Source organism: Aedes aegypti, chromosome 3, assembly GCF_002204515.2.
Source record: "Aedes aegypti strain LVP_AGWG chromosome 3, AaegL5.0 Primary Assembly, whole genome shotgun sequence".
In the NCBI taxonomy this organism is placed as follows: domain Eukaryota; kingdom Metazoa; phylum Arthropoda; class Insecta; order Diptera; family Culicidae; genus Aedes; species Aedes aegypti.
Window position 1 is genome coordinate 25,906,387 of NC_035109.1, and position 144,179 is coordinate 26,050,565.

The window sequence follows — 144,179 nt, forward strand, 5'->3', positions numbered from 1 at the left end:
AATATATAATTGTTTTCTTTTGCAAAATATTTTACCGTTAGAATGGCGTTCAATTAAAGTAGTTAGTATACTAAAGCCTGGTAAAGATCCCTCGCTGGCTGATAGTCGTAGACCAATTAGTTTACTGTCTTGCCTTCGTAAACTTATGGAAAGAATGATTCTAAATCGCCTTGAGTTATGGGCTGAAAAGAATGAAATTCTATCCATTTCTCAATTTGGCTTCAGAAAAGGTCGTGGAACCCGTGACTGCACAGCACTTTTAGCATCTCAAGTTCAATTATGTTTCAATAGAAAACAGGATGTTATTTTCACTTTTTTGGATGTATCCGGTGCATACGATTCTGTGCTTATTGATTTACTTTTTCAAAAAATGAATGATTATGAAATTCCTCCCATTTTATCTAATTTTCTCTACAATTTATTTTTTTTTTTTTTTCAAAATAATGCATTTCTAAAATGGTCCGTTTTAGTTATTTCGGTCTACCTCAAGGTTCTTGCTTAAGTCCTTTTTTATATAATTTATTTACTAGTGATATATCAGCTGTAATTCCAAATGGATGTTATTTTTATCAATTTGCAGATGACAAGGTCATTTCTGTTAGTGGAAAAAACAGAGAAATTATTCGACTACATGCAAATTTGTTTGGATAATATTGGATTATGGGCTTTTAATAATGGTTTCTCTTTTTCAGTTCCAAAAACTAAATATATTATATTTTCACGTAAATATTCCACCATAAGTGTAAATTTATACCTTAATGGATTCGAAATTGAACAAGTAGATGAGTATAAATATCTGGGAATTGGTTTGATTCTAAATTGAACTGGAATTCACATATCAAATACATTCAGAAAATTTGTTCGAAACGAATCAATTTTCTTCGTATCATTACTGGCACTTGGTGGGGTGCCCATCCTTCTGATATGATAACTCTTTACAATACTACAATACGCTCAGTTTTGGAGTATGGATGTTTTACTTTTGGTTGTGCTAGTCAACCATATTTTTCAAAATTTGAAAAAAATCAAATACGCTGTTTAAGGATTTGTTTAAAGTTAATGAATTCCACTCATACTAAATCTGTTGAAGTTTTAGCGGGAGTTGTTCCTCTCAAAATTCGTTTTAATGAGTTAAAATGTAAATTCCTAGTTCAATGTTTTAATAATAATCATCAAATAATTACTATACTAAAAGATTTACAAGAAATTAATCCAACATGTAAAATGATAACAGTATTTGATTATTGTTCTACGGAAAATATTGTTCCATTTCATTCCAATATTTTTCATAATTGTGATATAAATGTTCATTCTTTTCATCCATTAATTGATATATCTTTACAAATGGAATTGAAACAAATTCCAATTAATGAGTCTTCGCGATTTGCTAAATTATTATTTGAGCGGAAATTTGATGGTTTTGATTCTCAATGTATGTTTTACACGGATGGATCTTTTATCAATAATAATTCTGGCTTTGGTGTTTATCATGTTGATAACGCACATTTTTTTAAACTGCAATCTCCTTGTTCTATTTTTGTAGCCGAATTGTGTGCTTTATATTTTACATGTAATTTAATCAAGGAATGCTCTCCAAATATTTATATTATATGTACTGATAGCTTGAGCTGCTTAAATGCTATTAAATCCGTTAGTTTCAATTCTAAATCACATCATTTAATTTTAATATTGCGCAAGCTTTTATATGATCTGCATCCTCGAGGATTTATCATTAAATTTGTCTGGGTTCAGCACATTGTCAAATATTAGGTAACGAACAAGCCGATTCCTTAGCTAAGCTAGGTGCTTCTCGTGGCATTATTTTCAACCGTGACATCTTTTATTCAGAATATTTTTCTAAATTAAAAAGATACTCTATCAACCTTTGGCAAAATGATTGGAACTCAAGTGATAAAGGTCGTTGGTGTCATTCCATATGTTCAAATGTGGATAAAAAACCCTGGTTTAAAAATTCATCTGTTGGCAGAAATTTTTTTTTGTCTTATTTCATTCATTTGATTGGACATTATATTTGCAATAGTCATTTATTTCGTATTAATATTGTAGATTCTAATCTATGTGAATGTGGTGCATCTTATCAAGACATTGATCACATTGTTTTTCATTGTCAGACGTATGTTATGTCAAGGAGATAAATCATTCTGTACCTACATCGGTTCGAGATATTCTTGGTAGTAAATCTCTTGTTATGATGAAAATTATTTTTGAATATTTAAATGAAATTCGTTATATTATTTGATATTGCCTTTCAAATTTTCTTTTCAGAGTTCAAGAAACATATTTGTCCCTCAACTATTGCTGATCGATGTTTTTCCTTCAAGATATTGGCTCGGTTATGGATTGTTTCCGGTTGAGCCTTTAGTATTAGTTTTACTTATTTTATAACATATTTCTAAAAGATGAAGAGGTTTTGTGCCCTTTTGAGAAGTATTTTGGAAAAACAAATCACTCAAAAGGGTTTTCCCCTCTTCCAAATTTTTGTTAAAATCTATATAAATAAAAATGGAATGGTGTTTGTATGTCACGAAATGGCATTTGAACGGGTCAAAGGATTTGCATAATTCTTTCACTGTTGTATTCGACAGGGGATGCGACGTGTTCGTGCGGGGAAAAAGTCGAGGAAAGTTTTCGGAATAGTCAGGAAAACGGGAGAAAATTAATCTACCGTTTTGCGTGCAAGGTTTCATGACATTTTTGAACAGCCTACTTGATGGCAAGACGAAGTTTGCCGGGACCACTAGTGAATAAATAAATAAATAAGTCAATATAATACTCATTCTTTTTGTTTCATCTGGTCACAAGGTTTCAAACTAGTATTTAACATAAACAAGTCGTGCCTCCTTTTCAGAAACGTAGCTAAATTCTATTTCTTATCCACACCGTGGAATGATTGGTACAACTATCCTGTAGCTAGTTATAGATTACAGTTCGTGGTAGAAAACACATAACGAGTTGCAAAATATCAAGTCAGGGAGAGTCCAGTGTAATTATTGAAAACAGTCCCACAATCAATCAATGCATGCATAAATTTCATTTTACTATGCCCATTGATCGAGTCAACCACAATCCATATTCCATACCAACCCGCAAACAAAGCTAGAAGACTTGCCCTGTTGATTCTCCAATTACCACACATTAGACGCACCACTACACTCACATGATCCATTCCATTCATTCAATCACTGGCGACGACGACTGTTGCGCATCGCACTCGTCGTCGGCGTCGTCGCCGTCGCCACCCTCCCTCCATTCAAATCAAACCCGCAAGAAAAATATTGTTGCACAAAAAGGAAGAATCTCATCGCGCTCCCACACCGCACCACACTACTACTACCCAACGGCAGCGTACTCGCGTATCACACAAGCAACAGTTATATGAGGAGCAACACGTCGGCGACGTGTTGAATTACCGGATGAATGAATTCATTCAACCGGCACTCACCATTTCGTGCTGCGCTCCTTTTGCTCGCTATCCTTTTCTCGCTCCCTCCTTCTGCCATGGCCTACAACTAATGACCAGCAGATCCCGAAGGACCGTCCTATTGTATCGAATCGTTGCGACGCAGCAGGTTTTGAAATCGCCTTTCGGCGAGACTCGGCTCCGCATCGGTTCCGTTCGTCCGCGACTTGCATGTGTGGGTGAGTGGGCGCTCCCGCTCAGCTCAGCTCATTCAATCGGGGCGCCGTCTCGCCTCGTCAGTCGTCGCGCCGTTCGTGTGGAAGTCGAAAAGTTATATTTAAAATACTTTTAGTTGGATATGTGCCGCGGTTTGAGTAACAACGTTATTCCGCCTTCCTCTCTCTCGCTCTGGCAGGACCTCTTGCACTTTAAAGAGTCCATTAGAAGTCAGTAAGTCAGTGCATGTCGGCGCAGTTAGGTGTGGCACCGACCCGAAAAGGATCCCCTTTGTATTCCTCGCTTTGTTCGGGAACTTGTGATTTTTTTTTTGCTATTTTGTAAGATTTTTTTTTTTTTTTTTGAGTTAAGAATAAAAGCGGTGATTTATTTTTTCGAGGAACGCGTGCGCGTGAGTTCAAGGATTAAACAGTCGGGATCTCATTTTGAAGCAAGATCGGGATCAGTGGCGTTCGTGAAGTCATTCGTGTCTCGAATTTCGAACGGAAAACAGGAAGAAGTGAAAAGTTCTAGTAGGCCAGGAAAAAAGTTCAAGTGGGTTGAGCGAAACAAAAATGTGAGGCTAACAGCAATCCAAGCAATCACAAAACCGACACACTGTTAACAGTGAGCTGAGTGCCTAAGAAAAATAAGCCTACTTCGTAGAAAAAAGTGGAAAATGTTTTTATCGCTGGTCGAGGAAGTTGTTGCGAAGGAATTTACAACTACAGCACTTCGTCTCCGGTGGTGCCCTGCCCTCCTGCTGTAAGTGTCCGTCCGGTTCCAAAGTGTATAGAAGAAAAAAGTTGAACAACACATCCTCCGCTGAGTACCGCACGAAGAACGAATCCGACGACGAATCGCCCGAAGAGTAGGCGAGTCCCGAGTTCGCGAACACACAAATCAAAGTAGGCGCGCGCGGATTGTCCCCATCGCGTAGTTATTGTGTGCGCTGCTCAGTAGTGTTCGAAAAAAGGAAGTTTGCTGTTCGACGAGAACCGAACCGTAGAAGAGAAAAAAAAACACGGCGTCGACGATAAATAATAACGAAGGTGGTGCCGCCGCGGTGGAGAAAAGTTTTGCACGAGAAGTGCCCTGTTTGTGAATTATTGAGGTGTTAGTGTGCGGAAAAATAAGCCGGAGAAAAAATTGTTTAAATTCGCAACCCCCAAGGGCCCGGAAAGAGGAGAGAAACATGTAAAATAGAAGGTACGTGGCAACAACTAGAGTTATTTTCTCGCTGATTCGGTTGAATGGTTCTTGAGTGGTGTCTCATTGCGGGGAAACATTGTGGAACAGTAGGCTGGAAGATTCTGGGTACGAAACAGACAACCAACCTGATATCAGGTCGACGTCAGTCTAATCTTGTGTTACATTTTCCGTGCATGTAAAAAACACTTGCAAAAATACTTAGGTTTTCTATAAATCACGACTTGTGAACCAGTGAAATTATTATCTCTTTGAACGCTTAACAATTTCTCATATGGGATGATAAGTTTACTAAGTGAGATATTTGAATTCTTTATGAATCATGAAATTCTGTAATGAAATTCTTCACCAAAATCATAATCAAAACTTACAAATTTCATCAACAATCGTTCGTTGTGGCGCCAAATATAATTATCCCTTAAGAAATTATTAGGTTTTTTTCTCGGTGTATTTTTTAGTGTAATAAAATTCTCAGTGATAAAAATGACATTCCTGGATCTCTTGATGCGATGTTTTCTTAAGTCGATCGTATAAGAACACTGATCGAATTACTGTTGCAATTTTGTTATGAATTCAAGTGTTTCCTCACAACTCGAAACCAAAAAAATGGTCTTCGAATGGAAGCAGAAACGACGTAATCCAGTTTCATGGGGTTTCCTCAGACGCCGTTTAGGGAAGGCAATTATCGGCAGATCCCATCTGTTCGTCCACGATTGGATTCACGACTGGTAAACCGTTAGGCCGAGACCGGCCGCTCTCTCGATGCTTCTGGAGGGCTGAAATCGCAATCGAAGTTTTCAGGTTGATTTTTATTCTTAGGAAACATTGCTTAAAACATGTGAATTTCTCGCAATAGCATATCTTGGTCACTATTAAGAATGCAAATCTCTAAAAAGCCTCTATTTTTATGTCATTGTAGTATCCCCTGCATTCTAAATTTTGTATTGAAATATTTGCCATTTATTATTTCACTATGAACTAACTTTTGCTGAAAACAATACGCATAATCGGTGAAACTAGTTATCGGGTTGGATATCTCGATTAGAATATCTACAGAGCTGCAGTTTTCCTAAAACGGCTTTTCAAACGATTCTTTCGAGTTTTGCAGCTTCTTAAAAAAATCATGGAGTATTTCTTGAGAAATCAAAATTGATTATGCAATAATTCGTGGAAGATCGCTTGTAAAGAATCCTGGTGAAAAATCCAAAAATCATACGTGACTCTTTTACCAGAACTTGTAAGAAATTTCCTCACAGATTCCTTGAGAAAGAGGTTAATCTTTTTAAAATGCCTACTCCAGAGATACCTCCAGAAACACATTTAGGGACACTGCTAGAGATCTCTACAGAAGTTCATCTAGCAAGTCTTCCAATGACTCGTACATAATTTTATCCAGCAATTCATCAAGGAATGTTCAGTAGAATTTTTCGACAAGTTTCACAAGCAGTCGTCAAGTTTTTTCAACAGTCGTCAGTTCTGTTTCCAGATTAATTATTTTCAATGCATATATATAATTTCTTCAGCAGTTCATACTCAGAAGTTTCAGCAATTATTAAAGCTCATTTACTCTGTGATTGCATTCAAAACTCCCTTCAACACCGATTCTTCAAAAATTCTTTTGATGATTACTTCAAGCAATCCTCCAGAAAACTACAGAAATTCATTGAGGATGTCTCAATAAATTTGGTGTCGGTAAAACATCTTTGAAGACCTTCGTGAGGGTCCAGAAGTTTTTAGAGATCCTTGCAGGAATTCATCAGGTATATCTCAAGTAGTCTCATCAGAAATTACTTCAGGATTTCTTTGAGAAATATCTCATGGATTATTTTTTTCATAGTTTATGGAAATTTCCTTGGCAAGAAACTCCTGTAAAATCCTCGCAAATATTTCGTTCAGTAATCAAAAGTGCATTTTTGCAACAATTCGTGGTAGAGTCCTTGTAAAAAATCGGGGTGAAAATCCTGGAGGGCCCAAAAAATCATACGTGACTTTTGTACAGTAACTGGAGGAATTTCCTCACATATTTCTAGAGAATGAACTTCAATAATTTTAAATCCTTACTCCAGAGATTCTTCCAGAAACACGTTTAGGAACACTTCTAGAGATCCTTCTAGAAATTCATCCAGAAAATCCTCCAAATATTCGTACAGAAACTCTTCCAGCGATTTCCCAACGAATGCTTAGTAGAATTCTCTAACAATTTTCTCCAAGAAATCTTTATTTTATCTTTGATAAAGTTACTCAACCGAAAGATCACACCTACATATACATTCTAAGTAAACCTCAGACCTCATTTCATATATTTTCGAATTATTTCTTCAGGTTTTGCGGCAAGGGAATTCTCAGGAACTCCTATCGAAATTTAAAACGAATGGTGGAGGATCCTAAAAAGTTCTTCACCCTAATAGGAACCATCCCTTTTGTAATCAGAATCGAATGCCTGCAACATTTCGTCAGACACTTCTTTTAAAGAATCCTGGAGTAAATCCTGAAGGATCCAAGGATTCGTGGTTTGCAAGCATTCCATCACAAATTGATCGAAGAAAAGCATTGGGAAACTTAGGTCAGAGATTCCTTCAGAAATGCATTGAGAGACACTTCTGAGAGGAAAATCGAACAAAAATTCCTACAACGATTTTTCTAAAAGTTTAACACCTCTAAATAATCGTCATTCTTAAGAAAAAAAAGCGATTCAAGTACTGATTCATTGCGAAGCATCTCTGTTCGTTATGAAATCTGTTAAACGGAAGTAGAAAACAATACTGAAGTGAGCTTTTACAGGGTTCCATCTAGAAAATTCTTCAGCAGTTCAACGCTGCTGTCTATTTCCACATGTATTGTTGCGAAAATTACCTGAAGGGTTCTCCCAGGATTTCCTAAAGAGTTTCTACCGGGCATTCTTTCTTCAGTTACTCTATTTAATTCTTGCAGGAATTCCTTTGGAAAAACCTCCAATAAATCGTACTAGAATTTCTCCAGGAGCTCCTACGTAGGTTTTCAGTAATAATTTGGCTGTTTTTTTTTAAATCTCCGCGGATTTTTTTGTGACAATTTCCTGCTGGCATTTTTCTATAAATTCCTTTGAAAACTTTTGGAATCATGCCAAAGGAATTTATAAAAAAAATATCTGAAGGAAGATCAGCAGGAATCTAGGTTGATATAAATAAATATCTTGTGAAAACATCTGTAAAAAAATTACTGATTTCACAGGACGAATTCCTCTGTAGATTTATTGCGGATAGATATTGAACAACTTCAAAGGAGATTTTATAGAACAACAATATTCTTAGTAGGGTACTTAAAAAATCCTTTCAATGTTCTTGGTGAGATGCTTGATAGATTTACATTTAGATTCATGGCCCATTTTGGAATAAGATCTTTGCAGAGACATCCACAGGAATCGAGGCAATAATTGGCCCGTTTCTTGAAAGTTCTTTGAGAGGAGATCACTAAGAAAGTAATTGATAGATTGCTCATAAGGTTGTAGGTGGATTCTAGAAAAGATTTTAGGTGATTTTTTTTAAATTCTTAGTAGACTCGTAGCGGTGGGCGAAAAGCTGAGCCATAAACAATGTCGTATCGTGGTTTCTGGAGTTACCGATGATACTGATTCTTGATGAAGCCTTGTCAGTATTACTACTTACCATAGTTTTTAAGCCCCTAACAAGATTTTGTATGGATTTATGCAGATTTAAGGTGAATTCTTCCAATCATGCTCGTCAAATTGGGAACATCTTCAATGGATAAGCAAATAGCGAGGTCTTCTAGGTATTCTTGATCAGATTTTTGTTGAGTTCTTGACAAGATTCTTGGACAAATGTTTGATATATTGTTTGAAAGATGCTTTTTCGAATCTATGTCGAAAATTGTGCAATAGATATTGTTACTGTTATTCTAACTTGAGTTTCACATGAAGAATTCCTTCAGGAAGCCAGCCATGGGCCACGTCTAACACATTGGCATTCTTAGAAGGTAAGGTTGGTTATTCGACTTTGCCGTTTTTTGAAAATATATTGTAAATTTAGAAACACAGAGCAAAAAATTGTTCATATAGTTCCAAGATCATTTTTAGATATTTCATCTCTTATTTTGTATACTTTTATCCAAAACTCTTTTGAAATTTAAACCACTCTGAGCTCACAATATTTTAGCATCTCCAGGCATTTCTACGCAGATTTTTGATAGTTCTTTGAGTTATTTCTTTAAAAAATCACCTTATATCTCCCAGAAATTGCTCTAGTTTTTACAATTTTCTGCATTTATTCCCGATAAATTTCTTGAGAAATATTTGGAATGATTCCGGTGAAGTTTATGAAGAAAAATCCAAAGAAAGAACAAGCAGGAATCTGGAATAATTCTTTGGGGTATCATTAGGTAAGTCGTAGGCAAAAATTCTGGAAGAAATCCCTAAACACTTTCTGAAAAAAAATCCTGAAAGGTGTTTTGGAAGGAAATCCTTGGGAATTCTATAGAAGGCTTATTTGAAACATTCTTGAAGAGTTTGAGAACTACCTTGAGAAACATTATGAAGTAATTTGGAGGCAAATCTTCTGCAGTTTTTTAAAACATCTATCAACAGTAACTCCTAAAGCTGGATAAACTCCTAAACAAATCTTGAACGAAATGTTGGACTAATGCTTGAGCTTATTTCTGATGAAATTCGCAGAGAAATTGGTCAGAAAAAATCTAAAGAAATAACTATTCTAATGTCACGAGGAATCCCGCTTTGAGAAAAAGCTGCTTGCATTCTCTAGAAAATAATAAGAGCATATAGCCTCAGCTTTGTTAGTGCCTAAAACCATGCTTTAAGTGAACAAGTGTTTGTCACTATGTTTCCTTGCTCTCTAAAAGTGCTAAGTAAGTAAATACTATTTCTGTGTTGTTCAGCTACAAGCATTGAAGTTTTGGACGCTTTGGTTGAGGTGTCTTGATTAGATAAGTAGAAGTTGAATCAAAGGATCATATCTCCTGATGTTATCCGATAAATTCTCGAAGAATGTCTACAGAGCTTCAAACAATTGCTTCAGGTTTTGCAGCTTCTCAAAAAAAAATACTGAAGCTCTCTTCAGTAATCAAAATTGAACTTTTGCCATAATTCGTGGGAGAGTCCTTGTAAAGAACCCTTAGTATAAATCCTGAGAGACTCAAAATATTATACATGACTATTTCACAGCATTCTGTATTAAGTGCTTATTCACTTTGGAGATTCATACTGAAATTGTCCTCCAGCGAGTTTTCAAGGAATGCTTAGTGGAATTGTTGAACAATCCCTCTTGGAATACCTATGCAGAGATTCAGTAATTTGTCAAGCTTTTTTCACAGCGCTGGTGATAAGACCGCTTCCCCCCCTGATTCTCACAGGAATTAGTCCAAAAGTTCCTTTAGGGATTGTTTCGAGAAATCCTCCAGAAAATTATTGGAAATCCTCAAGGAACTCTCGATCGCTTGCATCCCTAAGTTTGCTGCATTTTTAGATATGGGGAAATTTGTATTTGAAAAATGAATACGTCTATTTAGAACACTTCTATTTTTTTATATTCTTTCTCAAAATTGTCTTGAAACGCATCCAGAAATAAGTAAAAATGAAACATATTGAAATTAACACCAGATTTTGGATAAGGGCAAAAAACTATCGCTAACCCTAATCACTTGAAAGAACGAGTCAACTATGTCCTTTTTTGTTATTGGAAGTAATGTGAGAATTCTATTCCCAGCCCTTTTAGTGCTTGTGATCAAGCCAGAGACGAAATAAATAAGCTTATGCCTCTTGCGGTTGGCCAGTATATTATGGCAAAAGCTGAAATTCTGTGAACAGTACTGCGATCTGTCAAACTTGGGTGCCGAGTGTAGTACCAAAGGATCAAATGTAGTACTAGAACTGATGCTCTTCGAAGCCTATGTCTTTATTTCGTTTTTGATCAATCTGTCCCGAATTCGGTAATATAATTTCATTAGGGTTGTATGCTAATTTTGATGAAATTTCAGTTTCGTGCATATAATTCAGACAAAACAATTGCTCGTCAAAGTTAAGTAACAGTTTGTGTAAATAAAGTTTGAATTATAATATTTAACTTGAATTTCTGTGAAGAAATCAGTCATTTTAGTTAGTGCAACAAGTTCAGTCAAATTCTTGATTCGACAAATCGGAACAATCGGAAAACTGCAAGGGATTCGAATTATGAACTGATATACTATTCAAAGTACATTTCTCGCGATTTTTTTCAAAAGAGCCTATGTAGCAATGAGAGATTCTCTACTATTCGCTCTCTTTCGATTATAAAAGTAAATTACCAAAGCTTTTGAAAAGTTTTTCACTATAGTTTGAAAGACAATGTCTTAGGCTAGCGTTTCATACTAAAAACGCGACAGAAGAGATTAATGTGGCTCAGTAATTGATTGAAGAGAAGGTAAATAAAAAGAGTCTTGTAATGTTAGATAGGTCGGGATTTCTTAAATTGCACACGTTTCCAATTCTGAAAACTCAAAGTGCCAGCTGATCTCCAGCTGGTCGTACACTTTCGGACCACCCTCAAACCCGAAAAACCAATCAACGTCAGTTTAATGACTTGGAAACCGCATTGGCGAAGGGTCTGTAAACGTGTGAAACCCTGCTCTTTGGAATTAGACCCCGAAGTACACCTACCCCTTCGGAACTGGCGTAATGCCGCCGAAACCGAAAATGAGGCAACCCAAAAGCGAATGAGCGAACACAAACTAGAAAATTGCACGAGGTGATAAACTCCTCGATGCCGAACCTGGCTTCTTATAAGTGTGTTGTAGTTGCATTTCTCCTTTTCCTTTTGCGAGACTCCTTTTCCTCCACGGACGGACCTCTTCTAACTAATCAGGAAAATGGCTTCCATGGAAATCCAATGGTGTGAATCGTGGCCGGTTCGGGGGTCCCTCTCCTTGCTTGCTAGGCAACAGTCAGCAGCTAGCTCTGCAGCCTAGCGCGGTGATTGACCTCCATCGGCGTCTCGGTTCGTCCGTCTATCCGTCCGTATCTACGTACACTCCTCGGTTTTCTTCAGCACTCCTTTTCCTTCGTCTCCTGCTGCCGGTGCGGTGCGGTGGTTGTTAGTTACGCTGGGCTTACACGAAGCTCTTTTTTCTTCTTTCCTTTTGGCTTCGTTTTCGTTCGTTCGTTTCTTTCGCCACTATCTATTTTCCGCTTCACTGATTTCGTCACACAGTGTTGTTTTGCTGCCTCTCCGCATGAAACGCGGAGCTCCCAGCCCCTGAAGTCTGTGCTGCGGTCACAAATGAAGCAAAAGCCCGACTCGACTCGACTCGGAAATTATCATTATCGGATGTGATTTTGTGTTTCTGTTTCTGAAGAATGGCACCGGATAGAGATGGAGGTTTGTCAATTTTCAATTAAATCGGATTAGTAGCACATTAGTCAATATTTTGAAAATAGTCTTTTAAGTGTAACTTATGTAAGATATGCGATGTTTTTCGACGTTATTTACTAAATTCTGAGCAATTACTGGCGACAGCAAGATTCTATCTTCTAGATTCCAGTACTAGCTTCTTCCTAAATTAGGTTCTGTCTGTTAATTGAGTTTCTAATGAATTTCTACACAAATTTCAGAATATTTTCTTATGTATTTTTACGAATGATTAAACATTTGAGGTAAATTACGCCCTATTTTTATGAGATTTCTTATGGTCTTTATAGAATTCAGGATAGAATTAAGAGTTTAATTCATCAAATCTCCAAATAGAGACTATAGCAATTCTTGCATGAATCTTTGTAGAACTACATTAAGAAATTTTCGAAAACAAATCTTGAATTTCTGAAGAAACATTTGACGGGTTCCTGGAAACTACTGCCCAGAAATATACCCAAAACATCTGCAATTCCCCAATGTATTTTCATAAAACTGTATCACAATTCCAGGATCTTAAATTGTTCTAATCGCATCATAAATGCATTGAAGAATTCTGATGAAAGTCAGTCCAAAGATTTAAAAACTCCTACAAAACACACAAAAAATTTCTCTTGAGATTCCTTCCAAAATTGTTAGGAGTAAGTTATTTAACAATTCAGAGAAATTCTTCATAAATTTCGCTCAATATATTCTGCTAGAGTTTCTACACGGGAAATCGCTAGAGTTTCTACAGCCGAAAATCTACTTAAACTACAACGTGACTAGCCACGTTCCAATGAAATTTGGAAGCGTTAAACAATGTATGATCTTCCTAAGATTGATAATGAATATAGAACTTTAGAAATATGTTTCTGTTCATAAATGTATAAGTGCTTGGAGAACACCGAAAAGCATTGGAGTAATGTTAAGAATCGTCTTAAGTCATGCTCTAACAAAAAAATGTTGCCTCAGTGCGATTGTACGGTTCTAATTATTTAAGCCTTAAATGTTGTTAATCTGTGGGAAATCTTCAAGCCATTTCTCAATGAGTTGCTGCCAATCAGGGTGTCTATACTACCTGGAAAAACCTGGAATAATCAGGAAATTTTATTGAATCTAGAGTTCTCAGCGAATTTCGATGACAATCAGGGAAAATTCTCTGAGGCAGTCATTCATGCTGGAATATGTACATGGCAAAGGATTTTTGCGTCAAAGCCTCCCAAAAAATGTCGGTTGCACCCAGAGGCGACTCGTAACCTCACTTTTTACCTGTTCTACGCATCTAAAAATGCCTTTTTCGACAAATTGAGATCATAAAGCAAATAGTAAATGATTGGAATCTTCCTTTCTAGCAAATCTTTACTTGATAGATGCAAATTGGTTGCATAAAATCAAGAATTTCAATTCGTGGAACAGGTAGATTTGAGGTTAGGGAATCGCCACTGGTTCAGGGTGTCCATCCATCCGGGAAATCCGGGAAAACCGGGAAAAACCCGGGAATTACAAATGACCGGGAAAAATACGGGAAATGCCCGGGAATTTGGAGAACACCCCGGGAAAATATGTATTTCAAACATAAAACTACCGGTTTGTTTAAATTTTAAGTCGTCTGTTATTAGTACTTCGCATTATGAATAATTTTTGGTAAGTAGGATCTTTGAAGCATTTCTAGAAGGGTACTTAAGGATTTTTGGCAAGGTGCTTTTCGAGATGAGTGTTAGATTTCCATTTTAGTTCTTGGTAAATATTTAATAAGATATTTACTGGAATCGAACCGATAATTGACCAGTATTTGAAAGTTCTTTCTGAGAGATCACTGAAGTATTAGTAAATTGCTAATAAGATTTTAGGAGATTCTATAAAAGATCCTAGGCTGATTTTGCTTGAAATTCTTAGTAGATTTTTAGAGGTTGACAAAATACTAAGCCAAAAAAAGTTTGCATTTATTGGGAGATCTTCCGAAATCCCGGACAGATTCATTAAGAGTTCCCTTTGGCGGATTTCTAGGGTTGCTGATGATACTGATTCTTGATGAAGCCTTGTCAGGATTACTAATTTGACTAGTCTTTGATCTATTACAAAGTTATTATAAGGCCTCCGACGAGATTTTGTGTAGATTTCTGCAGATTGACAGCGAATTCTTTCAATCATCCAAAACAAATTTCGTAACTAGATCTTTGATGGATAAAATAATAACGAGGGCCTCTAGGTATTCTTGACCAGATTTTTGTTATATTTTTGACAAGATTCTTGATATCTTAATCAAACCTTTTGAAGATTACTTGGAAATTGCAATCTTGGATTTATGTCAAAAGTTTCAACCAGTTTCATAGGAGAACAATAACATGTATTTGGAAATACCGTCTCTGTAATTTTTTTTCTTGGATTCAACATGAGTTTCATCAGATCAACTTTTTTTTTATTTGTTTTTTTTTAAGCCATGTCTAACGCATTATTCCTAAGGCATTCTTAGAAGGAAATGAGCCATATATATATAATTCCAAAATTTCTCTGAACTTGCTATAAATTGGGTCCTAAAATGTTTAATGAATTCTTGTTCTTATTTAATAATACGAAAGAGCATGTTCTTGTGACTATTTTAGCAATTTTTCAAGCTCAAATAACGGATATAACATATTTAAACTTTATTTTAAAAATAATTCCAAGTATGAACCTTGACACTTTTGATCATGTTTGACGATCACTTTGTCAAAAAAAAAAGAAACGCCACAGGGCTTTTAGTTTTAACCTGAGAGTTTTAACATTAGGGTTATTCCTATCTGACATTTCGGAAGGAACACGGTAAACAAAATATACCCAAAATTTGAGTTTAAACCAAGGGGTCTGACAAAATCTCAAAAACCGTAGAAAATGTTTTTTGGACTTACACCAACGAAAACCATTTAAATATTTAGTAAACATGTGTTTCTGGTCTAAGTCTTAGCGTTTGGTACTAAAATTGGGACAGGGCTTTAAGACCCTATTCGAGGGGGTCACGATCTTTTAGATATTTCAACAAATATGTTATATCTTTTGATCTAAAACTCTTTAAAAATTTTAACCAAAAATACAGAGCTATTACAAAAACTTCAAAATGTTATCCGCGAAAACCGCGACTTCTGAAATTCGATCCGCGACTGGAAGCAGAAGCGATTCTACCCCATTACCCCGAATGCCATTTCCCCGAATGCCACAACCCCGAATGTACCATTACCCCGAATTCCATAACCCCGAATTCTATTTCCCCGAATTTACAATTATCTTCACATTATGGTTTTGATGACATTTCCTCACGATATAGAAATTCGGGGTAATGTCATTCGGGGTGATGGGTCATTCGGGGTTTTGGAATTCGGGGTAATGGCGTTCGGGTTAATGTAATTCGGGGTAATGGGGTAGAATCAGCAGAAGCACCAATCCGTGCCAAAAAAATATTCAAATTGTCATCGAAATCTCCATGTCACAATAACTAATCGATTTTTCGTAAAAAATATTTTAACATTGTTGTGTAAACTTGATTGTTTTAACAAATTTCTGTGTTCTTTGATGCACTTTTCTTAGTACCGTAATCCAGGGGCAAATTAATCACTATAATTTTCTGTTATATTATACTTAGGAACTGAGATATTGTCAACTTAATTTCGGCTAAACCAGTGCTTCGTTGATCTCCATCAGTGCATGTAACTATTTTTTTAGGAAATAATAATGTATCATAAACCTAGCTTGAAAAAAAAGAAAAAGAAAATGGGGCGAAATTGATTTCCATACAATAAAGTAAAAATAAGAATAATAAATTTCTCCATCTACTAAATGTGGGTCTCCTAATACAGAAAATGACGTAAAAAAATCTTACAGCTTTTGCATTTAAAATGGTCAAATAAAATTGTGAAGTTTATCTTTGGAAACTAGAATAATATACCTAAATGTAGTTTATTTACCTTGTAATAGGCACGTTTTCCGAAAATAAACGGTTCGAAAAACTACGCTAGTTATGCAGTATGATTTTAAAATCGAGTTCAATAGTTCAACAAAATTCATATACTCAAATTTTGCATATAAACTTAGCACCAGCGGATTGTTTAGTACTGACTTTTCCAACAGCATTGCTTACACCTAAAAAAACTGTTAATATTTCTGTGCAAACCTATCCTTATAAAACTAAAACTGTTTGAAATCTTGGCTCGTATGATTAAAAGATCCTTAAAAGATATTGCTTTTTGATACCGACCAAATTCGCCAAATGACCCGGATTACGGTAACATTTCATTAGTCCGACAGTAATTGACCAATATACAGTACATTGCATTATACATTTAAAACTCTTTCGACGTTTTATAAAAGATGCGTGAATATTTTGACTCGCAGATCCTTTCCTTATCCCTTTAACCCAATATCCTTTCCACGAAAACTGTGGATATGCAGAGGTATACTCGGTCTCTAGTAACAATGGTTGTCTAACATTCTTTCCCTTCCCCGATAACCGTAAGGACGTGGCCGCCACCGTTATTGACTTTTAAATTATAAGTTTTCGGATTGTGCATTTTCAGAATGGTAGCAAATTGTTTAACTGACATTTTTTTCCGATATTATATCTAAATACACAATGAATCCTAACCATCTTAGCAAGTGCCTTCAGATTTTATATTCTTTTATGCTTTTTGTTAAATGTCGAATTACAGATGAAATGTTATTGCTTTTTATATTTTCCTACACCACATTTTTTATTTTCAAGAATCCGTCATCGTAATTATTGCCATCATCGATACTTCACAAACAGTTTTTCAGTTTAAAACTGAAGCTTATACGATGAAATTGTGTTCACTGTGTTTCAGTTGAAGAATTGAATATAGTGAATGCATTGTCTTTCAAGTAAATTTTCTTGATTTTGAACGAAAACGTTTGCGCCTGGCCTGGCGAAACTCGCGACTGTTGTAACAGCCCTGATATCGAGTCGCAGGATCTTTTTGTAATCTGTTTTTTGAGTTCTTGGACATCCGGGAAAAATCCGGGAATTTGAAAACTGATTTTGAATGGACACCCTGCTGGTTGCACCGCTATCCAAATGCTCCTGAGCTGTTCAGTGAGCAACTCGAATATTCTGCTTAACGGCTGTTGTGCTGTTGTAACATTTAAAAAAAACTGTTGTAGTGCTTTGAAATTTATGTCGTAGTGCTCAATGAAACATTTAAAAGTGTTACTGACAGACATACAAATCTGGGATTTTATAGATATGATTTAATCCAGCAATTTCTCCGAATCATTTAAAAAATTCCACCAGGAAATCTGCAAGCAATTTCTCAGTGATTTGTTACCAAGGGTTTCCTATGTTTCTCCCTTTATCATGCTGAATTTCGCTTTCGCAATTCTTACAGTTTTAAGAGTTTCACCATCGATATCACCAGAAATTTCCCCATGTGTTCTTTCAGCAACAATAAAAGTTTTCAGTCAGTTTTTCAGAAATGTTATGGTTATTAGCTGCGTAAATCAGCTAGTTTTGCTAAAATTTTTAGATTTGTAGACTTCAATGTAATGTGAGAATCATCAGAGATAAACAGGACACAAGAGTTTTGCCACAAATTTCTTTCATTAACCAGCTGTTTCGAAGAATTCTCGCGTAACTTCAAAAAAGAACCTATCTAACATTGAGAAGCTCTCTTTGTTCCTTCCGAGATTCCTTCCAAAGTTTGTGGATTCCGAGGAATTTCTCGTTTTTTTTTTTGTAAAATATGCCAAAATTCCAGCAAAATTTCCGACAAATTCTATTAAAAACAGGTTAGGATTGCCACCAAAAATTGTGGTTTACCGCGATTTCAATTAAGATTTTTCATGAAGTACTTTTGGCAAACTTACAGAAACCTGATCTCAATTTTCCCACTGTATTTTGCCAAACACTACTCTACTCGGAATTCTTTCCGAGGCTCCTCCCAAAGTTTGTGAATTTCGAGGAATTTTTCGATAAATTTCTTTAAACAATATGCCAAAATTTCAGCACAAATACAAATTGGTACAAATTGCGCCTAGAATTATCTGACAAATTCTATAGAAAACATCCCAAGTAACATTGGTGGCTGAATAAAAGTTTTTTTAGCTGATTTATGATCTATTCAACTGAAAATTGGCTTGTTCAACTCTTATTCAGCAAGGAATGTTTGCTGGGATGTTAGGATTGCCACCAAAAATTGTTGTTTTTCAGAATTTCAATAAAATGCCTGGATGCCTGAGACCTCTCAAGAAGATTGTGCTACTGTTTTAAGAATTCCGTCAGCATGCAAATTGCTAAAAATCTATAGAGTCATCAACTCATCAAACTTCCTAGCAACTATCATAGATATTACACAAGGATTTCTCCACAAATTTCGCCCAGGATTTGTATTCTATTTCATGAAGTATTTTTGTCAAACTTAAGGAACCAATTTTTTCTTAGAATTTCGCTCAGCATTGCTCGATTCGGAATTCTTTCCGAGATTTCTCCCAAAGTTTGTGGATTCTGATCACTTCCAAGTGTAAATCTTCTAGAGTTTGAAATTCTGCCATTGTGCATGAGAGTTCATGAAATTCTAGCCTCCAGAAATTCTTGTCTCACGATTCAAGCCAATTGCTAAGAATTCACAATGTTTTCGATGACTCTTGAATCTTCCTAGCAACTAATATAGATATTACAGCAGGATTTCTCCACAAATTTCGCCAAAATTTTTCCTAAGATTTTTACGAAGTACTTTTGGCAAACTTACGGAAACTCGATTCCAATTTTCTCTTAGAATTTTGTCAAGCATCGCTCGATTCGGAACTATTTCCCAGATACGTCCAAATTTCAGCAGGAATGTTGGCACAAATTTCTTCCTAGAATCCTCCGACAAATTCCATAGAAAACATGTTGGGATTACCTCCAAAAAATATTGTTCTTCATGATAATTCTTCAGATTTTTATAAAAATTACTAAATGTCTGGGACACAAAATGCATTTGTACATTCCACGTTTCAAGCAAATTGCTAAGAATTCATAATGTTCTTGATGACTCTTGAATCCTCCTGATCACTAATACAAATATTGCAGCAGGATTTCACCAAGATTTCCCTTGAGATTTTAATAAAATACTTTTGGCATACTTATGGAAACTTGAATTAAATTTTCTCTTAGAATTTTGCCACGCCTCGCTCGACTCGAAATTCTTTCCGTGAATTCTCCCAAAGTTAGTGGATTGTCGCTAAATTTCGTTCTAATATATGCCAAAATTTCGGCAAGTATTTTGGCACAAATTGTTTCTAGAATCCTATGGAAAATTTCCGACAAATTCTATAGAAAACTTGTTGGGATTGCTGCCAAAAATTGTTATTCTTCAGATTTTTACAGAAATGCCTGGATGCTTGGGACACCTCAAGAAGATTGTGAAACTATTTTATGAATTCTGTGAGAAATGCATTTGTATATTCCACGATTTAAGCAAATTGCTAAGAATTCATAATGATGACTCTTGAATCGAATCTTGAAACTAATATAGATATTTCACTAGGATATCGCCACGATTTCTCTTGAGAGTTTCATAAAGTACTTTGCTTACGGAAACTTGATCCAAATTTTCTCTTAGAATTTTGCCAAGCTTTGTTGGATTCGAAATATTTTCCTCCCGAATTTTGTGGATTCGGATCACTTCCAGGTGTAAATCTTCTAGAGCTTTAACTTTCTGCCATTATGCATGAGAGTGAATGAAATTGTTCTAGCCTTCGAAAATTCTTGTTTAGCGATTTTCAATAAATTTCTAGACGATTTTTTTTTCAAAAAGATATGAAATTATTTCAACAAATCTGGCGAAATTCATTTGTTGATTCCATGATTCCGGAAAATATATTATTTTCTTCAACTATGGACTTTTGATAGAGTTCCTCTATATTCGATTCTTCATTGAAACTATTATACAAAAGTAAGGATTCCTCCAAAAATGTTGCCATGAATTCTTGTGTGAAATTTGTAAAACGTCTGTAGCATACTTCCGGAAACATGCTGGAAAACTGCCGACTATTTGACAGAAATTCTTCGGAAAATTCCTAGAAAAAAATTGTGAGCAAATCTTGATTAAATTTCAGGCCAAACATTTGGATACATGTTCGACAGAAATTTAGAAGAATGGAACATTCATTAAGAGGCTATCTTCTGTAACTGTTGCAGAAATGATTGAAATTAGGATGTGCATGGCAGCAAACTGAAATGCCTTACCTTTATCATACCGCCAATAGTGGCATACTAGGTGACAATTGCGTTGCGATGTTTTATAATGATATTTACGCTTTGCGATGTTTAACTGCATTTCGTAGATATTTAACGATTATCAATCAATGCGAAAAACTAGAAGAGAGATTTTCAGCTCATTTGATAGAGATTCCACTATGCTTCAAGTTGTGTTTTAAGGCTTATTTTAAGGTTTGAAAAATCATAATTCGATACTCATAAATCAAAATCACTTTTCATTACCTCCTATTGAAAGCTAATTTTATTCTGTTAAAGTTTGTCGAACACGCCAATGAGATTGAATTAGGTTTAAACATAGTTTGATCGAGATTTGTTCTCCACAGTACCCAGAGATCACCGTTTTCTGAATATGTATGCTATAAAAACACACATTGGCGTTATTTTTCCAGGCTCTAGTCAACGGGAAACAAGCATAATAAATCTATGAAATTATTAACCATTAACAGCTTACATTTTGTTTTTCGAAAAAAAAAATACAAAGATCGAACAACCCATCCCAACCTGATGATAGTTAATGTTAAATCGTGCATGACACATTATGATTGTTTTGATCGTATTTCACTGACTATACAGAACGATTTGAAAACAATCATTATCATCGACTGAGAAAAAGCAGTGCTAACGTGTCCGTTTTTTACATTCCTTGAAGCTCATGGTGGTGTTCTTGGCTCACCCACAGCTGTTTTACGAATATGCTTCCCAATTATCTATTTTTTACAATTTATTTTCGTAAGATAAAAGGTATCTTTAAACGGGATTGAGTTTAAAAAATGCATAGTCATCATGTTCTGGAAATTAAAAATCCGAAATTTTCATACAGGTATATTTTCCAGGGAGAACACTCCCCGAAAATAGTGATTTTCAAGCATCTTGTAGCACAAATCTCAACCAAACTATGTTTAAACTTGCTCCAATCATAAAACCGTATTCGACAAAAATCTTGTAGAATTGAATATACTACTATGTAGATGTATTTTCGATAAGTTTTAATGTTCCGTTCAGTAGTTATAAATTTCCAATGCTTGAAAATAGTCCAAAAACACATAATTTGAAGCACATCTAAATTTTCTCCTAATCGAATGAAATTTTGACCAGGAGTTCATTTCGACATGAAAAGTCAAAACATTGATTGACTGAGGAACTTCCAGACATTTGAATAGGTCTACTCATGAGCCAACTCATCCATGATTGTTTGATCGCTGAGTTGCGTGATTGACAGTTCACGCATGAAAAATTTCGAGCGTTAGTTATGAGCATTTAGGTTTCTCACCACTATAGATCGAAAGACAATGTTCTTGACTAGCGTTACATATGAAAAAAGTAACAGAAGAGGTTGAAATGGCTCAGTTTTTGATTGAAGAGTAAGTAAACAAAGAGAGCCTGTCAATGTTAGATAGAAAAGTTACGCGAGATATGTTTGAAAATTAATTATGCATGTATATTTTTTCCCCTAAAATTCATAATCCTAACAATAATTTGATTCAAATGCACCTTAATCACTCCAAACATGACTTCTGTATGTATATTTGAGTTTGTGTTAAATTTTGATTCATTTCATAGAGGCTCAATGGCGTTTAACGCTTTACGGAGCTGCAATTCATTTTTAAACTTATATACAATCAATTTACTTCTCAAGTACCAAATTCGGTGCGGGATCAATCCGGGGTACTCATGGATGATTATTTTTTTGTTCATCATTAAAATGATTGGAATTTCATCGCATAATTTCGACTCCTGGCCCATAGTGCTCGGTGTAGCTAGAAGTAAGAGCCGCGCCTCAGCCGTCCTCTCGCCAGCTCTGTGTGCACATCCTCGGCCTGCTTCGTTGGAGCGGAGCGAACGACGAAAAGAAGGTTTCCGCTGAACTGTAAACCGCTCCAGGAATTGCCACGACGAAATAGGCGAGGATTCTTTCGCAATCGAATGATGACGATGGCGATGATGGCGGTCACGACCCTGGGTAAATTTTGATCAAACAACGATTATTATCGTTTCCAAGTGTTCTCTTTCGCTAACTCGCTCGTTGAGTGAATGTCGCCTTCGTGTCGATCGAGTGATCGATGCTAATTGCTGTCCTCCGGGCGAAACTAGAAAACCAGATCTAGTAACGGGATCTCCGGTGCGATGTTTTAGGCGCCTCGAAAAACATAGAACGACTCCCGGGACATGTGCGTCAAGCGCAGCGAGATGTAAATCAATGGTTTTACTGCTGACGTGACCCAAATTTGCTCCGATTTCTCCTTAACCGACAATTTCGTCCGGCCTAATCAACGGATTTCCCATCGAGGAGGCGAGGGAAAAAACAGCAGGCAAACCGCGACTTATTACACATCAAAACTAGAACACGGTGTGGAAGCTTGCGGCAAAACTGATCCATGGCATGCTGCGAAATGAGACAATACCCGCTGCTTAGTGTGAACGAGCCCCATAAAAACGCTTTTGCCCAATCAACCGGAGCGCCACAACAACAAAAGCGGGCTTAAGCTCTCCGTCAATTATACAGTTAGATTAATTTGATTTTCCACTTTCAATCTGTTATTACTCCAATACGACTGCCGGGCAGTCGTTGTTCCAAGTTGTTGTCGTCGTCGCAGTCGTCATCGGTGACGACCATTCCGCGCGTTCCGTTGCTCGATTAGACACTCAATTATGTTTTTCTCGAGCAGTGCTCGAAATTGGTGAGACGATGAATAATTCACCTAATGGTGTTTTTCTCGGTTCCACTTTGTAAAGTTTATTAACATTTTGCAGTTAGGCCCTTTTCAAATGTTACGCTAGACATGTTCTCTACAGTGGTGATTCCATAACCTCAACTCTACCTGTGCAACGAATTGAAATTGTTGAATTCGGATACAAATTAACATCTTATGAGTTACTCTAAATATGTAGAAACTACAGTACATATTTAGGGTTATTGAACAGGTAAAATTGAGGTTACGAGTCGCCATTGGTTCTCAATGATGAGAAATTCATCTAACATAATAATTTTGTCCCCAAATTTCGATTCCTGACCCATAGTCCGCTAGCGCTCAGCGAGGTTTGGCTTTTGCTGACGTAACCTCGAGAACGCCGCTTTGCTTGTTGCTCTTCGCGTCGTCGTCGCCGCGTCTTAAGACACATCACAAGCAAAGGAGCGAGCGCGAGAGTGCCGCGCATGAACGCGAAACCGGCTCATGTGCTCTCCACGGACGGATGACTAGATGGATATCGCTTACACTAGCACACGCGATTCGATGTTTGCTAGTCACAACACAACCTTATAGCTACGAAGCGAGAGAACCGCGATATGTTTTGATTTTCCGACGATGTGGGAAGCGGTTCTTCGTGAGAGGTGTGTTGGTGCGATCCGCCCTATCCTGGTGAGCTCAGATCCCCAACACTGCACTGGTATGCGAGCGGGGCTTCCTTGCACGGCATTGCCTACTAGCGTTTGAAGCGATTTGAAATTCCTATACACTCGCTGTGCAGTTCGACCGACTGTAGTCTAGGGCGGATAGCGGTGCAGTCAGGAACGGCGTGTTAGGGAGCGCACGGACGAAACGGTCTCACCAATTGCCAAGTGCAACTGTGAACTGGGCAGACTTTGAGTGTGCGGTTGTTATTCGAATCATATGTGTATACAATTGGCTTTTCAAAGTGGATATTCTGTTTGCCTTTGGCTGGTGCTTTCGTACGTACGGTACTGGAAAGGAGCTTATGTGTCGCTGTAGTCGCCGGTATGCGGATGGAGCGATGTAAAGCTTGCGAACACTGTTCAAGGACAGCAAAAGGACATCACAGGATTGCAGCGTGGTGTATCGAGTAACGTGACCCGGAAACCCGTCAAGTGAGTCTCCCTTTTTTCGCAGAGAACCTTCCAAACGGTAGGATATCCAATTATGGATGGGGACTTCGGGAGACAAGAATGCCAAGGATATCAACCGCGAACGGCGAATCGTGGGCGAACCCGACTTGGGACCGGATTAAAATTCATTTCTTGCTTTCGTGCGCGCTAATATCGTCCTACTCGTTTGCCTGTTAGTCGCCACACTGTTGCATACTTCTAAGACTTGAAATGCTCAACCGTCCTGAGGGGAAGCATTATCTGATTCCTCTTCGCATCGCGAACCGCGAGCATTGAATCCAATCTCAAGGACTTTCTGCGGTTCTTCATTGCCTTAATGAGTGTGTATTCAAGTCTCAACAGCCAACACTTGCGATGATGATAAGGATTTCCAACGGCGCCCACTTGATATCGCGCATTCCTCTCCAACTCAAAAACAGCCATTTCATACGATCCGAGATCTAGATTCCCACTGCCGGTTATGCAAGATGGTGGGTGCTTCCTAATTCCCAGCGATCTGCCTTCGCAATGTCTGTAGAGCAGTGACGGGAAAGGATGATAGAGGAGCTGAGCCGGAGCCAATTGTGATGCGAACTCTAGCTAGATGCTCGCATAACGAGGAGGAGGAGGTGGAGAAGGAGTGGCAAAAGTTACCAGCAGCCAGCTCTGGGAAACTGAAGAAACACAACACAAAATGAGATTATTATTTTCTCATGATTTTTTTTCTTAGTTTTTGCTGCGCTGCTTTTCTATGTGAACTAAGGAGGCTCCTCTTCCTCCTTTCGTTCGCGTACACAACCAACGGCATGTTCGTTCGGCGGGGTTGCCTTTCGCCACAGTTGGCCGTCATCGTTCCGATGGATTGTGTGCGCGCTGGACGGGGTTGCCAGATGGAAGGGGGTTCTATCATTTTGAAAATGTTGGCAAAAGGTTGACGACATTCATTGGAATAAAGCGTATTTATAGAGATTTCCATGAATAGGAAGTATCTGTCCGCATTGAGGTGAAGATGAATTGAAGACAAATATCAAATCTTCAAGAACGCAAATCTGGAGAACCAGACAATCCATTAAGCCGAAAATGTGATCGTCACGGATTGGTGGTAGTGCCCAATCGATCAAATTTTCAGAGTGAATGGTTTTCTTGTTCTACAGATGTATGCTCTTGAAAGTTTGAGACGTGGTTTCGATTCACCTTAAGATGATTATAGAACGAAGCCACGACTCGAATTTTCAAGAGCACAAATCTGAAGGACTAAAGAATGGTCTGCACTAAAAGTGTGATCGATTAGTCACCAACAGCGAGGGAACAATCGATCAATTGTTCAACGTGAGCGCTTGTCTAGTTCGCTATATTTGTGCTCTTCAAAATTCGAGGTTTGACTTCGATGCATCTTCACCTTAATTCTACAAAAAGTTTCCACAACTCTTCAACCTGATTGTTTTAAAAATTCCTCCAGAAATTTGTTTATGGATTTTTTATGATTTCTACCACAAATTACTTTAGGAAAATTACGAGATATTCTTTATGATATTCAGCTAGCATTCCTTACGAATGTCATTCTTTGCTAGAAATTATTAAATAGAGAGCGATGCTGTACCAAGATTTCGATGAGCAAATATTTTCAAAAACCAGACGTAGAGACAAGTGAAAAACTACGACATCTTTCAAACGTACTAAAACTACTAAAACAACTTCTGGGGAAATTTCATGTGTAATTTCTGTTAAAGATCCATTAATAAACAACTGCCTTCAAAGGAGTCACAATACTAGAGTTTTTCTAGACATTTTCCCCTCTCAATGTCCCTTTTGGTTTATGTAATTTGCTTCATATATTCCCCCACCATTTATTTTACAAAACATCATTCACAAACAATTTTTTTAATATTCCGCCAATAAACTGCAAAGTATTCCGCCATAATTTGAGTTCTATGGGCATTTTTTCTGATTATTACCCTGCTAGTATGAAAAAAATTGCTAGCAATTCGGCCAAAAAACTCTTTAAAATTTTCGCCAAAAGATCCTCAATAACGACGAATGCACCCGAAAATATCCCTTGTATCTTTGCACCACAGACGAAAATGTGATATCAGGAACATTTCATGGAATATTATACGCAATACTGTTTTTCTTTATTCCAGATGTAGACGAAAACAATTTATTTTTTAATGAGATTCTAAGGATCATAAAATATGAAATATCGTGTTTATAGCTCTCTTATTCTAACAGGCTTTCTAAGGTTTCAAGGCAAGTCCTGAAACCACGGTTGAATATTCAGATATACTCAAGGCTACGCCTGCAGTTTTCTACGTCTCTACTGTTAGAATTTTCATGATTCCTTTAGAGAATTTCTTAAACTGTATCTAGTAGAACACACCGTTTCAACTAATTCCACTAAAAAGATTTCAGCGCAAACGCCAAAATTCTGGCTCAAGGTTTCGGAATGTTAGTCAGCAGGTTCCAAAATTGAAGACCAGATTATAATTAGAACTTTTGAACCTCAATAGCTCAACCTCAAGGATCTCAATAGCTGATATTTTGAATTTGTAGCATAACATGAATTTCGCCACATTGCCTAACATGTTCGGTAAACAGTAGACAAGGAAAAACGATTCGCATAAGGACGTTTCGCATAATTTTATGGGTGGACGTTTCGCATAATGGACGTATGGCATAAACAGGGTGTCCACCCATCCGGGAAACCCAGGAAAACCCGGGAATTACAAGTGACCCGGGAAAAAAGCAGGAAACATCCGGGACTTTGGAGAACACACCAGGAAATCATATATTTCAAACATAAGAATATCAAGAAACTTAAAAGTATATGGAGTACCGTGTACCTTTTAATTCCGCTCCTAAATGCTTATCTTTGACAGATACGCGTATTTCGACTACCACTTGCAGTCTTCTTCAGTGTCAGTTACTCGTATCCACTACGAGTAACTGACACTGAAGAAGACTGCAAGTGGTAGTCGAAATACGCGTATCTGTCAAAGATAAGCATTTAGGAGCGGAATTTAAAGGTACACGGTACTCCATATACTTTTAAGTTTCTCTATTTGAGATTCTGCTCAGAGGATTCGAACATTCATTAAAGATAAGAATATCGGTTTGTTCCAATTTACAGCACTATAGGTTTTCTAGTAGGTGCACAGCTTTTTGACTACTCGTACTTCGCATCATGACTAACTTTTGGTCAGCTGGCATCGAGATAGTTAACGATTAAGATCCTTGAACAATTTCTAGAAGGGGATTTAGGGGTTCCTGGCAATATTCTTGGTGATATGCTTGTTTGATTTCCATTTAGATTCATGACAAACTTTTAATGAGATCTTTGCTAGAATTCTAACGGAAAACAATTGACCAATTTCTTGAGAATTCTTTTTGGCACCGATAAGTTAATGCCTACATTGCTAAAAGGGTTTTTGGAACATTCTAGAAAAGATTTACGACTGATTTTGCTTAAAATTCTTGATAAATTTTTAAAGGTTGGCGAAAAACTGAGCCAACAAAAATTATATGGAAAATTTCTTGGGAGATCTACTGAAGTCCTGGATCTATTAACTCGTGGATTTCCGGGGTTATTGATGATACTGATTCTTGGTGAAGTCTTTTCTGGGTTAGTTTGACTAGTTCTTGATCTATAACGAAGTTCCCATGAGGCTTCGAAGGAGATTCTGTATGGATTTTTGCAGATTTACAGCGAATTCTTCCAATCATTCCCAACAAATTTATTGTAAGTTTTTTCATGAATAAATTTGGTTTTCTTGGCCAAATTTTTGATAAGTTTTCCATGCCATTTTTGGCCAATTCTTTGATAGATTTCTTGGGAGATGCAATTTTGGATAAAAGTTAATAATTTTAGCGAGTTTCATAAGAGAACAATAAAATATTTTTGGAGATATCGATCTAGTCACCGATTTCACCTTGGATCCAACATGAGTTTCACCAGATCAGGGGTCAGACATGGACCAAATCTAACGCATAATTCCGAAGAGATTCTTAGATGGTAATGGGTTGGTTATTGCCCTCTTTTGGATTTATAGTCTAAATTAATATACAAAATCTCTATGAACTTCCTATAAATTCAAGGGGTGGAAGGTCTTAGAAAACAGATGGTTTATATACTTTTGTCCAAAACTCTTTCAAAATCACAGTATTTTCTTAATTTAATCAAAAATAATGCATAAATAAGATAGATTAGGGCCTTCAACTTTGACCATTTAGTATGAAAAAAAAATTCGAAAATCAGGATCTTTTAGTTATCTGTTTTTTTTTTAATATTTTGGGCATCCGGGAAAAATCCGGGAATCGAAAACTAGTTTTGAATGGACACCCTGCATAATGAGAAATATAGGCCTTCCTCAAAATGCTACCTGTTCTTATATGCAACTGGTTTATGCGAAACGTCCTTATGTGAAACGTCTTTATGCGAAATGGGTCACCCTCAACAAGGATTCTACCCTATTACCCCGAATGTCATTTCGCCGATCTACAATTGCAACACACAATTATCTTGACATGATTACATTTCCCCGTGATATAGGAATTCAAGGTAATGTCATTCGGGGTTTCTTCCTTCAGATGATCTCGCGTAATCTGTGATCTCGCCCTAACAGCTGTGTAGCTTGTTGTTATCGACCAAATGAAAGGTTTTACACGTTATTGAACAATGCTAGGATGAAGAAAAAATCCTCCCTTATCACTGGTAGGTTATAGTATTCATCCTGGGCCATTCATTTGCTTAGAAACAAGCAGCTACACCTTCGGTTACACATGGTTTTTGGGGCGAGATCAGTAAATTATGTACAAACCTTCAATGTATTACCTACGATATCCATTAGAGATGGGCAAAATGGTTCAATTTTGGGAACGAATCGTAAATGATTCACTCACAAAAGTGAGTCGACTCTTTTGATCGATTCAGTGACTCACTTAAAACATCAGAACAAAATCAGGTATTTTGCCTAAGAAATAATATATGCAACCATTTTTGGATAAGATCATTTTTCTTAAAGCTACTGCAACAATTTATGCATACCTAGGGTACTTGACTATGATAACTCTAACTCAAAAATATAATCCTTGGTTATTTTTCCGGGTCATCTCTGAGATGCTAATGAATCGTGACTCTTTTGAAAAGAACCGTGATTCGTTCACTCAATTTTGAGAGTCGACTCTTTTGAATGATTCGTGAGTGAGCCGCCCATCTCTAATATCCATCATCAGTCCCCCTGCGATTCCAACAAAAAAAAATGTTCAAGGAATTGATCACGGTCAATCAACGAATTTTCATGGACAGTCTTACCACTGATCCCGGCAGAAAATCAGTTCCAAGAAATTCAATATAATTTCCTCAGAAAATATCTTCAAAAATTACGCAACTAGTTTATCTTGATGTTTTTTAATACAAAAAAAACATCATCCAGGTGTTCCTTCTGGGATTTTTCAAGGATATTCTTTAAAATTATTCGATCAACAGATCAAAAGCGAGAATGCAGCTTATTTTTACCAAAAGTTCTCAAAACCAAAAATTCGTGTGTTCTTCTGAATTAATATCACATAAAAAAAACCTTCGAAGTTTGAGCAAAAACTATGAAGATTTAGAGGTAGCGCAAGCGTCTTTAAGGTGAATGTTCAAGTTATAAAAAAGGACCTTCAGTGTAATCACCGTAACCTCGCTATTTTCTAACCAATTTTGACCACTTTTAGCTCCATTCTCTTCAAATTTAAATTCATGAAAAGTGTTGAGAATGCCATATTTGTCTAAAATCATAGCTAGTCTTAGTTAAAAGTGGTTTTCTCCAAAGTTTTGCTCATTTTACTGGAAAAATCTTCTTGGTTTGACCATAACTTCATGAATGCTCAACCGATTTCAAATCTCTTTACATGCTTTTGAAGTTAATTTAGTTGGTCCTAGACTGGGTATACAACACCCATTGAACTAAAAAATGGGTTTGACTTAATTATTCAACAAAAACTCCCCAAAAACATGATTTTTTTTAGTAAAAAAAAACCTTTTTATAGATTATTTTTACTATAAAACTAAAGTTTATAATACTTCTTGTTTTAAATACGAATTAAAAAGTGCACATATTGTTCAATACATACACAAATATTGTTGTTATAGAATTAAAAATTGTTGCGAAGACCTTTCTAAAGGTTAAATAAAAGAGAAAAACCAAATTCAGCTTTGAAGAAAACATTTAGCTGGCAAAAATAATGACAAAATTGGTATTTTCATTGAAAAAGACATGTTTTTGTGCAGTTTTTGTTAAATATCTTGGTCAAAACCAGTCATATATATATAAAATCCCAAAGTTTTCTGTCCGTCAGTAACGTTTTGAAATGTTTCATCGTAAAGTTTCAATGAGCGCTACAACAGAAATTTAAAAGCAATTTCAAATGCTGAAACTTCACGATCGCAAATAATAGAGCACTACAACAGCTGTTTGACAGAATATTCTGTAGTTTTCTGGAACATTGGTCTTCCCAATTCGTGGAATATTCTCGAATTTCTATATTTTTTTCGTTTTAAGAAGTTAAGGTAGATTTTAGAAATGATAACAAACCAACTTCCAGCAAATTGAAGTTCGGTCGAACTCCCGGATTGGGATTGAATATGTGAACGGATTTCGCCAGATCCAGTCCAGGTTCAAGGTGCTTCACCTTATTATTCATAGAGCAATTTCACAGTTATGGACAGAGAAATCTCTTTTTATGTAGTCATTTTGCAGTTCAACATTGACTATATCAATCTTTCAGAGAAGAAACATTGCTTTCAGATTTTGTTGGAACGTGGCTAGCCATGTCGGGTAAGCTAGTTTTGAACAAAATTAGTTCCAAAAGCTTGTAAAAAGATTTGGAATCGGTTGAGTATTCATGAAGATATGGTCAAACAAGGATGATTTTTTGAGTAAAATGAGGAAAAATTTGGCGTGCTTCAAAGTTTTTTTTTTTCATTTAATTTTAGAGATAATGATGCCAAAAGTTTCATATTGATTGAAATACTTCACGTTCACTCTAACACGGCTTCCTCCCAGAATTTCTCCACAGATTTCATCAGTATTTTTTTCTAGTATTCCCTTCAAGGCTCAATACTTCTGCAATCGTACCTGCAAAACTTCTCCAAGGATTCCGACTGAAATTCGCTAACAGTTTCTTCCAAGGGTTGCCTAACGAACTACTCTTGCTCAAGAGCTTCATCTATCAAATCTGACAAGTTTTATTTCTGGAAATGTTTCAAGACATTTCCTAGGAAAAGTCTTCAGGGGTTTCTTCAGATAACATTTAAAATTTATTAATATGTTGCTCTGTCGCATACCTTCATGAATATATCGGACGATTTAGCTATAAACTCCTTAAAAGATTTCTCCATTGCTTACTCCAGTGAAATTCAATATAATAATAGGAAAATACTACAAAATAAAAAAAACTCCTAATTGTTCTATCAAACTATCAAACAGTTTTCCAAGTATTTCTTGATAATTTCTCGCAAAAAAAAAACTGTTTAGGTAGTCTTTCTGAAAAATCTTCTTACGTTTTCAATATGATTTCATCCTAGGATTGTTCCAAAAATTTCATGTTCGAGGAGACTTATCTTGAAATACCTTTACTTCTTCTGGAGACGGGATCGGTAGTGTAATGGCTATCATTCCTGTTTCACAAGCAGGAAATCGTAGGTTCAATCCCAGACCCGCCCCTTTCTCACATTTGTAACATTTTTTCCTCACTATCCTGATTGATCAAGGAGTAGCAACTATGGAGTGTGTGGTCCACTAGTTAATCGTTAAAATGGCACCTGCATTTCCTCTGGGATTCATCCAGACTTGTGTTTAGGAATTCCTTAAGGCCCAAGTAAAATTCAAGCGAATTTTCGAAATTTAAAATGACACAATAACAGAAATAAAATAACAAATCGAAAAAAAGCCAGCAGCTGTTTCGTTTGAAATGTAAAAGCATAAGTCAACAATGTAGAAATTACACTGATGATATCTTCAAATAGCTTTCAGATGAGAAATATTTTTCTTTTTGCGTAGAGATTTATTTTTCTATCCCTAATATTTTCGGAAGAAGGTAATTTCAATTATTTCTTTAGACTTCACGGATGTGCTCAAGTAGTTTTTTACCCTATAGACGTAAAAATACAACACACATTATGTTTCAGTAATAAAAATTCAATAAATTAATAATTAATCAAAAAGAGATGAATTCTGCGTGGATTAAGTTCAATTTTGAGATCGATTTTCTAGGAATTCTAGAAATAAATTATCTAGTTAACAAGTGGCCTTATGGACACATGAGATTTATACCTGTTCATTCAGCCCAAGCCATTCTATCTGCTGTCCGCGAAACTAGGCGTATTTTGCAAAACACATTGCGCGTTGTACCTCCGAAAGCTGCCGCCGCCGTCCCTGTCGCGGGTTTCCACGGAAAAAATCCTATTGTTATAACAATGGAAAAAAAAGAATGCGTTCCACTCGCACAGCCCCATGCATGCGAACGACTGGGGTATTCGTTGTCAGGCCACACCACGAGGCCATGGGAAGCAACAAGCGAGCTCGCTCGCCGCTTGTTAGTTCGTTCGTCGTCCGCCAGGTCATCCAAGACGGGGAAAGGACAGAAGCAGGGGAAACAAAACAAACTCCGGATCCAAAAGCTAACTGTTGCGCTTTTTACGAGTTTTTCATTTCGTTGCACGCCTGGTATGTAGGAGAGCGAGCCCTACCCAGTGCGCCCTTTGCCGCCAGGGACCCCCTTGCTTCCCCTCATTACAAACGGATCTCCACTCCACAGAGTTGCACTAGCGAGTCTATTTTGGATTCGTTGGAAGAGGCAGCCTATAATTACCGTCGACGGCCGTTGACAATGTGTTGGTTGTTCTATGAGCTTCCTCTTCTTGATGGAGTGGCTCGGTGCGAGGTTAGGGTGGTTCAAATTACAAAAAAGGGTTTAAAAACCGTATCTTCCATATCATTATTCCATCCTTGCGATTTCTTAGATGATGAAAATAGAGCTTCGTCAATTTTTCGGCAAATTCGATAGTGACTCAAAGACTGAGAAGATCAAAAAAATGTGCCAAACATCGTAGTCTTGTTATTCCAATAATGGAGAAGAAAGTGTGTAAAGATAGTAAATCAATCCGTGGGATAGAATATGAGATTTTCGTAGATTTATATTAATTCCATTAGGTCGTATAGTCCAGTAAACTTCTACAGTAACAGGTCTTGTTTTAGATACTTAGTCTCTATTTTAATGCAAGTCTCTGAAAAAGTCATGGAGGAATTTCTCCAGAGTTCGATCCAGGAATTCCTTGAACACTTCAACGCTACTACATCTGGTAAGTTGCTCAGAAATAACTGTGAATTTTTGTATTCCGATGCATTTCCATTTTGTTCCTATTTTAATCATGAAGATTGTAATAGAGAGATGGGAGATGTCAACGTCATTTTCAAACTTTTTTGCTGTAATTTGACCCACTCTAATCCGAGGTGGAGCTCACACTGTGACACACACGTGGATTCCAAGTGTGACACATACCTCGAGCCGTGTGTCGTCGTCGTCCACGTCCACGCACTTTACACAGCAAGACTGGGTGTGGCATCTTCCTTCTAAGCACGATCGGATCGTCGTCTTCGCAGTCTTCGTCTATCCATCTGTGCAATTCCTAAAACCGAAATGTCACTCGACTTGGTCCTCCGAGAATGGAGAATCGGATTACCCTACTCCTTCGCCTTGACGAAACGAAGAGGATCGATTACAGCAGCAAGCGAGAGAGCAAAAAAAACGGAATTAAAACCGTCACAAATTTGCCACAAACAACTTTCAAAGGAGGGACAAGTGATGCAGGAAAGAAGTAGGAAAAAAAAATCGCTTCAAATACAGTCAAAGCGAAGAAAAAAGTTCAACGGAGTCGCACAGAAAAGGAGATGGACGGGAATTCTTCATTATTTGTTGCCTCCTTCGCTGCGAGAGATCATTTTCCTTCCCAGCCGCATAGCGTAGTCTTGGCGAAACAGCACTGAGGTGCAGTGATGCCAGACATGATTTTCTTAGGTTTTCTCGTAACATTATACTGGGTATTTCATTTCCAGGAATAACTGTGGAATCTGTAGTAAGGTGTCGAAATTGTTTTAGAAATTTCTTTATGAGCCAATCGATTTAAAAAAGTTGATGATTTACAATTGGCGCCAGACAAGGATATAGAGAGAGATTATCCAAGATCCTAAGACACCTTATGATTTTTCAACATTTCTGAATATTTCGTTGGAAATCTGTAAGACTGTAGGGAGATCTAACAAAAATGTTATGGTTGTTTGGAATTGAAGCCCAACTTAGTCAAACCATCCCGATCAAGCAAACAGTGTTATGAAAAACTCAAATTCTCACGCTTGAGATTTTTCACGCGTGAGTTGTCAACCCCGCAACTCAGCAGTCAAAAAATCATGGATGCGATTGCTCATCTGTTTTATTCTTCGCCTCGTACGTCTACAGCTTTCTCGCACAAAGCCATGATTTCTTGTTAGTCTGTTAAAAATATAATAATCCTTTCTGACGTAGACAACAACATTCAGTTTTCATGAGTTTTTTACGGCCTGAGTGTGATTGAGCGATTTTGCATGAAAATCTCAAGCGTGAGATTTGCGAATCACTTTGCTCTCGCGAGAGAGCTTATTAATTGAAATTTGAGCGAAAATCTATCAACACTACAACCAATCAGTGATTTCCGCTGGCGTTGATTGTCTCTGGGTGAAGATCTGTGAAGAAATTCAAAAACTGGTTGGACAGAACGGATCTTCGGATAAGGATTCCGCTGCTCAATTCAATGTGTAAAATATATTATTCTAATTTACTTGCTTTCAATTTTGTTGCCGACAAAATAAAAAACTACATTAGATATTCTTTATTTTAAAAAAGCTCGATTTTAATTCAATTCTCTTTCTAATCATTTTTTTTTCTTTTTTTTTGTGATTAGACTATACTTGTTGAATTAATACTGATCAACACTATGAAAAAAGTACCTAAAGAAATCAATTTTGCATTATTTGAGCTCATTGCTTTGTTCTTTTTGTACCAATTTGACTCTTTCCAGCTTTAGTTGCCCGTAGCGCTTCGGGTGGGGCCTTTCCTCACGCTCAAATTTTATCCAACTAATTTAGAGCTTCGCGATGCTGCTCAGTTGATAGCCAGCCGCCACGCTGATGCTCCGATAGGATGATAGAACGCTATTTTTTCCACACGTATTTTTTATCGCATCTGTGTGCGCTCGGTTTTGTCCTACCGCGAAGCGAGGGGGAGGCACTCTGTGCTCCCATCGTCGCTTCGTCTCGGCGGTTCACCCCTTGTATTGTAGTAGGCCGCAGAGCTGTAAATAGCGAAGGCAATATAGATAGCCGGAAAGGTCTCACGCTACAACGAAGACGACGACGACGCTCGCTCCTTATGCCTTCTATCGTCTTCGTTGTCGTCGTCATGGTCGTGGTAGTTAGATAGCTATGTACAAGAAGGCACTAAGGCAGACATTAGAGAGAAGGTTTCCACGATGATTTGCGCTCCAGCTCCAAGGGGGGCCACCAGCCTACTACACCATACCGCACTGACTATGGTTCAGTTGATCTAGGGTTGCTTGGATTGCCACGAAGTCGAACATCGGCGAGGACGATGAGCAGAAAAGATGGAACGAAATGAAATGGCATCCACTCGGAGGAATCCACTTCGACAGGAGTATCTAGCTAGGGCACAGGAGGCGGGGATATCTATCAAACCAGGCAGGCAAAAAGGCAGCAACAGGAAAGCGGAAAATAAATATGGCGAATCCGATGCTGTGCGCACGTAGACACAGGGTTCTACCCGCGATTTGCAGTGGTATGTGTGTGCGAACGGATTCATGGAGGCATGACGTGGACGTGGCTACAGATCCCTATTCCCGTACTCGAGAAAATCCAACAGAGGGGGTTGCTTGGATGTTTCAAAAAACCCTCTCCGGTTCGGGGTGATGATGATTCGGCAATCCTGGTTGCCACCGGGCTACTGCGCAAGTACCGCAATTTCTAAGGAACGCGTGTAATTCGCGTCTGGCATCCGCCTTCAGCGTGGAAAACAATGGAATATCCAACGCCGCCGCACGTAACGATCTGTGTCTCTGTCTCTCTCTCTCGCTTGCTAGCCATAAGGAGGGTGCGAACTCTCGGCACAAAAGGGTGCATGTTTTCCCATCATCAACCAGCAGCAGCGGCGGCCGTGTCCATTCTCTGCGCCCTCCGCCCACTATGGGACAGAAATCAAAATTTCGCGACAAAAATCCAAAAATCTTGTTTTATACAGTGGCCTCTCCACATCTCGATATCGAAGGGACCACCGAGATAGGGAGAGATCGAGCCAAACAACAAATTTTTAACACTCCGTTACCAAGTAATTAATAAACAATCAAACGTCATTGCGCGTTCCTAATTTGTTGTGAGCCCCAAAAATTTGGTCTAGTAACCATCGCTATTGGGCATATCAACATATAGAGAGAAAAGTAAGAACGGAAAATCAACTGAAACACATCCAGATACGGAGATATCGAGATTAGGAGAATATGTATCGAGACGTGGAGAGAGAAATTGTATGCAGAATGAAGGGACATGAGAATTCATCGACATAGGGAAAGATATCGAGATGTAGAACATCGAGATGTGGAGAGTCGACTGTATAAAGTGAATTCTATGAAACGAATTTCTCAATTTTGAGTTCATATCACATAACATTAATTGTTTACCGACAAATTTATTTGAGTTTCTTACAGATTCCTTGTGTGTACTTTATGCAGTCATCAATTATTGAAACGAAAAAAAATTGTAAGGAAAAACGGTTTATGGAAAACAATTCTTACCATCGACAGTGAAAACTGCCTTACAGTTGAGATCGAAATACGCGTATCAGTCAAAGGACACAAACTCTAGTGGAGTTTATACAGTACTAAATTCGGTTTTCATTTACTTATAGGTGGTCCACTAAACAGCTCGAATATTTATTATTATTCAGCACATTTTACAGTTCTGATATCAACCTCACGAAGTTTAAATTTCATCATTAATTTTACAGTTTGCTAATAATTTGTACTATGTTTTATTAGTTTGCCTCAGTAGTTAAAATATTCCACTGTATTCGGCTTGGAACCAGCGTGAGCCTGGACTACAACTTTTATGTGCTACCAGAATTTTCGCAAAGATGTGATTGGTCGAGATACATCGGTTCAAGTACAAGCGATAATTTAGTCTGTTTTTATTTTTTTTTCCAACATCTGTTGCTGTTGTTAAAACTGAACAAATCAACAGTCACAAACAACTGTTTTATAACAAGTGCCATAACCTCATAAGAGTTCATAAGTGCAGTTCGAGCCGATTTGAAATTTACATTTTCTTTAAGTTTAAAACTTCTGTACGGTGTACAGTTAAGTTTGCGCTAACAAAGCTTCCACATGGAGGCCTACTTGCCCTAAATTTTAAACACAGAGTGTTCTTTGGTCCTGGAAAAGCGGGTAAAACCCGAAAATTTCAAATGACTGGGATAAATGCAGGAAACACGCTGGAAATTAACGAACACGTCGGGAAAACATATTCCATATGTATTTTTTTTTTTTTTTTTTTTTTTTTTCAATTTCTTCATTAGTATCATTCCAAACATTACATTCATTTCTTATATCTAGGTGTTCTGTGTTATTTGACAACACTATCATCCTAATTTGGTAAAACAAATTTAAGATTTAATTAACATTTTGTTAACAACATATTGCATTTCATTTGCCGTAGCAGTTCAGTTTTTTTACAGGTGAGTTGATTTCACCTGCTTATAAGAGAAAAAAAAAGTTTTTAATATACTCAACCTAAATTAACCTAAACATATAACGCATTAATCGTGGCAATAGAAGATTGTAACGATTTTTGCCTGAAATTGTTTATTATTTTATTTGACATTTGTTCCAATGTTTCAACATTGGATATTCTATGTAACTCATTGGTACTATACCAGGGAGGAAGCCTCAGAATCATTTCCAAAATTTTATTTTGAATTCTCTGCAGAGCTTTCTTCCTGGTATTACAACAGCTAGTCCATATTGGTACAGCATACAACATGGCTGGCCTGAAAATTTGTTTGAATATCAACAGCTTGTTCTTAAGACAAAGTTTTGATTTTCTATTAATAAGGGGATAGAGACATTTTACATATTTATTACATTTGGCTTGAATGCCCTCAATGTGATTTTTGAAAGTTAAATTCTTATCTAGCATGAGCCCTAGATACTTAACTTCATCTGACCAATTTATTGGAACCCCTCTCATCGTGACAACATGTCTACTTGAAGGTTTCAAATAAAGAGCTTTTGGTTTATGTGGGAATATTATTAGTTGAGTTTTGGAAGCATTAGGAGAAATCTTCCATTTCTGCAAGTATGAAGAAAAAATATCCAAACTTTTTTGCAATCGACTACAGATGACACGCAGGCTTCGTCCTTTGGCGGAGAGGCCTGTGTCATCCGCAAACAAAGATTTTTGGCATCCCTGAGGTAGCTCCGGTAAGTCAGATGTGAAAATATTGTATAATATTGGTCCCAAAATGCTGCCTTGAGGAACACCAGCTCTTACAGGAAGTCTTTCAGATCTGGAGTTCTGATAATTAACTTGAAGTGTACGATTTGACAGATAACTTTGAATTATTCTAACAATGTATGTTGGAAAATTAAAGTTTTTTAATTTTACAATCAAACCTTCATGCCAAACACTGTCGAATGCTTTTTCTATGTCTAGAAGAGCAAGACCAGTAGAATAGCCTTCAGATTTGTTGGAACGGATCAAATTTGTTACACGTAAAAGTTGATGAGTGGTCGAATGTCCATGGCGGAATCCGAACTGTTCATTGGCAAAAATTGAATTTTCGTTGATGTGGGCCATCATTCTGTTCAAAATAACCTTTTCAAAAAGTTTACTGATGGAGGAAAGCAAACTGATTGGACGATAGCTAGAAGCTTCTGCAGGATTTTTGTCTGGTTTTAAAATTGGAACAACCTTAGCATTTTTCCATTTGTCAGGAAAATATGCTAATTGAAAACATTTGTTAAATATATCAACTAAAAATGATAAGCTACTTTCTGGAAGTTTCTTGATGAGGATGTAAAAAATTCCATCATCGCCAGGAGCTTTCATGTTTTTGAATTTTTTAATAATAGTTCTCACTTCTTCCAAATCAGTCTCCCAGGCATTTTCGAAAACGTTCTCTTGATTGAGAATATTTTCGAACTCCTGAGTAACTTCATTTTCAATTGGACTAGTAAGTCCTAAATTAAAATTGTGCGCGCTTTCAAACTGCATAGCAAGTTTTTGAGCTTTTTCGCAATTAGTTAGTAATAATTTGTTTTCCTCTTTCAATGCCGGTATTGGCTTCTGAGGTTTTTTCAAGATTTTCGATAATTTCCAAAAGGGCTTAGAGCCAGGGTCCAATTGAGAAATTTTATTTTCAAAATTTTTGTTTCTTAATTGAGCAAAACGTTTCTTGATTTCTTTCTGCAAATCCTGCCATATAATTTTCATAGCAGGATCGCGAGTGCGTTGAAATTGCCTTCTCCTCACGTTTTTAAGACGGATCAAGAGTTTAAGATCATCGTCTATAATCACGGATTCAAATTTTAATTCACATTTTGGAATTGCAATGCTCCGGGCTTCAACAATGGAATTTGTTAAAGTTTCAAGAGCATTGTCAATATCAAGTTTAGTTTCTAAAGAAATGTTAACATCAAGATTGGAATCAACATACGTTTTATATATATTCCAGTCGGCTCGTAAATAATTGAAAGTGGAGCTGATAGGATTGAGAATCGCTTCTTGGGATATTTGAAATGTAACAGGGACATGATCAGAATCAAAATCAGCATGAGTAATCAGTTGGCTACAAAGATGACTAGAGTCGGTTAAGACCAAATCAATCGTAGATGGATTTCTAGAAGAGGAAAAACAAGTGGGGCTATCAGGGTATTGAATTGAGAAATATCCTGAAGAGCACTCATCAAATAAAATTCTGCCGTTGGAATTACTTTGAGAATTATTCCATGACCGATGTTTGGCATTAAAGTCACCAATGACAAAAAATTTTGACTTATTGCGAGTCAATTTACGCAAGTCAGTTTGGAGCAAATTAACTTGCTGTCCAGAGCATTGAAAAGGCAAATAGGCAGCTATGAAAGTATATTTACCAAACTGTGTTTCAACAGAAACACCTAAAGTTTCAAAAACTTTAGTTTCAAATGATGAAAACAGTTGATGTTTTATACGCCTATGAATGATGATTGCAACTCCCCCACATGCCCCATCAAGTCGATCATTACGATAAACAAAAAAGTTAGGATCTCTTTTGAGTTTAGATCCAGGTTTTAAATACGTTTCGGTAATAACTGCTATATGCACGTTATTAACCGTAAGAAAATTAAACAGCTCGTCCTCTTTACCATTCAGAGAACGAGCATTCCAATTTAAAATATTTAAATTATTATTTCGATCCATTAGAAAAACGTAATCCAATAACAATTTGATTTGTAAATTTTACACCTACTTGGACTGATTCAGTCATAGTGGTGGCTTTGAACATTGCATCAATCATTAGATTCAATTGTTCAGTTAGAAAATTAAAATCAGAGGCAGACATGTCATGTGATTTCCCATTGGAATTTCCGGTAGACGAAGAAGCGGAGTTACCTGTGGCGGTAGGGTTTTTTCCATTTGATTTGAAACAAGTAGAATGGGTACCCATGGATCGAACAGGGGAGGAGTTCGAATTTCCTGCTACGATATCGGCAAAGGATTTACCGTGGGTAGATACATTCGAAATAGAAAGATTCGAACGGCTACCCGACGGATTAAAATTAGTTTGTGAATGAGCATGATTATGATCTTCCTGATGGGTATGATTCATGATCAAGCGATCGTTAACTGAAAAATGAGCATTGTTTGATACTCTACCAGGCAAATTCCGGAAACGACCGTTATCGTAACGGATATTATCTTTCATCTGCCTGGCACGAGCCTCAATGACCTTTTTGCGTGAAGGACAATTCCAAAAATTGGACTTATGGTTAGCCCCGCAATTACAACATATGAATTTGGTGGTATCTTCCTTCACTGGACAGACGTCTTTGGCGTGAGAAGAACCTCCACAAATCATGCATTTAGCATCCATGCGACAATTTTTTGTACCATGACCCCACTTTTGGCACCGACGGCACTGAGTGAGGTTCTGGTAATTTCCTCCAGGTTTCTGGAAATGTTCCCATGTCACACGGACATCAAACAAAAGTTTTGATTTTTCTAAAGCTTTAATATTATTTAGTTCTTTTTTGTTAAAGTGAACTAAATAAAATTCTTGAGAAAGCCCTTTCCGAACAATGCCAGATTGGGTTCTCTTTTTCATAATGATTACTTGGACTGGGGAAAATCCAAGTATATCATTTATTCCATTTTTGATCTCTTCAGGTGATTTATAGTCACTTGAGAGACCTTTCAAGACAACTTTGAACAAACGTTCAGTTTTGTCGTCATAAGTAAAACAATTGTGCTTCTTCTCTTCAAGATGTTTGAGAAGAAGCTCACGATCTTTAAGAGTTTCCGGCAAAACGCGACAGTCTCCTTTCTTTGCGATTTGGAAGGAAACCTTGATTTCCCTAATGGAGTTCAAGATCTCCTGCCTAAATCCCCCAAATTCGGAACAACTGACCACGATAGGCGGCACTCTTTGCTTCCTCACTTGAATCAAAGAGCCTGGGCTAGAGGCTGCTTCGATTTGGTGTTCGGAAAATTTGTCTAGAGCATCGAACTGATTGCTCATTTCGATACAATTATTCATTTCACCCTTGGAAGAAAGTTCGCATTCCGGGGAAACATCCTTTCTTCCATTCTTGCCACGTGTAGTGACAGTTTTAAAACCCACTTTTTTGGAAGGAAGTAGTGAATTCAGAGATTCACCCTTCCTTTTGTTTGTTGTTGATACCATGTTTAATTAATAAACGAAAGAAGACGTGACCTTCGAAAGGTTTTTTCCCAAGACGGTGTCCAAGAAGGATTACCACCGCTAGCTTTCGCCAACGGGTCCAACGAAAAATCGAAGGCACGGGTCCAAACAAGGATCGTAAAGGGATCAATAGTAGAAAAAATAGTACTGAAAAGTACTGTTTTAGTAGCACTGAAAAGTACCGTTTTTAATTTTAGCACTGAAAAGTACTGTTTTTGTAGCACTGAAAAGTACTGTTTTATTGCTTTAGGTAGTTTTTAAGAAAACTTCCAAGAGCAGAGAGAATTCGTGTACGCACAGCACGAAGGTACGATGCGCACTGAATTCCATATGTAATAATACCGGCTCTTTTCAATTTTATGAATTATGGGAGACGCTAGAACATTTTGACAAGAGGCGCATGACTGCCTGACAACTCGTACTTCGGATTATGGGTAACTGTTATTAGTTTGTTTGTAGAAATACAGTAGATTGTTTGCAGATTTACCTTACATTTTTTACCCATTTTGATATATTGAACAAATTCAAAGGATATCGTATGCAACATCGTTAGGATCCTACAAAAAGTTTTAGAAGGGTACTGAGACACTTCATGGCAAGGGTGTTTTTGAGATACTTGATAGAACTTCGTAAAGATTCATAGCAATTTTTTTTATGAAATCTATGCAGGAATCTTAACGGGGATCGAGGCGATAATTGATCAGTTACTTGAAAGATCGTTGAGAACTAATTAGTACAATCTCAGTATGGGTTCTATGGCTATATGATTCATATAAACTATATGGGTTCATGGCTGATTTCTTCTTAAATTTTTTAGTAGATTCGTAGACGTTGGCGAAATCCAGTCCAATAAATATTTGACGAATTTCTTGGAATATCTACATGGTTTCCTACTGAATTTGGATCAGATTAATTAAAGATTCCAGTTGGTGGACTTATGGAGTTACTTATGATACTAATTCTCGGTGAAACCTTGTCTTGATATAGCTTAACCAGTCTATCTTGTCATGAGTCCTTTTGAGACTCCCAAAAGATTTTGTATGGATATCTGTAGATTTACAGCGAGCGCTTGCAAAAAAAAGCGGAAAAACTCTGAAAATTTCAAATTGCCGAGAAAAAAACTGGAAATAAAAAAACGGTAAAAGCACTCGCATTTTTTTTTTCCAAGGGATGCACGACCAAACATGTTGTTAGCAAAGTAGTTGATGGTTTCTGGCCAAAATAAATTGTTGGTTTCAAGAAGAGATCTTTGGCAGGTAATCGATTTCTTGTAAAATGCTTTAAGAATTTCTGAGACATAGAGCACATCCAAAGAGTTTATAGTGTTTATACGGAGATCCACATGGGTTTCAATCGAATTACTGGACCAATTTATTAAGAATTCCTTGGCGGATTCTTGAAGAAGCTTTGTTTGGATCACTAGTTTGACTTATCCATGGTAACGAGATTATGTATTGATTTCTGCATATTCACAACAAATTCTTCCTGATATTCTCCGCGTATTGCTTGGGAGATCCTTAATGAATTCATTGAGACTTTTTTGTTGAATGGATAAACGACAAAGTCCTGTAGGTATTCTTGGGCAGATTTTTGTTTGTTTCTTGACCACCTTCTTGGCAAAATTCAAATCTTTAATGGATTTCTGGGAAGATACTTGTTTGGAGTTGTCATTTATTTTTCGCAAGCAAGCAATCAAATGTTTTTGGCGAGACATCATTTCTGCATGAAGATCTCTTTTTTGATCCAACGAGAGTTGAGCCATATCAAGAATCTCTCCAGGAATTTTCTTTTGACCATGTCTATCTCATAATTTTGAAAACATTCTTATTGGAGGATTGATTATCCATTATAAACATTGTTGATTTGTTGAACAATCATCTGAACTAAAATACGTAGAGCAAATTTTTTATATAATTCCTAAATTTCTACGAACTTCCTATGAATTTGTATGGGTAAATGATATCCTTCGTATGTTCCCCATTTCGATAGGCATTGTAGACCAAGGAATTCAAAAATCCAATGCGATTTTGTGGCAACAAATTTGAATTGATATATCTAAAAAATCAAAAACTTAGTCGAAGAGTAACTTCAGCAAACTTTAAGTTCTAATTATAAAAGTTGCGTAAACATTTTTAGTGTTGGTCTTTTAGGTTTTTCGATCATAGTAGAAAAATTTTCTTTATCTTTTATCATGCAGTACCCAGATTAAGTCGATATTTGACGACATTGTATAGCAGAACGAAAAAGTTGCAAATGTTTTGATTAGTTCTGCGCACGCAGCATGCGATCTTATGATATCCTTCTTACAGTTAGTGATGTGATACGAATAATCTACTCTGTTTAATTCAATACTCATGGAACTGTAATGGCTAATATTTTCCAATATTTGTCAATTTATAGCATAAAAATTAAACAGTGTTCAGATGTTTTCAAACTGCCTAGAGTTGGTGAACGATGAAAAAACACTTTATGTATTTGAGAATATTGCTTCATAATTTTGAAACGAATACTTTGAAAGTCAAATCAAATATGTTTCGAAACTTTCTATTAAAAATGTTCAAACAATATGCAATAAGTTGTAGAACCATGATGAAAACCCGGGAATTGTAAAAACTGATTTCGAATAAACCCCTTGCAAATAGCGCTTATATTTTATTACTACCAAAGCAAAAACGATAAAACTCGGGGTAATCCGAATCAGAATATGGGGATCCAATTCGGATCTTCTGAAGAATTTTGTTCTAACATTTCAAACGGCAGAAGATAAAAAAAACACTTTCCGAGCCAAAAGTGTGCATATAAATAAACTTGTGTATAAATACAAAACCTGCATATTTAAAAAAAAATGATGATCCAGTTAGAGTAAACTAATATTTCCTAATAAATCGTAAATTTAATACACATTCTTGTGTATAATCAACGTTCTATAACAGGATACAATTTTAAGAGCAAGTAAGGGTACAGGCATCAATAGGTCCATTTAAAATTCTGCAAAAACAAAGGCAGCATTAGATTTTTTTTATGCGTTTTCTAAAACGTGAGTAGTTTAAGTATGAGAACTATTAGATTACTTACAGTACTGGACAGAATAAAGTACGCATTGGCCGTTTTTCCATACAAAATGATCAAGTTTGGAGTCTTATATCTCGGTTTCTAGTTGTCCGATTGACCTGAAATTTTCACTGCAGCTTGAAAGTAACCTCAAATTTGCTAGGCTAGAAATTCATAGTTTTTCATTAACTAACTTTTAAGTTATCGCAAATCTCAAATTTTGATAAAAATGACAAAACTTTAAAGTAAAAATAATTTTTAAATGAAAATATTTAGGGCAATATGTTCTTGTGCAAAAATGTACAATTTGATAAGACACACAAGTTTGCAGAACTTCATTTTTCGGAAAAAGTTTTCAAAATATTTTCAAAATTAAATTTTGCAATTTTTCGCAAATTGAGAGATTTTTAATAATTTAAAAGATTGTGTTTCAAATGCAGTGATATTTTAATTGAGTAAAATATATGTTATATCTAGGCTGTGGTGAAAATTTCAGATCAATCGGACCACTAAAAGCTGAGATTCAGATCTCCAAACTTGACCATTTTGTATGGAAAAACGGCCAATGCGTACTTTATTCTGTCCAGTACTGTATAAGTGAATAAATATTTTTTGCAATTTCTCATCGTAATAGGCTGTTTTTCATCACGCCAATCTGCCACGAAACGACCTACTTTCCTGCATTGAAGTATGCAGAGCCAGTGCTGTAATGATTCATCTCGCAACGTTTTCTCATTACGCAACTGTTTTGAGTTGCGTAATGCATCATAACACAACAATTTTTCAGAAATTGTAAAATAATGGTGAATGCATTCCGATATAATGTTTGATACCCTCAAGCGGTCTTCTACGAAATTGCAAAAAAAACTTTGTACGTAACTCGTTTAAGGCATAAGGAATTCTACTTGATTTTGAAATGTAAAATCAATTGCAAACGAGAACCTGACAAGAAAATTGAACGGAATACTTGTATGAGAAATTCCGATCATTCATTAATGTCAAAAGACCATCCCATCCTATAAAGCCTCTCCTACAGCTAAAATATTTTTGAATATATTGTTTCACTTTTCATTCACTAGAATGAAACGACTGTGAAATTGTTAACATGAAAACGTTAACGCAACAAAGAAGCATGTGATTCTTAATAATTTATCCCATTTTTGACCAATGATTCTATGATGACATAACGTATTTTTTGTAGGTTATGTAAAACACATTGAATGCATTTTGATGTGCTGATATGAAAAAAAAAACAAATGTATCGTGATAATCATCGATGAACATGTTAAATTGAAGGTTGTCAAAACAAATCAAACAATTCCTGATCAATTGTCCCATGCATCTCAAAATCTGCTGAGAAACCTAATGTATCCTTAAAATTCATGAAAGATATTTGTAAAAATGGACTAGTTGTTTTATAATAAATGCATCTCCGTCACTTCGAACACTTTTTATTGGAAAGATGCGACAATTTCTACAGTGCATGCGAGTAACTGATACTGAAGAAGACTACAAGAGGTAGTTAAAATACGCGTATCCAGTGGCCAGGCTTGATAGAAACTCCTCTGCGATGCAAAGAGGAGGTGATTTTGCCGTTTTTCTGATGAGAAAAAAATAAACTCAAAATTTTCAACACAGATCCTCAAGCGATTCGAGTGAGAGTGCAGAAAAATGCGAGGATTTTTTCAGACACTCTCTCTCTCTCGTTGTGATGCTCACCATCACTCACACTTCAAACGAACTCTCGAGTCTGCCGCCCGAACAGACAGTCCTCGGGGAGTTGTGAGAGCACCCTTTTTTGATGGAATTTTACTCGGTTTTTTTTTTGTGCTGCATCTTCCTCGCTCATTTTTCGTTGCCTCTCTGCTTAGCATTTTTTCGCTCCCTCGCAAAGAGGCACTGGTAGCACGCTGCTCTAGAGTATGTCACCGAACTCTGATGATGTTGAGGAGAATAATTATTCTCGCGAAACATTAGTAAAGGAACTATGAGAGATTCTCTCCTCTCTCGCTCTCTTTCGATTATAACAGTGGAATACTAAAGTTTTTGGGAAATTTTTCACTACAGATCGAAAGGCAACGCAACAGAAGAGGTTAGTGTGACTCAGTTATTGATCAAAGAGAAAGTAAACAAAGAGAGCCTCTCATTTGTACATAGGTCCTTTAGTAATGTTTCGCGAGAATTATCAAGCCTGCCAGTGGCGACTCGTAACCTCACTTTCTACCTGTTCTACGACTCTAAAATAGTCATTTTAGATTAGACAAATTTAGATTATAAATCAAAAAGTTAATCCAGCCTTTTACGAGCGCTAATGGCTGCCGCAAACAGGCTCACTTTCTGGTAGGGATTAAACGATTTGACGTTTAGCTTGGGTCCGTTCAATAGAGCTTAGTGACATTTGAACACACGAATACTAGCATACGCTCGTCATACACAGTCTGTTTTTGTTTTCCTCAAATAAACTTGCACACGCTTTCCAGACTCATCAAAATGCATATGGAAATATTACCCAATTTGGAAAATTTACACCCGGATTCTGGGTGTTTTTCGAGACAGAGTGTATATAGGGTTACCAGACGTACTTTTTTTAGAGTACATGTACTCTTTTTTGCCTTAAAAAATTGTGTACTATTCTTTTTTCTAAACGGGCTCAAGTGTACTCTTTTTCAGTTATTACTGACAATAATCGACAAATCAAGAAACCTGTTGAAGAAACCAGATCAACCTTTTTCCCAAGATAACACAAATAATTTACCGATTTTCGACAAAACTGGCTGAATCGAATTGGCACAATCAGCTAAAAATAGTTAGAAAAAAAAACTACGCTCGTAACCTCACTCAACACAGTAAATGATAAAACTACTTATATACAATCAACTTACCGTAATCCAGGGTAACATTGACAATTTTTTTTAAATATTTCTTGAATATTCCGTTTGCAAATGCAAATGTTGCAAATTTTATATTTTTAAACCAAGTACTGCCACCCATAGCTCGTGAATATATATTGTATTTTGTTTTTTGAAAAAATTAAGGATGTTTAAAAAAATGTTTTAAGCGATTTTTTGATTTAGCTGATATGGGGTAACATTGATCACCTATGTGAACAACGTTCGGTAATATTGAAAATGTCGTTACTTACTTAAATCATAGCCCCTGGAGCCGAACATGAAGGCCAAACGCTTACAAGTCATTTACTTTTTGAGTTATTTTAAAATTAAAAACACCTCAAACCACGGAATACGCCTAAAGGTAGGCAATTTCCTAAGGGATTTTTATGTTCTTAACAGTAATTCGTACTATTAATTTTTAATTTAAAAAAGTCAGTTAAAATTCAAAATCACTTTATTTTGAACAATTCAACCTTACTAAAGCAACTTTTTCTCAAGCGCTTTTTCTAGAAACGTAGAAATCTGGAGAACCAAACATCCGTTTAAGCTGAAAACTTGATCAATAAAGTTTTTGGCACAAACGGGTGTTCGGTTCTCCATATTTGTTCTCTTGAAAATTTGAAGTTTGTCTTCGATTCATCTTCACCTTAAGAATCAGACATATTTTTGTAAGAAAATGTCGAAACTATTAATTAGTAGTGCATTTAAAATTTTTCAAAGTAGGCTAAGTGTACTCTTAAGTACTCTTTAACAGAGTTGGAAAAATGTACTCTTTTCAGTGAGAGCAAATATGGTAACCCTAAGTGTATATTGTTTTCCTCTAAGGTTCACAACCACATCTCCACTAGGGCACCCATACCATGAGCCGTGATAACCACTATAGTGGTTTCTGCGCTCGTGTACATACACGGTACATGTCACCAACACTACTTAAAAATTGCTGGTTGAAAATATAAACAAAGATCAGCTGTTCCCAGCAAAATCAAATGGCAGTATTTTCAACCAGCAAAGCTGCGCATGTGTTCGTGACACCGGTCGGCGAGAGCTCAATAGAAAACGACCCAAGCCAAACGTCAAATCGACATGTCCCCACCAGAAAGCGAGTCTGTTTGCGGCAGCCATTAGCGCTCTTAAAAACCTGGATTATTGAAACCGTCATTTCTAACAAATCTCTACTTATTACATGCAAATTTGTTGCTGAAATTCAAAAATGTGCGTATCTGTAAAAAATACTCATATCTACTGTTTTTATTCCCTTTATTGAAATTCTGCTCAGAATGTTCGAGTACGTAAAGAGAACAATTTTTTTATGTAAATTTGACTCTGCATTACTTTTAGGTTGATTTGTGCTCACTTTGAAGGTGCTTCGGAATTTTATACCTAAATGTTGATGTGTGACCCATAGTTCCACGGTGTGGAATCCATTCGAAAAGCAACTAGGCACCAGGGGCAGCCTCACAATCAGAATCCATGCCTGCTGCTGCTAGGCTGGATCAATACGAAGGGAAAGGAAGAGAGGAAAAGAGCAGAAGCACGGTTCGCTGGATGCTGTTTTACGACCGGACCGCATCAGCTTCTTCCTGTCTTTTGTATTTTTCCTGCGCCCATAAATAGCGAGAAAAAAAAACGGGCAAACGGGGAACTTGGGCTGTGTGTTAGTGTAGCCCGAGCCGAGCCGAGCCGATATCCGCCATTATTAGGAAAAACGGTGGCAGCTCCGCCGCCGTCCCATTGCATGATGATGGAAGCAGCAGCGGGAAGCTGTACATACGTAGACGCGGGGCAATAAGCCTAGGAATAATGGGGACAACTCGTGTATAACTCTGACTGAGGGATACCGGGGAGCAAGGAGCGGGAAGAAGAAGGGGCGAATAGGGGGTCAGGGAACGGCTATAATTAAATGTAGCATTTCCGGAAGTCGATTCATCGCGTTTGTCTCCGTGCGCGCGGAACGGGATGATGATGTTGGGCAACGGATGGACGGACGTCAGAAGTTGTATCTCGCGGCCTGATCGTCGTCTTCCGCTGTTGCTGTTCGTGCCATTGCACCGCGTCAGGCCCCAGATGATGGTGGAAATCTATGTCTCTCTGTATATACGCAGGCAGAGCAGATAGGATCGCGAGGTACGCGACACAGCCAACACTTCGACATTGGTGTAGAAAGAGAAGGAGGGGGGAGCAGGAGCAGGAGTTGAATCGCTCTCTGTAACAATCATGATCCGCTGCACATCATGAGAGTACGTTTATCGTCTTCTGTTACAGGTCTGATTGTATCGGTGATAAAACCCATCTAAACAACTTGGAGGACACTACGAACTCTGCAATGCCTGATAATAACCCAACATTTTGAAATTCTAAATCGTGGATTGCGACCAATATTACTTCTCTGACACCAGAATATGCTAGGCCCTTCCTTGGCCCTCCAGGCTACGCCAATGAAGTGCTGCCATAATGGCTGTTTGTGTGCGCAGTCAACCTCGGCTAGCTGCCCAACTCTGGGCCCCTACTGCACCATATTGATGAGACCTGCACTCTGTTTGTCATGTATTCAGATGTTATCGCCTTCTTTCTATGACGGTGCTAGGTTTTCGTCCATCTTTCTTTCTACTGGATAAGTAGGTCACCGTGTAGGCTAGAAGAGGATATCTCTCGATGACAAAGAAACGCTTTCTGCGCATGAATTGCTCCCATTCTTCCGGGAAAAACTCCTTGCAACTGAATATGAATTCCCCTCGTTGCGCAATTGCTAGAATCTTGGAAAAGCAATTATTTAAACATTTGCCATTTATTGTGAAATCCTCACAACCTCCAAGTGCGAGTGAGTGCGGCTTGTCAACCTACGCTGCCCGCATCCGCTTCTAGCTTCTAGCCGATGGAAACCGCAAAACTACTGTACTGTATATCCATTTTAGAAAACCCTCCTGCCATATGAATAGCAATTACCCTGCCGCGAGTCGCGCGTACAGAATGAGCTCGAGAAAAAAAAGCCCTAAGCCATGGGGTAGGTGTTCCGGTATTCGTCACTTTGAAGAATCATAGATTTTTATAAATCATTCAAAAGACTTATGAATACTGTTGATACGGTCAACGTAAGCTTTCGATCCTTGTTCAACAGGAAAAAATACGAAACATCTTGATTACTTTTTGAAATCGACGTAAGAAGCTTTTATACGGTTCTGAGAAAATAATTAAGAATAATCAAAAACTTTCTTCTAAACTGTTTTAGAATAAATCCCTTTTTTTATTTTGTACATCGCTACAACTTTCGATGCAATTAGCTCGTTTAGAAAATTTGGATTTTCTATTATTTTCTCGCGATTTCGAAAGTTGGAAATCTTATGTACGTCGTTAGGTAGTTACGCCCATTTGCATCGCAAATACTAGCACCATGGCGAATACCGGAACATCAACCCTAGCGCGACTCCGGAGAACAATACACATCCCCGCCGAGCATATGCACATGGAAATAGTTCTCCTGTGTGGAAACATCCCCAAACCATGTGCGGCGGTGGCGGCAGCGATTATTACGAGAGCTTCTGTGTACGAGCGCGCAGCCAAAACACATCCGAAACCGAGAATAATCGCTCGTCGGAAACCACCCACCTTCCCATATGAGACAAACGCTCGCTGCTTCTACGCGGTTAATGGGAGAATCAACACTCAGACACGCTCACATTGCCGCCGCCTCGCACATGCAAGCCTACTATGATGTAACTGTAAAGAAGCGCCGCACCGCAGCCGCCTTCTCCACAAGCGAGCATCATTCACCGCATCACTAATACCACCACCAGTATTGACTTCCGCGGATGCGCGAGTGCTTCGATAACGCCCCCTCATAGGCCTATCTGCCTGCCTACCGCACTGCAGTGCAAACCGCGCGCGTAGCCAGGCAACCGCCGACACATGCACAAATTACGTCATTAATTTAGCGTGTTTGCGTTTTTCTTATTTCAATGGAGTCACTTGCGTTGATCTCGTGTGCGCACTTGTCGGGCCGAACTGGACGCGCTTATCGCTGTCAGCAGAGCGAACATGTGTGTGGCGGCGTTGCGGCGGCGATGGACGACGGTGACGTTTTACGAACCAAAGTCATTGTTGAATAGCTGCGTTCACCGCTATTTGGAACCTCATTCGAATTGCTCATAATAGGCTACTTCGGAATCGGAAAAGGACGTCGAAAAGACATGAAAGCTTCACTTGCCGGCCACATCGATGTTCTCCGTTACGAGGATACTTATTATTTGTATAGAAAAGGTGTTACTCTAATCAACAAATGTCGCAAAAAACCCTTTCGAAGAGGGTCAAAGAAACTAGAATTGATTTTCATTGCGAAGAAATCAAGAGTGTTGTCTTCCCCTCAAGTTTCCTAAAGTTTTACAATATCAATTTATATGACGGTACCATAAATGTTACAAAAAGACAGCTCGATTTACCGGAAGGATTTTCGGCGACTCTTAGACTATTTCAAAAGAAACTGTCGGTGGTTTTGGTGAAACTATCGTGAATGTCGTTATATTTTTACAGTTCTTGCAAAGACTTACAGCTCTGAGAGGCAGTGTTAGACTAACAAGAACCATTAGGAATTTCCCAGAAACATTTATTGGAACAAATATTCTCGAATTTCCCACGGAAACTTCATTTCTTCCGAACAGTAAATCAATGATTTTGAATAACAATAAATAACAATATGCGTTTGTGAATAACAGTATTTGTTTGTGCTGTTGTTTTTAGCTGATACTATTTAGATAATGGTAATAATTTTACAATTCTTACTAAGACTTTCAGATCTGATAGTAAATGTGAGATTCTAGCAGCAAAAAGATAACTGGTAGAAAATATATATTCTAGTTACAATCTTTAAGTTTTGAACAAACTCTTAACAAACTACGAATATTACAACAAAAACAGAATGTTCCGCTGTGACTAGAATGTTCTGGTGGAAAACAAGGGTTTTAACTCTATGACTTTACTGAACATTTACCACCAAATTATTATGTATACACAAGAAAAACTACATTTTGACAGTGGCATTTATACGTCAAGATAAGACCTGTTCATATTGCACAAAATATTTGGCAATCTACCGGTCAAGCAGTATTCTGAATTCTCATGCGAATGTCTGGTCCAAAGATTTCAGTATGCTTCAAAATGGGTTTGAGCTTATTTCTAGGTCTGATAATTCATGACTAGTAAGAGGAACATCAAAACAACTTGCTTCTTCCACTAGGTATTTGAAAGCTAATTCTATCCTGTTGAAGTTTGTCGAAAACAAGTTAATGTTTACATGGCTGCTTGGGCACGTCAGGAGTTAATCATCAATATTAACCTCCTTTTCCCGAGCAGCCTAGATAGCCGCGTAGTGTCGGTAGCGGTTGTTTCAACTGGCTAAGAATTAACACTACGGACTGCCTGTTCCGGTGGTAAAAGTCCACCTCACAGGTGACCCCTAATTTATGGTGTGATGCGTACCGTGCCTAAGAATGAATGGTTAGGGGGGTCTAAATAAAACCTAACCGCAAACGGAGCCTGTGGGGTACCAGGGCGCCCTCCACAGTATTGAGTCCTTCCTGTGCTACCCGGAGCAATGGTGCAGGTGACCTTGTGTTTCTCCGAGATAATCGGCTGCCCTTCTGCAGTCTCTATCTTGAGGCTTAATAAGGGTGGGATTATGAATATGTTGACATATAATTTTAATTATCACCTATATGGATTCGCATTATGCGTTTTACACAGTGTATTCTGTGCTCTTTCGCCTTTGGCGACTTTAAATAGATACCGATCTGGTTTTTTCGTTGCTGGTCTTTTTCGTGCTGAGATTGTAAAAAGCTTAATCCTGCCTAGTTTGGGTAGTGGCTACGGTTAGGTTAGCTCAGATCAATCTTCAGCATAAAAGAACAGCAACGATCAATCTTTGCAGACTCATGCAAAATGGTGCAGCCCAAGTGGCGCTAGTTCAAGAACCCTACTTTCGTAGAGGGAACTTCTATCTAGGTAACCTTGTGGACCCAGTTTTTGCTACTTTTAGCAAGCTTGAAATGGCAAACTCGCGCTCCATGCCTCGCGCATGCGTGCTCGTTAATAAAGCAATCGTTGCTACACTCATTTCTGAGTTAACTACCAGAGATGTATGTGCTGTCACAATCGATGTTTCTGTTGGTGACCTCAACAGGAAATACGTCTATTGTTCGGTATATTTACCACATGATGAACCATCCCCAACGGATGACTTCAAACGAGTTGTCGTACACTGCGTAACAAAAGGCCTTCCGCTGATTGTGGGCAGTGATGCCAATGCTCATCACATCATCTGGGGCAGCTCGGATATCAATTTGAGAGGCTCCAGTCTGATGGAATACTTAAGTAGTACAGACCTTGGATTACTTAACATAGGCAATCGCCCAACCTTCATGGTTTCTAATAGAGAAGAAGTATTAGACATAACGCTCTGCTCGAATAGAATCAGTCACGAGTTGACGAATTGGCATGTATCAGATGAGGAATCATTATCTGATCATCGCTACATCTTCTTTGAACATTCAAATGTAACTGCGCAGACTTTGCGTTTTAGGAATCCCCGATCAACAAACTGGGAACTCTATATTGAATTGGTTGCGACCAAATTTCATGGATATTCTCCGTCCATTGAAAATCCAAGTGATCTGGATGATGCCGTTGATACTACAACATCCTACATTATGGAAGCTTTTGAAGAAGCATGTCCTCTGCGGTCTGTAAAGACTACAAGAGGGACCCCATGGTGGAATTCCGATCTGACTAGACTCAGGAAACAATGTAGAAGGAGTTGGAACAGACGCCGTTCAGCTGGATCAGAGTCGTTCAAGTCGGCTCGCAAGGCTTACAAGAAGGCTCTTCGTTCTGCTGAACGATCCGGCTGGAAAAACCTTTGTACAAATGTTTCCAGTTTGAGTGAAGTCAGTCGGTTGAACAAAATTCTTGCAAAATCTAAGGATTTCCAAGTGAACGAAATTCGCTTACCTAATGGTGACTTTACTTTTTCCGATGAAGAAGTTTTAGAATGTTTATTCAATACACACTTCCCCGGATGTGTGGACATAGCATCTACGGATGAACCAAATGTCTTTTCATGTAGTTACGAGTCTCTGGCCTCGGCTCGCAGTATCGTAACTACTGAATCGATTCAATGGGCACTTAATAGTTTTGCTCCTTTCAAATCTCCAGGAGCGGATGGGATTTATCCTGTTCTGCTCCAAAAGGGATTTGAGTCTATCAAACATGTTTTGAAAAAGCTACTTGTAAGCAGTTTTGCTACCGGGTACATTCCCAAATCCTGGCGTGATATTACTGTAAAGTTTATCCCGAAAGGAGGACGTGCGTCGTATGAGGAAGCGAAGAGTTTTAGACCAATCAGTCTGACCTCTTTTCTTCTGAAATGTCTGGAACGCATTATCGATCATCACATCCGTGATGTTTATTTGGCAAACATGCCTCTTCATGTGAATCAACATGCTTACCAATCTGGAAAGTCCACTGTGACTCTTTTACACAAAGTTGTATACGATATCGAGAAAGCATTCGCTCAGAAGCAATCGTGCTTGGGTGTTTTCTTGGATATTGAGGGTGCCTTTGATAACGTGTCTTTCGATGCCATATTGGAAGCCGCACGAAACCATGGGCTACCTACAATGATTACCAATTGGATTCATCAAATGCTCAAAAACCGACATCTCTTCTCGACATTGCGTCAAGCAGCGATTCGAAAATTGAGTGTTTGCGGATGCCCCCAAGGGGGAGTCTTGTCACCACTTTTGTGGAATCTCGTAGCAGATACGCTATTGAGGCAACTCAATAATTGCGGTTTTCCAACTTATGGATTTGCCGACGACTATCTAGCTCTGATAGTTGGTATGTGCATAAGCACCCTATTCGACCTGATGCAAAGTGCTCTTCAGGTAGTCGAGAGTTGGTGTCGCCAATATGGCCTTTCGGTTAACCCGAATAAAACATCTATTGTTCTTTTTACGGAAAGACGAAACCGCGATGGAATTCGACCTTTAGAGTAAAGTGGGGCAAAAGTTCGAGTGGGGCAAGAGTTTCTTTTTAAGATTTCTAGCTCAAATCAAATCAAAACTTAGAAATGTCATGATGGTTCGAATGCTATTCAAGTAAGAGACTTTCACTCCAAATATCATAAAAATCGATTGAGATTTGGAAAAGTTATGGCTATTTTTTGTTTTTCGACGTAAATATTGTAATATTTGGTCAAACTTTCGATGCATGGAACCAAATGAACATAAAATCTTTTCAATATTTTATGTAAGGGCGTTTCTAGGCCTATCATAAGGATGCTTTGACGTGGATTAGATTTTCCATAAATAGTTGGAATCAATTATTAGCCCATAGCGGGGCAAAAGTTCGAATCTGCGGGGCAAAAGTTCGACCCATGTATAAACCCACGGATTTTTTTTCAAATTTCCTGAAATCTACATATTATCTTCAAATTTAGCGAAATTTGCCTGATCGTAAGAAAAATGTCACAAAAATTTTATATTTCCCTTAGTTTTGCGAAAAACTGCTATTTTTTAGGTGTATTACAATTAACCCTGTTTTGGGCATTTTTTGATAAAAATTTAGTGTGTATTTTTCGGCAAACATAAGTTTACGGCTGGTAGAAAGTATGCCTGGCATAAAAGTATTGATATTTTGTGTTTTAGCCAACGAACTTTTGCCCCACACTAGATTCGAACTTTTGCCCCACCGGTGGGGCAAAAGTTCGAATAAGATAATCAATTTTGAAACTGTTATAACTAAAAATGGGTAAATATTTTGACACAAGTTTGTTCAGCAAAGTCATAGCCAATATGATGAAGGTTCGCTGTATGGTATTTGTTTTGTTTCATCTGCTATTATTTTCCTGGAAACTTTGATTATACCACTAAGGTCGAACTTTTGCCCCACCTTACTCTACGTCTTTTTGGCACTGAGATTAATGTGACTGATCAAGCAAAGTATGTCGGAGTCATTCTAGATTCCAAACTTTTATGGACAGCTCACATTGATTTCAGAGTCAAAAAAGCTTGTATGGCCTTCGGTCAATGCCGGCGAACCTTTGGTAAAACTTGGGGCCTCAAACCCAAATATATCAAATGGATTTACACAACAGTTGTTCGACCAATATTGGCATATGGATGTCTTGTGTGGTGGCAAAAGGGCGAAGTGAGAACAATCCAATCAAAATTGGGCCATCTCCAAAGGATGTGCTTGATGGCGATGTCTGGTGCGTTCTCTACAACTCCCACAGCAGCGCTCGAGGCCCTTTTCGACGTTGCGCCACTACACATATATCTTAAACAAGAAGCACTTTCTTGCTCTTACCGTTTATGGGTACTGGATCTACTGGAGAAAAATCCAGTGAATCGTAGATCTACACACACTTCGTTGTTTCCACTTTTGGTGAATTGGGACAAAATTGTCCTTGCTCCAAGTGATCTCACAATTGCTTGTAACTTTCCTTACAGGACATTTACCACACAATTCCCTTCACGGGAAGAGTGGACGTCTGGCTATTTGGAAAGAAGTATATCAAACAATATAGTATGTTACACTGATGGCTCCCTTCTTGAAGGTAGAGCTGGTGCAGGAGTATATTCTCGTGAGCTAAGGCTGAATCAGTTTTACTCACTTGGTAGAAACTGCACCGTTTTTCAGGCGGAAATATTTGCTCTTATGTGTGGAGTGCAATCAGCACTTCAACAGCGCGTAATGGGTAAAGTCATATACTTCTGTTCAGATAGTCAGGCTGCTATAAAAGCTCTCGCTTCGGCCAACTCAAGGTCGAAGTTTGTTATCGCATGTCGAACTCAAATTGAGGAACTGAATTCAGTCAACTCTGTAAACCTTGTATGGGTACCTGGCCATTCTTCCATCGCTGGAAATGAATTGGCTGATGAGCTAGCTCGCGATGGAGCATCGCATGACTTCATTGGCCCTGAGCCGGCTATTCCAATTTCGAAGTGCTGGGTGAAGCTTCAGATAAACTCTTGGGCGGCAACTCAGCACAAGCAATATTGGAATAGTTTGGAGTCGTGTCATCAAACAAAATTGTATATTACTGAGCCATCTCCAAAGGTGGCGAAGTATTTAACAAATCTGTCAAAGCAGAATTGCAGTCTCTTGGTCAGAGCCTTGACAGGCCACTGCCGACTCAACTATCACATGGCAAATATTCAGCGTGCTGACTCATTTGTGTGTGATAGTTGTGACTCCGATTATGGAACTTCGTATCACCTGATATGTAACTGTCCAGTTTTTGCGCAAATGCGATTCCAATTACTTGGTAAACACTTATTAAGTGAAACTGAATACAGAAGCCTGAATCTTCAGGACATCCTGTTATTCTTAACCCGCTGTGGTAATGAGCTATAGGCTCTCTTTAAGCTCATGCGTTTTGCAGTGCCCTTTTTAGGGCGCTGTTCGAACCCATTGTGGTATGGAGCTACATGCTCTCATTTCGCTTATGCGATCTTCCCTCTTCAAGGGACTCCACTCCTATTTCCTCCCATCTTTCCCTTCCCTTTCCTCTCCCATCGGGTAGATGATGAAATAGGCTCAAATATGGCGATGGCACAAATCTCCCAACTGGTGGGGAACGTGCCTTTGGAGCCGGCCTTCTGATACCTGATAGTAAATGTGAGATTCTAGCAGCAAAAAGATAACTGGTAGAAAATATATATTCTAGTTACAATCTTTAAGTTTTGAACAAACTCTTAACAAACTACGAATATTACAACAAAAACAGAATGTTCCGCTGTGACTAGAATGTTCTGGTGGAAAACAAGGGTTTTAACTCTATGACTTTACTGAACATTTACCACCAAATTATTATGTGTACACAAGAAAAACTACATTTTGACAGTGGCATTTATACGTCAAGATAAGCCCTGTTCATATTGCACAAAATATTTGGCAATCTACCGGTCAAGCAGTATTCTGAATTCTCATGCGAATGTCTGGTCCAAAGATTTCAGTATGCTTCAAAATGGGTTTGAGCTTATTTCTAGGTCTGATAATTCATGACTAGTAAGAGGAACATCAAAACAACTTGCTTCTTCCACTAGGTATTTGAAAGCTAATTCTATCCTGTTGAAGTTTGTCGAAAACAAGTTAATGTGATTAAATTAAGTTTTAACATTGTTTGTTCGAGTTGTGTTTCTCCACACTGCCGTAAATCGCAAGTCAGTCCCATCTGCAGTTTTGACTGGAAAATGAACTATATTTTGATAACCTTCAATTTTTTCTCGAAAAGCTATTGGAGTGAAAAGCAATCGGTGAAAGTTTCATTGAGATTCAAATATGTTTAAATCTATTGTTTAAATTGTTTGAATATTCGTATGGGAAATGGGTTTGCAAACTTCTTAGCCAGTTTTCTCAATGCCAGCTTTTAACAGATGGGACTGACTTGCGATTCACGGCTGCGTAGTACCCAGAAATCACAGTTTTCTGAATATATATGGTATAAAAACACACATTGACATTGTTTTTTTCAGGCCCTAGTCAATAGGAATTAAATCAATCATCATCATCATCGACTGAGAAAAAGCAGTGCTAACGTGTTCACTTTTTTAAATTCTTCGATGCTCATTGTGGTGCTCCTGGAAAAAAAAACTTTAATTCTCAGGAAATTTTGGCTTTCAAATAATTTTGAATCAGTAATATATGAGAGAATATGTTTTTTATGACAAAAAATCTCTTCATTCAAAAAAATTTCGGCTGCGTTGCTATCAAAACGCTACTTCATGTTCAATTGTTCAATACTTTAGTGATTTTTTATTTATCTATATAAATAAAAATGGAATGGTGTTTGTATGTCATGAAATGGCTTACGAACGGGTGATTGGACTTACATGATTCTTTCACGCTTGGATTCGTCCAGAGCTCCGACGTGTTTGTGCGAGGAACAAGTTTAGAAAAGTTATCGGGATAGTAGGGAAAACGGAAGAAAACTAATCTGTCATTTTGTACACGGGACTTACATGGCGTTTTTCAGCAGCCTACTTGATGGCAAGACGAAGTTTGCCGGGACTACTAGTTCAGTATAAAATATGTTTGACAAGTTGCTAAAAGCAAGTACAGTTCCAAGTTCCAGCTGGGTGTTGTTGATTAGCAAATGACACACAATTGAGAACATTTCAATATTCCTTTCAAAGATGTTTTTTGCCTTTTATACAAAAATAAAAAAAACTTTTTAGGAAAAAAGCAAAAATTACTACAGTAGGATAAATAGTACATTTCTCATGTTAGCAGGTCTCTTCTTAGAGTCTTGGTCACTATTTTGAAAAGTTTCTAATTTTTATTAAGGTCTCCAAAGTACCAATCAAAATGGTCTCTAAAGTTATTTATTTGCCTTAATCTGCCTGCAGTGAATACTGGTGCAAAATTCTAGAAGCTCGGGAAAAACCTTTAGAGACTATTATGCGACTATTCCACAAGTTCTTGATGACATTTCTCTCAAATTCTGAGAAATGCTTCAGAAATTCTAGTGATTTCTCCAGAGATTCCTTCTGAAACACTTTCAGGAAAAAATTTCAAGGAATGCACCAGCGATTTTTCAGGGACGCTTAGAGGAAATTCTTCAGAAATTGCTGCAAAAAAATAAGGCACTCCAACGCTACTGTCTACAACAAATTTTCACAGCGATTTCTCGGACATAATCCTAGCGATTGTCCCAGGTTTTCCTATAGATGTTTTTCCGCTGATTCTTCACAGATTTCTCCAGTTTTTTTTTATCAGTGTATTTCCAACAGATTCTACAGTAGTTCTTCCCCAAAGGTTCAGCTCATGAAAAAAAAAATTGACATTTTTCTTAAAAACGCTACAATAAATCGCACGTCGATTTTTTCATTTATTCCGAGCATTTTTATAGAAAAAAATGTTTAGATAATCTATTCACGATTACTCTCACGAATTGCTCCGAAAATTCCTGCATGAAATGAAATCTATTGTAAACTTTTCCAAGAATTCCTCAATAAAATCGATTAGGTTCCTCTAGCAATTTCTCTCGGCATTACTCCAGCATTTCAAGTATTACAGCAATTATTGAGTCATTTTTCTGATATTAAATTTCTTCATGTTTTCAAAATGTCTTGTAGGACATTCTTCAGTTGTTCAAATGTTTTTTTTTTCATTTATCTTTGCAATATATCATGAAAATCCTAATAAAAAATCCATAGATAATGCAGAAGTTCTTCCAGAGATCCTCGTAGAAATTCACCCAGGCGTACTTAGACGTAAAACAAGTTTCATCAGAGACTACTCTATTTCTTTAGAAATTCCTCGCAGATGTTTACATCTGCGATGGATGGCTGAAAAAATTCTGGGAATTTTTTCACAGAAAAAAAATTGGAGTTCTTGAAGGAATGTTGAATGCTTGAAGCTGCTCTAGTCGGGAATGTTGGAGGATATTATAGAGAAATCAATGAATATAAAGAACTTGGGACTCCCTTGAAGAATGACAAACGATCTTCGGAAGGATTCCTGAAGTTATTTCTGCGGTTATCCGCAGAAAAAATCCAGATTGAATTCTTGAAGATGTATCAAAGTATGTTGAAAGAATTACTTAAAAAGTTCTCGAAAAGTACAAAACAAACTCTTGCATCGAACGCCTTGTTCTTGCAATGCTCTAGGCTTCATAAAATATGAATCCCGTTGGTGGATATAAATCATTCTCGGTATGTATTTCTAAAATAGTTGTAAAGAAAAGCGAAAAACTATAAAGTTTTCCTTAAAATCTCAAACAGATAGATAAATTGTCACGTAGAAAATTCGAGACGCAACAGCAATATGAGGACCACGATTAAATTCCCTACGATTCCTGAAAAAGCGGATTAATATGGGCTGCAATATTGAGACGATTGTGGCTAACATTCAAGAAAAACAAACTTGAAGGGATCGAACATGGATAGACTGATAGAAAGTTTGATACATTTCGGTAACAGCTTTGATTTCAGTGAATAGTGTGCTCCTCGAAAACTCGAGAAAAATTAACATGCTTGTGATGAAAATTCGATGGTTCTGGAAGAAGGATTTGGAGGAAAATCAGTGATACATATAGCGTTGCCAAAGTCACTGTGTGTCTATAATTTTGTCAAGATACCCTAGAAATATGGTAAAAATATCATCCTAGACAATAAAAGTATCTATATTGATTCACATTTTTGAGTTTTTGCTGAAACAGCAGGAAATCATGATGATAATAAAAAGTTTCTGAATACCTGTAAGAAAATGAAAAAAAAACATCCTATATTGTTTAATTTCAAATAGAATTCTAGTTGGAATTCAATGATTAAATACTAAATTCTAGATTCTAGTAGCTACTGAAAGGCTCTTGAGGATTCAGTTAGTGCCACAATACTCCAAGATGTGAGCCGGCACAACTTTAAGATTGAAGTAAAGGCATTACGAAGACGACTGAAGCAACAAATATCTGTAGACACGGGCAGAAACAACGAGACTAGGATACAATCTCCAATATTTTGTCAGCAATTACTGGATTGTGGATTCCAGTAGGCGAAAGCCGGCGAGATTTTTTTTTCGAAGAGAATAAAATTCCTTCCATTAGTCACTACTTAGAAATTTTTCTTTTCTCTGAAGAAAATACGCGGTGGAATTCACCTGCAGATCTTTGCAGCGATTACGAGAAGACGAATTTCAAAGAATTTCAATATCATAGTAAAATATCCGGAATGAGTAAAAACACCAAATCTCAGATCACAACTTGATCATTCCACTACAAATTTCAATACTAAAATTATAATTCGTAGCCATCTTTAGATGTCAAATTGACTAACAATGTTGGTGAAAGTTTTGATATTCCAACAGAAACAAAAAGATATATTTTACTAAACTAGAATATAAAGTTTCGATTCTAGAACTTGCGATTGAGATTTTCACAATCGAATTGTATCGTTGAAGATCAAGACGTAGTCCTACGTCAAAATCAAAATCGATAGCGATAGCCTTTCATCGAAAACGACTAATAACTGATAGTCGTCTTCGCTTCCGTTCAGAGGGTTCGATTTAGTTGTAGGCAAAAAACGCTCCGAATCAAAGGATAGAAGCAAATGAACAAACCGCTGAATTTGTGTGGTGCCCAACCCCGATCTTCGAGAGCAACTGAACGCTTTCTGCGACACAGGTTTTGCATCTTTCGGGGCGGCGACAATAAATCTGCAACAGTGTGGGCTTTTGACAGGTTCACTGTTGACGATTTGTGAAGGTCATGATCGCAGATTGGGATCGATGCTGCTTTTGACGGCCTTCTTAAAGCTGATGCGTTGGGCGCCATACCGTTCGATCACTGACTGGTAATTACCCAATCCCATCCTCAAAAATTGAACAAATAGAAATGAGGCAACTCACTTGTTGGTTGTTGCTCTCCATCGAAAATGCTAAACAGCTAGCTACCCACCCGAAGAAGCCCGTGAGCCGGTTTCTACAACCGTCGTGGAGCTTTGTTTGTTTAGTTACGCTTGCCGCCAATGAAGGAGGATTATGATGCTGATGATGCCACCGTAGATGTCCAACTTCGTAGTCGTCGTCGTCCATTTATCACCTTTGCTTTTTTGTCGCGGAGATTTTTGGACGTTTGTCATCCTTTCACGTACAGGGACAATCGGACAAAAGGGAGAGAACTATACGGGCGAGAAAACCGGAATTCGGCTTCGGACAAATATTTGACTAACTTGACTGTGTTTGAGAGGTCGCTAAATGATTTGGACGTTGGATGGATGTTCCTCGCCTCGAAGGAGACGAGCTCGTTTCGGTCATCAAGGCCAACTCGGATCGTCAAGTGAATACGGGTTGCTTTGACCGTTTTTTTTCTGAATTTCCATTAGATTGTTATAGCTAAGGGTTTTTGTGGGTGCGCCTGCTGAGATCACTTATCTCTCGTTGGAACGGCGTTTCGCGTGGTCGTTTATAGTCCTTCTCGGGCGAACCCGTCCGAGCAACCTTTTGCATATCATTAGAATATGGTTTCAGCAGGGAGAAACCCCTTTGCTCGGAGTCCTACTCTAATGGGATGTGGTAGTGGTAGTCTCGCGAGAGAGATAACAAGTGGGTGTATTCCCCGCGCTTGCACTGCTCCGAGTGTTTGTGGGATTCGGTCGCACGTTTTGAAGACTGGTTTGAGAGGCGAAGGGAATTCTTGAACATCCAACAACCTCCGTTGATCGTAGGTAGGATGATTCCATCTTGGGGCTGCTGGGAAATTGCGCAACAAACTCAACTCTAATGATGTGTGTTTTTCCTCTCGACTCTTCTTTTCAGGACGGAATCCAGTTCTAGTTCAACCGTTTTGGAGGATAGCAGCGCAAAAGAAGCAGAACCCGTTCAAGGACATTGACGTCACCCACTGAGAGTGATTCCCAAGAAACGTACTATTATCTCGTATAGTAAACCCAACTAGGTCATTAGCGAACCATGTCGTCCCAAAGATTCTGTCTGCGGTGGAACAACCACCAGACAAACCTGCTGTCGGTGTTCGATCAGCTCCTGCACGCGGAAACCTTCACCGATGTGACGCTGGCCGTCGAAGGACAATCCCTGAAGGCACACAAGGTAGGTTTCACAATCTCGGTTACAGCTTATCACACTTGTCTCTGACTCACCCAGAAACCGAAGAACCATGTGACACATGACCACAAACCCAGCTCGATAGCAGGACCGACATGTGACACGACACTTCGAGTATGCCGTGAGGCAGGAGAAGGAGAAAATCAATTCGGCTGATAACGAGGCAATAGAGTTGCCTTGCCCGCAGGGCAGATAAGACCTGGAAAAGGACTCGTAGCACAAAAGCAAACATTTCTGTTATCGCCGGGCACTCTCTTTCTCTGTGTCGACGACGACTACGTAGTTATCTTTTGTCGCTTCGTTCGGTCGGCAAGGCTTTGGCCTATGATAAGCACCACCCGAACCGGGCGATAAGCGTTCAGGACAACACACGGACAGCAGAGACGGGGATGGGCAAGATAGGATCGACGCACTTTGTTCGAATCAAATAAAGGTCCGATTTTTGAAACGGAAAAACTTATGTTCGATGTCCGTGTGGCACAGGAGCTTTTTCAGAAGCCTGGAGGCGATTTCCAGACCTTAACGTCTGTTCTGTCTGTATATTTATATGCTATGTCATGAAATAGCCTCTGTGGGTCTTTCGACATAGCTCTCGCCATATTTCATACAAAAAAAAATACATCGAAATGAGCAATCAGTTCGATACTTTAGACAAATGTTCCGAATACCAAATCGAAGCAGCTTCTAGCCCAGGCTCTTTGATTCAAGTGATGAAACAAAGAGTTCCGTCTAAAGTGATCAGTTGTGCCGAATTCGGAGGATTTAGGCAGGTGATCCTGATCTCCATTAATAGAAATATAAGTAGTAGAACGCTAGTTGCGCTGTTATCACAAAACAGAATGATTTTATTAATACTTACTATTGTATATTTTAACTGTTCGTTTACTGCCATGTTGTAGAGCATGTTTTATTTTGGTTGAAAAAATTGATTTGACACTTATAGACCCGGTACTCAAGCTGTCAGAGCGTGGCAAACTAGATGCTGGTCACACGAACAGTCACGACATTAGCATTCTAAGGCTTATGCTTCTACTTCTCCATTAGAGGAATCAATGTTTCCTTCCAAATCACAAAGAAAGGAGACTGAAAACTCTCAAAGATCGCGAACTTCTTCTCAAACATCTTGAAGAGAAAAAGTACATTTTTTAACTCATGACGACAAAACTGATCGTTTGTTTATTGTCGTCTTGAAAGGTCTCTCAAGTGACTATAAGTCACCCGAAGGAATCAAAAATGAAATAAACGATTAAGCAAGACTTATGTTCTATATCCGTGCGACATAGGAATATTTCCAGAACCCCACTTAGTGTCGTTGATGCCAAAAGTGGGGTCATTGCTGCATGGATGCTATATGCATGATTTGCGAAGGTTCTTCTAGTAGAAGCATTAACCTAAGAATGCAAATGTCGCTGCTGTTCGTGTTACCAACATCTAGTTTGTCACGAACTGACAGCTTGAGTACCGGGCCTCAAAGTGTCAGATTAATTTCAGAAACCAAAATAACGACATGGTATTGAACAAACAAAGGAAATCTATAATTTAAGGTAATAATAATTGAGGTTAGTTTTGTGACTACAACGCCATTAACGTTCTACTACTAATATTTCTATTGTTCTTCTCAAGCTGAGGACGTCTGTCCTGTGAAGGAAGACCAAAATAATTGTATGCGCAAATTGCGGCGGCAACCATACGTCTATCTTTTGGGATTGCCAGCAAACGGATCGTTGGCGTTACGTCCCAACTGGGACAAAGCCTGCTTCTCAGATTACCGTTGAGGCTCATACCAGACAGATGAACGGCAACGTTTGTTGTAGCCAAAGTTCCCCAGATAGAATCTCCAACAATTCCACCATTTTTCAGTTAACGATCGCTTGCTAAAGGATCATACCATCCAGAGCGCATCCACGTTTGACAGCATGGATAGGACAAACGTTGGCAAATATTTTGGGCACAGTGAGGCTAAGAAAAATGTTAACCATGGACTGGAAGTTGAATGTTACTACATTTGAAGGGCTCAAACGCAAAGGGGTGTAAGTGAATGTTTGTCGGTACCGAGTTGAGTTGAATCGAGGGAATTCTGCTTTTTCCAAGCGTTCTAACGATACTTATAGTTGATTTTTCCGCTCAACTAAACAAAATAACATAATTCAGAGAAGACTGGCTTTCGTTTTCGACTCCCATTTGGTGTTCAGACAGACCGGACTAGATGATATTTCGGCCTTGAGAAAATAAACCAAGGACATTTCTTTAAGATCTAAGACTTTTTTAGAATTCCACGTGACATTACGACAAGCACTGTGTGTCATGATTTGCTCTAGGAATTCCATCAGAATATATTTGCCAAGTATTTTGTTTAGGATGCCTCAAAGAATCACTCTGGATTTTTCCCAAAAAGAATTATAGAAATGGAATTTCTTCAAAAAATATTTCAGAAATCATTTGAATTCCTCCAAAACTTCTTTGGGATTTTTTTCAAGAAAGTCCTAACGCCTCCAAGATTGTATCCAGCAATTCATCCATCGATTTCCCGGGACGTCCTCCAAGATTCACAGTAAAAAACTTTTTCTAAACTTGAACCAATAATTTCTCCAGAATCTTCTAGGGATTTCCTTTTAAATTGTCTTTCAGGATTTCTATAAGTTTTCAACTAGGGATTACCTTCATAGATTCTTTCTAAGATTTCTACAGAAATTCATCTAGTAATTCTCAAGTAAGTCTTGAAAGTTTTTTTTTTCACCTATTCTTCCAGGAGCCCTTCATGAACAAGGTTCTCTGTAATAACTCCTGGACTCTTGTGGACGTTTTAGAAGATTTCTTAGATAATTTGCTAAGTTAAACGAGAAAGATTCCGCAAGATTTTCTAAAGATATTTCTCGAAAACGATTGGACAAAATCTCCCTAGAAATTTGTCTAGGAATGGTCGGAGGAATTATTGGAAAAATGACTGTAGTATAAAAAAATGTGAAAACTTTTAAAGATTGCACTGGAATTTTTTGATAAACTTTTTAAGAAATATTTTTTGCAGATGTAATACTTAAATGAAATGCTGGGAAAATTTCTAGAAAAGAAAAAAAATAGATTTGTTCGAAGGAACCATTCAAAGATTTTTTGTTTTCTGGGAGGAAACGTGGATGGATGATGAATAAACAGGCGAAAGAATTCTTGCAGGTTATCTTAAAAAAAAAATTCGTCAGCTATTTTTATAACTCTCTTGAATGAACCTTTGTTTATCTCATCGGAAGAAAATTGAGACTTTATGAAGACTTGCATTGAAGTAGTCTCTAAAAATTAACCTACTACCACCTACTACTGCCTTTAGGATCATCCATTGACCGATTTTCAATTTTCTTAAACTAAATGAAAGCTAAAGATTTTGACTTTTCAAGAAAAATATAATATTTCGCAAAAATTGTTTTTTACATGAAATCAAAAATTTCCGTTTTTTCCGTGTTTTGTGAAGGCCTTGGGACAAAGGGGCTAATGCTGTTCTCATTTTTCCTTGAAAGTTCAGTTTCAGTTTTCAGCGAAGTATGTTATTTAGTTTTTGAGATATATATTTTTTTTTTCAAAAATAAAAAAACAGTCATTTTTTATCGGCACACACTGTAGGTCGTAAATCTTTTATTTTTTTAAAATCATAACTTTTGAACAGCCCAACCGATTTCCAATCTTTTTTTATGGAATGAAAGCTTAAGATTTTAACTTTTCAGAAAAAATATAAAACTGATTTTTTTGCATGAAAATTTCCTAAAAAACTTAATTTTTTTACATTGTTTTCATTTAAATTTTTTTAGGGTTTTATATTTTTTGAAAAGTTGCAATCTTAAGCTTTCATTCCATAGAGAAAGAATGGAAATCGGTTGAGCTGTTCAAAAGTCATGATTTAAAAACAAAAAAAAAAGATCTACGACCTACAGTGTGTGCCGATAAAAATGACTGTTTTTTTATTTTCAAAAAATATATCTCAAAAACTAAAAAACATACGTCGCTGAAAATTTGACAGTAAACGTAAAATTTTCAGAACTTTCAAGAAAAAATGAAAACAGCAATAGCCCCTTTGGTCCCGAGGCCTTCAAAACACGAAAAAATTGAAAATTTTTGATATTTATTTTTTTCATGTAAAAAACAATTTTTGTGAAATTTTATTGTTTCTTGAAAAGTCAAAATCTTTAGCTTTCATTTAGTTCAAGAAAATTGACAATCGGTAAAGCGGTTCGAAAGTTACCTACAATTAAAAATTTTTTTTTTGCAAGATCGCGATTTTTTTGGTCACTTTATTTCGGAAACGGTCACCCTAACCAAAAAATCCAAAATAATAAATTTTCACGGAATTCGGTGACTCACTAGATCGGTTTTTCATGGAATGGCTGAATTAGTACATGATTATTTCTGATATCTCACTAAGTTCTTCTGAAAATCCCAGTATTCTTGAAGCTATCGCTCTGAGATTCTTCCAAACAGTTTTATAGGACCCTTCCGGGTTTTCTTCTGGGATTCTTCTAGACATCCCTCTGCGATTCTTCTGGCATATTTTTGGGGTTCTTGCCTAAATTTCTCTGTGATTTTTGCGTGTATCTTCTTGGATTTTTTTTTTCGAAATACAAGTAATTAAATTCTTAAAAAAAAATCGGCAATATCACGAAGTTTCTACCGAGCATCCCAATGCAATTCTACTGGATATTTTTAGAGGATCCACAGATTTCCACAGGTTCATCTGAAATTCCTTCAAGCTTTGAGTTTCTTCCGAAAGTGTTTCTAAGATTATTCCGGTAATACTTCTGGGATTCTTACGATAATGCCTCTGGTTTCTAACGAATATAATCTGAGATGCTTTCGCAAATCCTTTCAGAATACTTTCGGAAATGTTTCTGGAATTATTTTGAAATGCCTCTGGGACTCTTCTGAAAATCTTGTTGGAATTCTTCCGGATATCTTTGGAGGAATCTTTCAGAAAACCTTGTGGGATTATTTCGGAAATCTTTCTGAGGATCCTCTGAATACTTCCTACTAGATTTTTATTCTAAGATTCATTCGAAAGTTCTTCCGGAATCACTTCTGGGATGCTTCTGGGTATCCCTCCTGGAATTTTCAAGAAATCTCCGTGTGATTATTGTGTCGAGTATCTCACTAGGATTCTTTCGGAAATTCTTCTGGCAGGCTTCATAATATCTTTCAAAGATCTTTCCGGATTTTTTTTTTCTGCAATTATTTCTGCTCTTCCGCAGAACCTTCTGAGATCATCCGGAAATACCATATCATCCAGATATCATTCAAGGATGCTACCGGAAGTTTTCCTGGGATTCTATCGTGAATCGTTCCTTCAAACAATAATTCTAGAACTTTTCCGAATATCATTCTGGAATTCTTCTGAAAACGGTCCTGGGAATTTCTTTGGGATTGTAGAAGGCTTTCCGGAAGAATCCTGGGATAATTTGCGAAACAATCAGAGAGAGATTTCTGAATTAATTTTGGGGGGAATTCATGGAAGAATTACTTAAGGATTTCCGTAAAAATCTGAACTGAAAGAGTCCCATTAGGATTTATGGAAGATTTACAAATGGATTTTTGATGTATTCCATAGTGATGTGAGATTTTCAGGAAACTCCCAGGGTTTTTGGAAGGTTTGGAGAAATCATAGAGAATCTAAGTGGCATTTTTAGCGGTCTCAGAAGGCTGTTCAAAAGTTTTCTTTGAGATTTTCATTTAAATTAAAAAATATATATTTTTTTACTGTGGATTCCTCCAAGAATTTTAGGAATTTCAAAGGAAATTAACTGATAAATCATGCCGAGATGAACTAGTCAAAAATCTTGTTAATAAAGTTAGAAAAAAACTGATAAATCACAAAAAGGAGCGTATCCAAACAAATTCTGAGGAGTAACAATTGTCAAATAAAATAATTAGTAATTTCAGGCAAAAATCGTTACATCTTCTACTGCCACTTAATATATTTTCAAAATCCACGTGGGTAATGTTGGTCTAAAACAGAATTGCTACCTTAGGAGAAAATCAGTAACAATTCTCAAATGAAACTCTTGGAAAAATCTATGGTAAAATTGACAAACATTCGTAAGCACTAGTAAATGTGATGCTTGGGAGAATGCATAGATATATGCCTGAAAACGTTTTTAAGTAACATCTTTTTAGAAATTACTAAAACATACAAAAAGCCATAAAAAAGCATCCTGGAAGTAATTCGCGGAGTTATTAAAGATAGAATACACGAAAAGTTAATTACTTTGAAGTCTCCTTTGTAAAATACTATTTCTATAGTAATTTTATTGAAGAGTAGTGGTCCCAGCAGCTAGGAGGGATATCAAAAAAAGTCTCAGGGATTCATGAAAGAAGTATTGATGGATTTCTGAAAAAAAAAATCAGAAGGGTTTAGTATAATAATTTTGGATGGATTTGCGGGAAAAAATCCTTAGGGATTTTCGTAAGAAGCCTCGAAATATTTTTGGAAAAATCTTCAAAAGATATTCAGAAGAATCCCAGATTTTTTTAAACATTTCTGGAAAGCAATCATAGGCACATTTTCGGCAGAATTCCAGGGAAATTTTACGGAAGATCCTTCAAACAATAATTCTAGGACTCTTCCGAATATCATTCTGGAATTCTTCCGAATATCATTCTGGAGTTCTTCTGAAAATGCTTCTGGGAATTTCTTTGGGATCGTAGATGAAACAATCAGATAGAGATTTCTGAATGAATTTTGGGGGGGATTTCTGGAAGAATTACTTAATCATTTCCGTAAAAAAAATTTGAACTGAAAGAGCCCCTTGAGGATATATGGAAGAATTACAAATGGATTGAATCTTAGAAGTTATTTCGGGAGAATCCCTGTAAGATTTTCAGGAAATTTCCAGGGTTTTTGGAAGAATTCACTAAGGAATCCGTAAGAATCTTAGTGGCATTTTTAAGTGGTCTCAGAAGGCTGTCCGAAAGTTTTCTTTGGAATTTTCATTTAAATTCAATTTTTTTCTGTAGAGTTTTAGAAAATTTCCAAGAAAATTAACTGTTAAATCATGCCGAACCGAACTAGGCAAAAATCTTGTTAATAAAGATAGAAAAAAAAACTGATGAATTACAAAAAGGAGGATTTCCAAACAAATTTTGAGGAGTTTTCAGAGAAAATTATTGACAAAAATTCGGATGGATTTCCATTAAAAAGATTGTGCCTGTTTAACCCGAGAGATATATGTCAGAATTTCAGCAGGATTTCCGGAAGTATTCCATAAGGATTTCCGAAAGAATCCCAGGAATTTGAACGGAAAAATCTGACAGTAAAAGAATGTTTTTTTACTACAGTTTCAAGCGGATTTCCGGGAGAATCCCAGAAAATTCGGAATAATCCTGAGAGAATCTAAGAGGGATATCCAAAAACGTCTCAGAGATTCACAAAAGAATTATTGATGGATTTTGGAAAAAAAAATCAGAGTGGTTTAGTATAATAATTTTGGATGGATTTCCAGAAGAAATCGTTAGGGATTTTTGTAAAAAACCCCGAAAGATTCCTGGAAAAATCTTCAAAAAATATTCAGAAGAATCCCAGTTCTTTTTAAACAATTTCATCCCTCTGGGAAGCAACCACAGAAACATTTTCGGTAGAATTCCATGGAAATTTTACGGAAGAAACACGAAGGGATTCCCATAAAAGACTAAAAGAAAGTCCCAGTAAGATTTTCGGAAGAATCACAGATCTCTTTCTCTTTAACTTATTAACTAGGATTTCCGAAAGAAACTAAGAAGAATTTCAGACAGATTTTCGGAAAAACTCCAGAATCCCACAATGCTCTGAAAGATTATATGTAGTATCATAAAGAAATGGCAAATGGAATCCCAGAAGCATTTCCGAAATAATCCAAAAAGGATTTTTGGACGGAACAGCTCGAGATAGGTAACTGCAGAGGGATTTCCTGATAAATTTCACAGGGCTGGTAGCAAGTCACTTTTTAGTGACTTGGTCACTTTTTTCGACCTGGTCACTTAAAAGTCACTATTTCCAACAAAAAGTCACTAAAGTCACTTTTTTCAGAAAAATGGTCACTAAAGTCACTATTTTCGTGATCTGCTGAAAATTAAATTCAAGGCTGGTGGAACTTTTCAAACTTCATCAAAAAGAAATTGATATTTGTAATATATAAAGACAAATATAGTGTGATTGGAAAACGAAAGTGTCAAGAAAATAGGGAATCCTGGCTAGCTTTATGGAAGAATTCAGGTGAATATTTCGTAAACATTTCCCATAAAAATGGCAATTTTTTTTCTGAGCAAATTTTTGTAGGAGATTCTGGCAAAACTTAGGGCAACTTCACCGGTGGACCAAATCACAGGTTTGGTTCAAATTTTTGGACCTTAGTAAAGAATTGAGCTTGAACCGATGTTGCAAATGAAGTTCCAATTTTATTTTATACCAGTTTTCAGGTCTATTTTTTGGAACAGGCTAGCAGCCTGGTATACTTTATGTCGGATTTGATCCAAGAGCTGTTTGATTTAAAAAGGAAAGCAAACATCAAGCTATTTTTCCGGGGAATCAAATAATTTCTACGAGAATACATCTAAAGATTCCTCAACGAAGTTCTCCAACAGAGCACTCCAGGAGCTCTTCCAGAAATTCTACCGAAGTTGTTCCGATGTGTCTAACACAACTTCCACCAGGAACTAATCCATGGATTCCCACCAGTAGTTTCTTCTTGGATTTATTACGGGGACCTCCTTCAAGAATTCCGCGGATTTGCTACAGCAAAACCTCCGGGGGTTTCCTCCAGGAATTTCTTCGGGTATTTCCATCAAAAATTTCTTCGTAGATTTCGTCCAGAAATTCTTCCAGGAATTTCCTTCAGAAAATCTCTTAATTATTTCCGCCAGGAATTCTAAGAATTTGTTTCTAAGAAATCCTTCGGGAATTTTCTCCAGAAGTTTCTCAGAGGCATTCCAATAGCAAATTAACCGTAGATTTCGTCCAGCAATTCTTCTACAAATTGCTTCGGTTATTCCCCGGTAAATCCAGATAATTTATCCGAGGATTTTCCCAAGAGGAGGATTTTGTCCAGAAATTCCTCTGGAGATTTCCTCCAGAAGAAAGCAAATTTAAACCGTTTATAGTGATATCAGTGACGATTTCCAAGCGTCAAATATACTGTTAATACATTTTAGCAACACATATGCGGTTTCAATCGTTTACTGTTTGTTTACAATGTAAGTACTAGATACCCCCATTGATTTGACCGCTTTTATTCTAAATTAATGATTAAACAGTCATTTAGCTCATGGAATGCAATGAAGTCAAATGGAACGTTGTGAAACGAAACGCTGAATCAAACAATTCATTTATTGGAACGTTCAGTTTAATTGTAGATATTAGTGTTATAAGTGTTTACTCAGAAGAAAGGGTTTTCATTTTACAGAAATTCTGCCACAAATTTTACCATTGTTTCAGTTTTTCTGCTTGTTTTAAATATTTCATAGGCAAGGATTTTTTTTTCAGAATGTTCTGAAATTCATCCACTTTTCATGAATAAGTTAAATCTTGAATGTACCATCTTTCTGAGCAATCAAGGCTTATCCTGGACAGACAAATGTTAAGAACGTATTTTCCTTTCTGGTTTATTTTATGACTAATACTTCTGGTTTTGAAGTCACTTCAAGGTCACGTTTTGGTCACTATTTTGATCATTTTGGTCACTAAAGTCACTATTATTTTGGTCTTTGATTGCTACCAGCCCTGATTTCAGAAGGATTTCGTATAAAGGATTCCATGAGGATTACCTGAAGAACTTCAGAGATTTTTCTGATAATTCCAAAGAAATTTACGGAAGAATTGATCAGGGATTAGGGATCAGTGAGATTTTTCGAAAAATCCCAAAAGAATTTTCAGAAGAATCCTAGAGAGCTGTGGGAGTTCTTGATCAAACTTTCAACTGTTAACGAAATGTTAGTAATAGCTTAACTCAGTTTTACCAAATTAGGAAAACAGTGTTGCTGAATACAAAACCTAATCTTATTTACTATTCCGATTTCATCCCCAGATGGTCCTGTCGGCCTGCAGCCCGTACTTCCAGGCGTTATTCGTCGACAACCCCGAGAAGCACCCGATCGTTATCCTGAAGGACGTTCCTTTCAAAGACATGAAATGTCTGCTAGACTTTATGTACCGCGGGGAGGTCTCTGTTGATCAGGACCGCCTCGCCGCCTTTCTCCGGGTGGCCGAGAGCCTCCGGATAAAGGGACTCACCGAAGTCAACGACGACAAACCACCCCTCCCCACGGCATCGCTCACCAGCAGCAGCAGCAGCAGCGGTCCAGCACCATCATCAAACCAAAACCAATCTCAACAGCAGTCACAGAAGGAGCAGCAACAACAGCTTCAACAGCAGCTGGCCGCTGCCGCAAGCCGAAATGCACAACTGGCAGCACTGCAACAATCTCAGCAGTTGCTCCAGCACAAGCAGAAATCCAGCCAAAGCATGCTACTGACGAATCCCCTCCTGGGCTCAGCACTCTCCCAGCAGAAACGGAAACGCGGCAGGCCGCGGAAACTTTCCGGTAGCGATACCGGCGAGGGAGAATACGATGGCTACGAAAGCGACAGTATTGTGCAAGGTTCCCCAGACCTCATGGACGTCAAAATGGCCACGGACGGTACATCGACCTCAGGAGACGAAAACGTGATCAGCCGCTCGGAAGATAACGATCCTGATGATTCCATGGACAACCGCGGAAGCCCACCGGTCGTCAACAACAATAACAACAACATCAGCAAAACCACCAGCAGTAGCCCCGCCCCTTCCGGTAACACGGCAGCATCCGCAGCCATGGCCAGTACGAACCTCAACGCCACCAACAATTCGTCCAACAACCTCAAAAGTTCGGCCAGTAGCCTCAGGAACGAAAACAGCATGTCAGGTATGTGTGGTCAATGGCTTCCAACTTTAATTTTGATCGTTCCCTTTTCCATTCTCCCGTTCGCTTATTCTTTCACCTATGATCTTCCATTTCAACGGCAAAAAAAAATCACCGTTACCCGTTTGTTAACCAACGCCATAGACTAGAAGAGCCAACTCGCCTACTATTCTCCCGCCTCATTAAGCTAACACCACCAATCATCTCTTCCTTTTTTCCCATCATCTATCTGTGTTCTCTACTATTACTACCACCACTTATTATTACATTGTTGTACTTTTTTTTCGTTTATATCGTTATAAGTTTCCGGGGGCCCCCTCCACTCAAAAAATGGGAAGGAAGCAAATTTGTCTCACCTTAGAGCATCACAATTGTAGTAGATTCCCATCACTGACACACGTTGACCGAGTCAAATTCAAATCGAAACAGCCATCCAAAAACTCTCTCGCTCTTGTTCTGTTCATGTATTTTTTTATTCCGGAAAAGCTAAAAGGGATTGTTTCTCGATTGTGTTCACCGTTAGTGAAAGCCCGACGACGAATTAAAACCAAGAAGGAAAAAAATCAGTCAATTTTTGTCGCGTTTTGTTTCTGTGCATATCACTAGTGATCGAGTAATGTATAGACGAATATCCACAACCGGAAGTGATCTAATTCGAGACAAAAAAGAAACGCACAGCGATACGGAAAAACTCAAACCCGAGGTGAGTTTCCGGCTTCCCATGCGCCGCAGCAGTCGAAAATTAAGAGATTGAAGGAAATGTGCTCCCCCTTAATAATTGGTTAGGCTCGATGCGAAAATAAAAACTGATCGATAAAAATGTACGAAAAGCGTATGAAAGAGAGAGAGGTAGATAATCAGGAATAGAGAGAGATGATTGGGAAGAGAATTTTTTCGGATAAAAGAGGATAATCTGAACTAGGAAATCGATTGATGATTTGCCAAAAATAGTGAATAAATAAATATCCAAAATAAATCTTAAATTCTCACATAACTTGTGATTCCGCCTCAAAGGCCATTTGTAACCGAGTGTGTAGCTCGTCATTTTAAGCAGATAAATGGACCTAAATGAAATAGAGGGGAATCTTCTCTGCATTGTTGAATAACGTTGAATCCATTCGTTTGCTCAGAAACAGCGAGCTACACACTTGGTAATCAATAGCTTTTAGGACGAAATCAGAATCAACCAGTTAGATCATAACTGAATTTTCAACGGTTTTCATCCCGTTTTGGAAACCTACCAACCAAAACTAAAGATTTCAAATCCTTTGAATTTCGGATGAACTGAAGTTTCTCGACTAGAGATTTAGAGCTCAAATCTCAAAATTATAAAGACTCAAATCCAGAGATATAAACAAGCTTATTAAAATATCAAGAAAACGTCCAAAAATGTTTTATAATTTCAAATTCTAGACCCGTTATTTCTATATTTTGGGTTGAATTAAAGAAGGTATCATAAAACGGGGTAACTTTGGTAGTTTTTTTTTTTTTTTGCACAAACATCTGAATATGAACCGGTATCTTAGTTATCGATTGCAGTTGAAAGCATACAAACCATTTAAACGAAAGTTGATTTTTAGTTTTAGGGCAACTTTGATAATGAGTGCAAAAACAAATTAATGGGTGTGTTAACACATGAAAATTCCCAACTAAACTACTACAGTTGAAGCTCGTTAACGACATCACAAGGGACCGTCGTAATTGGGAAGAGTCGTTATGAAGAAGCATTGAAATATTGTTCAAGGGACCAACAAAAAGCTGCTATAGAGCTTTTGTCACTATACCTAAAAGTTGTCATTATAACAAATTTCGACTGATTTGACATCATTGCAGTTGTAACCTAATTAGAGAATGTTGATAGAGCACGTGGATTAGATTTTATGCCATAAAACATAGAATTTATGGAATAAATCACCTACAAAACTGTTTTCAGTTAAACGCTCCATGTTTTGACATTGACTTCAACATAAATCTATCATTTTTGAAATGGAAATGAGTATTTTCTTTACTGTTGCATTCATTTCCTTTTACTGATTAACAGAAATTATGTTATTTAGTTTATCAATTTATAGGATCTGTACTATCAAACTTACCCGCATTATCAAAGATACCCCGTTTGACAGTACCGTAAACCCAGTTTGAATCGATCAGTAACTTAGATCTTTCTATTAGTCATGAAGATCCAGATATTTTCAGAAAAATTTAAAAAAAAATCAGAACTGCGCTGATTTCTGCAAGTCAACGTAATTGATTGTTTACAAAAGAATAAGCCATAAAATAACCTTAAAATCATTAATAGGGTCCTAAAATGTTTAATGAAATCTTGTTTTCATTTCATAACACGAAAGAGCATGTTACTGCAACTACTTTAGCAATTTTTCCCGCTCAAATAACGGATATATCACATTAAAACTTTAATTTAAAAATTGGATCCATATATGAACCTTGACACTTGAGATCATGTTTGACGTTCGCTTAGTCGACAACCACAGGGCTTTTAGTTTTAACACTGGGGTTGTTCCTATCTGACATTTCGGAAGGGACACGGAAAACAAAATACACCCAAAATTTGAGTTCAAACCAAGGGGTGTGACAAAATCTATTAAAACATTAAAAAAAATGTTTTTTTGTACTTAAACAAATGAAAAACTTTAAAAAATTGAGTAAACATTTGTTTTTGGCCTAAACTTAAGCGTTTGGCACTAAAATTGGGACAGGGCTTTAGGACCCTATTGGAAATAACACCTAAACGAAATTGATCATCATATAACAAAACTTGTTTAATATATAAAAAAAAAAACAAAAAAAAACTTGTTTTATTCACTAAAATTAAGTATGTCCAAACTATTACAACTAATAAATTATTCTTCATCCCGTTTGATATAACGCCGTTTGCTGTTTAGCATAATGGTTGTTTGGCATAAGATATGAATAATTGGGGATACATATTCAGAGGAAAACAACTAATCAAGCTCATTAGAAGGGAAAATCAATATTGATATGTAATATTGGTTGATAATGTAGAGAAAATTAGAAAACCATGAAGTAAAGAACAGCTCATGCTCATAAGATAGGAAAATCAAGTATTGCCGAGTTGCATTTTACACAATTAATTATCAGATTTGATATCGGTAAAGCAAATTAACGAACTCAGCCGGAAAATCAGATTTTGACTAAAATCTCGCTGAAATTTGACACTTGATCTAAATTAACAGATGTGAAGTGCCAAAATCGGTTATTCATAATAAATCTTCGGGTTATTCATAGTTATTACCGAAATTAAGTGCTTTATTTTGCCACAGTATTCGGCAAACGAATAAGTTTACCGAAATTCGAAGAAGTGCATCTGTCAAAACTCTGATACACGTGTAATCAACAAGGGAACATGTAGTGCTAATGTAATTCGACATGTCAGTCATTGGACACGAATTTTGTTTTTATTGTTCATTATCACTAGACGTCAATTGAAGCAGCGGAAACTGTTGATAAAACTCTTCAGACCCATTTATATTTAGAACGTCTGATGGAGGCTAAATTTTACGAAAACACGATGGGGAAATGTTGCATTAGCGTTCGGAAAAAAAATGCTATTGCCTTATATTTATGTGACTTTTTGTTGCATTGCTTCAATATCAATAGAATAAATAGTAATTTTTGTAGAAAAACTCGAATATATTTTTTTTTATTTCTGATTCATTTTGTTCATATAATAAAAATCAATAATAAAAACTCGGTAAAACTATGGCGAGAGTTTCGGAAATGCATTGCCGATCTGCTCAGCAATTTTTGACAGCTGGATGAATTTTGTATTTTGCAGTGGTGTTCGGCCTTTTGAACTTTTACCGAGATCTCAGCTGTTGGATTCTCAGTAATTTGTTTCACCAGCATCGGCGAAATAAATGAAGTGTGTACTTGATCGATTCTTCACCATTGATTTTCTTATTATTATGTCAAATGGTCATTATTTAAAACGGCTATTATGCCAAACGGGGTAGAATCACTAACTGGACCTATTATTGCTAAAATAAACTTTGAAACTCCGTATACAACACTTGTAGGTAGGCGATATCCTTTGAAACAGGTTGGCCTTCATTCATTACATAAAGCTAAAATTGACAGCTTTCAATCAACCCGACTCGCTAACGCTTTTTGTAAGAAAATAATTAAGTTTTTATATGGGCTCAAGCGTTACGAGCCTACTCCCTCCCTCCATCTAAAACGTTACGTAATTTGTAGATAGCGCCAGAGCACGATTTTCGTTAATAATCGTTTTCATGATCGAAAAACCTTGGATCTAATAATTTATGTTTTTAGAAACGAGTTAATTCGTTTCCGAATTGATCAATTTGACCACGTATTACGGTACTGTCAATTGTTCAGCTTTTTTTTCTGAAATGTCTTGAACAGCCTAAGGGCAATAGAAGTATTATAGCAAAGTATATCGTCAGTTTACATGCTTCTATAAAAAAGTGACCCAACAAAAAATCCATTTCGATTAGTTTCTTGAGTTTCATTATTGGAATATGAATTCCTCTACAATTAATAACATTGGCATGTTTTGTTAAATGCGATGTGCTTTATGACTCCAAAAGCTCACGAAGCATAGGTTTCCTAATTTTACATACGTTGTTCAACAGTTTTGGGTCTCGTTTAGGGAGCGGGCCATTTATCATAACGTCATTTGGCATAACCAGAACGATAACCCTTCTTTCAAAGTATGGCTGTGCTTGATGAGAAAATGTTATACCAAATGACCATTATGCCAAATGTCCTTTATGCCGAATGGCTTTATGCCAAATGACCCAGAATCGCTCATTTAATAATTTATTTATTACCAAACTGGTTCTAAACAGTTTCGTTATATATTAAAGAAATTACCATAAGAATCTTTACGCTACCTATTCAGGTTTCGAGTAGACTACAGCAAGAGATTTTCATAAAAAATGCATAGATTTCAGAAATACTACGTTCGATATTTTGAAAACCATTTCTTTTTCAGTTGAAGACACAATGTAAACCGGCAATTGCCAAAAGCTAAATTTTACTTGTGTGTTAGATTTACCGATTTATTTTTTATCTACTTGATCCTTGCTTATTTTGATCAATTCTTTTTAATGGGCTCATAAGTCATCACGCATAATGGAGCCAAATTAATTTTGTATCATTACAATTACAAACTTTTAACTATGGTAGCCTGCTTCCCCAAGGCCCCAAGTAACATTTGCAGCTGAACAACATTTCTTAGCTTATCGTCGAGACCGTCACTAGCTGAACATAAACCGATTCGGCTGAAATATGCTCAAAGGTATCATTGTTCCACTTATCCATTAATAAGCAAGTCTTCTGGATACGACCTATTCACTTCACATCCGGTCGAGTGGGACTTGTGGATCGAGTTTAGTTGAACAATCTATATTTTCAGAAACCCTATGACACAGTAAACCCTCCATGATTGATAAAAACAATGGACTTATAAACATATCGATTAAAAGAAAAATGCTTTGTAAAGTGTTTGACTTTCAGTATGGTTTCATGAGTCAATATCGATATATTTCTAGAGGATATGCGCGAACATATTTGGTTCAATTTTCCGTGAGTATAGTTAGAAACCAGACATATTTCTTTGCCTCATCTTACTCTGTGAAAGTTCAAGCAATAGCAGGCAAACGGAGCTTTTCAATTAAGAATGGCAATTCTTATTAAAAAACTTTTAATGAATCTTGGGTGAAGAAACAGTTCAAGTTTCAATGGGAATCTTAAGGTAAGAAGAAGAAAATCCTTGGGAGCTTTTTTTTTTCAATTACTACTCCACAAACAAAATCAGTTTTTTTACAATTATGACGAAGGAACACTTATGATAATAGAGGTTTTCCGTTGGCACTCAGCAGTTAGCATTCTCGAGATTTGATTCAGAAATCAAGCGTTTTCAATAAGCAGGAGCAACTAAACAGTTTAACTCTCTCTTTCCCATGGTAGCTCCAGAGCTCATCTGGTTTTCGACGAACTTGAAACAAACTAAATTACATGAATACTTAGCAAAAGTTACCATGATGATTAAATACTCATCAGATAAATCCGAAAGTCAATAGTAAAACTATTGATAAATAATCAGTTTACTATTGAAAAACAACCGTTTCTACACCGTTTTCGAAAAATTTAGACTATTTGCAAGTTTTTTTTATTCAAATCAAGAAAATTTACTTGAACATGTATTCATTATATTCTTTTCTCCAACAGTTCAGTGAAATCATTCAACATCTAAAAGACTCAATCTTGAATAAAAAAAACGGCTTTTGAAGTATCAATAATGACGATGATTATGATGACGGATTCTTGAGCGTCAAGGCATTTTTGAACAATAAATCACTAATTAATGATTAATCAATGCTCATTGATTCGCCAATAATTAATATCTGAAAGAAAATACTGATAATCATGAAATAAGCAACGACTAGGTTATGTACTTGGAAAACCTGAGTATTATGCTTTACTTGTTCACTTGTTCAACGACCCTTTTTCTTCTTCTTGGCATTGAAGTCCTCACTGGGACATAGCCTGCTTCTCAGCTTAGTGTTCTTGTGAGCACTTCCACAGTTGTTAACTGAGAGCTTTATTTGCCAAATTTATATCGTGTGGCAGGTACGATGATACTCTATGCCCAGGGAAGTCAAGGAAATTTCCATTGCGAAAAGATCCTAGACCGACCGGGAATCGAACCCAGACACCTTCAGGCCCCTGTTCAACGACCCTAAAAATTGCAATTTCAGCATAAAACATACAGTAAGTAATTCGAATTGCCCTTCTCAGCAAGTTATATTCAATATGTTGCTATAATTCAAAAATTTCTGTTCGTTGTACAGGTAGACTTAAGGTTAGAGAATCGTCACTGATCGACCTCCTCATCATCTAGGAAAAATAGTTGGCGTTAAGCCAGAAACCAGCCTATGCACTGTGCTTGAGCAAATTTTGTAAGTCAGAATTTATCAAGTGACATTTAACACATAACTTTTAATAGAAACGTTTTTGATGGACTAAGTGCACTTGGTTCACTCTAATTGAACTAAAGAACACCGTTAAGTGATTTGGTTCACTCTGAGTGAACATTTATTTTGGAAAATAACAATCATTTGATGTTTGCATGGTTAAACTGAGTTCATAGGTTCAACATAAACAGATTACCAAAATCTTTCGACATCAGTATCGCAAATTATTCGAGAATTCATATCTTTAATTCCAGAGTCACCAAAGTAGCACACATGTTATAATTGAGGCAGAATAACTCCTATATGACACGAACTGGTTATATAAGAGTTATTTTGCTTCAATTATAACATGTGTGCTACTAGGGGCAGTGAAACTACGATAGCTTGAAAACTAAAGTTTTGTTGGGTCATGGCATTGAAAACCAGCAATATTCAAATATGCGTTCATTCACTGGGGTGAATTCGATCAGGTCGGTAGCAATTAGCATTTCCTCCCGAAGATGCTTAATGTTTTGTTTGCATCAAATACATTCCATGTATTCTAGTTTAAATTGTATTTTCAACTATTTTATTTTCAATACGGTTAGTTTTGCATATAAATATTCACAGTTTCTAAATGTGTAAGCAATACGGAAACATCGGTGCCAAACAATCCGCTGATGCTAAGCCTACATGTAAACTTTGAGTGATTAAAACTTCGTGTAAGCGTAAGTGTGAACTACTGAACTCATTTCTGGAATCATACAACACCGAAAGCATAGTCTTTTGCTCGTAAAAACGTTTATTATCGAATAACAAGCTTATTTCAGAGAAATGGCCTACATTTAGGTGTACTTTGCAGTTTTGAAAAGTTTAATTTTACAATAAAATTATCAAATACACGAGTCGTAGGATTAAGGAGACCTAAATTTAGTAGATAGCGAAATAGTTTGCTTTCAAACCTGCTTTGTCATATAATGATGAATTTCGCCCTAGTGTGTCATTTTTCAATATGTGTTTGGTATCGAAATCATAAATAAATAGATTCCTTCACCGCCTTGCTTATAATGCTTTGAAGCTGAGACAATTTGAAACTGAGACAAAATTAAAGTCAAATTTCAAAGGAGAATTGAAGCAAAACATAATCGTTTCTACCGTCAAACAGTTCATATACAATACAGATTTCATACTGTGTATTGAATTTTGATGAAAAATGTATATTCTCAGAGAACTCATTATGACGATTATTTCCCTAAATGATTAAAATGGTCTTTTTGATCATCTAGGTAGGGCAAAGTGGCGGAACATAGCGTATTATTTCTCTTCCGACCGTAACTCATTAGTTTTTTTGCAGAAATACCGTTTTGATTCATATTACGGACACTTAAGGACTCAGGGAAATATAACCCAGCATAGAGCATACAAAATAAATCATTCTGTATGATTCCTTAACGCTATCGAGCGTCGGAAACCCTTTAATTTCGAACGATGAGTGAAGAATACGCTTCCGCAACTTCAATAATTTTAAATAAATCAAAATGTGTGGCCTTTTCAAGATTCTTATTCCGGACGCTTTCTCACTTTTGCCTCATATTCCGGACACTTTGAATCGAATTCCGGACAGCTCATGATAATCATTTATGGAACAGTCAAATCATCAATCGAAATCGTTAAACCACCAAAGAGACATCTAAGGTAGTTGGGCATTATAAATTTTCAAAGATATTTATGGAAAAAGTTTACTAAAACGAGCCTTGAAATTGAGAACTTTTGAACAGCAAAAATTGAAACATTTCGCGTGAAATGTTTCCCATACAAAGTAGAGTGTCCGGAATTTTAAGCTGTCCGTAATATGAACCAAAACGGTACCGTGAAACGATTCTTTCGAATCTTTGACTTCCCTAGACTTACTAGGCAGGTACTGCTAACCAGCAGAAATAACTATGAATTCATTGAAATTAAAATTTTTGCAAAGATAAACTCTCAAATGATGACGGTTGATATTTCCGAGGTATTCATGTAATTCATGACGGGGTTACATCCAAAGGGCAAGCGTCTTCTTCATCACGTTTAACTACTCTTGGTATTGTACAAAGAATATATCATCTCTTATATGTGGAAACGGTATACTAACAATAACTCTTAAGTGTTTGGGTAGTAAACTGAAGTTGGGTAGACTTATCGTAAGATCATCCTCACATCATACAAAGTGTACATATTTTGTAGAACTTAAACAAACACCGGTGAATTCTCCTCCCAACGATCTTCTCTCGGTCCCGCGCCAAAGCTACATCTCTCTCAACCGTCCAGGTGCCAGCAAACCTCTCCGGAGATAATCCCTTTAGCTTTTCCTGAAATCTGCTCCCGCACGCGCGCGCGGAACATTGTCCGGGACCAAAACAAGAACGAAGCTCTCGAAGTTCGAAGCTCTCACATTTGTACAGAATAAAACAAAAACGCATTACATTATTATAGTCATATTCAAATAATCCGTGTCTAATAATTTTCCTGTTGGTGTTGGAAACATTCAGTACAAAAAAAAACAAGAAAAAATCAAATCTCATTAATTTTTGCTGATGTGCGGCCTGGGAAATTGGAATCGATTCAAATATGTCCACCTGAGTGACCCGCTTGGGCAAACAACCATTATCAAGTTTTTCCTTTTTTTCTTTCTCTCCCCCGAACGTGTGTCGTTGTAGATTCCAAAGATTCGTTCAACGATGACGACGGCTGCGGACCGATGGACGAAGACGACGAGGAAAACGACGACTCGGACGAGGAACGGGAGCTGAACTCAAGCTACATGGAACCCCAGCTGCTGTTGGACGAGTACGACGAGCCCGTTGAGTTCAAGTACGATCCCAAGTCGGACAGCGGTGCGGTAGATTCGACGTCGAGCCACTTTCCGCCACCGCTGCAGGCCAAACCGGGAACTCCGAACAGCAGTGCCGGGGGATCACCGGCCGGTCGCATGCCTTTGATCAACGTTGTTCCGACCATGTCCTTGCTACCGAAACTAGCACCCCTGTCGAACTCGGCAGCTGCAGCAGCCGCAGCGGCGGCCGCAGCCAGTTTACTTAGTCCAAAATCTCTACCAAAGCTTCAGAAACGACCCCGGTTGATGGGCAAGTCGCACAACGGTATCACCGCCACGCAGACCATCCTGAACAACCTGAACAACAATCTGAATGAAAGTATGATCTCGACATCGACCAGCGGGGCATCTCCTGGCGTACCTAGTGGACTACAGATCTCCAGTGTCCTGTCCGGGTTGAACAGCTCGGATATGTTCGAAATGCTGTCGAACAACATGCTCGGATCGCCACGATCGAGTTCCAATTCGCCCTCGACCAAGGGCGGCGACGCCAACCGTGCGCACAAGTATACCGTCATCGACGATACTGAGGGTAGCGTACGGGATTTCTGTACCAAAGAAGGTGACCACGTGTACCGGTGTAAGATCTGCTCCCGAGTCTACACCCACATCAGTAACTTCTGCCGGCATTACGTGACCTCGCACAAGCGAAACGTCAAGGTCTACCCGTGCCCGTACTGCTTCAAGGAGTTCACCCGGAAGGACAACATGACGGCCCACGTCAAGATCATCCACAAAACCGAGTATGCCCAGTCGCAGACCGGTTCGGAAGCGGCGCCCTGCACGATGAACACCAACAGCAATAGCAGTACAAACGGATCTACGACTCCGGTACCTCCGACCTCCGGGTCGTCAGCGAACAACTTTACCAGCGCAGCGATCATCAACGCCGTGGCGAACGCCGTTGGCCTACAGCCCAAAAATCCGGCGACCGGAGGAAGCAACTCTGGTTCTGGCATCCGAATAGTATTCCCCCCGATCGGAAGTGCCTCGTCTTCCGTCACCTCACCTGCATCCACGTCCAACGATGGCGCCGCCGCCCTGCCCGGATCTATCAGTATCAAGAAGGAGTTTCAGGAGAAACCGACTTCTTCGTCGCCCGGTGCTACCTCTCCCTCCCGGTCCGTATCGTCCAGCACGGCCACTTCGCCGAGCTCGACGACACTGGCCAAGAGCAGTGCGCCGGCAGCGGCCACCGTCAGTCAGTAGGGGCCGAACCACACATAAACACACACAAACACACAAAAAGAGGCTACTAACACTAAAGTATCTGTCGTTCGTCTGTCCTATAACCACACTAGCCCCGTTTGTTTCCGGTCAGATGGCACAAAAACGGAAGCCGGAAAAGGAAGCATAAGAAGCAAAAGAGAGAAAGAGAGCTGCAATATTAGCTGTTTATTATTTTATGTTCTGTTGTTTATTTAATTGATTTTTTTCGCTGACCGAGATCGTTAATCATTCCTTCTAAAGGGTATTTGTAATTTTAAATGTAATTGGAATTGTACAGACAATCGAATCCGAAGAGGAGAACGCGAAAGTCCCCATCTTCTGCAAGGGGCACAAGAGTAACATACACACATGCAACGCGGAAAGAGTATGCCTTCTCGAAAGCAACGCACCGCTGTCCTAATATATTTTATTGTAAAGTTTTCACCCCCCTGATTACCTTTATCTTGTAATTTTTTTTTTATTGTTAGTAATAAAAACAAAAAACCCTACAAATCATACATACGAGAAAAAGTACGCATGTTGTAGACAACAACCACTTCACGCAAGTCTTCCCAACTAAAAAAAGGTACGAGAAATCGATCCCCGGAGGACCACGCGGTCCCCACGGAAATCGGTTTTCCCGAATTCGGACAACAGAAGTAGTACAATGATAGGAGAAAACGTAGAACACAATCAAACCAATTACCATTTTAGAGGGCCCAAGCAAAGAGAGCAAATATTTAACTAGTTTGTAGAAAACCGAAGAAACACATACACACTAGAGAGAGAGAAAGAGCGAGGTATTGCAAACTCTTTACTGCAGGACCAATCTTTTGAAACAGTGAAAGAGATGTTGTTGATTAATTTTATCGTTCGTCGTATGCACACACACACACATACGTCCCTTGTCGCTATCCGCCGTTCTTGTTTTATACGTTTAGGGCGGGGCTTGTTCTGCGAGTTGACGTTGTCTCATCAACTTGTCAGCTTAAAGAATGAGCTCCGCCAAAGCTATGTTCAAACCACGGAGTTGTAACTGAGAGACGCGTAACAGTAGCTATCTTAAATTAGGCCGCAAACTTTTCGAATTTCAGTTTTTCAAGACAAAAACCTAAAATGTTGACACTAAAAATACCGGAACCTTCAAGATTCCACCTCATATTCTGAGATTTTTGCAGTAAGAAAAAAACCAAATGTATCTCCTGGAATTCACTCAAATGATTCTAACCAGAATTGCAGTGTATTACCAAACTTTGGACAACATGACATAAGGGTTGGAAAAGAATCTAACAAGGATTCCCTGAGTAGCTGCAAGCGAAATGGAAAGAGCTCACCACGTACGTGCGATGTACTGCCTGTATCTGACCGTTTATGTGTACTGGAAAGTTCGTTATCTGTCGTAATTGATCGTCAGTTCAAATGAAACTGGAATGTGGTTTTTTATCCCTAGCAGGCCGTGGAGCGGTGCACCAATGTTAGAAATGCCTTCCATGGAGTCATGTTGCTTAACCCTTTCTTTCCCACAGCTTCGAATGACAATTTAACTGTAAAAATGGCGTTTCTAAAAAAAGTGCTTGAACAAAAGTTTTTGCAAATATGCTAAATTATTCAAAATCACAATAAAAAAAATTGATTGTTTTTTCAATAGTTAGTTGATTGTTTTTCAATAGTTTGATCCTTAGGTCACTTATTTCGATGTTTGATGAAACAAATAAGCGGATAAATTCATTCCGATCATTATTGACCTAATCGTATCAACTCGGTTCAGCTAGCGTTCGTCGAAAATCGGTGGATCACCTGTGCTACCATGGGAAAGAGAGGGTTAATAGTGCCGCACAAAGTGGGAGGTATACTTCTTTTAAAGCTAAATATCATTACGAGACTGATAGCAAACAAGTACTACAAAAGAAAGCTGAAAGCTTTCTAAAAAGAGAGTCAAAACGTACATGGAATTGTCTAAAATTTGAATCGAAAGCATCGAACTTCAAGAAATTTCAAGCTTCTTGAAGCTCTTTGACTAAGTTTCCAACTCAGCCAACTTAAGGAACCGCCAATTTCATACCAATTCATTATCATTCTTCCAAAGCTATAGTTGCCCCCAGGAATTCTCAGACAACTCGAGGAAATCTCCACAACCTTCCTGTATTCCCAGTTTTTCATCAAGAATCAATAGCTTCCTAACAGAAAGTTCCAAAATCCATACTTTATTCCTGCAGAATCCCCTTTAGAACTTCCCAAACTTTGTCCTGGAAGCCAGGATTTCTGCAGACATCAGCTTTTCCTTAAAACCGCCTCTAATTCCAATCATCTTACTTTTGAAAACCTCAACTTCATCCCAAAACGCCCACTTTCATCGGAATTTCGCATCTTTTTCCCGGAATTTTCCAGTTGCATTTATGCACTATCGATTATCTTCCAGAAATGTTCCGATTACACTTCCATCAGAAACCGTCAGCATTCTATGGAGGCCCAAGCCTCGTCAAAGATAAGGAATTTTGAATCTTCTTCCCGGAAGGTTGAAGCCTTCCGATTATACTTCTATCAGAAGCTGTCAGCCTTCTATGGAAGCCGCAGCTTCGTCAAAAATAGGTCAGCAACTTTTCTGAATTCAGAGTTCAACTCAAAGAACTTGTTCAAGGAGTCCGAAGCCTCCATGCAAAATCTACAGTTTCCTCTAACCATTCCCGGCTTGCTTCCGGGTTTTGATGACTTCTCTCGATTCAGGTTTCCTCCCTTGCTTCTCAATGGAATCCTCTGTTACATCTCAAGATGCTCAATAGTACTGCACAAAGTGGAAAGTATACTTCTTCTAAAGCTAAATATCACCTTGAGACTGGTAGAAAACCAGTACCACAAAGGAAAGTTGAAGAGCTTTCTAAAAAGATAGTCGAAAAGTGAACAAAAATGTCTAGAAGTTGAATCGAATTTGAACTTCAAGAGATTTAAAGATTCTTCAAGCTCAATAGACTCAGAAACTCTGACTAAATTTCCAACTCAGTCAATTTCATTCCAAATCAATATCACTCCCAGGAATTTTATAGTTAACTCGAGTAAATCTCAACATCCTTCCTGTATTAACTATGTTTCATTAGGAGTCAACAACATCCTAACAGAAATTTGCAAAATCCATACGAAATTCCCTCGGAATCCCGTTCAGAACTTCCCAAACTTTCTTCTGGATGCCATGAAATGCCTGCAGAAATCATTGACTTTCCTTTGAAATCGCCTCGAATTCCAATCATCTTACTTTTGAAAACCTTCCTCATCTTCATCCCGTAACGCCCGACTTCAACGGAATTTTGAATCTTTCTACCGGAATTTTCCAGTTGCCTCCAGAAACTAGCAGTTATCTCCCAGAAAAATCCTGATTTTGCTTCCAACAGAAATCATAGGTCAGTAACTTTTCCGAATCCAGAATTTTACACCAAGAACTTGTCCATGGTGTCCGAAGCCTCCTTTCAAATTGTACAGTTTCCTCCTTCCGGTTTTTATCGATACCTTCCGAAGTGTCCTGGCGCACAATCCGGATCGTAATCCTCAGCTTCCTACCAGATGATGCAGGTTTCTCAAATGATCATTCCTTGCTTCTCACTGGATGATCCCCTGTTACATTCCAGAATCATCAGCTTGCTGATGGAATGTCAACGTCTTTTCCAAATTTCCAATTCGCTTCTATAGATTGCTGTCTCTAGCAATCAGCTTTCGCATAGTAGCTCCCTCAAGCAATTATAAGCTTTCTACAACAATCCAAAGTTTCGCTGATGAAATCTCAAACTTCTTTCTGAAATACCACAAATTATCCTACAGCTACTAATGTTTCTTGGGAAGTTATCGTCAGTTTCCTCCGGGAATCATTCAATCCTCAATATCCTCAATCAACATCCACATGTTCACTAAGAAAACAGATTTCCTCTAGAATCTGCAGCTTTCTCTCGAAATCTATCAGTTTTCTCCTTTGGAACTCTCTACTCTCTCCGAGCAAAAAAACAACCCCTTTTTCATAGAATCCTCAGCTTCCTCCTAGGAAACCCCAGCATTCTTTCCAAAAATTCACCGTTTTTCGCTCTTAACTCCCTTCCCTTCCTGAATCGTTGCCTTCACGGTTATCCCAACTGTCCTCTGAAAAACTATCCAATGTCATAAAATCCGCGAAAAACTTCTTACAACTCTCCGTGGTTTGAACATAGCATAAGTTTCAGATGTCGTTTGCCGATCACGTTATTTCGTTTAAAAATGGAATGATTCAAATTCAGATAGGGTTTCAGGTACCAATTGGGTTCGGAAAGCGTTGTTATTTTCACGAAATTGGTATCTAGAACCTTGTTTGTTCTAGTAGACATTTTTAGCGTGCAATTGTAAATGGAGCTGGGTATAATTTAGGCTGCACTCCTATAAAAAGCTACTCAGAGTTGGGTTGCATGCAATTAGTTGTTGAGATAATTGGAATAAGCTTTGGAAAGAGGTTTTCTTAAAATACCGATGCATTTGAACGTTTCATTTTCCAAGACGTTACCTCACATCATAATTTCAATCTTTCGTATAACACCCAACTCGGAGTAGTTTGATTTTGGGGTGATTCATCGGACAAGCACCACGCTAAATTTGATCGCAAGCAATCCCCTAGAATGTCTCATTCTCCAAAAACCCTTTCAGATCGTACTTTCTTCGACGTGCGTGCGCGCACGGCATCCGAGACGTATTAGTAACAAAATTCTGTGATTATTCTCTTTAGTTTTCGTTTTACGTACGTTTAATTTGTACTTCAATTTTGCGTTTGTTTTGTTGCTTCGATATCATGTTTATTTCTCATCATGTCGTCCCCCTCTGGATCTCGATCCAATTATCGAAAACAATCGGTAGCCGCCTTTCTGTTAACCAGATGTCAAAGATGTGCATTTCAATGCTGTTTTTTCAACATTGTTTTTAAAAGAGACACGCCCCTCCCCAGAAACAGGGGTGACACTGTCGGAAAATGTTTCAAAAATAGGAAAAGCAAACCCTAAGGCTGAGATAATAAGTTTTAATAAAAAAATTAACGGATAAACTGCAACAATCACTGAAGTTGAAGGCAGAGTCTATTTTTACAGAAGTTTTAATCAAAAAAAACGGTACTGCAAGATGACTATTTTGCAAAAATAGTTGTAGCTAATAGGTTTAGAAATCACGAAAGTACTAGAAAGTAATATTTATACACACAACTTAGTTCACTAATCATATTTGGCCGTAAGTGCACTTTCGTCTGTAGGCTAAAAGAATGATACAATCAAATATTTAAAACGCGTTTTTAAATGCCTGTTGTAATTTTTACCCAAACTGTTCGAAGAAGAAAAGGTGTAAGAAGCATCGTGTACATATTTAAACTATCGAATGATTTTTTTTTAAACTTCGTCATAGTGCTCTTGGTTTTGTTTTAATCTCTTAACGAGCACCGTTCCTCACTGACTCACCCCCGCGCATTGAACAGTTTAGTTTTATAGCACCTTCCAACAAATCACGCTCTTACACAACATACTACATTAAAGAATAAATAAAACACCGTCATGCAAAGGTAGATAGTGCAATTTTAATTTTAAGGCTCTAGAGACACAAGCACTGCAGCAGTTTTATTTTGTTTTATCTATATTTTTTTTAAATAGTGATCAAGAGACAGAGAGCAGTTTACGTTAGCTACAAAACCAAGCAAATAGTTAAATTTCCGCGAGAAAATTTAGAGATGAAAACTGAAGCTAGTTTTCCCATCATAAAACCATGAGAAACTGCTCCTAAAACCACGCACTGATTGTAGGCTGTTAGCGAAAAATTTAATAAACGCACAACCTCATCCTTGTTTCTCTTTTGTTCGTTTGCTTAGGATTCTTTGTTTTGTTTGCACTTACCTCTGTGACTGTGGTGTAACTAATAACTGCGACACTTCTTGACGATCCCGAACAGTTGGATAGTCGGGACAGCATAAAAAACAACAGAAGAAAACAAAAGCAAAAGTAATTAACTATGTTTTTAATCGTAGCCTAATTATTAATCATTTTTGTATTCTTTATCGAATATACCCTATGGAAATATATTTTATTATACTATTAATATATATAAACTCACACAAAACACAACATCCCCACACCCCCCACAACACGCCCTATATATTTAAAATGGAAAAATCAACGTGGAAAAGCAAAGTAATGATGCAATTTTCAATAAAGAAAATGTAAATGTAAAAAAAAACTCATTGTGTTTCATTTGTCCTCGTCATTTTGCAGGGAAAAGATGCCGAAAATGATAACGAAATCAAAGGACCTATCTAACATTGAGAGGCTCTCTTCGATTGAGAGAATAGAGATAGAAAACTATAGAGGACGAATGTCGCTGCTGTTCCCTTTGTTCTCGCTCAGAAACATGTCGGGTACATAAGTGTCAAACTGCATACTTTTTCGCGTTGACATTTATAGCCCCGCCTATCTCCGCCAGCAAAAGATGTTCCTGCAGCGACGCCAGCGACATTCTTCCTCTATAGTTTATTACCTCTATTATTGAGAGGCTCTAATGAATAACTGAACCACCATAACTTCTTCTGTTGCGTTTTTTATATGAACCGCTAGCCAAGGTCTTTCGATTCACAGTGTCTTCCTGAAAGCTATAGTATTGCATTGTTATGCACCCCACAGACGCTCAGACGGTTTGACCAACATTTACTCCGCCTCTCAGGTTGATGCTCATGTTGGTGCTATGTTTGATTGTGTGTGATGCTGTTTGACGAACCAATTTGACAGTTTGTGAAACCAATTTGACGGTTGACGAATCGGTCGGCCAAAATCAAACGAGTTTGATTTTGCTCAAACCACCGGTGGACGGAGCCAAATGTTCGACGAACCGATCGTACCGTCTGTAGGGATGTTGTTTCTATATATTTCACTATAGTTTCCAACTATCTCTAATCGTTTTCTTTAGAAAATTCACCAAGGATTCTTTAATTATTCCTCAACTAATTTCTCCAGAAATATCTTCAGTGAATCCAGCAGCAGTTTCACCTGTGATTCAAAAAATCCATCCATGGATTTGTACTACAGGGATTCCATCAGGAACTTTACCAGGCAATCCTCTTGTAATATCTTTAGGATTTTTTTCAAAACTGCTTCATGATTCCACCAAGTGTTCTTCCAGAAATTTAATCAACATTTTGTCCAGTGATTTAACAAGAAATTCCTGTAAGAATTCCTATATAAATTCCTTCCGAAAGTTCACCTAGAATTCCTCATGGGATTCTACCAGGAGTTCGAACAGGGATTCCATCAGTGATTCCTTTGAGAATCAGGAGTTCTTCTTCTTCTTCTTCTTGGCGTTACATCCTCACTGGGACAGAGCCTGCCTCTCAGCTTAGAGTTCAATGGGCATTTCCATAGTTTTTAACTGAGAGCTTTATTTGCCAAAGTTGCCATTTTCGAATTCATATATCGTGTGGCAGGTACGATGATACTCTATGCCCAGGGAAGTCAAGAAAATTTCCATTACGAAAAGATCCTGGTCCGACCGGAAATTTAAGCCATAAACCTTCAGCAAGGTTTTGCTTTGTAGCCGCGGACTCTAATCACTCGGCTTCTACGGAATTAAAGTAGATTTCATCCAGGCATTCCATCAGGAGAACTTCTAAAGATTCAATTATAAATTTCACGAAGATTTCATTCAGCAGTTCTTTCAGGGTTTTTATCAGGTCTAGCGCTAGGGATTCCATCGGAAGTTCCTCTAGGAATTCCATAAAGAATTCTTCTGGGGGCTTCATCAGATGTTCGTCTAGGGATTCTATCAGGAATTCTTCAGGGATTCCATCTGGAATTCCTCCAGAGATTCGATCAGGTGTTATTTCAGGGATTGCACCTGGAACTCAACTAGGGATTTCATCAGACGTTTCTCCTGGGATTCTATCAGGAGATATTTCAGAGATTACACCTGAAATTCCTTCATGGACTCTGTCCGTCGTTGCTCTAGGGATTCTCTCAGGAGTTCTTCTCGGGATTTTAACAGAAATTCCTCCAATGATTCCATCCAGAGTTCCTTCAAGAACATCTTTACAAATTCTTAAAAGGATTTCTTTAGGAGTTCTTCCAGGGATTTCATCAGGAGCTCCTGTAGTGATTCTATCGGGAGTACTTTAGGGCTTCATCAGGAGTGGAAAGTCAAAATGCGTTTTGATCCTCCAGGGATTCCATCAAGAGTTCCTTCTGAAATTTCACTCGGAATTCTTCAAGAGATTAAATCAGATGTTCCTCGATTTTATCAGGAGTCCCTTCAATGATTAGGAGTTCCTTCAAGAGTATCTATAGATAGGAGTTCTTCCAAGGATTCCATTAGGAGTTCCTATAGGTATACTATCTGGAATACCATAGGGCTTCCATTAGACTTCTTCTGGGGATTTCATCAGAAGTTCCTCCAGAGTTCTTTCAGAGATGCCACCTGAATTGCCTTCAAAGATTCAATCAGGATTTCCTCCAAAGATCATATCAGGAATTCCTTGAGGAATTTTATCAGGACTCCTTCTAGGGATATCATGAGGATTTCTTCTAGGGATTCTTACAGGAGTTCCATCACAAATTCCTCCAGGGATTCCATCAGGAGTTCCTTCAGCGATAGCAAAGCAACTGGAACCTCTCCGGGGATTCCGGCAGGAATACTTGCAATTCCATTTGAAGTTTCTCCAGCGATTCCATCAACAGTTCTTTTAGCGATCCCACTTGGAATTCCTTCCAGAGATTCTATCAGGGAATCTATGAATTTCATCAGAAATTCCTCCATTGATTCCATCAGGAACTCCATCAACAATATATTTAGGATTTACACCAAGGATTTCGTCATTAGTTCCTCCAGGGATGCCATTAAGAGTTTCTTCTGAGATTTCACCCGAAATTCCTCAAGAGATTCTATCAGGATTCCCTCTATGTATCCTTCAACAATATCTTTATATTCCTCCAAGGATTCCATCAGGAGTTCCTCCAGGGATTCTATCAGGAATTCCAATAGGGATTCTATTAGAAGTACCTTTAGGGCTACCATTAGAGTTCTTCTGAGGATTTCATCAAGAGTTTCTCCAGAAATTCTACCAAGAGTTCCTTCAGAGATTCCAGCTAGCATTTCTTCCGAGATTCTATTAGAACTTTCTGCAGAGTTTATATAAGGAGGTCACATAAGAACTCCATCAGGATTTTCTAGGGATTTAATAACGAATTTCTCTGGGCATTATATTAGGAGTTCCATTAGGAATTTTATCAAGAACTCCTCCAGGGATTTCATCAGGACTTGCTGTAGTGAGTTCCTCCAATGAATTCATCTGGAGTTTCTGCAAGAATGTCTTTAGGAATTCGTACAAGGGTTCCATCAGGAACTCCTGCGTATTCCGTAAGGAATTCCTCCAGGAATCATCATTAAATTCTTCAGAAATTTTAACTGGAGTTCCCTTAGAGATTCCATCAGGAGTTCCTCTAGAGATTGTATCAGAAGTTTCTTCAAAGATTTCACCTGGATCCTCGAGGGATTACATCAGAAGTTTCTTCTAGGGATAACATCAGGATCTCTTCTGGGAATTACATCAGGAGTTCTTCTGTGAATTTCAAGAAGGTCAGGGGTTTCATAGGCATTTTCTTTAGACATTCCACCTCGAATTCCTTCTGGGATTCTATCACGAGTTTCTATAGGGATTCCATCAGGAGTTCCCCTGAGTCTTTCAATAGGAGTTCCCAAGGATTTCCATCAGGAGTTCTTCTAAGGATTTTATCAGGAGTTCCAATAGGAATTAGGATTCCTACAGGGCAAAACAACAGAAGTCGTTTTTGGCATTTCATCACGAGTTCCCAAGGGATTCCATAAGGAATTCTTCTAAGGACTTTATCAGGAGTTCCTCTTTCCATTAGGAGTTCCTTCAGAGATTCCACCTGGAATTTCTACAGGAATTCTATCAAGAGTTTCTCTAATGATTCTATCATGAATTACTCCAAGGAATACATCACTAGTTTTTCCAAGGATTCCATCTGAAAGAGTACTTCAATAGATTTTATTGGGAATTTCTGCAGGGATTCATCGGAAGTTCTTTCATAGATTCCATAAGAAAAACTTCTAAGACTTTATTATAAATCCTCCTGGGAAATCATCAGAAGTTCTGTCAGGGATTCTATCAGGAATTCTTCTAAAGGTTTCTTCAGGAATCCCTCTAGGGTTATTCTGGGTTAATTTCCTTAAGGAATCGATCCCAGAAATCCTCAAGGGATTTCTCCAGATTTTTCAAGGAATTTCTCGTGGAATAACTCCAGGGATTCTAAAGGGTTTTCAGGAACCCTCCAGCGATATTACCAGAAATTTATTATAAAAGTTTTACCTGTAATTTGGGAATCTACCAGTGACTCCATCATGAATTCCTCCTGGGATTCAAAACAGGAATTCCTTCAGGGATTCTTCTGGGAGGTTCCTTCGTGGATGCCACCAAGATGAACTCCAATTATACAATAACGAATTTCCTATGCGATTTGACCACAATTTCCTATAAAGATTCCACTAGTAATTCCTTCAGATACTTCAACAGTATTTTCCCTCACCGGTAATTTTTCGCGAGAGAAGTTTATTAAGGAATATCACAAGGAGTTCTTCTAGCGTTAACACTGGGAATATCACCAGAGTTTCGCTAGAATTACCCTTAGAAAACTCTATTAGGGTTTCGCCAGAAGTTCAACCATAAAATACTTCAAAGGTGTTACTAGGATTGTGCTTCAGGATTATCATAAATTCCTCCAGGGGGTTAACTGATATTTACTCAGAGTGTCAAACAACACATTTCTCTAAATGCCTCAGGATGAATCCCTTAAAGATCCATGGAGATATATCTTTAGAAATTCTAGGAGGTATCACCAAAGAAATCAATAGATTAATTCCTAGAGAGTTTCCTGGAGAGATTCCTTATCATATTTCTGGAAGAACTTTTAAAGCAATCCCTGAAGGAATTTCTGAAAGATTCTCTAAGGTAATTCCTGGTAGATTCCTTGGAAAAAAAACCCTTCAAGAAACACTGGATGGAATTGATGGATAAATTCCTCCAGGAACCCTCGGAGAAATTTATATTAGAATATTGAAGTAATTCCTGCAGAAATCCCAGGACGAATGCCTCGTAGGGTCCCTTCAGAGATACAAGGAAGAATCTTTGGAGGAAACACTGATGGAGTTTATAAAAGAATTTATTGAAGATTCTCTCTAGAGGAATACCGAAGGATAACCTGGGGGATCCTCTCAAAAAATTACAAGTGGAATCTCTAAAGGAATTCCTGCTGATCCAGTTTTGATGAATTTTTTTGCAGTATTTCTCTTGAAATCTTTGAAAGCTTTCTGATGGAATTCTTAGAGGAATTGTTTGTGGAATCCCTGGAGGAACTTGACGAATCCTTGGATAAATTGTGGGTAGTATCTGTATAGAAATGCTTGAAGTTTCGCTGGAGGAATTCTTAAATGAATCTTTGGAGGATTTTTTGGTGGAATTCTTGAAGAAAGCATTGGATGAACCACTGGAGAAATCTCTTGGGAAGTGTTTGTATAGATCCCTGGAGAAATCTGTTGAAAAATTGCTAGAAAGAATCGCTGAAGAAATTCCTGGTGGATTTTCTGATGTAACTCCTTGAGGAATTCGAGGACGAGTCCGAGGAGCAAGCCCTTAAAAAAGTCCTGGTGAAATCCTTGGGGGAATTTCTGGTGATGATTTTTTTTTTAGAAATCCCTTGAGAAGTATCTGAAAGAATTTGTTATGCGATTCCTGGGTAACGCGTGATGGAATCCTTGGAACTAACTTTAGAGAAATTTCTGAAGAAATCTTTGAAAAAAATGTTATAACAATCTGAAGGAATTCTAGGAGGCAGCCTTAGAGTTAGCCCTGAAGAAATTTCTTAGGATTTTTTGGACAGATCTTTGAAGGAATCAGTGGTTGAAATCCACAATAATTTGTAGAGGAACCTCTAAAGGAATCCTTGGAAAAATTCCACCTAAAGGTATGCCTGAACAATGTTCCCCGGAGAAATTTCTGGTTGAATCTGTGGATAAATTTCTAAAGGAACTATTGATAAAATTTGTGGTAGAATCCCAGGAAGAGCTATTGGTGGAATCCCAGGAAGAGCTATTGGTGGAATCCTTAGAATAGCTTATGGATTCCTGGAAAAACTTCAAAGCAGAATAACTAGAGGAAACGACTAAAGGATTCTGGAAAGAATGTTTTAAAAAAAATCGCTTGGTTCTTCCACTATCAATGACTGCTCAGAATATTTCCCGAAAGAAACCCGTCATGATTTCTGAGTTTTGCCGAAATACTTCGTACGAATTATAACTGGAATTCCTCTGAAATGTTTATTTCTTCCGATACTTGAATGTTGAAAATTCTTCTCTTCCTTACTGCGATTATTGACAGAAAATCGCGAAGAGAACCTCCCTCACAGCCACAGCATTCGAAAAAATAATAATCACATATTCACTAGACTCTCGGCAAGTCTAAAAACATGCAAAGAAATATCGTGTTGCTGCAACCAACCTTGACAGTCGGTCAAACGTGTATCAACATAAGTCGGTTTGACTAACTTGGGGGGCGGATTCAATGTTGGTCAAACCGTCTGAGCGTCTGTGGGCTGCATTATAATCGTAAGAGAGCGAGAGAGCGGATAATCTCTTATTGTTTAGTAGGTCATTTAGAAAAGTTCAGCGGGAATTCGAAGCAACGCATATCAATGTGCAATAGACAAAATAAGTCTCCAATTTTAAACCTTGCACTTTTGATTGATAGTTTGTGTTCCCAATAGCACAACCTTGAAATTCATGGGCGTACCAACTGGTCCTTAAAAAAAATATATTTGGACTTTCCAAACATTGTCAACGACATTCACATTCAATCAAATAATTGCGTCATGCTAAACTACAAGGATACTTACTTGATACTGAATGGGCTACAATTCCCTACGATGAATCTACGCCGAATGGATGAGTCTTCTCCACTCGGTCGGTTCTGGACCAATCACTTCCAGTCGCCCTGAACGTTAACTGACCTCCACCACCTCTGCAAAAAACTATCGTGTGCGCGGCCTACCACGAAGTCGGCGGCCAAGTCCGGGTTCTCTGTTGAATATTATCTTTGCTTGTCGTTCTTCCGGCCTACGGGCAACGTATTTTATACGCTACACTGAAATTCATTTTATTGTAGAAACTACTGAATCCATGGTCAAATTAAGAACTGCACCAACGATTTTCAACCGACTACATTAATCTGTTAACTCTACCAAAACATAGTCAACATCACTACACAAGAAAATTTCTTCTGTTGATTTAACCAGAGTTGTAGTATTTTTGACTAGAAACATTTTTGATTTGAGAAGTTTAGCATCATACTTTTGACCACACTGTGTTGTACGGTGGGTGTCACGGATTGAAATACAATGCTTTGTAGTGGATGCTACTATGGACATAGTCTAATTTACTGCACTGCTCAGTGATTTTAACCAGATTATAGTAAACTTAACAGATTTTTGTAGTCGGTTGAAAATCGTTGGTGCAGTTCTTAATTCTACCATGGATTCGGTAGATTATACAACAAAATTTGTTTGCGTGTACCTTCTTCTGTTGCGTTTTTTATATGAACCGCTAGCCAAGGTCTTTCGATTCACAGTGTCTTCCTGAATGCTACACGGAGAAAATGAAGTACTCAAAAGTGAGTTCATTCCACTCAATTCCGGGGGTTTGTGCGTTAACCTAATTTTGAGTTGATGGGGTATAAGTTGTTTTCATTTACAGCCATGCGAAAAAATACTTACTGGCTAAGTTGTTTTCACTCAATCGGCAGATCAAATAACTCAACTTCCAGTACTGTGCCACTTACTCAAATTTGAGGTAACGCACTAAGGTTCGGTTTTTGGGTTGTTTTGCTCTTCGCTCTCTGACAACAATAGAAGGAGCGAATGAAATGGGGAGAGAAAAATAACTCAAAAGTGAGTTAAAAAATACTCAAATATGGGTTTTCCGTTTTCTCCGTGTATAGTATTGCATTGTTATGCACCCCACAGACGCTCAGACGGTTTGACCAACATTGACTCCGCCCCTCAGGTTGATGCTCATGTTGGTGCTATGTTTGATTGTGTGTGATGCTGTTTGACGAACCAATTTGACAGTTTGTGAAACCAATTTGACGGTTGACGAATCGGTCGGCCAAAATCAAACGAGTTTGATTTTGCTCAAACCACCGGTGGACGGAGCCAAATGTTCGACGAACCGATCGTAGGGATGTTGTTTCTATATATTTCACTATAGTTTCCAACTATCTCTAATCGTTTTCTTTAGCAAATTCACCAAGGATTCTTTAATTATTCCTTAACCAATTTCTACAGAAATATCTTCAGTGAATCCAGCAGCAGTTTCACCTGTGATTCAAAAAATCCATTCATGGATTTGTACTACAGGGATTCCATCAGGAACTTTACCAGGTAATCCTCTTGTAATATCTTTAGGATTTTTTTCAAAACTGCTTCATGATTCCACCAAGTGTTCTTCCAGAAATTTAATCAACATTTTGTCCAGTGATTTAACAAGAAAATCCTGTAAGAATTCCTATATAAATTCCTTCCGAAAGTTCACCTGGAATTCCTCATGGGATTCTACCAGGAGTTCGAACAGGGATTCCATCAGTGATTCCTTTGAGAATCAGGAGTTCTTCTTCTTCTTGGCGTTACATCCTCACTGGGACAGAGCCTGCCTCTCAGCTTAGAGTTCAATGGGTATTTCCATAGTTTTTAACTGAGAGCTTTCTTTGCCAAAGTTGCCATTTTCGAATTCATATATCGTGTGGCAGGTACGATGATACTCTATGCCCAGGGAAGTCAAGAAAATTTCCATTACGAGAAGATCCTGGTCCGACCGGAAATTTGAGCCATAAACCTTCAGCAAGGTTTTGCTTTGTAGCCGCGGACTCCAATCACTCGGCTTCTACGGAATTAAAGTCGATTTCATCCAGGCATTCCATCAGGAGAACTTCTAAAGATTCAATTATAAATTTCACGAAGGTTTCATTCAGCAGTTCTTTCAGGGTTTTTATCAGGTCTAGCTCTAGGGATTCCATCGGAAGTTCCTCTAGGAATTCCATCAAGAATTCTTCTGAGGGCTTCATCAGATGTTCGTCTAGGGATTCCATCAGGAATTCTTCAGGGATTCCATCTGGAATTCCTCCAGAGATTCGATCAAGTGTTATTTCAGGGATTGCACCTGGAACTCAACTAGGGATTTCATCAGACGTTTCTCCTGGGATTCTATCAGGAGATATTTCAGAGATTACACCTGAAATTCCTTCATGGACTCTGTCCGTCGTTGCTCTAGGGATTCTCTCAGGAGTTCTTCTCGGGATTTTAACAGAAATTCCTCCAATGATTCCATCCAGAGTTCCTTCAAGAACATCTTTACAAATTCTTAAAACGATTTCTTTAGGAGTTCTTCCAGGGATTTCATCAGGAGCTCCTGTAGTGATTCTATCGGGAGTACTTTAGGGCTTCATCAGGAGTGGAAAGTCAAAATGCGTTTTGATCCTCCAGGGATTCCATCAAGAGTTCCTTCTGAAATTTCACCCGGAATTCTTCAAGAGATTAAATCAGATGTTCCTCGATTTTATCAGGAGTCCCTTCAATGATTAGGAGTTCCTTCAAGAATATCTATAGATAGGAGTTCTTCCAAGGATTCCATTAGGAGTTCCTATAGGTATACTATCTGGAATACCTTAGGGCTTCCATTAGACTTCTTCTGGGGATTTCATCAGAAGTTCCTCCAGAGTTCTTTCAGAGATTCCACCTGAATTGCCTTCAAAGATTCAATCAGGATTTCCTCCAAAGATCATATCAGGAATTCCTAGAGGAATTTCATCAGGACTCCTTTTAGGGATATCATGAGGAATTCTTCTAGGGATTCTTACAGGAGTTCCATCACAAATTCCTCCAGGGATTCCATCAGGAGTTCCTTCAGCGATAGCAAAGCCACTGGAACCTCTCCGGGGATTCCGGCAGGAATACTTGCAATTCCATTTGAAGTTTCTCCAGCGATTCCATCAGCAGTTCCTTTAGCGATCCCACTTGGAATTCCTTCCAGAGATTCTATCAGGGAATCTATGAATTTCATCAGAAATTCCTCCATTGATTCCATCAGGAACTCCATCAACAATATATTTAGGATTTACTCCAAGGATTTCGTCAGGAGTTCCTCCAGGGATGCCATAAAGAGTTTCTTCTGAGATTTCACCCGAAATTCCTCAAGAGATTCTATCAGGATTCCCTCTATGTATCCTTCAACAATATCTTTATATTCCTCCAAGGATTCCATCAGGAGTTCCTCCAGGGATTCTATCAGGAATTCCAATAGGGATTCTATTAGAAGTACCTTTAGGGCTGCCATTAGAGTTCTTCTGAGGATTTCATCAAGAGTTTCTCCAGAAATTCTACCAAGAGTTCCTTCAGAGATTCCAGCTAGCATTTCTTCCGAGATTCTATTAGAACTTTCTCCAGAGTTTATATAAGGAGGTCACATAAGAACTCCATCAGGATTTTCTAGGGATATAATAACGAATTTCTCTGGGCATTATATTAGGAGTTCCATTAGGAATTTTATCAAGAACTCCTCCAGGGATTTCATCAGGACTTGCTGTAGTGAGTTCCTCCAAGGAATTCATCTGGAGTTTCTGCAAGAATGTCTTTAGGAATTCGTACAAGGGTTCCATCAGGAACTCCTGCGGATTCCGTAAGGAATTCCTCCAGGAATCATCATTAAATTCTTCAGAAATTTTAACTGGAGGTCCCTTAGAGATTCCATCAGGAGTTCCTCTAGAGATTGTATCAGAAGTTTCTTCAAAGATTTCACCTGGATCCTCGAGGGATTACATCAGAAGTTTCTGTAGTAGATAAAGGGTTTATATTAAATATTAGGTGAATCAAAATGATTATTGATACCAAAAATGAGAGTCAATTTTAGCGTGTTTGACATGCAATCGAAGCATGCTATAATGAAAGAAACGAAAAAGTGCTATAATGAAAAAATGCTATAACGAAAAATGCTATAATGAAAGAAACGAAAAGAGCTTTCCGATAGCTTTTACATGTGAGTTGAAGATGTGGTGGTGCTCGGGTTGAGTTGCATACTTCGGCATGAGTGGAAAGCGAGAGGCTAGACAATTATCCAGTCTGTCGGCTTCGGGACGACGCCGGTCTATGTATGGTTTTAGATGTTGAAAGTGGGGTGTATAGTGTGCGGATGTGATGATGGCTTCGGTTCTCCGGAAGAGAACGAACATCGCATTCGGCGTTGGGGAGACATTCTTTGAGCTTGCGATTCACTTGAAACAAAAAAAAAACGAAGTTGGAAACCGATTTCGAATCGGTACCGAGCATTAGAAGAGGTACGAAGTCACCATGAAGGCATAGGAAGTGATTCTGTTGGCGAATGTAAGCTCGACCGGACGTGTTGAATTGAAGTTCCGTGTTTCTTAAATCGAGGTTAATGGGCGTTAGCCGTTGATTAAATCAGGAGATTTAAGTGATTCGGCAGATTCTCAAAAAAAAAATATATTTCGTCACGACAGTAAGTTCGGCGGATTTCCGTTCAAAATGGGACAAGCGTCACGACAGTTTCTTCTAGGGATAACATCAGGATCTCTTCTGGGAATTACATCAGGAGTTCTTCTGGGGATTTCAAGAAGGTCAGGGGTTTCATAGGCATTTTCTTTAGACATTCCACCTGGAATTCCTTCTGGGATTCTATCAAGAGTTTCTATAGGGATTCCATCAGGAGTTCCCCTGAGTCTTTCAATAGGAGTTCCCAAGGATTTCCATCAGGAGTTCTTCTAAGGATTTTATCAGGAGTTCCAATAGAAATTAGGATTCCTACAGGGCAAAACAACAGAAGTCGTTTTTGGCATTTCATCACGAGTTCCCAAGGGATTCCATAAGGAGTTCTTCTAACAAGGGAAGGTCACGATGGTGTTACACGGGGTTTTCAACCGGACTATTTTTGTTAGATTCTACATGTCCAAATATGGAAAATCCTAAAGCCTTTCGGGTGATGGACCAGTGGTGTAGCCAGGAGGTGCTCTAAAAGGTGAAATTTGGAACGTATATTATTAAGCTAATTGGAAATTCGACAAAAATATTTTTTTAGTATTTATTGTGATGGTGATCAGAATTGACATTGATGTATGTTTAAGATGTATTTTTCCATGCCATAGGCGCAATCGCAATGAGTTTCTTGTTAGTATACTATTCTAATAAAACCAAATTTGTTTTGGCGTCCATATTCCATGTAAGATACGCGAAATGCATAAAAATACATTATAAACATACTTTAATGTCAATTCTGTTCATTACTATCGTAATTAATACTGAAAAAAATCTATTTGAAAAATTTTCAATTGACTTAATAACATTATATTCGCTCAAAATCGACCCTTTCAGAGCCCCTCCTGGCTACACCACTGGCCCATCACCCGAAAGGCTTTGGGGTTTTTCATATTTCGACATGTAGAATCTAACGAAAATAGTCCGGTTGAAAACCCCGTGTAACACCATCGTGACCTTCCCTTGTCAGCTAGTTCCCGGCGGAGGATCTAGCCTATTCCGACTCGATGGTGGTCGGCCAAGTGTACCGATACTACGTTACGCTACTCGGTCTAGTCCCCGACGGAGGATCTAGCCTACTCCGATCGCGCCCGATGGTCTCTCATCAACAGACTGACTTGTCGAGTGCCGAGGTCGGTCCGACAATTCCGGTGGGAGGTTGGCTTCCGGTTCATCAGCACCCCGACGACCCAATGTCAAGCGCTACTCTCTGCGTCTCGTTTCGCTGTTCTTCTCGCCAATTGCGCTGTAAGCCAAACATTATTTGCATCACCATGTTGGTCATCATATTCCAAAGATCGGGATCGCTTATAATTCCGTCTATCACACCTTCTACGCTGAAGTACTCACCAAAAGCAGCCGCCACCGTGTTTCGTACTATGGGCAGTCGAAGACAACATGTTCTGGGGTTTCTTCAATCTCCATACACTCAGGACAGGATGGTGAAAACGCATGGCCGAATCGATGCAGATACTGCTTGAAGCAGCCGTAACCTGACAAGAACTGTGTCAGGTGGAAGTTCACTTCTCCGTGCTCCCTGTTCACCCAGGCCGATGGATTCGGGATGAGTCTGTGAGTCCACTTTCCTTTCTAGGAGGCATCCTCGCATGCCTAGTTTCTCTTCGCTGATAGCAGTCGATGTCTCCGGACAGGATGATGCAGATCGGGATCATCCCAGTGATTACGCATGCCGCCTCCGACGATATAGTCCTGTACGCACTCACCACTCGCATGGTGATGAGTCGGAAGAATATTGAAGGAATCTAGATACCTTGAGCTTGAGCTTGATTGGCCGCCAGTGGTTGCTACTCCAGTGTCGCCAGATGAGCTGCATTTACACAAGGAATATTGAAGGAATCTAGATACCCAAAACAAACATCTTCCATGGAATTCCTCTGGAATGTACTCCAAATGTTATGCCAAAACTATTACACCTCAAAGCATCCTCATATTAGGCCTTAAACCACCCATGCATAAACAAATAAGAGTTTATTTGTATCTAGTTTTATAAGCATAGCATAAGCATAAGCATAGATGACCGTACAATTCGTAGTTGCTACTCCGTGATTGACCAGAACAATCGAAGTTGCACAGGGAATTAATGAATGGGGCTTGGGATTAGCTTACCATTCTTCAATGTGCACAAATCGAGAGCTCAAATTTTAAAAGTCAATAACGGCGCCGGCCACGTCCTTACGGTCATCGGGGAAGGGAAGGAATGTTAGTGTGACTACCGTTGTTACTAGAGACCGAGATCACCTCTGCATCTCCACGGTTGTCATGGAAAGGATATTGGGTTAGTGGGTAAGGTATAGATCTGGGAGTCACCAATGGTAGGTGATGCGATCCATAATATAATTACGCCTAACCGAATTCGCGAAATAATTCGATAATCGCATTGTACGCCGGACAAGTGTTCATCGCTCGCCCTCGCAAGAGCAAGCGATGCGATCAATAGATCAAACACAACTAACGGATCACGCCACTTTTCACTTCACTCGACCGACGCGCGAAATGTTTGATCCTGCCCTCATCACCTGCCCCCGCAGGAGCAAGCGTCAAGGTCGAAGGATCAAACACAACTCTATTTGTATCTAGTTTTATGCAATAAAAGTTCGATCTATAATTACAAAACCAAATTGCTTTGGTAGTGGCTATGTGTCCCTCAAATGACTTTTGAATTTCAATCGTCAACAAATGCACAGATTTTTGTCTGAAATGGTCAACGAAGTAAGAATGCAAACATGGGCAGTATAGCATAAACGTCTCCCAGAAATTCCCAGCAATCCCACCAGTTGATGAATTATACCTAGAAATTCTAATGAGAGCTCTCCCAAAACTCCTAAATAGAATTTTCAAGAAACTGTAGATACTTTAAAAGTTTAACTAGGTTTAGGAGTTACTAGAAGTTCATCAACGAGTATTTTTCTATGCACTGTATTTCGATTTTTCCCTGGGACAATAACGCATTTCTTCAAAAAAATGTTGCTTTGTTTTCTTTTAGAGTTATTTATTTATTTTATTTATTTTAACCAACAACTTTGAAAGAGGGAAAAGCCCCTTTGAGTGATTTCCTTTCGAAATCTTTCTCAAAGAGGCATAAAACCTCTTTATGTTTTCATATAACGTTGCAAAACAAAAACAAAACTAAAACTAAAGGCTCATACGGTAAAACAAAAACCATAACAGAGCCATATACTGCAATACAAGGTAGATTTGAGTGTGTATGGGCATGTGACAGATCCGTCTATGCATTTGTTTACATCGGTGGAGGAGCGGTGCTAACACGAGTCTGTCATTTTCACAGAAGAACTGTCAAAGTGCTTCCCGATCAGCTGATTTGAGACGTCATGTGAATAGGCCTATTGATATCTTGAAAAATGGGATGAGGGAGGGGGTTTACTAAACATCATCTTGGTATCCAAACATCATCTTTATATCTGAAAAAAAAACAAAAAAACGAGTATCAAACAATGATTCTACCCCATTACCCCGAATGCCATTTCCCCGAATCCCAACACCCCGAATTCCATCACCCCGAATGTACCATTACCCCGAATTCCATCACCCCGAATGCTTTTTCCCCGAATTCACAATTATCTTGACATGATGATATTGATAACCTTTTCCCATGATTTTGGAATTCGGGGTAATGTCATTCGGGGTGATGGGTCGTTCGGGGTGATGAGTCGTTCGGGATGATGGGTCGTTCGGGGTTTTGGAATTCGGGGTAATGGCGTTCGGGTTAATGGCATTCGGGGTGCTGGGATTCGGGGTAATGGGGTAGAATCTCCCGAATAGAAACAGGAATTGGATGACCAAAATTGATTATATTGTTAAATAATTTTTCTCTCGGTAAAATATATCTTGAACATTGAAGTACAATATGGTCAATGTCTTCATACGAGATTCCACTCTCACACAAATTGATATCAGTCGTGAAAAAAAAAACAATTAAAATTTCTACTACCTGGTGTATTCTTAAACCAAGGAAAGTGACTGACCTTAGGACAATTCTTCCTTTGTCGCTAAAATTCCAACAAATTTGCCATTTACTAATGGAATATTCTTTTAATTTGGGATAATATTCAGAAGAAGAAATCTCGAAAACTTATTCATATAGACTCAAGTCAAAAAAGTGTACAAACGTACTTTATCGATCCTACGTGTTTCGCAGACGAAATTCTACACGTTTCGCTCTGAAATAACTCGATTATTCTCTTTTAGAACGTTTAATTTTCGGATTTACAAAACGACGAAAGTAAGATTTTCAAATTTCGCAACCTAACCACTACTTTCGCCGCCCCGCTGTATGGAGAGACAAAGTGACTTAACCACGAATCAAAACAAAACACTACTTGAGCTGATTTTACACTGGTAGAAAAACGTCGAAAGTAACTGTGTGAAACGGCTTATCATTTTGTTATAATTATTTTTGTTGAAAATAATAGAAACTACCTAGTTTTTGAACGCGATCTGATTGTATGCAAAATTTGAGCGATGTACACGGCGAAAAAATGTTAAAAAGGTGATTCATTTTAAAACAGTTTTAGAAGACAGGTTGTGATTCTTCTCAATTAATTTTCTCAAAACCGTATGAAAATTACTTACGTCGATTTGAAAAGGTAATCGAGAAATGTCACGGTTATAAGTAAGCCTCCGAGCAACACCAAATTTAGCCAATAAATCAGCCTGTTCATACCATAAATTTTGCAATGGGAAGGGATCCATATTATTTTTATGATAAATCTCTGAGAGTGTAAGTCAAATAAAAGTTGTTTCAACATAAATAATATATAATGAGTTTTGAAATTGAAAGAAATGGTTTTCAAAGCATGAAGACAACTCAAGCTATCAGAACAAACAATGTAAATATTTGGTGGACACGCCTTTATTAAGGTGCAAGCAAAGTATAAAGCGATTAATTCTGCTTAGAAAATAGAACAAGGAGCTTGCAATTTAAAAAAGTGAGCCGAAAATTCATTATATACTCCGAAACCCACGGTATCTTGAATTAACGAACCATCTGTAAAATAAAATTGTTTAGTTCATCAAATTTACGCTCAAATAAGATATTGGCAAAATAAGGATGTAAATGTTTTGGAAATTGTTTTAATTCATGAAACAAAGACAAGTCAATCAAAGGTTGATAAGTCTTCTTCTTCTTCTTTCTGGCGTTACGTCCCCGCTGGGACAGAGCCTGCTTCTCAGCTTAGTGTTCTTATGAGCACTTCCACAGTTGACTGAGAGCTTACTATGCCAATGACCATTTTTGCATGCGTATATCGTGTGCCAGGTACGAAGATACTCTATGCCCTGTGATGTCGAGAAAATTTCCAACCCGAAAAGATCCTCGACCGGTGGGATTCGCACCCACGACCCTCAGCTTGGTCTTGCTGAATAGCTGCGCGTTTACCGCTACGGCTATCAGGGCCCCTAAGGTTGATAAGTATAAACATCAATTTTACAATTGTAAAAACCATTCAATGGAATTGATACAATACTTTCAGTTGAGCAATGAATATAAGATTCCAATATTTTGCTCGTCAGGTTAATTTCAAATAGGGACTTCAAAATGTTGATAATTGGATGATTACTTGAGAAACAATTAATCAAAAATTTGCAATTTAGTTCTTGAAAATGAATTTTGAGAGGAACAATACCGGTAAAAACTTCAGTTGATTGAGTATGAGTGGAATTCATAAGTTTCAAACAAATTCTCAAAAAAACGAAATTGTATTTTTTTAAGATTAAACAAAATATGTATTGCAGCACTTCCAAACGCGAAGCAACCATATTCCATAACTGAACGTTTAGTAGTTTTATAAAGCGTTACTAAATCAGATGGATTAGCACCCCACCAAGTACCTGTAATTGTGCGAAGAAAATTAATTCTTTTCGAACATGTTTTTTGAATTTGTTTAATATGAATGTTCCAATTCAATTTGAAATCAAACCATATACCAAGATGTTTATACTCATCAACTTGTTCAATTTCAATTCCATTAAGGTACAAGTTAATAGTTATATTAGAATGTTTCCTTGAAAATATTATGTATTTAGTTTTTTGAACTGAAAATGAAAAACCATTCTCATGAGCCCATGAATCAATATTATTCAAAGCACATTGCATAAAATGTCTAATAACTTCTCTATTTTTGCCGCTAATAGAAATAACATTAACATCGGCAAACTGAAGCAAATAACAACCATTTGGAATAATTGATGCAATATGGTGAACAAGTTGTATAAAAACGGACTCAAACTAGATCCTTGTGGAAGTCCAAAAAAGCTATATCTTGATAATTTTGAGGATCCATTGTGAAAAAAAATCATAATTTTAAAAGAAAATAAATTGTAAATGAAATTGGTGATTAAATTTGAAATTTTTAAATGATTCATCTTTTCGAAAAGTAATTCAATAAGTACAGAAGGCTCCAGAAACATCGAGAAAAGTGGAAACTACATCCTGCTACATTCTGTTTTTTATTGAACGATAGTTGAATTTGTGAAGCCAAAAGTGAAACACAGTCACGAGTACCACGACCTCTTCTAAATCCAAATTGAGAAGATGAAAAAATTTTATTGTTCTCTGCCCATAATTCGAGACGATTTAAAATCATTTTTTCTAAAAGTTTACGTAAACATGATAACAAACTTATCGGTTTCCTACTATCAGCTAATGAAGGATCTCTACCAGGTTTAAGAATACTGATGACTTTGATGAAACGCCAATCATAGGGAATTATATTTTGAGATAAAAAAATCATTATATATTGAAAGTAAATGAAGTTTTGCTTCAAAACAATAAATTTAATGTTATCAATTCCTGGAGCTGTATTTTTAGGAATTGATAATGCCAAATTTAATTCAGCTAATGAAAGTGGATTAGAAAGTTCAGGAAAATGATTTTGACTATTTTTTTTAAACTTGATGGATTTAGGAACAAAATCAAGGCAAATTTTAGATGCAAACTCCTCTATCCATTTTTCAGAATATTCCAAAACAGTAGGAACAGTCGAATCATAGTTTCTTAAATTTCTTGCAACTGACCACAAAGTAGATAATGATGTTTCCTGATCAAGATTTTGAACAATTTTTTCCAATAATTTCTTTTCTTGGATTTAGTAAGTCCAATGAACAATGCTTCAGCTTTTCAATATAAAAAATAATCATTTCTGGAGCCTGATCTGCGAATTTTTTTAAAAGCATCTGATATTGTTTTTAGAGCAATGGAACATTCATTATCCCACCAGAAACATGGACGCTTTTTATTATTATTACCCACCATTTTTTTTGGTTTGAGATTTACGCAAGCAATCAATTAGTAATTTTGAAAAATTATTGTAATTTTCAATTGGAGAATCCAGATTGTTAATATTAATTAAGGACAAGGATATAAGATCAGAAAATTTTGTCCAATTAACATTTTGACAAAGGTCAGGAACATGAGAATCGTGTAATAAATTACCGCGAGCTGGATTTTGAATTTCAATTAAAATTGGTAAATGATCACTACCGTTAGGATCATCAATAGTTTTCCAAGAAGATTTTATTGATAAACTATTAGAACAAAGAGATAAATCAATACAAGAAGGTTGATTGGGTGGTACAACAATCCTAGTTAAAGATCCATCATTGAGAATATGTAAGTTTAATTCATCAATTAAATCCATAATTAATGAACCTCTACCATCTGTTTTGTCGCTACCCCAAGCAAAATTATGTGCATTAAAATCATCTAATTTGTAAAATGGAGGAGGAATTTCATTCAAAATACTTTTAATTTGCGACAACGAAAAACTGACATTAGGTGGGATATAAAAACAAATAATAGAAAATTTACAATTTTCTCTTTAAATAGAAACAGCAACGTATTCAATTTGCGAATGCAATGTTAAATCTAAATACTTAAATTCAATATCGTCATGAATTCCAATAAGTACTCCTCTATATGAAGAATCCCTAACTTTTCGAATTATATTAAATTTTGGAATGCGAAAGAATTTTGATGTAGTTAGCCATGTTTCATTTAGGCAAAACAAATCTATATTATGGCTGTTAATAAGTGCTTTTAATCTATCAATTTTGGGAATGATGCTGCGGCAATTCCATTGTAAAATATTCATGTTATTGATACTTATAGAAGCCATTACGACGAAAATAGTGAAGAAATGAGGGGTCCAAATGAATTCAATTTATTTAAAAAGGAAGCCAAAATAACATAACATTTTGATTAACTTTTTCCAAAATTCACTTAATTCCAAAAAATCTATTATTTCCTCTAAAATGCCCAGAATTGAATTATCAGAATTTTCCTTATGTTTTTCATCCGGCGAATTGTTTGAATTCTGACTATTATTATTGGATGTGTCCACTTCTACTTTACGAAATCCAGGAATGTTTTTAGTTGAAGCAGAGTTATTCAAAGGGGGGAAATTTATATCAAACGAGGTACAGTCAACTCTCCATAACTCGATATTGAAGGGACCATCGAGTTAGGGAGGTATCGAGTTATAGAACGCAAAATCAGTGCAACTGCGACCCAAGGGACCATCGAGTTAGCCATGAAAACCAACTTTCACTATGGTTCTCTAACTCGATATCGAGATACAGAATATCGAGTAAGGGAGAGTTCACTGTAGATGGTTGAGGTTCAAAAATTTGGTTTTGTTGCGACTTTTTGTTAATGGTTCTTTTTCTTTTGCTACGAGGTTTGTAGATATAATTATCAACATTTTCATGACATTCATCATCATCATGATTTGATAAAATTTCAAAAGAGTTTGGTGAAGCAGTGTTGTCTGAAGATTTCATAACTTCAGCATAAGACAAAAAAATTTTGTTTTTAATTTTTTGGTTAAATTTCGATTGATTCTCAATATATACAACACATTCATTTAAAGAATTGTGTTTGTGTTTACAATAAATACATACTTCAGATTGCTCTTTACATGTAGAAGAATCATGAAGTTCTCCACATTTAGAACATTTTTTCTTGTTTGAACTAAAATTAGAAGTGTGACCAAACAAAAGGCATCGATCACAATGCATGAGCTTTGGATAATAAAGTCTCACGTGAAAAATAACATTATCAATCTTTACGTAAACTGGAAGAAAACGTAATCTTGATGCAATTAGAATGTACATATTTTGAATTATTTCCATCAATGAATAATTTAGACAAACGAACACAATCCAAAATCTTGACCGGAGAAATGGATTTGTTCCTAAAAAACCATGAACCAAAAAAACCTGAACCATGATTTCTTATGTCATCACAGTCCAAAGACTCATCATAAATAATTCCATTTGTTTCGCATGCATCACAAGGTGCGTACACACGATAGGAATTGTAAAATAACCTGGATTCTAAGAGAGCATTAGCATCATCTCGAGATCCAAAAACTACTCTCAGTTTATCCAACGATTTTTTTTTTTTGATTTCCTTCACAGATTTATATTTTTTATAAATCTCTGAGGAAATCAACAAAACATTTATTGGTTTCTCTTTTTTTCTAAAATATACAACAAAGGGTCCAGAGAAACTAGAAGGGTAAACCTTCACTCGAAAAGGTTTGGTCAATAAAGTGGTACTAGAATTATCAGAATTATCTTTTGATCCCCCCTCATCCCCATCAATTTCTATAGCGGAAACTAAATGGTCAATATAACTACAAGATCAAATATGAGATGAACAATATAATAGAAAATAATAGAAAAATAAATGAAGAAAAAAAATAAAATTATACTCAAGATTTTGCAGTGAACACAACTTCAACGACGGCAAAAATGGAAAACCTTGAATTCAAATAACTTGCACAGCAACTCTTGAAGCAGTCACACTGGGAAAATCCACCAATCAAGACGTCAAAATCGAAACTGAAAGCCTCGGAAACTTCGAATTCAAGATTTTCCCGTGAACTCCAGTAACGGCAAAAAAGGTGAAAACTTGAATTCCAATAACTTGAACAGCAACTCTTGTAACAGACACGCTTGGAAAATCTTCAAATCAAGTCGTCAAAATCGAAAATCAAAGCCTCGGAAATTTCGAATCTGAAACGGGAAAAAAAATTGACAAGCGAAGAAAAAACCGTTTAACCTGGTCAAGGCCTACTTCCCGAGTATGTCTTTTAGAGTTGGGGGAAGATTCCACTGATATTTTTTAAGGATTTCGACAAGAGCTTATGAATTATCCCGGTTATAAATTATTTCCATAATTATTTCCTTCAACTTTCTCTAGGATCAGGCGGGGCAAGATGAGCACCCTTAGGATAAGCGCGATTTAAGCCTACTTAAACGTTCTTATTTTGGTAAAATTGGTAACCATCCTTATCTTTTACATTATTACTTTGACCTCCAACCATTAAAAGTTTCAAAAAGTGATAAATAGAGTTCCAAATATCACGTTAAAAAATAGCTTTTTTTATCATCGGTCAAAAATACTGCGGGGCAAGATGGGCACCCCCATAAAAAGATGCTATTTACTAAAGAAAATTATTATTTTGCAATGCTTGTAATATCCGAAGATTTTATCTTTAATTTCTGATGGTATTTATATTCAACTAGCTTAGCTTTTGAAACTTAAATCAAAAAATAAATAACTTTTCATAAATTACTAAGATTTTACTTAAAAAATGATTAAATTTGTTGTTTGTTTATATATTTTTTAGAAAAAATAGTTTTATGCAAAGGGGATGCCGTAAGTCAAACCCACAGCTAAATGTGGTTCTATAATTTCACAGTTTTACTTAATTTTGAACATGGTGCTCATCTTGCCCCAAGGGTGAAAACTTATTGTTATAATCAAAATAATTGAAATATTTTTTTAAAGTTGATAAAAATTTTGCTCCTGATTATCTCCAGAAGATTATACTACAGTAAGGACCCGATTTTGTCAGCCCCTCGGTGAATTTTGGGCTGACAAAATGGGGAACCTGACAAAATCGGGTCATTTTATTTTGTTCCTGTTTTTCAAATTTTTATGTGTTACATGGTTACATTGACTTTTAAGGGGGCGATGAAAATGGGCGTAGCCAGTTTTTTTTTTATCAGGGATTCCCCCCTCCCTTATATTAGTAATATCGATTTTTAACACTTAATAAAAGGCTTTGTCATTGCCCCCTCTGGCTACGCCCATGCGTGCATGACATCAAACATCATCGTCAATTTGAATGTAAACGTGGTAAAACATGACGATAACAATTTTTTGACAAATTTTAAATAGGCTGACAAAATCGGGTCAAAAAGCTGACAAAATCGGGGGTAGACAAAATCGGGGGCAGACAAAATCGGGGGCTGACAAAATCGGGTCAGTACTGTATAACTATACGGCCAAAAATTTATGAATTAATTAGTTTACGCAACAAAAATATCACTTTTAGATGATCAAATCTTATATGAAAAGGTAAACTTTTGGACTACTATGTATTTTTGACAATATTTTCGTTGTGCTGTTGATTTTTTAGTTGAAATTTGTGGCCGTCATATCATTTTGATGATATTTATCAGAACCCCAAATAATTTATTGAAAAAATTCGGTAGGAACGACACGAACTAGGGGTGCTCATCTTGCCCCGGGTGCTCATCTTGCCCCACATTCCCCTACTGAGATTAATCCAAGGATACCTCTGAGAACAGATCTAATATTTGCTCTAGGAAATCACAAGGAAATTCATCAAAATATTACCCTTCTCGTATTGCACAAACAATAACAATAGAAATTACAGCAATGAACATTCTTAAAAAAAATCCTAGATGTAGGGAATAAAGGGATATTAGTGAAAGGAATTAAGGGTTTGAGAGGGTTAATAAAGAAAAGGCTCATGATGGTTCCGAGAGGGTTAAGAATCGGTTAAATCGACTTACCCTTCCGCGTGACTGTAAAAGGGAAGGGAGAGAAAATAGTATAAGTGAGAGCAACCAGTCAGTCTTGTGATTGCTTTTGGTAGATTAAGATCGGTCCTCGCTTTCGAAAAATGTTGGTGAGTTCGGACGTGCACCAAACGTAACTGTCTTGACAAAATGCTTAACAGTACTTAAGTAATATAAACCGAAAAACACTACACTAGACAAACCCTTTAAGGAGTTCCTGGAAAGATTTCTAGAATTAGACAACAAATTCTTTTAGAAACACCTGGAAGCTGAGAAACTCTAGGATGCCTTTAATTAGGTTGTTTAGTGATGAAAAAGTTACAGGTTTTCGTAGGTTGATCGAAAGAGCGCATTCTTCTAAATATAACACAATTTTAATGCGCTTCAATATCTAAATTTTGACGCTGTGGAGTTTTCATGTCTTCACTGCTTGAAAGTTTTATAATTATGATCCTTCAGATAAGCACAGCCTACTCAACAGTATGCCAAATCACCACACACGCTATTGACTGTTTAACGATAAACTGGCGACGATCGACGCGCCACCATATTTCATATAACGGAGGTTATTAGATCTAACTTGGAGATGATGATTTGGAGGTTATTTAGCAATTTGGAGGTTAAAATCACCTCCAAACACTAGCGATTTTGCGGTGGGATGTTGACGTTTGATCACGAATAAATTATTAATAAAAATTTCAAGTTTGTGGACCCAATGACATTTCAATTTACATAATGACAGCTCGTCCCGAAGTAAAATTAGCTGAGGGGTGATTCAAAAGCGATTTACATACTAACTTCAAACGTGTTTTAAAAATAGTTCCAGAGCACGAAAAGTTATGAAATATTAGATTCTGGTTCAATTTTCAACGTAGAATCAGAATATGTAAAATACTGAAAACACCTAAACAAGCCACTTGGAAATCATCTAAGAGTGGCCTCAAGATAGGATAGAATAGATATAAATATTGGGCGCTATTTCGCAGTATGATATGTATGATGATTCGAATGTTGCGTCTGTTAGTCTGTTTTACTACATTACAACAAGTAGACTCAACGATTTACTTTACTTTTACAGAACTCGCCCAAAAACCCGAGATCACGATCATCCCGCAACCGGCCAAAATCGAACGGGTGGAGCAGCCAGTCGAACCAGTGCCCATGGAAGCGGACGTCGCCACCGAAGACGACGACGAGGAAGAAGACGAAAGCGACAGTGATCTGGAGTTCATCATGCCCAAAGCGGAGGACCCATCGGACGATTGCACCATCATTGAAACCGACCTTCCGCAGGACTCCCAAACCAAGCCGCAACCCAATGGGAAGCAACAGGAACGCCAGGAACTGTTCATCCGCCAGCTGCAACAGCAGCACTTGCAGAATCTACATCTGCAGCATCGATCGTTGGCGAAAATGCGAATAATTCGTCAGAAGGGAGAAAATGGAGACAGCAATGGGACTCTGATCATAGGCAGTGATCCCGAGGATCACGATATCGGTTCGCCGGAAATGCCAATGACACACGGAAGGTCACTTTCGCAGGACTCGTTTGAAGATCCAAATGGGAACAACAGTCATCTGACGCCGTCCAGACAACCGGCGAGGCGTCGTGCCCGGCGGAAGAATCTCGCTTCGGACGATCAGGCCGAAGCTCTGACCGAGATGTCCGTTCGTGGGCTGAATCTCTTCCGTTACGCTAGTATCAGCGACGGAGTCTACCAGTGTATGGAATGTGCCAAGGAAAACGTACAGAAGACCTTCAAGAACAAATACAGCTTCCAACGACATGCCTTCCTGTACCATGAAGGTGCCCAGCGAAAAGTCTTCCCCTGTCCAGTGTGCAACAAGGAGTTCTCCCGGCCGGACAAAATGAAAAATCACCTCAAGACGACGCACGAGTCGTACATGCCCAAGCCCGATCAAGTCTACCCGATGGGATACATCGTCGGGTCCAACCAGGAGCAGGGCCAAATCCCACCGAACCATGCCTCGGCCAAGATCGAATCGGTCCTGAGCGCCATCCAGCTGCAGCAGCATCTCAACCTGCAGAAGGAACTCCAAAGTCAGCATGCCAAGTTCCAGCTGCAACACCAACAACTGATCTCACCCGTCAAACTGATGGACAACGGCGGTGGTGGAGTTCCGGCGATCGTCGCTTCCGGCGGTGGCCACCTCACGTCGCAGTAGCCGAACGCTAGATTTCCGATGCATTTGCAAGTGCTTTAGTGTAATAATTGTGTTTTCCTTTTCTGATAATTCGAATAGATACATTTTAAGTCACGCACTGATATTCACTAAGACTGCGACTAGTCTTCCACGTGCGCGGTGCTCTTACGCGCGCACTATTTGTAATTACAAACAAGCATTTATCTACGAACGGTGATGGACCGGACTCGTTTTGGATGTGGACGACGGCATCACTTGATCGTTATTGGTAGGTTTTTCAGCATTTGTAGTGTTCAAAATGGCGTCAATGTCTTTGCAGCGATGCTGCGATGACGCCATTTTATCTAGTCGCCCATTCACAAACGAGTTCATCTTTCATCAAAAACAAAATTTCCGTTCAGCCAAAACGCGCAGAACGGACGCCATTTTGTATGTTTTTTTCTCTAATTTTAATTTGATTTTTTGAACGCATAGCGGCGCTCTAGCGCAACGACTATCGATCACCACGTGTGCCTTATCAAACCACAGCAAACTCGCTTTTACGCACAAGCAAATTATGAATACAAATTAATCCATATATTTCAAGAGCAACATAAGACTGTCGATAGGAGTTTTTGTAGCATAACATAAAGTTAAACGTAAAGTAATGCTAACCGAACGTAGCGCGATTCAAACTCTTGACTGCAGTGGAATTCCTATAACTTGGTTCTTTATCCGAAGAGAGATTACAATTCCGATCTCGTCATAAACTAAGCATAAGATTTATAAAAAGAAATAGAAACTGCATATAACTCCAATTTAAAACTATACTAAGTGCTCGGTTGGTGTACGATTACGTAAGATCATTTGGCATAAAGTACATCCATGAGAAATTTTATCAAGTAGAAATCAGTAATTACCGTAAAATGTGTAATCTTTGGTAGGTAGTTGGGGTTTTGCAACATACTGGTGAAACTGGCATAATTTCAATTAATCAGTTCAACAAAACGAAAAGAAACCATGCTTGCTTCTCCAAGCCTTACGCATCTTTTTGAACGTAAATTTATGTCATACCTTAGATATTGCACTACCCGTCATAAATAGGGGTAGTCGGAGCGGTTTGGCCAATGGGGTGGAATGAGCACCCCTTGAAAACTGCATAAATTCTTTAAATTTCATATGAAATAACATGCAACCCCAAAGCTGATGAGGAAATCATGCAATAGGCATGTTGTAAGTCAGTATTCGAAACTCAAATAAAAATAAATAAATGATGTTCGAAAAAACTGCCCATATTGCCCCGAATGACTCTTTTAAATTTCATCATTTCAGAATAATAATGTATGACTGTTAGAATGTTCCTAAAAATTATATCTTCTTGCACGGAGTGTTTATAAATACTAATGATTTTCAAGTGTAGTAACAAAATAATTGAATTTTTAGATTATATGAGATTATTTTGCAATCAAAAATGGGGTGCTCATATCACCCCATCAGTAAAAAAACGACTCGAAAAATGACCAATTTTGAAAAATCAATCATTCATCCGTGAATATTATAAGACAAAGGAAATGATGCGGATCTAGTATGTTCATCTAAAAATTGTTGGAAATCGTGGAAACATTCAAAAAAATCATAAGATTTTCAGCACTTTTATCGACTTTTCCTTAAGGTGGCCAAACTGCCCCACTTTCCCCTACTGTGTTTATGCCACGTGGTCTTACATATGTATGTCAATTAGAGTACCCAACTATAATCATGCTAAGGTTTTTAACCAACAGTCAATCGTAAAACTACTTAGCATTTCTACGCCTAATCAATCCTAAACAGATATTTGCCAAGGCATAAATGTAAAAAAGAGTAACCGATCTCTTTAAGAAAGGGAGTAGAACTCTTAAATCTGAACTGAACTGTATCGGCCATGGTGCCAATACGTGTGTAACAATAAACTCAGCGAGCACAAATATAGCACTAATTTCGTTCTAATGCTTCCTATTTTTAAGTGAACAAACATCTCATAGAATAGGTATCCGTACTGAGTAATCAAACTCCAATACGGAAGTCCCATTCAGGTAAATATATAAACTTTTTAGTCTATTTCCCAGTTGAAGAAACACCCGTACTAGTTATTAGGAGTGAACTGCGAACGTACATTTATACACGTAAACATAGGATTATGAACAATTGCTATTAGAAAGCAAAAATCGCACAAAACAAAAAACTGTGACTTCCGCGGCGAAACACAGGGAAACTATTAGTTCAAAAGGCCATCATGTACCATATAAATAGTGTGCGCACAAACGCATTTGTTTCGGATTGCGAAAATTCGTTCGTTTCGGGAGTTTTTGCCTTATAGTGATTTAGCAACAGCAAATAAGACAATTAGCCATTACTTTCAATACATTATATACTATGGAAGGTTGAAAGATTACGTAACTATGTCACAAATACACACGCCCCACAATCTACCTTCCTAGGAGCGACTAGTGCAAGCGATACACCTATGGTTTGACGAAAATCACCTTGAGTTTTTTTTTTCTTGTGAACGAAATATATCGAATCTATTGAAAATTAACAATGACTTCGTGTTTTATTAAATCCGAAACATTTAAGATATCACTAGTTTTAGCTAACCGTTAAACCTTTCTACGCATGCTTGTCCCGCGGTCCATAAGGTTTACATAGAACATGGGACAAGTAGGCGTAGAATGGCAGTAAAAGGCGTGGACTCATTTGCTAATATTTTTTTACTTAATTGATAAAATCTCAAAATTTCAACAGTTTTGTGTAGGTGTTGTGACTGGCCACAACACAACAGCTATTTGTTTTAACACTTACTATCTTTTATTCTTAACAATTTAGTTGAGCAAATTTAATGAGCACATGCTCACGCACACGGGGAAGAATATTTATGCAATAGGCCTTTCCAAGTGACGTTTGAAATCAGCTGATCTGGAAGGTCTTTGACAGTTCTTGTTTGAAAATGACAGACCCGTGTTAGCATCGGTCCTCCACCGATGTAAACAAATGCATAGACGGACCTGTCACATGAAAAGGCCTATGGCTGACTTACTGAACTGTCAAAACGTGCGGAGCAAGGTGTATGTATAGAAAGGTAGTTTATATATAACAGTAGAAAAGTATGGTAGTCGCTCTGGAATCGTGAAGAGATCGTAGATCTGTCAGTATGCATTGTACCTTCGTGCTTATTATTTGGAAAATTGGATCAAACAATAAGTAACTAATTTGATGCTTTAGAAAAAAATTCGAACAACAAATAGTAGCACCCAGGCCCATTGATTCAAGTGAGGAGGCAAAGGGTGCCGCCAATCGTGTTCAGCATTTTAAAATTCGCTATAGATCTTGAGCTTCCATTAGGGGAATTAAGGTGTTCTTCCAAATCGCAAAGAAATGATACTGCCGCGTTCCCAGAACTCTTAAAGATCGCAAAATACTTCTAAAAAATCTTGGTGAGAAGATGGACTTTTTTGCCTATTACGATAAAACTGAACGTTTGTTCAAGGTCGTCTTGAAGGCTCTCTAAGTGATTATCAGTGATCATTTGAAGAGATAAATAGGATAAAAAATTTGCTAGGTTTTTTCACAGTTTAAGTAATCAAAATGAAAAAGAGAACCCAATATGGCAATCGTTGTAAATGTGTCTTTTTCATGAATTTTAATTATAGAAAAATTAATCTAACTAAACGAAGGCTATGGAAAAGACGGAAGTTATGTTTTTTTGTACATGTGACATAAGGTTCGAGAAATGAAGCCTGTAGGTAATTTTCAGAACCTCTCTAAGTGCCGCCGGCGTCAACAGTTGTACCGAACACTACCGTCGCATAAATGCTAAATGCATGATTAGTGGAGAAGGTTCTTCTCACCCTTAGGACGTCTGTACTGTGAAATAAAATATTAGAAAGTTTGTGTGTGCAAATTGCTGGGGCAGAAAGGGATACGGGCGCGTTCTGACAACTCGGTCGAGGCAGTTTTCTCGTGTGAACAAATTACAACATGGACGTTCTAAAGTGCCAGAATGAAGTGTTGTGCTTGTGGGGAGCACTTGAAGATGGGATGGAAGGTCATTACTTCGCGTTCGTGCTATACTTCTGCTTATCTATAAAGTTATATACAATAACCGACCCTTAGCTTACTATTTAAATTAACAGTTGCAAATACAATAATCGTTTTGAGCTTACTAACATGTCGTCGCGTTAATTTAATCATTATGATCTTTTATCTACATCCGTCGAACCATTCTGAATGGCCGTTGTGAGAATATCACTAAAAACTTCTCACATGCTGGATTGTCCTATATTGAAACATTAAGGTTTTCGCTCTTTTGGATTCATTTTTTTGTTGTTCGTCATCAGTAGTGTTGAGATGTCCTGATTGTCGCACATGGCGTACAGTGATCATTGCCATGGAGTTTCTCGGAAGCTGTATGGGGATTGTTATCGTGGAAATCCAAAGAGCGAATTTTGTATGATTTCATTGTAGGTCAATACAGCAATAAAGCATGTAACAATCACTAACATTTCTTCTCTCTTTATCCTTGTTTTCATATCTAACCCGCCATAACAACGAGGAAAAAATCATCCGAGAGGAAAGACATGGCAGCGTATTGGCCGAGACAAGATAAGTATTATGTTTCCGTAAAGAAAGAATTCTTGTCAGAAAAACTAAAAATGCTTGCATAATTGTTGGAGAAATTCCAGCAAAATATATGATGAAGATTCTGCACGTTGAATCATTTACTATCATAGAACTATCCGATGACCCTAGAGGGATCGGTTCTGCTTTGTATTTTATTGAGCAGAAAACTAATTATCACCACAGTTAATTAAGCACTGTCTTCTCTTTTGATTGCCGGCTTTCAAAAGATTAAATTTAAAAAAAAAACATAAACAACAAATGCCCTGGGTCATCGCCAGCTTTTCAGGCGAACCATGACCTAATACCTTTCCCAACCTCCTCCTCCATAGCACTTATGAGTGCGTCGCTGAGTCGGTGGCCTCTCATTAAATAAGTGCTACATCAACATTTCCTTCCCCTATCCCAAGTTACGGTAAAGATGGCCAGGAATTGCAATATTCATGAGCTTGGTAATATTGTCCAAGATTGGGTCAAGGCTTTTTCCCCAGCCTTGTCTTTGAAAGCGGTCTGGATGAAATTATCAAACGAAACATTAATGTTGCTAGTATCCAATCTACGAAGTATACCGTAACTACGCTAACGCTAACTCTAACGCTAACAGTAGAAAATATGGTTCAACATTTATCAATGAAGTGTAGCAAAGGTATGACAGTAGGGCATTAGTTGCACCTCCAAATGCATCCACAAAGATTTGGATACCGATGGCCCATACACGGCCGGAAATGTAGTATACACCTCCTACTCCACCAATATGAAATTTCAATATATTTCGAATGTATTTATGTGAAAGTATTTATATGAATATCGTATGTAGGGTAAAGAACTACTTGGGCATTTTCAACTGTCACTTTGGCATGGGGTTTTGCTCGGCCGATATGTCGAAAATTTTAGCAATAAGAAGTAAACATCTTGTGGCACATAAATTAAGACTTGAGGAAATTCTCATCACGAGAAATATAAAATTCAGTTGTTTCTTAAAGGTGAAACTATCGTTAGCTATTCAGGATATATTTGATCATTGTGCTGAAACTGAGGTTCAGTAACAAAGTTCCATCTAATGATTTACTTTTTAAATTTTAATTCGATTTGGAATTCAGGAAAAAAGGATGAGAATCTTAAAAAGATTTTGATAATTATTCTCGGCGATCTCTTCGAATCCTCACAAGATTCTCATTGGATTCCTAACAAGATTCACATAAGTTCATTCGGTGGATTCACTTTGAGTTCATTTCAAGATTCTCATTACATTCCTCGCAGGATTCACAAAAGTTTCTTCACCTGATACACATGGAACTCATCTCAAGGTTCTCATCAGAATACATTAATGATTCTAATATGAATTCTCACATGATTCACATCAAATTCGTTACAGGATTTTCATCACAAATAGGGTGACCATCCTTCCTGAATTAGCAGGACATGTCCTGATTTATGTTTCATATTTCAAGCTTCGTCCTGCCTTTTTTACTTTCTGAACCATGAAAGCAGGCATTACAATCTTATCTGATCAAAGAGATCATCTCTGTATGATCCAAAGTAGAAATCCTTTATAAGAGAGATTCGCGGAAGCTGACATTTCTGTCAAAGTGTGAGCCAATCGAGCAGCGAGAGCTGTCAAAGTGTGAGCCAAACGAACATGCGTTATGTTTGTTTTGAACTTTTCTTGAGGAGTAATGTTATCCACTTGAAATTATTTCGGTAAAAGTAATTTTGCATGAAGCAAAATAAATGAAATATTTTTCTTTTTTTAATTTTTTTCAATGCGATTTTTAGTTGTTGATTTTTTGGGCTGTTTATTAGTTTGAATTTGTAGCTCAAAGATCGATAACGAAACAAAATAATATTATTAGAGATGATGAAGTCATGTCCGTGTTACAATATTGTTCTCGACGCCGAGCAAAATCAGCACTGCTGGTCTGTTGCCAAATATTTCCATTTTACTTCCGCGTATCTCTCTATATAGGATCACTAATCCAAAGATATTATCCCTAATCCAAGAGCGCATTGAAATGATTAGATCTTTCCATCTTGATTATCTTGACAGCTTTTTGGTGATATGATTACATTTCCATTTCAAAATTGATAATTCAGTAACGTTATTTGAAATCAGTAATTCTGAAGTGAAAATCTTTCTCAGTTATCGGTGCTCAGTAACGTTTTTGAGGTAAAAAATGCTAAACTGATAATCTTTTTTTGGAAATAATAACATTTTGCGACTCCGGGAATGGCTGTTGCTTAGAACTGATTGATAATCCTTGAGTGTTCCGACAAATTTGAAGACTGTATAATGTTAAAAAGAACCGTAATGGTTGATTGAAGTGGAATGGATTGAAGTTGAACTTTTAAGAGATGATAACAATTGAAAGTTTTGCCTGACAAGCCTATTACATACACTAGACCGTCAAACATCAGAAGACACTTGAAATACCCAGTAGACTAGCGGAGAGTTTTGCATTATAAAAACGAACGTTCTGCACTCACATTCACCTAAATTATTACAAACACTAAACTCGATTTTCCCCCCAAATCCATTCGAAAAGTTGTGCAGAAGATCCGGTATGCTACATAGTGAACAACGCCCAAAAAAATGGAGAAAAATAGATTTATAACAATTGCGTTTACTTTTGCAAATCTAATAGCGTTTTATTTTATTATAATTTATTATATTTTTTCATGAGAATAATTCATAATCAGTAGTGCTTCACGTAACTTTCATTATTTGATAAAAAGCGGGTTCCAGCTAATACTAACTTGGGATCAACGATGAAAATTATATTGTCTTTTGAAACATTCCAACGACTATCGTCCTCGAGCGCTTAATTTCTATGTTTTGGAGGAAAAGTGGTATTTAAGATCATCAAAAGGTATCTATGTAATATGCTGCTAGACTCACTGGTTTAGTTCCTAATTTAGTATGCACTGTACAGCAAATGAATCTTGAATCCATATCAGTGATGTGCTGCAAAATCTAAAAGTTGATTAAAACGAAAATTGGGTTTCTTTCAAATGTGCTAGTTTACTTACTTTGGTTGAGTGTGCGTTATGTTTTGTAATTCTTCCAAACGCTGTCAATGTATACCTAAACCACGTGGATTGCTGAGTTGAAAAGATTTTATCGATAATCAAAAGAGCCACAGATTTTTACAACAAAGATGATCAAAGAGCCCTAGATGATATATTTTTATTCGATCCATATCCTGCTCAGATGATCGAAAGATGAGATGAAATGCAATGCCTGCATGAAAGATAATTAAGGGGGTTAGAAGCAATTTTATCAGAGACGAGTAGAGACAAAGTAGTCGAGTTCAGATTGGGTACCACTTCTAGTACTGCATTTGGTCCCTTGGTACTGCAAATGGTACCCAAGTTTGACAGATCGCAGTACACTTTTCACGGAATTCTAGTTTTTGTTCTATTACCTTATGTGCCATAAAATTGTGTGCAACTGCAAGGGGCATGGAGGTTTGGTTTCGTCTTTGGTTCAACTACCACTATAATGACATCGTTTTGAGACCAAACAAACATATTGGTTTTGTTCTGAAGGTAACAGAAGGTTTCAGGGACCCGCTGTGTATGAGATCCCTTTACCAAAGACAAATTAAAGACCTCGATGTCCCTTGCAGTTGCCAAAATTTTATGGCTCGTAAGGTAATTTAGAATGCCGTGAAAAGTGTACTGCGATCTGTCAAACTTGAGTACCTTTTGAACTACCGAGGGACCAAATGCAGTACTAGAAGTGGTACATAATCTGAGCCCGAGTGTGACGGACCTGCCTTTACTGCGCTCTAGTTCGTTCGATTCTGCGATAGTGTGGTGTCCGTTCCACGCTAGCTGTATTAACCGAATTGAATCTGTTCAGAGTATAGTGTCCATCCCGGGACAAGAAATCCCGGGATTTGACAAATTTCGGAATTTCCCGTTTCCCGGGATTTTAGTTCTGTCATCCCGAGAATCCCGGGATTCCCGACATGTACGTAGAATTGGATGAAAACCACTTAAGTCCAATGCAATACATTGACATTTTTCTTATTTGATAAAATAGAAAAGTAGCATTGAAAAGAGTAATTATTTTCCATACCAATGTACTAAGTTTAGTTGCAAAGTTTTAAGGCGAAGTAGGCCTTAATTGAAATTTGTACTGGGCATCTATGATTATGGCTAATTAATCTCACGATTGCAAATTGAAGAAAATCACTTGGTTTTGCACTGACATTGCTGAAAAAGTATCAGCATACTTTCTGCATGTGAGCGAAAGTAGTGATCAGTGTTGCTCAGACTCATTTACCCAAAAAAAAAACATTTTCCGAACTACGAAGCCACGAACTACTACAACCATGCTCTATCCTCCTAAGATAGAAAAGCAGATGGTTAAACTTGAGTACTGCACACAAAATCGATCAATTTTGATCCCAGAGAGCCACAATTCAAGTTTCGGTGGAATGAAATGAGTGAGTGCGAATCATTTCACCGAAACTTGAATTGCGGCCCACCGAGATCGAAACTGTCGGATCCCATGTGCAACACTCAAGCCCAACCACCTCCCCCTCCATCTCAGGAATACAACGCACAGTTATAACAGTTCATGGCTTCACAATTCGAATTTCGGGGAAATGAGTCTGGTCAACACTGGTAGTGATTATGATCAATATTACTTATGTTGACTGAGTTTTATCACTTTGAAATTGAGAGCTGCAATTTGATGCAGCCATGTTGATAGCTGCCAAAACGAATGACGGGCTACGTAGCCTAATTGCTTTTCTAATCAAAATAAGCCATTTTTATAAGCCAATTCTGAGAAAGCGAATTTCAAAGTACATCTAAACTTCAGTCAATAATTTTCAGTTATCAACTTCTAACATGATATTCTAAAAAAAAAATCCTTTAATTATCTTCAATTGTGTCTTTTGTCTAAAGTATTGATGAGTTTTCAAATGTCTGAAGCAAATAGCTTTATTATTATGACTTAATTTTTTACCATATTTCCATTCAAAAGTATTATAAAGAATTTGAATAAATCCCTAGCAAACCTAGCAAAGTTTTGATTTTCGTTAAGTTACTTCAACAGAATACGAAACCATATATGGAATATTTATTAATTTATTTATTTATTTTTAACTTGAAATTTTGGAAGAGGGAAAAGCCCCTTTGAGTGATTTCTTACCGAAATCTTTCTCCAAATGGCACAAAACCTCTTCATCTTTTCTAAAAACATTACAAAATAAACAATCTTAACAATAAGAGGCTCAAACGGCATTGATCCATAGCAGAGCCAAATCCTTGAAGAAGTGAAAGGTCCTAGGAGAGGATCTATATAGTTAAGGTATCACATATAGAAAACTGTTTTTCAAAGCTGAAAAAAAACGTACGAAAAAAATGACAAGTATCATACATAATAGATTTACATTTCCTAAAATATCTCTAACAGATGTTGGAGTAGTATGATTTAAATTTTGAATTTGTTTTAAAAATGTATTCCTTGGTATAACGTATCTTGAACAATGAAAAATTATATGATCAATGTCTTCATAGAATGGTCCACAATCACATAAATTTGAATCTTTTATGTCGATGCGATATAAATGACTGTTACAATTATAATGATTTGAAATCAGTCTTGAAATGCTACAAATGAAATTTCGACTAACTGATAAATTTTTAAACCATGGATTTAGACAAACTTTTGGTTGAATAGAATGACACCAACGCCCTTTATCACTAGAGCCCCAAGACGTATGCCAATCATATAAGGAAGATTTCTTAAATTTTGTATGATATTCAAATGCAGCAATACTACGGTTAAATGTAATACCACAACGAACACCCAATTTAGCTAAAGAATCAGCTTGTTCATTACCATAAATTTATGAATGAGATGAAACCCATCCAAATTTAACAATAAATCCTAGTAAATTTAGATCAAATAATAATTGTTTTATCATTAGAATAAGATGATGAGTTTTAGCATGAAAATTTACGGAATTTACTAAAGCAAATTTTGAATTGCTTTTAGAACTATAAATTTGAATTAAAATTGGTAAATGATCACTACCGTTTGGATCATTAATTGTTTTCCAGGACGAAACAAATGATAAATTACTGGAACTAAATGATAAATCAATAACTGAATTATGAGCATATGGAATATGATTTGTTAAAATAATTGGAAAGCTACATTATCTTGATTTTATTTCATTTAAAAACATTGTATTGTTGGATTTGTACTTCCATTTCTACCAAAATACTAGTTTTATTGAAAATTTTATAAATCCCGGGATCCCGGGATTTCCCGGGACAAGCTAAGATTTTTGTCCCGAATCCCGGGACGAGCAAAATGGCCGGGAAATGGACACTAGAGTGCGGCTTATTTTTCAAAAGTTTCCAAAACCTAAAATTCGTGTGCTCTACTGAATTTAAATCACATTAAAAGAGAAACCTCAAAATCTGAGCCAAAAATATTAACATTTAGAGGTGGCGCAAGCGTCTTGAAGGTGAATTTTCAAGTTATAAAAAATGACCTTCAGTGAAATAAACATAACTTTGCTATTTTCCTACCAGTTTAAAATCTTTTAGCATCATTATCTTCAAGATTCAATTTATAAAAACTTTGTAGAACATCAAATGTTTCTAAAATCAAAACTAGACATAGTTTGTAATACTTTTATACAAATTTTTACTAATTTTAGTAAAAATTTCAGCTTGGTTGGACCATAACTTCTTGAATCCTCAATCGATTGCGGATCTTCTTACATGTTTTCGAAGCAAATTTAGTTGTTTTTAAACTGTTCATACAACACATTTTTCTAAAAAATGGTTTTGCCTAAGTTTTTTGCCAAAAACTACCCAAAAACATGATTTTTTAATGAAAAAATTAAATTTCTTTTGATTATTTAAGTTTTTTTTTGCCAGAAATTGCATATTTCATACAAAATTTTAATTTATAAAGCATCTTTCCTTTATTACTAGTTGAATAGTGCATTTATTTTTCAACATATGCAAACATAGTTTTGTTTCAAAATTATATAAAAATTGTTGCAAAGTCCTGCTCAAAGGTTTAACAAATGAGAAAAACCATATGATAATAAATCTTCGAGCTGTTTAGTAGAATACCTATAAGTAGATGAAAAAAACCGAATTTAGTACTATACCATTTAATTCCACTAGAGTTTGTATCCTTTGACAGATACGCGTATTTCGACCTCAACTGTAAGGCCGTCTTCAGTGTCGTGTACTAGACTCGAGAAAAACCAGTTTCAGCTTTAGATATAATATTTAACTGGCAAAAAATTAAAAAAAAACTGGCATTTTTCGTTGAAAAATCATGTTTTTGTGCAGTTTTTGCTGAATAACTTGGTCAAGACATTTTTTTAGTGAAATGTGTTGTATAAATAGTTTGAAAATAATTAAAATAGCTTCAAAACCATGTAAAAAGATTTGGAATCGGTTGAGTAACCATGAAGTTATGGTCAAACAAAGTTGAAATTTTTAGTAAAATGAGGAAAAATTTGGAATTAATTACTTTTAACTAAAACTTGTTTTGATTTTAGACAAATTTGATGTTCTACAAACTTTTCGTAAATTTAATTTTGAAGGTATTGATGCTAAAAGTTTTAAAATCGCTCGAAAAATAAAATGGTTATGTTTAATTCACTGAAGGTTATTTTTTATAACTTGAAAATTCACATTCAAGACGCTTGCGCCACCCCTAAATGTTAATATTTTTGGCTCAGATTTTGAGGTTTCTCTTTCCATGTGATTTGAATTCAGTAGAGCACACGAATTTTTGATTTTGAGAACCTTTGAAAAATAAGCCGCACCCTAATGGACACTCTAGTTCAGAGAAAATGCCTGCGCCACGTTCTTAGAAATCTTTCTTGGCGTGATCCCAATAACCTGCCTCCTTACGAAGACCGCTGTCGTTTATTGGGGATTTATGTTTTGGAGAATAGGCATTTTGTATCGCAAGCCGCTTTTGTAGCTAAGTTGTTTCGAGGGGATATCGATTCACCATCCCTTTTGGCTGATTTAGCATCTACGCAATTCTATACAATTTTGTCAGTCTTGGCAGTCGGAACAAGAACTAATAATTTTATCCACATAATGCATTTTTTTTTTTTTTTTTTGGGCATACTCAAGGTAGGCTGGTCGGCTTGCCGGCTGAGCATACAACAGCCTCCTGAAGTTTGCTTCAAGTGTTTCGGGAAGGGCCATAAGTCGTGGAATTGCAATGGTCCCGACAGAAGTAAGATATGCAGAAAATGCGGCGCTGAAGGCCATAGGGCAAGCGATTGTAAGCAAATCGCTAAGTGCCTAATATGTGTCGACAGAGCAGACAACGGACACTTAACGGGCGGACCCAAATGTCCGGGCACAAGCGGAGTATCAAAGCAGCCAAAACGGAAGTAACACAGTTAAATTTAAACCACTGTGATGCAGCCCAGCAGCTGCTTTGGCAGTCAGTCTCGGAAACCAAGACTGACGTGGTGTTATTATCGGACCCATACCGCATACCAGCCAACAACGGGAACTGGGTGGCGGATAGGTCTCAACAGCTAGCAGCTATAGGGACGACAGGACGATACCCAATCCAAGAAGTAGTCTCTAGCTCAAATGACGGTTTTGCGATAGCAAAAATCAACGGCGTGTTCTATTGCAGTTGTTACGCGCCCCCAAGGTGGTCGATTGAGGAATTTTCCCACATGGTTGACAGGATGATGGCCGAACTAGCTAATCGGCAGCCAGTAGTGATAGCTGGCGACTTTAATGCATGGGCAGTGGAGTGGGGTAGCCGCTGCACCAATCAAAGAGGCCAGCTATTGTTGGAATCCCTGGCCGCATTAAATGTAGAGCTGGCAAATGTGGGTACAGTGAGTACCTTCCGCAGAAATGGTGCAGAATCGATCATCGACGTGACGTTTTGTAGTCCTAACCTTTTAGGTACCATGAACTGGCGCGTTGATGACGGTTATACTCATAGCGATCATCAATCGCGCTATAGTATAATACCAGGCGGGCAGAAGGCAGCGCGATGTAACTCGACCCAAGCCCGAGGATGGAAAACAGCGCGCTTCGACGGCGAAGTATTCACTGAAGCCCTGAGGCGCGAACGAAACACTCTGGACCTAAACGGTGAAGAGCTAGTTGCTATGATATCACGAGCGTGTGATGCTTCCATGCCGAGAAAAGCCCCTCCTAGAGAGAACAGGCCGCCAGTGTATTGGTGGTGCGAATCAATTGCAAATCTTCGAGCAATCTGCCTTCGGGCTAGACGAAGAATGCAACGTGCTCGCACAGAAGCACAAAGAGAGGAACGCGGTGCAGCATTCAGAGAGGCAAAGTTGGCTCTCAAAAAGGAAATCAAGAGTCGAAAACGGGCATGCTTTGAAAGTCTATGCGAGAGTGCCAATTCTAGTCCATGGGGTGACGCCTACAGAGTGGTAATGGCTAAGACCAAAGGAGCCATAGCGCCCCAAGAGAAATCGCCCGAGTTGCTGCGATCGATAATCGATGTACTCTTCCCGCACCATCCCATAAGCCCATGGCCCCCTGCGCCGTATGCGGCAGATGAAGGAGAAGAAGTGGCGAGAGTGACGAACGAAGAGCTGGCAGAAGTCGTGAAATCATTCGCGTCAAACAAGGCACCGGGACCCGATGGTATCCCGAATGTTGCCTTAAAAGCGGCAGTGAACACGGATCCGGACATGTTCAGAACCACGATGCAACGCTGCATTGATCAAGGAATCTTCCCGGATGTATGGAAACGACAGAAATTGGTGCTACTACCAAAGGCGGGGAAACCACCAGGTGACCCGTCGGCGTATAGACCTATCTGTCTACTAGATACGACGGGCAAGTTATTGGAGAGGTTGATTCTCAACAGACTAGTACCGTATACGGAGAGTGCGGACGGCCTGTCCAACAACCAGTTTGGATTCAGAAAAGGTAAATCTACTCTGGACGCCATCCAGTCGGTCGTTCAAACAGCTGAGGTGGCAATCGAGCATAAAAGGAGCGGCATCCGTTACTGCGCGGTTGTCACTCTAGATGTGAAGAATGCGTTCAACAGCGCAAGCTGGGAAGCAATAGCACACGCGCTTCACCGCCTCAAGGTACCGGTGCAGTTGTGTAAGCTTCTAGAAAGCTATTTTGATGGTAGGATTCTACTGTATGACACAGAGGAGGGGCAGAAAAGCGTTCGAATTACCGCGGGAGTACCCCAAGGTTCAATCCTGGGCTCGCTGTTATGGAATGCAATGTACGATGACGTACTGAGGCTGCCCCTTCCGACGGGTGTTAAGATTGTTGGCTTCGCCGACGATATCACCCTAGTGGTCTATGGTGAATCGATGGAGGAAGTAGAGTTGACAGCAGCGCACTCTATTTCCCTGGTTGAGGAATGGATGAAGTCTAGGAAACTAGGACTGGCCCGTCACAAGACTGAGGTGGTGGTGGTCAACAACCGCAAGTCCGAGCAACGGGCGCTTATCTCGGTAGGTGATTGCACCATAGAGTCCAAGCGATCCCTTAGGCATCTTGGGGTAATGATCGATGACAAGCTGAGCTTCGCTAGCCACGTTGAATATGCCTGTAAAAGGGCATCTACGGCTATAGCGGCGCTTTCGAGGATGATGTCTAACAGCTCTGCTGTAATTGCCAGCAAACGCAAGCTGCTGGCAAGCGTGGCGCTATCCATACTAAGGTATGGAGGACCAATCTGGTCAAAAGCGCTTAGAACGAACAGAAACCTAAAGCGGTTGGAAAGCACGTACAGGATAATGTGCTTAAGAGTAGCAAGTGCATACCGGACGGTATCTAAAGAGGCCGTGTGCATCATAGCCGGGATGACGCCCATCGGGCTCATCATCAAGGAAGATGTTCAATGCTTCAACCAAAGGGGTACCAGAGGAGTCCGCGACACGTGTAAAGAGGAAACGCTCAGAAGCTGGCAGCAGGAATGGGATAACTCCACTAAAGGTAGATGGACCCATCGACTAATACCAAATGTGTCAGATTGGTATGGTAGAAGCCATGGGGAAGTGAACTTCCACCTGACGCAGTTTCTGTCAGGACATGGTTGCTATAGACAGTACCTGCATAGGTTCGGGCACTCAGAATCTCCTGCGTGCCCCAATTGTGCTGGTGTAGAGGAAACAGCGGAGCATGTCGTGTTCGATTGCCCCCGTTTCATTGTTGTGAGAGGTCGCATGCTCACTACATGCGGAGGGGACACGTCCCCCGACAATATTATAGAGAGAATGTGTGCGGATGCCGAGTGCTGGAATGCAGTAACTACGGCTGTCACTCACATTATGTTAGAATTGCAGCGTCTATGGCGCGCCGACCAAGAGTTGGCTGCAGAGGATTAGCCCTGCCGAGGCTGGTCCCTTGTAACATTGTTTATGTCGGCTAGGAGAAGCAGTTTGCCTAGGCTACTTCTGCTACACGTGTTGTGCTATATGCACTGGTCCCTTCCCGAAGAAATACCGTAAGGTGGTTCCGGGGAGATGAGGGTCTGAGTCCAAGGGTCATGTCGATGCACTGTTCACCACTTGAGCAATTCTAAATGAATTGCTCATGCACAGTGCATAGGCTGGTTTTAGCGGGTCGTCGTTGGTGCGTCATCCCCGCATTCCCTGAGTTATCTTCTCAGGGGATCTGTTTGCAGATTTCCCCCTTGTAAAAAAAAAAAAAAAGGTGTTCATTTTACCACCCCTTCTCCTAGTTAAGTATGCATTTCGTGTAATGGTGTCGTTTGTTGCTCGTTTTGTTTGTTAATTTTATTCATATTCATTAAGACAAATTTTATGTCAGATAAATCTAATATTGCTGTGTGCGTTTTAAACGCAAATATCAAATGCGGGAACACCAAACGCGGTAAGATTTTCAACAAGGAAGGCGAAGTCAAGGATCGTTTTTTTTTTTGCTAGATTGGCGGTGATATGGATTATGGTTGCTAAGTGTCCTTTGATTAGTTTGTGTTACCGCATTTAGAACGCATTTCAGCCAGATTTGCACGTCAAACGCAAACAGAAATATCCTTCGGTTAGTTTGTGTTACCGCATTTGAAGCTCAGTGAGATTGGATTTGCACGTCAAATGCAAACAGCAATACAAATAATAACACATAATAATAATCATCCTCTCAGACAACTTATCAGCATCTTTTAGCAAGATTCACATTATAATTCTCATTCAAATCATCTAAGGTGCTTCATGAACATCCTTTCAGAATTCACAATTTCGAATAGAATTCTTTAAAAATTATCTTTGCTAATTATTCGAGGATTCTTATCAGAAATGTATCAGGATTCTAATAAGAATCACCTAAGATTCTCATTAGAATCCTCCGTCAGTATTCTCATCAAAACCCTCTCGGGGTGCTAGTCAGAATCCTCGTAACATTTGCATCAGAAATCTTCCCAGCATTCTCATCCAAGTCCTTTCAAAGTTATCAGAATCCTCTCAGAATTCTTATCGGAATCCTTACAGGTTTCCAGCAGCATCGACGCCGATGTTTTATCAGAATCATTCCAAAAACCCTTATCCAAATCGTTCAAGGGTTCTCATCAAAATCTCCACAGGATTTTCAAATGAATCGTTTGAAAATTTTCTCCAGAATATTTCCAAGGTTCTCATCAGAATCCTCCCAAAATTCTAATCAGAATCCTTCCAGGATTCTCATCAGACTTCTTTTATGATTTTAATCAGAATCCTTTCAGAATATCGTAATTTCGGGTGAAATTGATCATTTTTCAAGGTTTTTCTTAGATGTTTTCCATAATGTTGTCAGTGCCGAACAACTGAATACTGCAAAACAAGTACGACGGTGAGCCTCATTGACTCATGTATCGAAATTTTCTATCAAATGTGTGCTAAAAATTATCTTTAAATTAAAAAATCGGAGTTTCCCATTTCGAGGTGAAATTGATCACTTGTCAATACGATTTTGGTTAGTTCTGAAAACAACTTAACATACTTAATTAGGGCTCCTTGAATCCAAATATGCTTTTCAAATTCTTTACAACACAATGTTTATGGAAATAACATATGATTAAATTTCAAGAATATCGCGTAAAACGCCTAAATGTAGGCAATTTCCAAAGGAGTATCAATCTATCTAACATAAATTCAATTATTTCAACAAAATGAGTGAAATGGTACGAATTTTGATGATAAAATCTGTTTTGGGGATATAATTTAAGTATCCTCACCAACTTTCAGACTGACATCATGTGCAAATCCTTGTTTAGGACTTAAAGATCATGTATGTCTGTCAATATCACACCAAACATGATTCTGAATTTTTACTACGGGTTACATTGGTATTGGTGATCTATGAGTAAGAAATAAAGTCGCGTGACACGGTGATCAATTTCACCCTACTGATCAATTTCACCCGAATTTAAGGTACTCCACATAATCCTTCGATGATTCTCAACAGAGTCCTTCCAGGATACTCAAAAGAATCTTTCCAAGATTCTGTTCATAATTCATCCAGGATTCTCTCCTGAATCCTTTCAGCATTCTCAACAAAATCCTTCCTGAATTTTCATCATAATTCTTACAGGATACACAACAAATCTTTTCAGGACTCTTTTCCATTCTTCTAGGATTCTCGTCAGAAATATTGCAGAGATCTCATCAGAAATCAGACAACACTTCCATCAAAGTAATTCTTCCAGGGTTCACATTAGAATATTTCCAGGATTCTCATCAGAACCCTTCCAGGATTGTTATCAGAAACCTTCCAGTATTGTAGATGTCCACCAAAAGATGTCCAGGATTTCAGAAACCTTTCAGGGAACTTATTAGAAATCTTCTAGGAACTTTCGATCTTCCGAAACCAAAATGTGGAACTTTGTTACTAAACCTGCATTCCGGCATAATTATTGGAATTTTGAAGGAAATTTTCATTTTTATCAATTTGTATTCCGAAACCAAATGTTTCGCATAATGGGTGTTTTCTAACGATAAAAATCGGTCCTTGGAATCAAAAACGGGATTATGTACCTGGAGTTGATTTAAAGTGTGAAACGGCCCCACAAATGTCGAGATAGTTGTTATAAATTATAAGTTAAATATGGCAGAGGTTGGGCCACTGCAAATGAATTTTAATTGTAGTTATACAGTAATGCTAACTTTATGTATATTGACCCCTCGATTTTTTACAATAGGCCTTTTCATGTGACAGGTCCGTCTATGCATTTGTTTACATCGGTGGAGGACCGGTGCTAGCATGGTCCTGTCATTTTCATAGAAGAATTGTCAAGGAGCTTCCGTATCAACGTTTGAAACGTTTTGCGAAAAGGCCTATTCTTGGCTCACTCAAACTGCCATAACTCGGAAATTTCTTCAACAACCCCTTCACATGTTTTTGGAAAGCGAACTCATAGGAGCTTCATCCGCAAAAAAAATGGCGGCCATATTGAATTTAATCACCATATTGGATTTTATAGCCAAATTTAATGCGCCACCATCATAGAGGTCGCTAAGGAAAAAGGAGAGAAATGTCTTTGAAAATGTTTGTTTTCGTCCAAAATTCAATTTTTCGACCCAAAAATTAGCTCATAATCAATTAATTATTAAACTATTTTCCATTGGCATAATCATTTCGACCCTTTATTCTTGCAATACGCGTGATTTCATAACAAATTTAACCACAAACAAAGAATCCGGAAGTTTAATACCTATGTAGCCAAACACCAATTTTCCAATTTTATCCAACAAATCGTACATGAGCACTGACCGGATCTATACATTTTCGAAGGAAAAAAAGTTTATCATGTTTTTCAATGCTCTCTGATCGTCTACAACATAACTATTCCGAGAAAAAGTGTAATATGTGTGCTCTTTCCTATGCTGCACACGGTGCGTTCTCAACCCAACCTCTTTTTTGAAGGTTCTCCTACTAGCCACCAGATGTCGAAGTGATCTCGTTTAGCTTTGAAAATATTTGCCTATTGGGAAAATTGAAATTTAATGGTGTTTGCAACCACCGATTTTAAAAGTTGTTGCATCATTGGAAAGCTGAGCTAGTTTTACACAAAATATGTTAACATCATAAGGGTATTTTTTATTCAAAAGTATGAGCGATTTTGTAAAACATTTTCTATCACGCTTGTGCAATTTGCGGTCACATAATGCGATAGGCTAATATTTTCAAAGCTGAACGATCACTTCGACATCTGGTGGCTAGTAGGAGAACCGTCATAAAAGAGGTTGGGTTGAGAACGCACCGTGTGCAGCATAGGAAGGAGCACACATATTACACTTTTTCTCGAAATAGTTAAGTTGTAGACGATCAGAGGGCATTGAAAAACATGATAAACTTTTTTTCCTTCGAAAATGTACAGATCCGGTCAGTGCTCATGTACGATTTGTTGGATAAAATTGGAAAATTGGTGTTCGGCTACATAGGTTATAAACATCCAGATTCTTTGTTTGTGGCTAAATTTGTTGTGAAATCATGCGTATCGCAAGAATAAAGGGTCAAAATGATTATGCCAATGGAAAATAGTTTAATAATTAATTGATTATGAGCTAATGTTTGGGTCGAAAAATTGAATTTTGGACGTAAACAAACATTTTCAATGACATTTCTCTCCTTCTTACCTAGCGACCTGTATGCTGGTGTCGCATTAAATTTGCCTATAGCGCTTCATATATTTTTATTGTGAAAAATTATGCACAATGCTCAATATGAAATATCATAAGCAATGGTACTAGAAAGGGAGGGTAAATAGAGAGATGGTATGTTTTAAAAGCGTATTCTTCATAATACCATGGACCTTGTTAGGGTGCACATACGTATAGTGGCAATGGAGTCAATATGAACATACGGGGCAATATGAGCCACCCCGCATTTGACCTCAAAAACAGTATTTTAATGTCTAGTGTTATTATGATCTGCTAGAGGATGCTTCAAATAGCCACCACAACCAAAACCGTTAGAAAATTCGTTTCAACACACGAAATATTCACAAAAATGTACAAATTTGTCCATTCACTAAGGCAAAAATACTTAAATTTTTCATAAATTGTAACTTATGAATCAGTCAAATTACACTGAGACAAAACTACTTAGGTTTTCCATAAATCAAGACTTATGAACCGACCAAATTATGGTTTCATTGCATGCTTAAACATTTCGAAAATGGGATCATAAGTTTCATAAGTGAGAGTTTTGGATTCTTTAACAAGAATTACTTGAAATAATTATCATAGCAATCGCTAGAAGAGCAACTCCGCTTTCGATGTTGGCTACAAGTTAATCGAAAACAGATCACATGTTATCGAAACATGTCAATTTTTGAGCACGCCTGAAATAAAAGGCGAATAATATTATCGATTGATAATCCGAATTAAGTTAATATCATTGCATTTATTTCCGAATTTCATTGTTTGACTTATGAAATTTATTACTGAAATTCTTCACCAAAATCATAAGTAAAACTTAAAAATTTCAATAATAATCGTTGTGGCGCCAAATCATAATTATTCCTGGGCTGAAAATCTCTCTAATAAAACTAATAATAATAATTATTATTATTCCTTAAGAAATTATTAAGTTTTTTTGCCTCAGTGTATGGTTTCATTGAACGCTTAAGGTGAAGATGAATCGAAGCCAAACTTCAAATTTTCAAGAGCACGGATCTGGAGAACCAAACATCCGTTTAAGCTGAAAACGTAATCGATTGGTCACTAGCTGGTGGTGACCAATCGATTAGGTTTTCAGCTCAAACGGATGTTTGGTGCTTCAGATCAGTGCTCTTGAAAATTTGAAGTTTGGCTTCGATTCATCTGCACCTTAACTATTTCAAAAATGCGATCATAAGTTTCATAAGTGAAAGCTTTGAATTATTTAACAACCTTTTTTTGAAATAATTTTCATAGCAATCGCTAGAAGAACTGCACCGCTTCCGATGTTGGGTACAAGTTAATCTAAATTAAATCACATCACGGTGCTCCCCTGACCGTTATTATCAGAAAAAAATCTCCATCAAATCTGTGCTCACCAGCCGTTTTCTACGGCTAAGCTACATGTCTGTACAAAATTTAAAAAAAAATCGTAGGTTTCGTTTTTGAGTTACGCCCCTTTGATTGTATTGGTCCACAAATTCAAAGAAAATCTGCGATATTTAAACGGGTTTTTATTGGCCATGATTATCAAAAGATGTATATTATCAAAATTTGATTAAAACTTGGTTGGTTTTGTTATTTATATCCTCCGGGCTGAGTTTTGAAAGGGAAAATAGCCAAAATTTGAAATTACGCCTTTTTTGTAGGTGTAACCATTAAAACACTTTTTTAATAGATTAATTGGGCATGATAATACCGTTAGCATTTTCGAATATTACCAACGACACATTGTGCTTACATGCCGCCAAAGTCTTTCGCAATTAAGTGATTTTTCTAAGGCTCAAGCGCTATATGGCATTACGGAGCCAATTTTGTGTTAGTATTATTATTCATAAAATGCTATTTTAGACCAAGCCCAACTAGCTGCCCCATCAGCTATTCCTGCGCTAACTTTGTACTGCCTCCAGAACTCAAACTTCAATAGCTGAGTAATGCACTATTGGTTAAAATATGGTGGTCTAAACCACTGTCAATAATTTTGTGATCATTATTTTTGGTACATTTAGATTTTGCACAATTCAACAATTTTACTTGTGGGTCTCCCGTTCTTTTCAATCACACAAACACGTAAGAGTCTTGAATAAACACAATAGTGAAAAAAAATTATAAACCCATTCTCAAGCTACTACCAGTTGACTCAGAGTCACGAGTTGGTTTCACGAGGATACCTCAATACTTGAAACACGCTTATATCAGTCATAATTTGGTTTAATTTAATTTTGAATCATAACACTTGCAGAGCTTCATTTTACATTTCTAACTTAGAAATCAGAACTAAAATTGAAACTCTCTTGAGATTTTTTTATTAACGAGATTTTTAGCCCTGGGCTAGTTCATCTCGGGACCAACGGCTTTACTTCCCTTCCGAAGGAAGTCGTCACTACAACTTTTTTGTCAGTGACTATCTCGGGGATGGGATTCGATCCCAGGTCCTCGGCGTGAGAGGCATGTGTTCTAACCACTATACCAGGTCCGTCCCCAAGATTGAGAAGCTTCTACCCCATAAAACCGATTTTTATTTCCCTGAATGTCACTAAGCCGAGTGTCATCACCCTGACGCATCATTACGATGCTATTGTCCCGAATATCCCAAGTAACCGTGAAGCCCTATATGAATACACTATTTCTGCTTTACATTGCACTATAAAATTATGAGTTAGGGTAATATTATCCTATAGAGCTCAATAAAGTACAAATAAAGTTGAAAAAGGCCCCACAATAGTTGTTTTAATGCAATACATGCAGGCATGATTGCTGCCATTGCTAATGCAATATAAAAGCACAAGCTTCAATAAAACTTTTGAGTATGCATACTTAGTGCATGACGTATATGTGCTTTAGAAAGTGCTCACTTAAAGTTAACCAAAACAAAATAAACAAAAAATGCTCTCACTGCCGTTATTCGATCTGCAAGTATTTATTGTTCTTCAAGTAAGGCTCGGAACGGGATTCGAACTCAGGTTGCTGATGTGATGCTGATCGATGTAGTGAATTTCTGGTGCGCTGTTCCTCGATGCCATAAGAGCTGCTGAAATCTGATGTTCTAAACACACTATTTAAGTTACGTTCTTTAGACAAGGGTTGTTAGAATTATTATTCTGAGAAAAAATAGAGAAAGAAGAAAGTTCAAACAAATTGAAATTGTGATGTCGGGTCCATTGATTTTCATAGGTTTCTCCATTATTAGGCCTCCGTTTAAGCCTGTTACGATCTGCTATGTTTCGGAAAAATCACGATACAAAATCGCCAAACCATTTGGCTATCCCGTTTACGCCAGCAAAATCAAATGGGCCATGGATTCGAACGAATAGGGAATAGGATTCGATCGAAAATTGGATCCGCCGTAAACATGAATGAGGGTGCACAACAAGCGCTCTACAGAACTTTTCTGCAAGCAGGGGTCAATTAATTTTCAGATTAGTTCGGCTTTGGCTTCAAGTTCGTTCGTTAGAAGTGGTTGTACAAATAATGTCAAATGTCATGTTAGTATGAGAAACTGTTCTTCAGCGTTTTTGTTTTGAACATGATCATAATTTTTATTTTTTCTTTCATTTTTTATTATGCTAAATATAAACATTGAAAGCATTAGCTATGGGTTTTATAGTGCAATAAATGCATGCAAATTTTAGGGCGATGAAGCATTAATGCCATCATGCAATGTTAATGCAACTAAAAAACATGCAACGATTTGACACTTTTGTAATGCAGTTTTAAAGTATCATTGCTAAACATATGCTAATAAAAAGCAACTTGGTAATACAGATGCTAATTTAAAATCAAATTGGGGCAATGATATAATGCATGTGGTTACTTGGGATATGATTACCTTGAATGACGTTACCCTGTGATAATGGAATTCGAAGTAATGCCATTCTAGGAACTGGAGCTTGAGGTGATGGTCTTCAGGTTTATGGTATTCAGGGAAATAGAATTCGGAGTTAAATTTCAAAAAGATGTATAAAGTATGGTAAGAACAGAGTTGTTTATGGACTTACAATTTCATAAATTGTTCTGTGGCCCTGTTGGTTACCGGCTGATCCACCTACGATAACATGATTTGAATCCTACACAAACTGAAAATTTCTTTGTAGACTATCATTTTTTTCGATCGTAAACTGTGCCTGTGAAGTTAAGACTCATCAGCTGCTATAACCAGTAGAGAACCAATTATGATTTGGGAGCTTCACAAACTTTTCCAAGCTGACGAAGACAAACATTTAAAACAAAGCTCTGCAAATGTTATGATTTTTAGTTCCATTAAAGCATGTTATAACGAATATTCTGCACTTTGTATTATTTTCTTCCATTTTATATCGCTGCTTTCTATGTCGTTATTTTCATTTTATACGATACACTGCTACCCATAACCAAAAAATAAAGTCCGAAAGTATTCTATGACATATATTTTCGTTTCGATATACAATAGTTGGACTTAAAATAATCTGTATGATGAGATTATATTATTCTGTGTGCTACAAAACATAATTTGGTTTCATGATGGAATTGGCTCCGTTATGCCTTATAGCGCTTGAGCTCATGAAAAATTTGTTGACTGAGAAAGAATTTTGCGGCATGTAAGTGCAATGTGCCATTGAAAACATTCGAACATGCTTACCGGTACAACAATGCCTAATGAGTATACTGAGAGTAAGTGTATTAATGGTTACACTTTCAAAAGGGCTTTGTTTGTTGATCTTTTCATGCAAAACTTCGTCCAAATGTTACAAATAACTATAATAACCAGCTTTGATTCAAATTTTGGTGGTGCATTTTTTTGGATAATCACAACCAATGAAAACCCATCTAAATATCTCAGATTTCCTTTGAATATGTGATATATTCTACAATCAAAAAGGCGAAACTCCAAAACGGGCTCTACGATTTTTTAGAATTTTGCCCAGACATGCAACTTAGCTAAAGAAAACGACTGGTGAGCACAGATTTGATGGAGATTTTTTCTGATAATAACGGTCAGGGGAGCACCGTGCACATGTTATCAAAACATGTCCATTTTTAAGTACGCCTGATTTAAAATTCGAACATTATCAATGAATGATAATTTTCAATAAACATTTATCATTGCGTTTTTTATCGATTTTCATTGATGGACTTATGAAATTCAGTAATAAAATGTTTAACCAAAATCATAAGCAAAACTTAATAATTAAAATAATAATCGCCAAATCATAATTATTCCTTAAGACATTTTTAAGTTTTTTGCCTCGTTGTTGTTATGAAAAGTTTATAATTTTGACAGTTTCCTATTAAGGCTATTAGGCAATTATATTTATTATTTTGGTAAATTTTCCCAATCCATAGTACTGAATAATTCGTGTGTGAAATTAGAATTGTTCGTAATCAAAATTATTGAAAAACGAAATATTATTTAAAAAGTGAAGGGACGGAGCAAAATGA

At 37.6% G+C, this 144,179-nt stretch overlaps 1 protein-coding gene and 1 long non-coding RNA gene across 5 annotated transcripts; one reads left to right on the forward strand and one right to left on the reverse strand.

Moving 5' to 3' along the window:
* Positions 1–3,722: 3,722 nt before the first annotated feature.
* On the forward strand, positions 3,723–118,612 carry LOC5563780 (protein tramtrack, beta isoform). Of its 4 annotated transcripts, none has more exons than XM_021850964.1 (5): positions 3,734–3,871; positions 4,038–4,846; positions 64,571–64,861; positions 74,905–75,781; positions 85,440–92,518. In XM_021850964.1, exons 3-5 carry the CDS (start codon positions 64,724–64,726, stop codon positions 86,822–86,824), a joined length of 2,400 nt encoding a protein of 799 aa, XP_021706656.1. In that variant the 5' UTR covers positions 3,734–3,871; positions 4,038–4,846; positions 64,571–64,723; the 3' UTR covers positions 86,825–92,518. The 4 variants fall into 4 exon arrangements, with proteins under 4 accessions (XP_021706660.1, XP_021706656.1, XP_021706658.1 ...); XM_021850966.1 differs by having other exon boundaries at positions 3,734–3,867; XM_021850968.1 differs by lacking the exon at positions 85,440–92,518 and adding an exon at positions 117,407–118,612 and having other exon boundaries at positions 3,723–4,846.
* A 7,134-nt stretch (positions 118,613–125,746) lies between these two features.
* On the reverse strand, positions 125,747–126,361 carry LOC110678300. Its single transcript, XR_002501490.1, has 2 exons — positions 126,023–126,361; positions 125,747–125,952 (listed from the first exon to the last, which is right to left on the reverse strand). It is a non-coding gene; the product is annotated as an uncharacterized LOC110678300 (long non-coding RNA).
* Between the last annotated feature and the right edge of the window lie 17,818 nt (positions 126,362–144,179).

Coding starts and splice junctions, on each gene's coding strand:
- LOC5563780 (XM_021850964.1), top strand. CDS start 64,724: ATGTCGTCCCAAAGATTCTGTCTGCGGTGGAACAACCACCAGACAAAC. Junction 64,862..74,904: donor AATCCCTGAAGGCACACAAG/GTAGGTTTCACA, acceptor TTTCATCCCCAG/ATGGTCCTGTCGGCCTGCAG. Junction 75,782..85,439: donor GAACGAAAACAGCATGTCAG/GTATGTGTGGTC, acceptor GTGTCGTTGTAG/ATTCCAAAGATTCGTTCAAC.